Consider the following 144,179-nt stretch of genomic DNA (forward strand, 5'->3'; position numbering starts at 1 on the left):
TGCCAAAGAGTGCTCAAACTACCACACAATTGCACTCATCTCATACGCTAGTAAAGTAATGCTCAAAATTCTCCAAGCCAGGCTTCAGTGAACCATGAACTCCCTGATGTTCAAGCTGGTTTTAGAAAAGGCGGAGGAACCAGAGGTTAAATTGCCAACATCCGCTGGGTCATGGAAAAAGCAAGAGAGTTCCAGAAAAACATCTATTTCTGCTTTATTGACTATGCCAAAGCCTTTGACTGTGTTGATCACAAGAAACTGTGGAAAATTCTGAAAGAGATGGGAATACCAGACCACCTGACTTGCCTCTTGAGAAATCTGTATGCAGGTCAGGAAGCAACAGTTAGAACTGGTCATGGAACAACAGACTGGTTCCAAACAGGAAAAGGAGTCAAGGCTGTATATTGTCACCCTGCTTATTTAACTTATATGCAGAGTACATCATGAGAAACACTGGCCTGGAAGAAGCACAAGCTGGAGTCAAGATTGCTGGGAGAAATATCAACAGCATCAGATATGAAGATGACACCACCCTTATGCCAGAAAGTGAAGAAGAACTAAAAGGGTTCTTGATGAAAGTGAAAGAGGAGAGTGAAAAATTTCGCTTAAAGCTCTACATTCAGAAAACTACATTCATGGCATCTGGTCCCATCACTTCATGGGAAATAGATGAGGAAACAGTGGAAACAGTGTCTGACTTATTTTTTTGGGCTCCAAAATCACTGCAGATGGTGATTGCAGCCATGAAATTAAAAGACGCTTACTCCTTGGAAGGAAAGTTATGACCAACCTAGATAGCATATTCAAAAGCAGAGATATTACTTTGCCAACAAACTTGTGTCTAGTCAAGGCTATGGTTTTTCCAATAGTCATGTATGGATGTTGAGAGTTGGACTGTGAAAAAAGCTGAGCGCTAAAGAATTGCTGCTTTTGAACTGTGGTGTTGGAGAAGACTCTTGCGAGGTCCCTTGGCCTGCAAGGAGATCCAACCAGTCCATTCTAAAGGTGATTAGTCCTGAGTGTTCTTTGGATGAACCGATGCTAAAGCTGAAACTCCAATACTTTGGCCACCTCATGTGAAGACTTGACTCATTGGAAAAGACTCTGATGCTGGGAGGGATTGGGGGCAGGATAAGAAGGGGATGACAGAGGATGAGATGGCTGGATGGCATCACCAACTCGATGCACATGAGTTTGGGTAAACTCCAGGAGTTGGTGATGGACAGGGAGGTTTGGCATGCTGCAATTCATGGGGTTGCAAAGAGTCTGACACAACTGAACTGAATTGATCTGAACTGAAGTACCTAGTGTCCAGAATACATTCAAATCTAAACACATGCAATCTGTTTTCCAATTTTAAACACGTTTCTTCTGGGTTTTGAAATATAATCACTTCCTTGATGGCTCAGATGGTGAAGAATCTGCCTGCAATGCAGGAGACCTGGGTTCAATCCCTGGGATAGAAAGATCCCTTGGAGAAGGAAATGGCTACCTACTCCAGTATTCCTGTCTGGACATTTCCATGGAGCTTTTGGGTACAGTCTATGGGATCACAAAGAGTAGGACACTACTGAGAGACTAACACTTTCACTTTTCTTCATATGGTAGTGCACAAGTTTAAGGTGTACAGTATAATGATTTGATTTACATGCATCAGGAAGTAATAACCACAATAAGAACACCCATCATCTGATAAGGATACAAAATTAAATGGAAAAAAAATCCTTTTTTCTTTGTAATGAGAACTCTAAGTATTTCCTCTCTTAACAACTTTCATATAAAACATAGAGCAGTGTTATTTACATTTATCATATTGTGTATTACATTTAATCTTTATTTATCTTAGAATGGGGCATTTGTCCTGCCTTCATCCACTTCCGCTTCCCTCCAGATCCCCACCTTTGCTAACCAAAAATCGGATCTATTTTTCTATACATCTGTTTGTTTGTTTGCTTTTAAAGTATAGTTTACCAACAACATTATATTAGTTCCTAATGGATAATAAACTGATTTGCTATTTATATACACTTTAAAATTAACACCACTATGTCTTGTTACCACCTTTCAGCATACAAAGATTCTACATTATAATCAACTACATTCCCCACACTATTCATGCCTATCACTTGTTTCTTTTGTAACTGGAAGATTATACCTCTTAAACTATCTAAATTCTCTCCAATCCCCTCTTCCTTTCCTCTGGAAACATAAACAATCTGTTTATGCTCTGCATCTGTAAGAGTTTCTGCTTGCCTATGTTGTTAATTTTTCTGTTTTGTAGATTCCAAATATAAGTGAAGTCATACAATATTTGTCTTTCTATTTACATTCTGTAAGTTCATTGATGTTCTCTCAAATAGCAAGATTTCATTCTTTTTTATGTATTAGGAATATTCCACATTTCCTTTATCCATCCATCTATTATATCACTGTGCCCTTGGGCAAGCATAATGAGGATGCAGTTAGCTTCAGGGTATGTATATACGTTGACTTGATGACTTTATTTCCTTTAGGAAAATGCTCAGGAGCACAGTGGCTGTTTTCCATTGTGCTTACATGCTGCCAATGGTGCACGAGGGTTCCCGTTTCTCCACATTGTCAGCAACAAATTTTGCTTGTTGTCTTTCTGTTTGCCATTCTGACAGTAGTGAAGTATCTTCTTGGATTTGATTTGCATTTTCCTGAATTTAGTGAAGCTGAGCATCGTTTCATGAGTCTGGTAGTCATCCATATATCTTTGAAAAAATATACCTCTGCCCATTTTAAAATTGAGCTTTTTGTTTTCTAGATGGCTGAGTAATACAGGTTATTTATATATTTTGGATACTAGCCTCTTATCAGACATATGGTTTTCAAATATCTTCTCCCATTCAGTAGGCTGATTTTTCATTTTGCTAAGTTCCTTGAGCTGCACAATGTCTTATCAGTTTAATGCAGTACTTTTTGTTTAATTTTGCTTTTATTTCTTAGTCTGAGGAGACATACCCAAAAAACTTTTTTATACTGCTGTAAACTTTTCTGATACCCATCCTGAGAAAAAGTCACATACCACCCAAAGACAAAGTCAACTTTCAAATTAGAATATTTTCTCCTTTCCATGTTTACTGAAACAAAAACAATGACATAAAGTAGAAGCAAAGTACCACTCTCAACTTAGCTCTCTCATCCAGGTAATATATTTTACTAATGTGTTACGTGCAGGACTGGATGTGCCAACGAAGAAAATTTTTTCCATAATCATAATGCTTAGAGAAGTAATGTGTAGAGAAGTAAAGTTGTTTATACTTAATCAACATAATGGACTCTGCCATCTCAGGCATTTAAGGAGATACATTCTTGCTCAAGAAAGACTGAAAAGATGGGAAGAGAAAATTTTGTCTGATTCATACTTCCAGTGGAAAGTGTCAGATGAGAAATTCCCAGTGATGCTATTTCACCCTAATGTACCCTGATTTCATCAACTATAGAGCAGTTTTATATTTCCAGAGGGGGAAAATGTTCAAACTGAGAAAAAAACAAGAGGTAATTAATTTTTCTAAATAGTATTAATAAATGGAAGATGGTGAGAAAGTCTGCAAATGGTTAGGTAAGACACAAGTTTGGCTCAACACAAAGTGGAAATAAATAGAGAGATGACTCAGATTTCCTTCCACCTGGTTAAAAAGAATCAAAAGTATTCCAACAAAATTATTTTGATTAAACCCAGAAATTTCTACCCTGTGACAAGCTGCACAGAGAGATACTCTATCCATTCAAAATTCTCTCCTACTAAGAGTTTTTTCTGAGAGCAGCTTTCACATTTTTATTTCTCAAGCTGTAGATTAAGGGGTTCATCATGGCAACCACATTGGTATAAAAGAGAGAAGAGACTTTTCTTTCATCCATATACCAAGCAGATGAAGGTTTAAGATACATAAGTGTACATGATCCAAAGAAGAGAGAAACAAAAATGATGTGGGGACAGCAGGTACTGAAAGCTTTGGACTTGCCCTCCATGGAGCAGATACAGAAGATGTTGGTGAGGATGAGACCATGAGATAAAGATGGTGAGACTGGGCACAATCATATTGGTGCCCATCACAATGAAAACTACTAGATCATTGATGTGGATACTCGTGCAAGAGAGCTTGAGCAGAGGAAGGATATCACAAAAATAATGGTTGATGGTTTTTGCATGACAGAAGGTCAGTCTCAGCATGCATCCAGCATGATCAATGACTGAGAATGTCGTCAGTAGGAACCAAGCATAAGGTTGAGACACACTTTAGGGGATATAACAACATGATACAAAAGTGGTTTACAGATGGCCACATACATCTGTATGTGTATGGCCATACAGATGTCCATTGATGTCAGCATATATTTCAGAAATGGTGAAAAAACTGAAAAAATAGAGCTCTGTCATGCATCCCATATAATAAATAATATTCTTTGATATAAAGTTAATCAGCATTTTGGGTGTAAAGACAGAAGAATAGCAGAAGTCTGTGAAGAAATTCCATATGATCAAGTTTGATTTAGAAAAGGAAGAAGAACCAGAGATCAAATTGCCAACATCTACTGGATCATTGAAAAAGCAAGAGAGTTCCAGAAAAAAATCTACTTTTGCTATTTTGATTACGCCAAAGACTTTGAGTGTGGGGATCACAAAAAACTGTGTAAAATTCTTAAAGAGATGGGAATACCAGACCACCTAACCTGCCTCCTTAGAAATCGGTATGCAGGTAAAGAAGCAATAGTTAGAAATGGACATGGAACAACAGACTGGTTCCAAATTGGGAAAATGGGACGTCAAGATTGTACATTGTCACCTTGCTTATTTAACTTATATTCAGAGTACACCATGCAAAATGCTGGGCTGGATGAAGCAGAAGCTGGAATCGAGATTGCCAGGAGAAATATCAATAACCTCAAATATGCAGATGACACCACCCTTATGGAAGAAAGTGAAGAACTAAAGAGTCTCTTGATGAAAGTGAAAGAGGAGAGTGAAAAAGTTGGCTTAAAGCTTAACATTCAGAAAACCAAGATGATGGCATCTGGTCCCATCACTTCATGGCAAGTAGATGGGAAAACAGTGGAAACAGTGGTAGACTTTATTTTGGGGGGCTCCAAAATCACTGCAGATGGTGACTGCAGCCATGAAATTAAAAGACACTTGCTCTTGGAAGAAAAGCTATGACCGACTTAGACAGCATATTAAAAAATGAAGACATTACTTTAACTACAAAGGTCCGTCTAGTCAAGGCTATGGTTTCTCCTGTGGTCATGTATGGATGTGAGAGTTGGACTGTGAAGAAGGCTGAGCGCTGAAGAATTGATGCTTTTGAACTGTGGTGTTGGAGAAGTCTCTTGAGAGTCCCTTGGACTGCAAGGAAATCCAACCAGTTCATCCTAAAGGAAATCATAGTCAGCCTACAGAGGGAAGGCCCATGCTACCATATGCAAACATACCTGCTGGAAAAACCAAGGGAGAAGAAGGTTGGATTAGGACACTATTTTCTACTCTCATCTTAACATTTCCTTTTTCAGTGACACTAGTAACCTTGCAGTGGTTTCTAATACACATTTAGACTTCATGTGGTCAGAACCAAGAATTGTATCTCTAATCCAGGAAAATAGTCTATGAGAATTAAGTAACATCCCTTGTCACAACATTCAGAAAACTTAGATATGGCTTCTGGTCCCAAAACTTCATAGGAAATAGATGGGGAAACAGTGGAAACAGTGTCAAACTTTATTTTGGGGGACTCCAAAATTACTGCAGATGGTGATTGCTGCTATGAAATTAAAAGATGCTTAGTCCTTGGAAGGAAAGTTATGACCAACCTAGATAGCTTATTAAAAACCAGAGATATTACTTTGCCAACAAAGGTCCATCTAGTCAAGGCTACAGGTTTTCCAGTGGTCATGTATGGATGTGAGAGTTGGACTATAAAGAAAGCTGAGCAGAAGAATTGATGCTTTTGAACTGTGTTTTGGAGAGGACTCTTGTGAATCCCTTGAACTGCAAGGAGATCCAACCAGTCCATCCCAAAGGAGACCAGTCCTGCGTGTTCATTGGAAGGACTGATGCTGAAGCTGAAACTCAAATACTTCAGCCACCTCATGCGAAGAGTTGACTCATTGGAAAAGACCCTGAGGCTTGGAGGGATTGGGGACAGGAGGAGAAGGGGATGACACAGGATGAGATGGTTGGATGGCATCACTGACTCGATCCACATGAGTTCGGGTGAACTCTGGGGGTTGGTGATGGACAGGGAGGCCTGGCATGCTGCGATTCATGGGGTCACAGAGTCGGGCATGACTGAGCGACTGAACTGAACTTGTCACAAAGTAAAAGCCATAAAGGTGAAAGAGTGAGAGTTTTATCCTCTAGAGGAAACTTCCTTACTGAAATGTTTGAGCCCACTCATGTCCTGGAACATTCTCTGATCCCTCTCCAAAAGATTCCCTGGGTTCAGTTGAGTCTCAGAAATATACAAAATGAGAAAGAATAGACACATATTAAGTTCCTCAAATTTCACCTAAAACAAGGAATAAGTATTGTAAATTGAATTAGGTATGTAAGTTGAATTCAGAAACTCACCCTTCTTAGTTCAGAAAACCACAGAGCTGTTCCTTATCATTGGTTGCCATTGTGTTGGTATAGGAAATATAATTTCAGGTTCTTGAGGCTTGATTTCTTTGATTCTAAGAGGAGACAGCCTAGACATAGGCCTAGGAAATGTTTATGATCTAGTGTAATTTCTGATTATATTAAGTCCTTTCAAGTAGTAGGAAAAAAACAAAGCTTTTAATTACACACATTATTAATTAGAAACAGAAGATTTAATGTGACTATAAGGATGTAATGCTCTTGGTTAAAAACTGGGTAGAAGCTTTCTAAGTCTCTTCGCTGGGGTATATATTATGAGTATATATATATAGAAATTGTATATATATATATGGAATAAGGAAATTATAGATCCCAGTGTGTGATCTGTCTTTAGTTCTTATCAACCTACTCTTTTACTCATTTTTGCTTTACTCTGAGGACTGTGACTCCTTCAGGCAGATCCAAAGTTAATACCCATCTCTTCATTATCTTCACCTCTTAAGGCAAAGCTAGGACACTGCTTCAGTCCCTTTCTATGCCCATTTCCGAAGTGGACATATTTCCATAAGAATCCTACTTCCAGGTTTCTTTATTTCTTTATCTGAAAATTTTCAAATGCTGCAATATTCAAAATTTTGCAATAATATGTTACATATTATGCACGTAAGCATCCTAACTTGATTTGCCTCCTTTTAGTGAGGTTCAAACAGACACACAGAGCTTTAGTTGCTAACAAGATATAATAATTAAGTTGATTCCTTAAGCCATTGTCAAATACAAACTTTAGAAGTGCTATTTAAACTTCTGTATTATTTTATCCACAATATTCTGATGGAATGAAACTTAATTTGACAGAAAGTTTATTTTTTCTAAAAATGAAACTGTATTTTGAGGCTTTTGAAATGGAAATCTTGTGACCCACTTTAACTATTTTTGGCACATCAAATAATGGTAAAATACAAAACAGAGTGGCTGCACCTCTGTATGACTACCAAGGTTCCCAAATAGTGTAATTATTATTTACTTCTTTAAATATATGTTTTTCTCAATAAGGAAGAGAAGTTTATGAAAAGGTTTAAGATGTAAATGAAAAAAAAATTGCCAACCAGGTCAACTATTTTATAAATATAGGCCTTGGTATGTGAAAATAATATATGTTGGTATTGAGATTAAGAAATGTGGTATGAGTGCCATTGAAAACTATAAATCAAGGATATAGAAAGAGTTAAAAACTGTAGGTCAATGCAGAACATGTAAAAATACACAAAAGTAAACATATCAGTGTTGCTAAATTCACAATCTCTAACTCTTCAGAGGAGATTAGAAAGCAACAAAATATAAATATTATTAAAGTTATCTTTAAATATGTTGAAAAGGCCACAAGTAAGGTAAGCATTTTAGTAACCATTTCCCCCTATTTTCTCAAAAGAAAAATAATTCAATATTTTATTCCAGAAAAGACACTGTCACAATGTCTCTCAAGTTCTCATAGTTCTAACTGCAGAATGATTTATGATTTCATGCCTTAAAATCCATAAGGAAGCAGCATAAGGAAGCCAACAAAAGCAGGAGTGATTTAGTTGTGCTCAGGTTTCACCAAATGGATGCAGGTTCGTGGATTTAACTTTTTTCTTTAAATAGCAAATGTTTAAGTTTTTATCCTATCCAGAAAAATCCCATGATCTCTATAATATTTCTTTGGCTGTCCAGGAAGAAGAGACTCCTGAATATAGGTTTCTGTTTTTTATAATATTTTCTGGATTCCTTCTTTATAATTTGAGTTTTAATTACTACTCACCTTTTTACCTTATGAAAAAGTATCCTATTTCTATCTGGTGTTCTGGAATTCTGGGCACAGATTGTTCACCTTTATTCCCCCAAATACTACTACTGTATGGTCACTGTGCATTATAAGTTTAGAAAAACTTTATGGACTGGATATATTTACTTCACCAGATAGAACAGAATAAACATCCAAATTAAAATACAAGTCATAAGCCTCATGACCACTCTCCACAGGGTCTGTTGGGGTCCAGCCTCATGAGAAGCTTATGGGCTCCTTTCTCTCCCATGCCCTGTTCTCTGAATTACAAAACTTGCAAGCATTCCAAAAACTATTTTTTGAATTTTGTGATGAAGGAGCATTCCTAATGACCAATCATCTCCCCAGTATACTAGCCCAAGAAGCATTATTTTTCCCATAAACAACTACAACAAAAACTCCCTGACAAAATGTTTTCCTCAAAAAATAAAATAACAAAAGAGCAATATGCACCCTGAGAGAAATTCATTTACCACCCTGAAACAAAGTATTTCTCAGATTAAAAATTAGAATAGTTTTTCCTGTGGCATATTTACATAAACAAAATTAAAGAGATACAATAGAATCCAAGATTATTAAGGAGAGGAGTAAACTTGAAATCACAAACCTAAACTATTCTAGACTTTTTCATTAAAAATACATATGATTATAAATAAATCATTAACCACTGTATGTACCGGCCATATAATGAATATATTTTGACAATCTATTGCACGCAGGCAAGAAAATTGTTTGTCAAAGGAGTTATGCGCAGTGCTTACAGATACAAAGTGGGTTATATTTAACAGTCACTATGAAGTCTTCCACCTCAGAAATTAAATGTGATATAATTTTGCTTAATGAAGCCTGAAAAGATGGGAAGAAGAAACATTCTCAGATTCATGCTTCTAAAGGCAATTGGCAGATAAGACATCCCCAGTGACATTCAGTTCAGTTCAATTCAGTTCAGTTCAGTCGCTCAGTCGTGTCTGACTCTGCAACACGAAGAATCGTAGCACGCCAGGCCTCCCTGTCCATCACCAACTCCCGGAGTTCACTTAGATTCACGTCCATTGAGTCAGTGATGCCATCCAGACATCTCATCCTCTGTCGTCCCCTTCTCTTCCTGCCCGCAATCCCTCCCAGCATCAAAGTCTTTTCCAATGAGTCAGCTCTTCACATGAGGTAGCCAAAGTACTGGAGTTTCAGCTTTAGCATCATTTCTTCCAAAGAAATCCCAGGGTTGATCTCCGTCAGAATGGACTGGTTGGATCTCCTTGCAGTCCAAGGGACTCTCAAGCGTCTTCTCCAACACCACAGTTCAAAAACATCAATTCTTCAGTGCTCAGCCTTTTTCACAGTCCAACTCTCACATCCATACATGACTACTGGAAAAACCATAGCCTTGACTAAATGGACCTCAGTTGGCAAAGTAATGTGTCTACTTTTGAATATGCTGTCTAGGTTGCTCATAACTTTTCTTCCAAGGAGTAAGCATCTTTTAATTTCATGGCTGTAATCACCATCTGCAGTGATTTTGGAGCCCCCCAAAATAAAGTCTGACACTGTTTCCACTGTTTTCCCATCTATTTGCCATGAAGTGATGGGACCAGATGCCATCATCTTAGTTTTCTGAATGTTGAGCTTTAAGCCAACTTTTTCACTCTCCTCTTTCACTTTCATCAAAGAAGCTTTTTAGTTCCTCTTCACTTTCTGCCATAAGGGTGGTGTCATCTTCATATCTGAGGTTATTGATATTTCTCCCGGCAATCTTGATTCCAGCTTGTGTTTTTTCCAGCTCGACGTTTCTCATGATGTACTCTGAATATAAGTTAAATAAACAGGGTGACAATATACAGCCTTGATGTACTCCTTTTCCTATTTGGAACCAGTCTGTTGTTCCATGTCCAGTTCTAACTGTTGCTTCCTGACCTGCATACAGATTTCTCAAGAGGCAGGTCAGGTGGTCTGGTATTCCCATCTTTCTCAGAATTTTCTACAGTTTATTGTGATCCACACAGTCAAAGGCTTTGGCATAGTCAATAAAGCAGAAATAAATGTTTCTCTGGAACTCTCTTGCCTTTTCCATGATCCAGTGGATGTTCGCAATTCAGTCTCTGGTTCTTCTACCTTTTCTAAAACCAGCTTGAACATCAGGAAGTTCACGGTTCACGTATTGCTGAAGCCTGGCTTGGAGAATTTTGAGCATTACTTTACTAGTGTGTGAGATGAGTGCAATTGTGTGATAGTTTGAGCATTCTTTGGCATTGCCTTTCTTTGGGATTGGAATGAAAACTGACCTTTTCCTGTCCTGTGGCCACTGCTGAGTTTTCCAAATTTGCTGGCATATTGAGTGCAACACTCTCACAGCATCATCTTTCAGGATTTGAAATAGCTCAACTGGAATTCCATTACCTCCACTAGCTTTGTTCGTAGTGATGCTTTCTAAGGCCCACTTGACTTCACATTCCAGGATGTCTGGCTCTACATGAGTGATCACACCATCGTGATTATCTGAGTCGTGAAGATTTTTTTTTGTACAGTTCTTCTGTGTATTCTTTGCCACCTCTTCTTAATATCTTCTGCCTCTGTTAGGTCCATACCATTTCTGTCCTTTATCGAGCCCATCTTTGGATGAAATGTTCCCTTGTCATCTCTAATTTTCTTGAAGAGATCTCTAGTATTTCCCATTCTGTTCTTTTCCTCTATTTCTTTGCATTGATCGCTGAGGAAGGTTTTCTTTATTTATCTCTTCTTGCTATTCTTTGGAACTCTGCATTCAGATGCTTATATCTTTCCTTTTCTCCTTTGCTTTTCACTTCTCTTCTTTTCACAGCTAATTGTAAGGCCTCCCCAGACAGCCATTTTGCTTTTTTGCATTTCTTTTCCATGGGGATGGTCTTGATCCCTGTCTCCTGTACAATGTCATGAACCTTAGTCCATAGTTCATCAGGCACTCTATTTATCAGATCTAGACCCTTAAATCTATTTCTCATTTCCACTGTATAATTATAAGGGATTTGATTTAGGTCATACCTGAATGGTCTAGCGGTTTTCCCTACTTTCTTCAATTTAAGTCTGAATGTGGCAATAAGGAGTTCATGATCTGAGCCACAGTCAGATCACAGTCACGAGGGGCGGTGGTGAGGAGATGCCCCTCATCCAAGGCGAGGAGCAGCAGCTGCACTTTGCTGGAGCAGCCTTGAGGAGATTCCCCACGCCCAAGGTAAGAGAAACCCAAGTAAGACGATAGGTGTTGCAAGAGGGCATCAGAGGGCAGATACACTGAAACCATACTCACAGAAAACTAATCAATCTAATCACACTAGGACTACAGCCTTGTCTAACTCAATGAAACTAAGCCATGCCCATGGGGCAACCCAAGACGGGCGGGTCATGGCAGAGAGGTCTGACAGAATGTGGTCCACTGGAGAAGGGAATGGCAAACCACTTCAGTATTCTTGCCTTGAGAATCCCATGAACAGTAGGAAAAGGCAAAATGATAGAATACTGAAAGAGGAACTCCCCAGGTCAGTAGGTGCCCAAATTGCTACTGGAGATCAGTGGAGAAATAGTTCCAGAAAGAATGAAGGGATGGAGCCAAAGCAAAAACAATACCCAGCTGTGGATGTGACTGGTGATAGATGCAATGTCCGATGCTGTAAAGAGCAATATTGCATAGGAACCTGGAATGTCAGGTCCATGAATCAAGGCAAATTGGAAGTGGTCAAGCAAGAAATGACAAGAGTGAACGTCGACATTCTAGGAATCAGCCAACTAAATTGGACTAGAATGGGTGAATTTAACTCAGATGACCATTATATCTACTACTGCGGGCAGGAATCCCTCAGAAGAAACGGAGTAGCCATTATGGTCAGCAAAAGAGTCCGAAATGCAGTACTTGGATGCAATCTCAAAAATGACAGAATGATCTCATTTCGTCTCCAAGGGAAACTATTCAATGTCACGGTAATTCAAGTCTGTGCCCCAACCAGTAATGCTGATGAAGCTGAAGTTGAACAGTTCTATGAAGACCTACCAGACCTTTTAGAACTAACACCCAAAAAAGATGTGCTTTTCATTATAGGGTACTGGAATGCAACGGTAGGAAGTCAAGAAACACCTGGAGTAACAGGCAAATTTGGCCTTGGAACGTGGAATGAAGCAGGGCAAAGACTAATAGAGTTTTGCCAAGAAAATTCACCGGTCATAGCAAACACCCTCTTCCAACAACACAAGAGAAGACTCTACACATGGACATCACCAGATGGTCAACACCGAAATCAGACTGATTATATTCTTTGCAGCCAAAGATGGAGAAGCTCTATACATCAACCAAAACAAAACCAGTGACATTGTGTCACACTAATTGTCCTTCCTGTCAAAACTATGGTTTTGCCAGAAGTCACATATGGATTTGAGAGTTGGACTATAAAGAAAGCTGAGTGCTAAAGAATTGATGCTTTTGAACTGTGGTGTTGGAGAAGAGTCTTGAGAGTCCCTTCTATAGCAAGGAGATTCAACCAGTCCATCCTAAAGGAAATCAGTCCTGAATATTCATTGGAAGGACTGATGCTGAAGCTGAAACTCCATACTTTGGCCACCTGAGGCAAAGAACTGACTCATTTGAAAAGACCCTGATGCTGGGAAAGATTGAAGGTAGGAGGACAAGGGGATGACAAAGGATGAGATGGTTGGATGGCATCACCAACTCTAGGGACATGAGTTTGAGTAAACTCCAGGAGTTGGTGATGGACAAGGAGGCCTGGCACTCTGCAGTCCATGGGGTTTCAAGGAGTTGGACATGACTGAGTGACTGAACTGAACTGAACTGAACCGAATGTTCCCTGACTTGATGATTTGTTGGCCAGTCTTCTATATTCAAAGGGAAAGCTAAGTTCAAACTAATGCAGAAAATGTATTATAATAAATAAATACAATTATTATAACGAATGATAAATAAGATAATAAATGTTCTTCTAAATAGTATTAATAAGTGGGAATATATGAGGAAGGAAATTATGAAAATGGTAAATAAGAGAAGTCTCCTATTTGATAAGTATAAATAAATTGTATGTCAAAAATTTCTTTCAAAATGGTACAAAATGGGATAATAAAACTGCTAATAAAATCATTAAAATTAAAAAGAGAATATCTCTATTCTGTGATTATTTGCAAAAAGAGGTGTGGTTTCTAATCAAAACTATATAGTTTTTCTCAGAGCAGTTTTCACACCTTTGTGTCTCAAGCTGTAGATTAAGGGGTTCATCGTAGCAACCACACTGGTGTAAAAGAGAGAAGAGATGTTTTGCTCATCCAGAAATGTAGCAGAAGATGGTTTAAAATACATAAATGCACATGATCCAAAGAAGAGAGAGATAACAATGATGTGGGAACTGCATGTGCTGATGGCTTTGGACCTGCCCTCTGTGGAGGTGATGTGGAAGATGCTGGAGAAAATGACACCATAAAGATAAAGATGGTGAGACTGGGCACAGTGATGTTGATGTCCACCACAGTGAAAACCACCAATACATTGACATATGTACTTGTGCAGGAGAGGTGAAGCAGAGGGTGGATGTCACAGAAATAACAGTTAATAGTGTTTGCATCACAGAAGTTCAGTCTCCACATGCATCCAGTGTGAGCCATGGCCCAGAAAATGTCATCAAGTAGGAACAAAGCACAAGGCTGGAACACAGTTTAGGGTACATAATGTTATACAAAAGTGGCTTACAGATGGCCACATAGTGGTAATAGGCCACTGATGTCAGCACATGGATTTCAGAAATGACAAGAAAACAGAAAAAGTAGAGCTGAGTCATGGGCCCCGTGTAAGAAATGATCTTCGTCTTCGAAGTGAAGTTAATTAGCATTTTTGGTGCAAACACAGAAGAATAACAGAGATCTATGAAGGAAAAGTTAAAGAGGAAAAAGTATGTAGATGTGAATTCAGTTGAATTAAGATTATTAGGTCTGGTAATCTGGTCACCAGGGCTTCCCTGATGGCTCAGAAGGTAAAGAATCTGCTTGCAATGCAGGAGACCTAGGTTCGATCCCTGGGTAGTGATGATCCCCCTGGAGAAGGGAAAAGCAATGTGGTGATGGTACTCCACTCCAGTACTCTTGCCTGGAAAATCCCATGGACGGAGGAGCCTGGTAGGGTGCAGTCCACGGGAGTCGCGAAGAGTCAGACACGACTGAGCGACTTCCCTTTCACTTTTCACTTTCATGCATTGGAGAAGGAAACAGCAACCCACTTCAGTGTTCTTGCCTGGAGAATCCCAGGGATGGGGGAGCCTGGTGGACTGCCATCTATGGGGTCGCACAGAGTTGGACATGACTGAAGTGATTTAGCAGCAAGATTATCAAGCCCAGGTTCCCCATCACAGTGACCATGTACATTCCTAGGAATAGGAAGAAAATAGGGAGCTGGTGATCTGGTTGGTCTGTTATTCCCATCAAAATGAACTGAGTCAGGAAAGACCTATTTCCAAGAGCCATTATTCTTGAAAGGAATCTGTGGACACAGGTGAAAGTGTTCCATTAGAGAACAACTCAGCTCTTTCACAGTTTCTCCTCCTATGAAAGAGTTTACACACTGTGAACGCCTGACACTATCCCAACCTTCATTCATGTCAACTCTTCCCTCACCAGTCCAACTGGAGGCAGTGACCCTAGTAACCTGGTGCTGGCTTCTCATGCAGGTTAGACCTTATGTGGCAGGAACCAAGAACACTGCTTCAAGATGAGGTGACCCAAGTCTAGGAGAATCAAGTTACCAACCGTGTCACAGAGTAAAAGTCATAAAGGAAGAAGAGTGAGAGATCCCCCTACTTAGAGGAAACTTCCTGACTGATATGTCTTTGAGCCCCTCTAATATTCGCTGATTCCTCTCCAGCAAATGCATCCAGTAGATTTACTTGAGTCTCAGCTTCACAAAATGAGAAAGAATGGACATATGATAGGTCCCTGGACTTTGATCACAAAACGAGGAAAAAGTATTGTAAATTAAATTCAGAAATGCACCCAAGTTTGATCTTAAAACTTCAGGACTTTCTCCTTACCCTATGTATTTACCCTGTTGGTTCTGGAAATGTCATTTCATGTTTTCCGGGCTTGAGTCCTTTGATTTTAGGGGAGAAGAAGTAGACATTAATTCACATATGCCCTGGAAATCTTTGTGAACTTCTATAATTTCTGATATTTTCAGTGTTCTCAAGCAACAGAAGAAGATAATCCTTTTATTATAATACTTGCTACTTGATTAGACCCAGAAGATTTAATGTGAGTTTAAGGATGTAATGCACTTGGTGAAAAACAGGTTAGAAGCTTAGCTGGTCTCCTCCCCAGAGTGTAGATTATATGTTTAATATGGAATAAGGAACTTTTGTTTCCTGGTTCATGATCTGTCTTTATTTCCTTAGGGACTCACTCTTTTACTCATTTTTGCTTTATTCTAAGGACTGTAAATACCTCAGTTAGATCCAAAGTGAATTTACATCTCCTCCTTATCTACACCTCTGAAGGGGAAGCTGTTACATTGTCTCATTCCCTCTTTATTCGCATTTACTAAATGGACATATTTCCACAAGAGACCTACTTACAGGTTTCTTTATTTCTTTATCTGAATTCATCAAATGTTGCAGTGACTCATTTCAGTTGTTCTCTATCTGAGATGTCTCTGAAATAATTTGCAATATAGTATATCCCTTCTATAGTTTATACTTTTAACATTTTCCTGAAATTTCTACCTGACTCTTCTGCTGGCTAATTTCTTTTAACATTTCAGTAACTGAAATTAACAATTTTTCTCATGATAGAAAAGAGTAGGGGTTATGGAGTTAGAGAGAGTCCTCTGAATCCTACCTTCCTCTTCCACTTTTACACACTATAACACTTTGGACAAGTTATTGAATCTCTAGGTTCACCTACATGAAGTAAGGAATGTCAAAATAGCATCTCTTTCATTGAGCTGCTGTATTAATCAAATGAATAAAAAATAAGTAAAATGGTTGGGCCAGTATTGGCATATGAGTGTCAATAAACGTCAGCTGTTACTACTCATGTTCTCATAAATTTCAGTAGGTTCTTTTTCATAATACTCATCAAACTTTTCCCCTTTAATCCATGCTTTTCTATAAACTGTATATTTTATTAGGACAAACATTTATTCTATCTTGTTAACTATTTGGATCCTGAAACTAAGAACAATGCTGAGCACACAGAAAGAACTCAGTGAATACTTCTGAAACTCATCTTATTTTTATCTAAGAGCTTTCAGAATACATTCAAAACTTCTCTATGCTTAACCACAATGTTTACAACCACAAAGACCTACACCTACCTGTCCCCAGCCACCACACAACTTCTGGCTTTATGATTAAACTGAACTAGTGTAATGTTGAACTATAGAAGCTCATAACTATTACTTTAGCATTTTCTCATATATTCACCCTTATTTGGTTATGAACAATGCTACAAGGAGAACCAACCAGTCCATTCTAAAGGAGATCAGTCCTGGGTGTTCTTTGGAAGGGATGATGCTAAAGCTGAAACTCCAATACTTTGGCCACCTTATTCAAAGAGCTGATTCATTGGAAAAGACTCTGATGCTGGGAAGGATTGGGGGCAGGAGGAGAAGGAGACGACAGAGGATGAGATGGCTGGATGGCTTCACCGACTTGATGGACATGAGTCTGAGTGAACTCTGGGAGTTGGTGATGGACAGAGAGGCCTGGCGTGCTGCAATTCATGAAGTCACAAAGAGTCGGACATGACTGAGTGACTGAACTGAACTGAACTCAACTGAATGCTGCTAGAATAAGGTCTGAAAGCACAGCTCTGTCCCTCCCTGGTTCAAGAACTTTCAGTGGTTCTCCATTACCCACTTGAAAATTGAAGCTATGTAGTAAAAACATATTTCTTAAAACTATGATTAAGGCTTGGTTAAAACTAAAGAAGAAAGTGAGTCAGAGTTAACTTTGATGAGAAGCCATGAAAGTACCGTTCTGATTGACCGAAGTATCTTACACACTTTAAATATGCTACAAAACTTGTAACTTCTCAAAAACATAATAAAGAAAGGAGAATGTTTACTTTTCAAAGACCACTCAATTGTCTTGGAAGATTCAACACATTTTAGAAATACATATGTTTTTGTGTGAAAAACAAACCTACATGAGTTTATCTTGAGGGAGAAGAATATCGTTCTATGATAATATAGTTTTCTCTCTCTTATTGACAGAAAAGCATCAAATGGTCAAAAATATGCTTTCAAAATGCTCCAAAAAAAAGAGGGCCTCCACAAACAAAATAATTATTTGTGCAGCTACCACAATTATGCAATTTACTTGTTTGTTTTTAGTGGGGCAACCCTCAAAAGGGAGAGATGGAAGAAACTGCTAGTAATTGAATTTCTGATGAATGAAAATTAAAATCATGCCATGTGAAATTTTAAATGTAAACTTCTTTGAAACATCTTCTTTGTACTCTAGCTCTTATTTAGAATCTTCCTAATATACTGTATAATATTTGAAATCACTAGTCAAGCTAAATTAGGTAAAGTGAAAAGTGAAAGTGAAAGTGAACTCCCTCAGTCATGTCTGACTCTTTGCGACCCATGGACTGTAGTCCACCAAGCTCCTCCGTCCATAGGATTCTCCAGGCAAGAATACTGGAGTGGGTTGCCATTTCCTTCTCCAGGGGGTCTTCCTGACCCAGGGATTGAACCCAGGTCTCCCACATTGCAGGCAGACGCTTTAACCTCTGAGCCACCCGGTAAGAAAATGTATATTCATGATGCAGCAACTTGGAAAAGAATCCAATTTCACATGAACTTAGAAAAGCTCTGTCCTGGTTCATGGGGACAGGGGAAACCAGGGCTTATGAGGTTGACTGTAAGATGGAACACTTTCAGCAGAACCATAACTTCCTTCAAAACCTGTCAGTGCCAATCACATAACTCAAGAAAGGAAGAACTACAAAGGAGATCAAATCGGTCAATCCTAAAATAACTCAGTCCTGAATATTCACTGGGATGACTGATGCTGAAGCTTAGGTGCTGATACTTTGACCACCTAATGAGAAGAACTGAGTCATTAAAAAGATGCTGATGTTGGGAAAGACTGAAGGCAGGAGAAGGATGACAGAATGTGATGGTTGGGTGGCATCACCGAATATGAGTTTCAGCAAGCTCTGGGAGTTGGTGAAGGACAGGAAAGCCTGGTGTGCTGCAGTCCATTGGGTCACAGAGTCAGTTTAATCAGAGCGACTGAACTGAACATTTAAAATCCTCTGGCTTGATTCCCCCTCCACTTAAAAGAAGTCCAAGTAGAGAGATGCACAGTTCAATTGCTAACTAAAACACGATTAAGTTGCCGAACAATCAGCAAGGTTGCCTCCTTTACAATGTTACTACCCGTAATTATTAAAAATTGTATTTTAAGTTATTTATATATTTTTTGGATTAACCAAAGATATATGTTACTCATTATAAAGAGCTTTATTTTTATGTTAATGAACATATTTCATTCTAATTGTGAGGCACAAGAAATGAAAGATTAGTGATCAGGCTTCACTTACTCTTGGGGATCCTCAAATTGTTATAAAATATGTAATAGAGTACATGCACCAGTATTCTGTAGGTTTCCAAATGGCCCAGTTAAGTTCACTTGTTTAGACACATTTGTTTCCATTTGAAAAACAAGTTTATAGAGGGAAATACTAGTTTCAACAAACAAAACTCTAATCAAGATCAATAATTTTAGGTAAATAGATCTTGTTAAGGAAAAATCAATCATGTCCATATTGCAGTCAGGAGATGGAAAAAGAGTGGTCATCTAGAAATATCAGCCAAGGATTTTTAGCTATGCTGAACATCTCAAAAAATTTTAGTTATGTTGATCATCTCAAAAAAAAGTAAAAAATCAGCTTTGCCAAATTTCAAGACATATAAATACTGACTGGAGATTAAGAAGAGTGTTTGGTAACTAATATTTTTCAAAATATCTTAGAAAATGATTACAGGGTCACTGATAGAGCATACTGAAGATATTTAAAGTAGCACACTTTTGCTTTCAAAAAATAATCTAACCTTCTTGTCATAACTTGCTTTATTCTCCAAATATTTCTTTCACATTGTCATTATTCTCCCAGCTGCAATTTGATGTTTCTGTACCTAAAACTCCATATGAATGTAGCACACAGAATCCAGCAAAACCAGAAATAATCTACTTGTTCAAAAGTCATCTAGCCCTGTTGTTTTAACATTAAATCACAAATAACTTTAAGCTTTCATTTTTTCTAGAGAAATCCTGTGATCTCAATAGTATGTAGGATCTTGCACAAGGAGTGAGTCCATAGATAAAGGTTTTCATTATCCAACACTTTTCTGTGTAAATTACTTTTTCCTTTCTTGATTCAATTACTCCTCACGATTTATCCTTATTGCAAGTTGATAGATAAAAACAACCCTAGTGATATGTTTTCAGTCTAGTGCTATATAATTCACTATTTGGAGACCATTCATCTTTTCCCAGTGGAAAAATAATTTCAAAATGATAATGAAAAGAGATAATATATTTGCTATTTAATGTTATTACTATGCAAGAAAAAGAGATGACATGTATCTTGAAAACAGTGAAAAAAATATATATCAATGGAAATAAATTATATAAATAGGACTCAAATTTATTTAAGATACTAGGTAAAAAAGATAATAAAAATATGGTAAGAAGATTGTCATTAAAATTAAACACTCAACATCACTGTCCTGTAACACATGCACACAGACAGTTCTAATTAAAACTGTCTCATACTCAGAGTTTTTCTCAGAGCAAGTTTAACATCTTTGTTCCTCAAGCTGTAGATTAATGGGTTCATCATAGGAACCATATTGGTGTAAAATACAGAAGAGATTTTCCCCTCATCCATAGACACAGCAGAAGGTGGTTTGAGATACATGAATGCCCCTGATCCAAAGAAGAGAGAAACAGCAATGATGTGTGAACTGCAGGTGCTGAAGGCTTTGGACCTGCCCTCTGTGGAGCTGATGTGGAGGATGTTGGTGAGGATGAGACCATAAGAGACAAAGATGGTGAGACTGGGCACAATGATATTAATGCCCACTACAATAAACACTTCCAGCTCACTGACGTAGGTACTTGTGCAGGAAAGTTCAAGCAGAGGGAGGATATCACAGAAATAATGGTTGATGGTGTTTGCATCACAGAAGGTCAGCCTCAGCATGCATCCAGAGTGAGCCATGGCACCAGAAAATGCCATCAAGTAGGAACCAAGCATAAGGCTGGAACACACTCTAAAGTGTGGGACATAGCAACATTATACAAGAGTGGCTTACAGATGGCCACATAGCGGTCATAGGCCATTGATGTCAGCACATAGATTTCAGAAATGATAAAAAAACTGAAAAAGTAGAGCTGGGTCATGCACCCCATGTAAGAAATAATATTCTTCTTTGATATGAAGTTAATCAGCATTTTGGGTGTAAATACAGAAGAATAACAGAGGTCTATGAGAGACAAGTTAAAAAGGAAAAAGTACATGGGGGTGTGTAGGTGTGAATTCAGTGAAATTAGTGTTATCAATCCCAAATTTCCCAGCACAGTGACCATGTACATTCCTAGGAACAGGAAGAGTAGAGGGAGTTGGAGATCTGGCTGGTTGGTTAATCCCAACAGAATGAATTCGGTCACAAAAGAGCCATTTCCAGAAGCCATTCTTCTCTAAGGTGATCTGTGAGCAGAGAAGAAAAAGGTTACATAGAGAACAATGATTCAATTTTCACACAGTATCTCCTCTCACAAGTGTGGTGTTTGGGCTGGGGATATCTGAGAGTAACCCAGCCTAGACTTATGGAATTGTCTTACCTACTCTCTCATGGAACTGTGTTATCATTATCATGAAACGAAGTGACAGGGAATTTTGCTTTTTTGGGTCTTTATAAACTAAGTAGGAAAGGATATCAAAACTTAGCCTACAGAAGAAAGAAACCACTGCCCTGTGCAGACTTGACTGCTTGGGGAAAGAAACAAACAGTGGATAAAGGAGAGGTTTGGAGAAGGATTGACTCATTCTTTCCACATCTCAACATTTCTCCTTTCACTTGGAGTCTCCCCTCACCAGTAAGACTATAGACAGAGACTCTAGTGATTGAGTGCTGCTCTTTAAAGCAGATTAGATTGGTGGGGAGAGAACAAAGAAAATTGCTTCTTAACTAAAACTAAATGGTCAGAGTCTGCTGTTAAGTCACTTCAGTTGTGTTCGACTCTGTGCGACCCCATAGACAGCAGTCCACCAGGCTCCCCCATCCCTGGGATCCTCCAGGCAAGAACACTGGAGTGGGTTGCCATTTCCTTCTCCAATGCATGAAAATGAAAAGTGAAAGTGAAGTCGCTCAGTCATGTCCGACTCTTAGCAACCCCATGGACTGCAGCCTACCAGGCTCCTCTGCCCATAGGATTTTCCAAGCAAGAGTACTGGAGTGGGCTGCCATTGTAGGCCAGAGTCTACAAGAGGTTAACTCTCCACCCCACATCACAGAGTAAAAACTGTAACTGTAGATGAGTGAGACTTCCATCCATGGAGAGGGAACTTACTGACTGATCTAATGCATCCTTTTAGGCCCCATGTCTCTGAACAGTCACTGATCCATGCCTTGAATAGATATTTTTCTAAGACTTATGTGAGTCTCAAGAGGCAAAATTGGGAAATAAACTGTGATATCTTAGATCCTTGGACTCCCAATTCAAACAAGAATGATATGAATAAATGGAATTCAGAAACTCACCTTCCTTTCTCCAGAAAACCCCAGGGCTTTCTTATCATTGGTTTTACCCTCTGGTCTTAGTAGGGCAATTTCAGGTTCTGAAGCTTTGGTTCCTTTGATTCTAAGAGAATGCAGCCCACATATATTTTCTGATTTGACTTCAAAATCTTTTAGAAATATAGATCATAATTTCTGCTTTTGACTTTCAGTCCACTCAAGCAGCAGAGAAAATGTTTTATTACATTCTTCTTTATTATTATTTTTGCCACTTGGTAAGTCATAGAAGATTTAATGTGAGTATAATGCTATAATGCACTCACTTATAAATGTGGCAGAAGCTTGCTCAGTCTCTTCCCCAGAGAAACAGTCTATGTATAATAGGGACCTGGGGGGATTGCATCTGCAGTCTGTACCTTAATCTGTCCTTAGTCCCTTAGGGATTCAATAGTTTACTCAAATTTTTCCTTCTCTTAGGGATTTTCCATTCCCCAAAGAAGAGCAAAAACTCCAATTTTCTGTTCATTTAGATTACAGAAATGAACAGGAAGCCCTAGTCTCTTTTTTCCTACAGAAACAACTGATGCAAAAACAATTTATGTAGCAAATATGTAAGAAATTCAGAAACTTGTTAAGAGAATCTTTCACCCAGGTTATGCATGAAGCCAGACATATTTAAGCTTGGCATAAGAGCAATTCTGGAAAATATGATTCAGAAATAAGTCCTAGCAAATCATTGCTGGTGCTATGCTTAATCACTCAGTCTTGTCCAACTCTTTGTGGCTGTGACCTACCAGGTTCCTCTGTCCTTGGGGGTTCTCCAGGCAAGGATACTGAAGTGGGTTGCCATACACTCCTCCAGGGGATCTTCCCAGCCCAGGGATTGAACCCATGTTTCCCTCATTGCAGATGGATTATTTACCATCTGCACCACAAGGGAAGCTCAAGAATACAGAGTGGGTTGCTTATCCCTACTCCAGGGGATCTTTCTGACCCAGGAATTGAACTGGGGTGTCCTGCATTCCAGGTGGATTCATTACCAGATGAGGTACTGTGGAATCCCAATTAACTGGCCTGTCAATGACTCATTTATAGAAAAAATGTTCCCTCTGAGATTTCCTAATCCATAAATTCTCTACACAGTCTAGAAAATAAATCTTATTAAAGGAGGAAAGGAACACTAGGTCTTGAGGAGAAAGATTTCTTATAATTTTAGCAGTTCTAAATAAAAATTTTCTTCTATATCAGAACTAGAATAGTGCAAAAAACTCAGGTTTGTGAGCACCTTCACCATTTTTGGTTTATACACCAGAGGTTGAGTTTGTAGTGAGACTGTATCTCAGCCTGTTCTATCCACTTCAGTGTAACTTTTTCTCACCTTACGATGTGAAGAAGGTGCTCAGCTAGTTTTCAGATCTTTTTCAGAGGTGACTGCTTCATATGTAGCTGTAGATTCACTGCATTCATGGGAGGAGGTGAGCTCAGGATCCTCCTATGTCACCATCTTGAACCACATTCCCTAAAACTGGGCTTCCCTGATAGTTCAGTTGGTAAAGAATCTACCTGCAATGCAGGAGACCTCGGTTCAATTCCTAGGTCTGCGAGATCCACTGGAGAAGTGATAAAGTACCCACTCCAGTATTCTTAGTCTTCTGTGGTGGTTCAGCTGGTAAAGAATCCAGCTGCAATGCAGAAGATCTGGGATTGATCCCTGGGTTGGGAAGATCCTCTGGAGAAGGGAAAGGCTATCCACCCTAGCATTCTGGCCTGGAGAATTCCATGGACCATATAATCCATGGGTCCACAAAGAGTCAGACACAACTTAGTGACTTTCACTTTCACTAAACACATACAGTCAATTTATCTCAATGAGTGAGTAAGTGAAGTTGCTTAGTCGTATCCGACTCTTTGTGACCCCATGGACTTTAGCCTAACAGGCTCCTCCATCCATGAGATTTTCCAGGCAAGAATACTGGAGTAGGTTGCCATTTCCTTCTCCAATTTATCTCAATAAAACTGTAAAAATGTGAAAAAGTTACTATTTAACAAAATATGACATTTTATTTTTTAAATGACACAAACTGTATGGCCATGGAACTTCCCTGGTAGTCCAGTAATAAAGAATCCACCTGCCAATGCAGGGGACACGAGTACAATTCCTAGTAAGGGAAGATGCCACATGTCCTGGGACAACTAATTCCATTCGCCACAGCTACTGAGCCCTTGGGCCACAACTACTGAAGCCCATGCTCTAGAGCCCAAGTGTGACAACTACTGAGCTCATGAGACACAACTTAAGTAGGGATCTATCTCTTAAATTGTAAGTTTTGTGAAATCTAAATAGAGACCAAGTGTTTTTAATTTAAAATATTAGTATCACATTTATTTGAGCTGTTCTGAGAACATTTTGAAAGCCTAGTACAATAAAAGGTAAAAGTACCTTAATTTTTATATTGGTTGTATGTTGAAGTGATAATGTTTTGGATCTATTGAGTTACAGGAAACATTATTATAATTAATATCACATCTTTCTCTTTTGCTTTTTTAATTCGGCTAGTGGAAAGTTTGAAATCGTATGTGGGACTTGAATTATATTTAAATTGGATATCGCTAGTCTAGCACGTAGATGGTGCCTATTAGGTTTCATTTCTTTGGTTAACTTTTATTACAGTGTAATTGCTTTACAATGTTGTGTTAGTTTCTTGCTGTACAGTAAATTCAATCAGTCATCAGTTCAGTTCAGTTCAGTCACTCAGTCGTGACGACTCTTTGTGACCAGATGAATTGCAGCACGCCAGGCCTCCCTGTCCATCACCAACTCGCAGAGTTCACTCAGACTCATGTCCATCAAGTCAGAGATGCCATCTAGCCATCTCATCCTCTGTCGTCCCCTTCTCCTCCTGCCCCCAATCCCTCCCAGCCTCAGAGTCTTTTCCAATGAGTTGTTTTTTTTTTGCATCAGATGGCCAAAGTATTGGAGTTTCAGCTTGAGCATCAGCATCAGTCTTTCCAATGAATATTCAGGACTAATTTTCTTCCAGATTGAAGGGCTGGATCTCCTTGCAGTCCAAAGGACTCTCAAGCACACTGATACTGAAGCTGAAACTCTAGTACTTTGGCCGCCTGATATGAAAAGCTGACTCATTTGGAAAGACCCTGATTCTGGGAAAGATGGAAGGCAGGAGGAGAAGGGGATGACAGAGAATGAGATGGTTGGATGGCATCATCAACTCAATAGACCTGAGTTTGAGTAAACTCCTAGAGTTGTTAATGGACAGGGAGGCCGGTCGTGCTGCATTGCATGGGGTTGCAAAGAGTGAGACATGACTGAGCTACTGAATTTAACTAATTATTAAGCTGTTAAATGTATATGTGTATGATGTATGTATATATATCCACACACACACACACACACATATATGTGTGTGTATTATATATATATACACATAATGCCTTAGAAAGCATCAATACGAACAAAGTTAGTGGAGGTGATGGAATTCCAGTTGAGCTATTTCAAATCCTAAAAGATGATGCTGTGAAAGTGCTGCACTCAATATGCCAGCAAACTTGGAAAATGCAGCAGTGGCCACAGGACTGGAAAAGGTCAGTTTTCATTCCAATCCCAAAGAAAGGCAATGTCAAAGAGTGCTCAAACTACCACCCAATTGCACTCATCTCACACGCTAGTAAAGTAATGCTCAAAATTCTCCAAGCCAGGCTTCAGCAATACGTGAACCGTGAACTTCAAGATGTTCAAGCTAGTTTTAGAAAAGGCAGAGGAACCAGAGATCAAATTGCCAACATCCACTGGATCGTGAAAAAAGGAAGAGAGTTCCAGAGAAACATCTATTTCTGCTTTATTGACTCTGCCAAAGCCTTTGACTGCATGGATCACAATAAACTGTGGAAAATTCTGAGAGAGATGGGAATACCAGACCACCTGACTTGCCTCTTGAGAAATCTGTATGCAGGTCAGGAAGCAACAGTCAGAACTGGACATGGAACAACAGACTGGTTCCAAATAGGAAAAGGAATACTGTCACCCTGCTTATTTAACTTATATTTAGAGTACATCATGAGAAAAGCTGGGCTGGAAGAAGCACAAGCTTGAATCAAGATTGCTGGGAGAAATATCAACAGCATCAGATATGAAGATGACACCACCCTTATGGCAGAAAGTGAAGAGGAGCTAAAAAGCCTCTTGATGAAAGTGAAAGAGGAGAGTGAAAAATTTGGCTTAAAGCTCAACATTCAGAAAACGAAGATCATGGCATCTGGTCCCATCACTTCATGGCAAATAGATGTGGAAACAGTGGAAACAGTGTCAGACTTTATTTTGGGGGGCTCCAAAATCCCTGCAGATGGTGACTGCAGCCATGAAATTAAAAGACGCTTACTCCTTGGAAGGAAAATTATGACCAACCTAGATAGCATATTCAAAAGCAGAGACATTACTTTGCCAACAAAGTTGTGTCTAGTCAAGGCTATGGTTTTTCCAGTAGTCATGTATGGATGTGAGAGTTGGACTGTGAAGAAAGCTGAGCGCCGAAGAATTGATATTCTTGAACTGTGGTGTTGGAGAAGACTCTTGAGTCCCTTGGACTGTAAGGAGATCCAACCAGTCCATTCTAAAGGAGATGAGTCCTGGGTGTTCTTTGGAATGACTGATGCTAAAGCTGAAACTCCAGTACTTTGGCCACCTCATGCAAATAGTTGACTCATTGGAAAAGACTTTGATGCTGGGAGGGATTGGGGGCAGGAGGAGAAGGGGACGACAGAGGATGAGCTGGCTGGATGGCATCACCGACTCAATGGATGTGAGTCTGAGTGAACTTTGGGAATTGGTGATGGACAGGGAAGCCTGGCGTGCTGCAATTCATGGGATCACAAAGAGTCGAACATGACTGAACGACTATGACTGAACTGAACTGAATTGACATATATATATAATTAAATATATAATTGATATATATTTAATTATATATATATATAATTTATATGTTGATTTGCACTTAGGTGTCTTCCACGTCTTTGCTATTGACAATGATGCTTCTGTGAACTCTGGTTGCATATAGTATTTCATGGTACTTGAAAGATTTCATTTTCTTCAGACATATACTGATTGTTGGATAATAGACAGTTTTATTTTTAGTTTTGTGATGAACCTTTGTACCTTTTTCCAAGGGCTTCCCTGGTGGCTCAGAAGGTAAAGAATCTACCCACAATACAGGAGACCCGGGTTCAATTCCTGGATTGAGACGATCCCCTGTAGAAGGGAATGGCTACCCAAACCAGAAATCTTTCCTGGAGAATCCCATGGACAGAGGAGCCTGGCTGGCTACAGTCCATGAGATCGCAAAAATCAGACACAACTGAAGCAACTTAGCACATAACCGTATTAGGTCCATATACATTTCTGAACATTATATTCTCTTCTGCATTGATCCTTTTAAGGTCCTTCTTTGTCTTTTACTATTGACTTTGTTGTAATGACTACTTTGTCTTATTTGGGTATAGAACCCCCACTTTCTTTTTTTCCTCTTGACTTGTATCTTTTACTATCCCTCATTTTATTCTGTGTGTCTCTTTAGATTCAAAGTGAATCTCTTGTAGGCAGCACATGTTAGATAGTACTTTGTTTGTTTTGTTTTGTTTTTTAATCCATTTAGCCACCCTATGTCTTCTTATTGGAACATTTACTCTATTGACATGTAAATATGTATCTATTTACTATCTTTTGTTATTTGTTTTCTGGATGTTTCTGAATGTCTGCTCTGTCATTTTTCTATTGGTCTCTTCCATTGTAGTTTGATGATTTCTGTAGTTTTATGTTTGTGCTCCTTTCTCTCTAGTTTTTATAATATCTACTGCAGGTTGTTTATTATGGTTACCACCAGTTTCATATATTTTGACCTGTATCTATAGCCACTCATTTTAAACTGCTAGTAATTTAAGTTAAAACAAATTCTAGTATATTTCCAGTTTTACTTGCTTCCCCCACATTTTGTGTTTTAGATGTTGTATTTTACATCTTCATGTCTATTCCATTTGTTGTAGTTATGGCTGAATTTATAATTTTCAACTTTTTACAGAGGTTTATATCTATCTACAATATTATATGTTTCAGATGTACAACAGAGTTATTCAAATTTTAAAGGTTTTATGTTTATTATACAATATTGGTTATAGTTCCTGTGTGTACAGTATATTCTTATAGCTTGTTTACTTTATACATAGCAGTTATATCTCTTGGTTCTCTACCCTTTTATTGCCCCTCCCTCTTCTAATTCCTCTTTGGTAACCATTAGTTTATTTGCTATATCTGTGTCTGATTTTTTATTTTATTTTATTTTTTTATTTTTTTTAATTTTTTTTAATTTTTATTTTTACTTTATTTTACTTTACAATACTGTATTGGTTTTGCCATACATTGACATGAATCCACCACGGGTGTACATGCGTTCCCAAACATGAACCCCCCTCCCACCTCCCTCCCCATAACATCTCTGTGGGTCATCCCCATGCACCACCCCCAAGCATCCTGTATCCTGCGTCGGGCATAGACTGAAGATTCGATTCTTATATGATAGTATACATGTTACAATGCCATTCTCCCAAATCATCCCACCCTCTCCCTCTCCCTCAGAGTCCAAAAGTCCATTATACACATCTGTGTCTTTTTTGCTGTCTTGCATACAGGGTCGTCATTGCCATCTTTCTAAATTCCATATATATGTGTTAGTATACTGTATTGGTGTTTTTCCTCCTGGCTTACTTCACTCTGTATAATCGGCTCCAATTTCATCCATCTCATCAGAACTGATTCAAATGTATTCTTTTTAATGGCTGAGTAATACTCCATTGTGTATATGTACCACAGCTTTCTTATCCATTCATCTGCTGATGGACATCTAGGTTGTTTCCATGTCCTGGCTATTATAACAGTACTGCGATGAACATTGGGGTACATGTGTCTCTTTCAATTCTGGTTTCCTTGGTGTGTACGCCCAGCAGTGGGATTGCTGGGTCATAAGGGAGTTCTATTTGCAATTTTTTAAGGAATCTCCACACTGTTCTCCAAAGTGGCTGTACTAGTTTGCATTCCCACCAACAGTGTAGGACGGTTCCCTTTTCTCTACACCCTCTCCAGCATTTATTGCTTGCAGATTTTTGGATCGCAGACATTCTGACTGGTGTGAAGTGGTACCTCATTATGGTTTTGATTTGCATTTCTCTAATAATGAGTGATGTTGAGCATCTTTTCATGTGTTTGTTAGCCATCCGTATGTCTTCTTTGGAGAAATGTCTGTTTAGTTCTTTGGCCCATTTTTTGATTGGGTCGTTTATTTTTCTGGAATTGAGCTGCATAAGTTGCTTGTATATTTTTGAGATTAGTTGTTTGTCAGTTGCTTCATTTGCTAGTATTTTCTCCCATTCAGAAGGCTGTCTTTTCACTTTGCTTATATTTTCCTTTGTTGTGCAGAAGCTTTTAATTTTAATTAGATCCCATTTGTTTATTTTTGCTTTTATTTCCAGTATTCTGGGAGGTGGATCATAGAGGATCCTGCTGTGATTTATGTCAGAGAGTGTTTTGCCTATGTTCTCCTCTAGGAGTTTTATAGTTTCTGGTCTTACATTTAGATCTTTAATCCATTTTAAGTTTATTTTCGTGTGCGGTGTTAGAAAGTGATCTAGTTTCATTCTTTTACAAGTGGTTGACCAGTTTTCCCAGCACCACTTGTTAAAGAGATTGTCTTTACTCCATTGTATATTCTTGCCTCCTTTGTCAAAGATAAGGTGTCCATATGTGTGTGGATTTATCTCTGGGCTTTCTATTTTGTTCCATTGATCTCTATGTCTGTCTTTGTGCCAGTACCATACTGTCTTGATGACTGTGGCTTTGTAGTAGAGTGTAGTAGAGTCAGGCAAGTTGATTCCTCCAGTTCCATTCTTCTTTCTCAAGATTGCTTTGGCTATTCGAGGTTTTTTTGTATTTTCCATACAAATCTTGAAATTATTGTTCTAGTTCTGTGAAAAATATCACTGGTAGCTTAATAGGGATTGCATTGAATTTGTAAATTGCTTTGGGTAGTATACTCATTTTCACTATATTGATTCTTCCAATCCATGAACATGGTATATTTCTCCAACTGTTAGTGTCCTCTTTGATTTCTTTCATCAGCGTTTTATAGTTTTCTATATATAGGTCTTTAGTTTCTTTAGGTAGATATATTCCTAAGTATTTTATTCTTTTCGTTGCAATGGTGAATGGAATTGTTTCCTTAATTTCTTTTTCTACTTTCTCATTATTAGTGTATAGGAATGCAAGGGATTTCTGTGTGTTGATTTTATATCCTGCAACTTTACTATATTCATTGATTAGCTCTAGTAATTTTCTGGTGGAGTCTTTAGGGTTTTCTATGTAGAGGATCATGTCATCTGCAAACAGTGAAAGTTTTACTTCTTCTTTTCCAATTTGGATTCCTTTTATTTCTTTTTCTGCTCTGATTGCTGTGGCCAAAACTTCCAGAACTGTGTTGAATAGTAGCGGTGAAAGTGGGCACCCTTGTCTTGTTCCTGACTTTAGGGGAAATGCTTTCAATTTTTCACCATTGAGGATAATGTTTGCTGTGGGTCTGTCATATATAGGTTTTATTATGTTGAGGTATGTTCTTTCTATTCCTGCTTTCTGGAGAGTTTTTATCATAAATGGATGTTGAATTTTGTCAAAGGCCTTCTCTGCATCTATTGAGATAATCATATGGCATTTATTTTTCAATTTGTTAATGTGGTGAATTACATTGATTGATTTGCAGATATTGAAGAATCCTTGCATCCCTGGGATAAAGCCCACTTGGTCATGGTGTATGATCTTTTTAATGTGTTGTTGGATTCTGATTGCTAGAATTTTGTTGAGGATTTTTGCATCTATGTTCATCAGTGATATTGGCCTGTAGTTTTCTTTTTTTGTAGTATCTTTGTCAGGTTTTGGTATTAGGGTGATGGTGGCCTTATAGAATGAGTTTGGAAGTTTACCTTCCTCTGTAATTTTCTGGAAGAGTTTGAGTAGGATAGGTGTTAGCTCTTCTCAAAATTTTTGGTAGAATTCAGCTGTGAAGCCATCTGGACCTGGGCTTTTGTTTGCTGGAAGATTTCTGATTACAGTTGCAATTTCCATGCTTGTGATGGGTCTGTTAAGATTTTATATTTCTTCCTGGTTCAGTTTTGGAAAATTGTACTTTTCTAAGAATTTGTCCATTTCTTCCACGTTGTCCATTTTATTGGCATATAACTGCTGATAGTAGTCTCTTATGATCCTTTGTATTTCTGTGTTGTCTGTTGTGATCTCTCCATTTTCATTTCTAAATTTATTGATTTGATTTTTCTCTCTTTGCTTCTTGGTGAGTCTGGCTAATGTTTTGTCAATTTTATTTATCCTTTCAAAGAACCAGCTTTTGGCTTTGTTGATTTTTGCTATGGTCTCTTTTGTTTCTTTTGCATTTATTTCTGCCCTAATTTTTAAGATTTCTTTCCTTCTACTAACTCTGGGGTTCTCCAATTCTTCCTTTTCTAGTTGCTTTAGGTGTAGAGTTAGGTTATTTATTTGACTTTTTTCTTGTTTCTTGAGGTATGCCTGTATTGCTATGAACTTTCCTCTTAGCACTGCTTTTACAGTGTCCCCACAGGTTTTGGGTGGTTGTGTTTTCATTTTCATTAGTTTCTATGCATATTTTGATTTCTTTTTTGATTTCTTCTGTGATTTGTTGGTTATTCAGAAGTGTGTTGTTCAACCTCCATATGTTGGAATTTTTAGTAGTTTTTCTCCTGTAATTGAGATCTAATCTTAATGCATTATGGTCAGAAAAGATGCTTGGAATGATTTCGATTTTTTTGAATTTATCAAGTTTAGATTTATGGCCCAGGATGTGATCTATCCTGGAGAAGGTTCCATGAGCACTTGAGAAAAAGGTGAAATTCATTGTTTTGGGGTGAAATGTCCTATAGATATCAATTAGGTCTAACTGGTCTAATGTATCATTTAAAGTTTGCATTTCTTTGTTAATTTTCTCTTTAGTTGATCTGTCCATAGGTGTGAGTGGGGTATTAAAGTCTCCCACTATTATTGTGTTACTGTTGATTTCCCCTTTCATACTTGTTAGCATTTGTCTTACATATTGCGGTGCTCCTATGTTGGGTGCATATATATTTACAATTGTTATATCTTCTTCTTGGATTGATCCTTTGATCATTATGTAGTGGCCTTCTTTGTCTCCTTTCACAGCCTTTGTTTTAAAGTCTATTTTATCGGATATGAGTATTGCCACTCCTGCTTTCTTTTGGTTTCTATTTGCATGGTATATCTTTTTCCAGCCCTTCACTTTCAGTCTGTATGTGTCCCTTGTTTTGAGGTGGGTCTCTTGTAAGCAGCATATAGAGGGGTCTTGTTTTTGTATCCATTTGGCCAGTCTTTGTCTTTTGGTTGGGGCATTCAACCCATTTACGTTTAAGGTAATTATTGATAAGTGTGATCCCGTTACCATTTACTTTATTGTTTTGGGTTCAGATTTATACACCCTTTTTGTGTTTCCTGTCTAGAGAATATCCTTTAGAATTTGTTGGAGAGCTGGTTTGGTGGTGCTGAATTCTCTCAGCTTTTGCTTGTCTGTAAAGCTTTTGATTTCTCCTTCGTATTTGAATGAGATCCTTGCTGGGTACAGTAACCTGGGCTGTAGGTTATTTTCTTTCATCACTTTAAGTATGTCTTGCCATTCCCTCCTGGCCTGAAGAGTTTCTATTAAAAGATCAGCTGTTATCCCTATGGGAATCCCCTTGTGTGATATTTGTTGTTTTTCCCTTGCTGCTTTTAATATTTGTTCTTTGTGTTTGATCTTTGTTAATTTGATTAATATGTGTCTTGGGGTGTTTCGCCTTGGGTTTATCCTATTTGGAACTCTCTGTGTTTCTTGGACTTGGGTGATTATTTCCTTCCCCATTTTAGGGAAGTTTTCAACTATTATCTCCTCAAGGATTTTCTCAAGGTCTTTCTTTTTGTCTTCTTCTTCTGGGACTCCTATAATTCGAATGTTGGAGCATTTCATATCGTCCTGGAGGTCTCTGAGATTGTCCTCATTTCTTTTAATTCGTTTTTCTTGTTTCCTCTCTGATTCATTTATTTCTACCATTCTATCTTCTATTTCACTAATCCTATCTTCTGCCTCCGCTATGCTGCTATTTGTTGCCTCCAGAGTGTTTCTGATCTCATTTATTGCATTATTCATTATAAATTGACTCTTTTTTATTTCTTCTAGGTCCTTGTTAAACCTTTCTTGCATCTTCTCAATCCTTGTCTCTAGGCTATTTATCTGTGATTCCATTTTGATTTCAAGATTTTGGATCATTTTCACTATCAATATTCGGAATTCCTTCTCAGGTAGATTCCCTACTTCTTCCTCTTTTGTTTGGTTTGGTGGGCAACTCTCCTGTTCCTTTACCTGCTGAGTATTCCTCTGTCTCTTCATCTTGGTTATATTGCTGCGTTTGGGGTGGCCTTTTTATATTCTGGTAATTTGTGGAGTTCTCTTTATTATGGAGCTTCCTCACTGTGGGTGGGGTTCTATCAGTGGCTTGTCTAGGTTTCCTGGTTAGGGAGGCTTGTGTTGGAGTTCTGGTGGGTGGAGCTGGGTTTCTTCTCTCTGGAGTGCAGTGGAGTGACCAGTAATGGGTTATGAGACATCAAAGGTTTTGGAGTAACCTTGAGCTGCCTGTATATTAAAGCTCAGGGGTGTGTTCCTGTGTTGCTGGAGAATTTGCGTGGTATGTCTTGTTCTGGAACTTGTTGGCCCTTGGGTGGAGCTTGGTTTCAGTGTAGGTATGAAGGCATTTGATGAGCTCCTATTGCTTAATGTTCCCTGAATTCAAGAGTTCTCTGATGTTTTCAGGCTTTGGACTTAAGCCTCCTGCTTCTGGTTTTCAGTTTTATTTTTACAGTAGCCTCTAGACTTCTCCATCTATACAGCACTGATGATAAAACATCTAGGTTAAAGATGAAAAATTTCTCCACATTGAGGGACACTCAGAGAGGTTCACTGAGTTACAAGGAGAAGAGAAGATGGAGGGGGTAGTTAGAGGTGACTGGAATAGATGCGGTGAGATCAAAAGAGGAGAGAGCAAGCTAGCCAGTAGTCACTTCCTTATGTGCGTTCCATAGTCTGGACTGCTCAGAGGTATTTACGGAGTTATACAGGGAAGAGGAGAGGGAGGAAGTAGACAGAGGTGGCCAGGAGGATAAGAGAGAGGAATGAGAAGGAGAGAGACAAATCCTGCCAGTAACCAGTTCCTTAGGTGTTCTCCCCCGTCTGGAACACAGAGAGATTCACAGAGTTGGATAGGGAAGAGATGGGGGAGAAGAGACAGAGGCCACCTGGTGGAGAGAAAGGAGAGTCCAAAGGAGGAGAGAGTGGTCAAGCCAGTAATCTCGCTCTCAGGTAAAATTAGGTAGTGAAGTTTGGGTTTTTAAATGTACAAAATTGACAACAAAAACCAAAGAGCAAAGATTAAAAATCTAGAGTAGAGGTTGGATTTTCAAAAATACAATATTAAAGAAAAGAAGCAGAAGGAAAAAGGAAAAAAAAAAAAAGAAAAGAATGAAAAACAAAAAAAGCCACAAGAATTATTAATAAAAAAACAACACACACCAATAACCACCCAAAGACTATATATGGTGTTTGCCTTAAAAAAAAAAAAAAGAGTCTTTTTTTCTGAATAGTAATAATAGGTTATAGAAATAAAAATTAGAGGAGAAATATAAGACTTAACTATTAAAAAAAAGTTAGGAAAAAAAGAAGAAAAAAAGAATGATTTTAAAAATAGTAAAAATATATCTGGCCCTTCTCTGATGTTGTGGACAGTGTGGGGTCACTTCCAAGGCGGTTCCCTCTGTTTAACTTCTTCTATATGCTGGTTTTTTAGGCTCACTAGTTCAGTCGCGCTGTGGGGAGGGGGGATGCTGCAAACAAATAGCACTGTCGTGTGCACACAGTGTCTCAGCCCCGCTGGACCTGTCCCTTCTCGCGGCGCACAAACCGCTCCGGCTCTACGATGCTCAGCCGGGAACCGTCTGAGGCCGGCCCTAGGCTGCATGCACTTTCCCAGTCTAAGCCGCTCAGGTTCAGCACTCAGGTAGCCCTCAGAGGCACAGATTCGGTTGGGACTGCATTTTATGCCCTTTCTGGGTCCTAGTAGCTCAGGAGTTTGGCAAGCGCGATTGCTGCGACTTGTCGCCTTTTCTGCCTCTGCTGCTCAGTTTTCTGGGTGGACCGCTGGCGCCCCTTGTGAGGCAGATGGTGACTGTCCAGCACCCCCAGAAGTCTTAGCAAAGAAGCCTGCTTGCAGTTTGGTAAGTGAAGTCTCTCCCGGTCTGCAATTGCCCCTTTCCAGCCCTTACGGCTCTGGCTGCCTGTCCCCAGCGGGGGATGGTCTGCAGCTGGCCTTTTCCGTTCCGTCCTTTGTTCTGTGCTCGGTCCTGGCAGTGTCTTATGTTCGCGTTTTTCGTGCGGTAGCTATCCCACAGTCTGGTTTGCTAGCCCAAGTTAGATCGTTCTGGTTGCGCGTGGGACATTCCTGCCCGATTCTTACAAAGCACTGCAGCCCGCACCTCCCGCGCTTCCCTCCCCTGCCACCACTTCCTAGTAGCAGATGCAGGCGTCTGTGCTGCTTTTCCGCTGGGGGAGTTACTGTTGGGCTTGTAATCTCTTGGTTTTAATTATTTATTTATTTTTCCCTTCCTGTTATGTTGCCCTCTGTGTTTCCAAGGCTCGCCACAGACTTGGCAGGGAGAGTGTTTCCTGGTGTTTGGAAACCTCTCTTAAAATTCCCTTCCCGGGACGGGCTTCCCTTCCCGGGATGGAGCTCCCTCCCCACCTCCTTTGTCTCCTTTTTCATCTTTAATATTTTTTCCTACCTGTTTTTGAAGACAATGGTCTGCTTTTCTGGTTGCCTGATGTCCTCTGGCAGCCTACAGAAGTTGTTTTGTGGAGTTTGCTCAGCGTTGAAATGTTCTTTTGAGGAATTTGTGAGGGAGAAAGTGGTCTTCCCATCCTATTCCTCCGCCATCTTCTGATTTTTTAATATTTACTAGTTTGTTGTATCTTTTAGATTTCAGATATAAATGATATTGTTTAGTGTTTGTCTTTCTCAGTGACTTATTTCATTTAGTATAATATCCTCCAAGTCTATTCATTTATTGCCAATGGCAAAGCTTTATTCTTTTTAACAGTTGAGCAGTATTCCATTGTGTGTATTTATCACACCTTTATCCATTTGGCCCTTGATGAACATTTAGGTTGCTTTAATATCTTGGCCTGATTTTACAACTTTCATTTTTAACCACTATATTAGCTTAAAGTGGTTGATCCACAGCCTTTACTAGATACTTGCCTTTACCAATAGAATTTTCCCTTCCTCTAATTTCTTATTCTTCTTGTAGTCTTTTTTCAACAAAGAAGACTTTTAAACATTTCCTCTATAGTTGCTTTTGTATTGGTGAACCCTTTTGTGTTTTGCATGTTGGAGATACTCTTTATTTTTACTTCAATTCTAAAGGATAGACTTGCTTGGAAGAGTATCCTAGGCTGCAGGGTTGTTGTTTTTTTTTTCCCTTTAGCAGTTTAAATATATTGTGTTACTCCTGGAGAAGTCCTTCAGAAAAATCAGCTTATAATAGACTTAAGTGGGTTTCCTCCAATGAGATTCTTTGTTTTCCTATTGCTGCCTTTAAAATTCTATTTTGATCTTTAACTTTTGCCATTTTAACTATGATATACGCAGTATATTTCTCTTTGGGTTCATCTTATTTGAAACTCTCCATAATTCCCAAACCTGGATAGCTGTTTCCTTCAAGTGTTTAGCCAAAATTTCATTAAATACATCTTTTACATTTTCTCTTTTTTTTCTGCTGGGTTCCACTACAACAGAAATGCTAATAAGCTTGATGTTGTTACAGAGGTCCATTAAACTACTCATATTTTTTTTTAAATCTGTTGTTCTTTTTTGCTATTCTTATTGTGTGGTTTCCATTATTCTATCATCCATATCACTTAAACATTCTTCATCACTAAAATGCCGTTAATTTCCTCTAGTGTATTTTTCACTACAGTTATTGTATACTTGAGCTATAACTGCCTTTTTTCCCCCCTAGTTTCTTGTTAAAATACTCATGCTGTTCATCTATTATTTCCCCCAGTTTCATTAGCATTCTTGTTACTATTGCTTTGAATTCTTTATCAGGTAAATTAGTTATCTACTTTTCATTAGGGTTTTAATCAAGGTTTTAGTTGCTCTTGTTCTTTCATCTGAAACAAATTCTTACAACTTCTTATTTTTCTTAACTTTTTCTGTCTCTCTGACATTACATAAAGCAATTGCATATTCCATTCCTTGAAAGTGGTTTCTTGTATGGCAGTGTCCCTATGAAGTCTGTGTATGTTCAATGGCATTGGTAGGAGAACTGAATCTGAAGTGAGCATGGACCATATCTTTCCCTGGGGTGTGATGGCAGCCACTGCATTGGTGGGATGTAGGGCTGGAGTTGGTGGCACCAGAGCCAGAGCCAGGTATGAGCAAAGGCTTCCCAGTTCTCAATGGCTTTCACCACCTTATCAGGGGTAGGCATGTGGCCAGAGGAGCTGGAACAAGAGTATTGAGAAAGTGGGTTTCTCCTGTATGTGATGGCAGTTTCTGAATTATTCTAGGCCTGTGAGCTTGGGGCTGTGTTGGTTTCTTGGCTCTGTGCTGGTTTCGATTTTTTCCCTAGTATGCAAAATGCTTCCTTCGTGGCTCAGTGGTAAAAAAAACATCTAACAGGCAAGAGGGAGATCCAGGTTTGACTCTTGGGTCAGGGAGGTCCTCTGGAGCAGGATATGGTAACTGATTTCAGTATTCTTGGCTGGGCAATCCCATGAACAGAAGAGACTTGTGGGCTACAGTCCATGGGGTCACAAAAGAGTTGGACATGACTTAATAACTAAGCATCAACAACCTTTCCTCAGTTAGTGGCTGGGTAGTGGTGAGGGGTTGGTGCCACAGCATAGAGCTGATCCTGCCCTCTCCCAAAATGGACAGGAATGTGCACTCTGGTGATAGTGTTCTCTTCCCTGGATCTAACGTCACTCCTCCTGGAGTGCTTGCAGAGACATATGAGTTGACAGTGGCTCGGTTGCAGCCTCAGTGTCCAAGTCACTTCCCGTCCCTCCAAGTGTCCATACTTTTGTTAACAATGGAATCCATCTTCCCCTTTAGTGGGCAGCAACCACAGAAGCATGAGAGACTGGGGCAGGAGCTCATTAGGGCTGGGTAGAGGGGATGCTGGGGTGGTCCTGGCCAGCTGGATGGAGTCCCAGGCAGTTTTCAATCTGCTGCCTCCATGCTGTGACTGGGAGTGAGCAGGTCTGGCACATGCTCTTCAAGAGCAGGGTCTCAGTTACTTGCAGCATTCAGGTAAATCTCCACTAGTTTTCAAGCCAGAAAGGGTGCTTATTTCTTGTTGTTAAACCCTAAGGCAGGTGTGCCTAAACTCTTGCCCCAAATCCTTGCTCCTGCAGGAGGATTCCCCAGCCTGTGATATCCCCTTTCCTCTTCTCTGCCCCAGGTGAGAAGTATAGGTCCCAACCAAATCGCTTCTTTCCCCTTCCTGGAAGACTCCATATGGATTATTCTTTATAACTTTGGTTGTAGAACAGCTGTTATGCTCTTGCCCATGTGGATTTCAGTGAGAGTTTCTCCATATGTATTTGTAATGTGATGTGTTCCTGAGGAGAGGTGAGCTTAGCATCCTGCCAACCTGCCATCTAGAACTCCCTTCTCATTTTTATAATTTAGATTGGTATAGGCCATCTCTGCAGAGGATCAGGTTTAGGTGAAAAATTTAAATTCCTTTCTGGTCTTTTTGAGCCTGTATCATTCCAGGTACGTACATGGAGACCTTCCCATTATCTCTGTATATGCTTCTTACTTTACAAAAGTCCTAGTCTTTAATGTCTGGCTCCAAAAAGAAAAACAGGATGGGAAGGGAAAATGGTACAGGGCTTTAAACTCCATGGGAGTCACTTCAGCTGGATCAGAAGGGGATTATAGCCATGGTGGGGAGACACACCAACAGTGATTGCTCCTCCTGTGTCTGCAGGTCTGGTTCAGAAGGAACAATCAGTAATCAGAGCACAGACACTGGATATTGGAGGGGAAAGGTCCTACTATCTGACCTTCAGTTCCATAAGCTTTGTAGAAGCCTCTCCTGGATATGTGCATGCCTGACATCCATGGAAAATATTTACATTAACCCTTGACACATCATACTGAGGCTTTTATAGGTTGCATTTTTGCCTTAAAAAATAATAATGCAACACCTTTTCCAGTATACACAGTGCAAAAATATGTGTATCCACCAAGAATTTCTTTCAAGATGTCATTATACTGCCAGTTGCGCTCTGAGGTTGAGTAATTTAAAATCTGTATGGAAGTAGCATATGAAGCTACACACACACACACACACACACACACACACACAAACCCGTCGAAAATCAAATAACTTAAGCTGATAGCCTATATAGAGAAACACTGTGAGCTCAATAATATTTCTAGGGCATTATAGAAAGGAGAGCAGGGCCATAGGTAGGAGCTATCAAGTCCTTCAATTTACTCTCTAAATTCCTTCTTCCTAACTTGAATTTCAAATGCTCTTAACTATTTAGGTCTTCCCTGGTGGCTCAGACGGTAAAGCGTCTGCCTACAATGTGGGAGACCCGGGTTCGATCCCTGGGTCGGGAAGATCCCCTGGGGAAGGAAATGGCAATCCACTCCAGTACTATTGCCTGGAAAATCCCATGGACAGAGGAGCCTGGTAGGCTACAGTCCATGGGGTCACAGAGAGTCGGACACGACTGAATGACTTCACGACTTCACTTAACTATTTTATCACCTGTAGCTGCCGTCTTTCTCCCTGGTTCCAAATGTGACCACAGCTTTTTCACCATCATTTCCCAGTGCTCTACTACTGTACAGTCATGTACACTATAACTTTGTCAAAGATTTATATACTGTGAAATACATATACATTCCTGTACAGAGAATACAGTTTCAGAATAAAATTTGTTTCTTAAGCCTTATGACCACTTCCCACACAGCGACCTCTTGTTTTCTGGCTATGTGTCTTGTAGAGGTCTTGATGTGATTCTGGACTCCTTTCTTTACCACGTCCTGCTCTCTTAATAATAATAATAATAAAAACACTTTCAAACACCCGAAATTCATTTTCTTAAGTTTAGGCACGTACAAACCCCCTTCCTGTATGAGTCAATCATTTCACCAATGTGTGTGCTAAGTCATCTAGTCGTGTCTGACTCTTTGTGACCCTATGGACTGTAGCCTTCCAGGCTCCTCTGCCCATGGGATTCTCCAGGCAAGAATACTGGAGTGGGTTGTCTTGCCCTCCCGCAGGGGATCTTCCAGACCCAGAGATCAAACCCACATCTCTTACGTCTCCTGCATTAGCAGGCAGTTTCTTTATCATAGTGCCCCCTGGGAAGCCCCATCTCACCAATATACTAGTCCAAAAGACCTTCCTTTCCCACCCAAAGAAACCCATGAAACTCTTTGCCTAAACAAGCAAACAAACAACAAAAAAACACCATGCACCATGAAAGAAATTCATACATCCCCTGGAATAAACAACAGTTAAGCTTCAGATCAAAACTATTTTCTCATTAATGATCATAACTGAAACAAATAGAATGGAATGAAGTAGATGCAAGTAGACTACGCAAGCAGCAGACTTGAAATTAGAAGGCTAACTGTTTAGTCTAGATGTTTTTCTTTATGAATCTGTGACATTTAATCTTTAACCATTTGGAGCTTCATGTTACCATCAATGAAATAAATATATTTAGATGATCTGCTGAGTTCATTGTGCAAAGGTAAAGGGAAAACTCCAGCCAAAGAAGCTTGATGTAAAATATTTACCAGATACAAAAGAAATTACAGATAAAGCCTTTATGGAAACTTCAATCTCCGACATTTAAAGGAGACATAGTCTTCCAGGTCACAGAATGGAAAGATGGGAGTAGAAACAGAATATTGGGTGCATGTTTCTAACAGCAAGTGGCAGATAAGAACACTCCAGTGAGACAATGTGACTTATACAGCTGATTTTTATCACTGGTCTGTCATATCAGAAGTGTCTCAAATGTGATCACTTGGGGACCATTTTTCTTTTCGGTAAAAACTGAAAGTGTGAAATGACAATAAAAATAACAGAGATACTACATTTTTAACTTAAAATGGGGATGGCCCAGAGAGATGGTATGGGGAGGGAGGTGGGAGGGGGGTTCAGGGTTGGGAACACATGTACACCCATGGCGGATTCATGCTGATGTATGGCAAAACCAATACAATATTGTAAAGTAAAATAAATAAACAAATAATAAATAAATAAATAAAATTTTAAAAAAATTACTAGTAAGAAGGAAAACTGCATATCTTGCAAATGATTAGGGAAAAAGAAGCAACGGACAAAAAAACCAGAGATGAATTATTGGGGGAAGGCTCAAATATTATTTAAATCATGTTATTTTAAAAAAGAGAGAAATAAGATTCTAATTATACATATTTAAATGAGCACACAGAATCTCCTTCTCCTAAAACTATATGCACAGACAGATAATATCTCTGATTAAAAGTTCACTATCCTCAGGACTTTTCTCAGAGCAAGTTTAACATCTTTGTTCCTAAAGCTGTAAATTAAGGGGTTCATTATGGGAACCACATTGGTATAAAATGCTATTGATCAGCATTTTAGGTGTAAAAACAGAAGAATAACAGAGATCTCTGAAGGACAAATTAAAGAGGAAAAGTTACATAGGGGTGTGTAGATGTGAACTCAGCCCAATTAGGAGAGACTTTTCCCTTATTCATGGGCATAGAAACTGGTTTGAGATACACAAATGCACTTGATCCAAAGAACAGAGAAACAGCAATGATGTGGGAACTGCAGGTGCTGAAGGCTTTAGACCTGTCCTCTGTGGAGCTGATATGAAGGATGCTGGAGAGGATGAGGCCATAACAGACAAAGATGGTGAGGCTGGGTGTTGATGCCTGACACAATCATAACTTCCAGCTCAAGGATATAGGTACTTGTGCAGGAGAGCTAGAACAGAGGGCAGCTGTCACACAAATAATGGTTGATAGTGTTTGCATCACAGAAGGTCAGTCTCAACATGCCTCCAATAAGGATCATGGTATCCAAAAATGCCATCAAGTAGGGACCAAGCATAAAGCTGGAACATACTTTAGGGGACATGGCAGTGTAATACAATAGTGGATTATAGATGGCTACATAGTGGTCATAGGCCATTGATGTCAACACATAGCATTCAGAAATACCAAAAAAAGTGAAGAAGTAAAGCTGAGTCATGCATATAGGAGATAATCTTCTTCCCCGATATGATGTTGATCAGCATTTTAGGTGTAAAAACAGAAGAATAACAGAGATCTCTGAAGGACAAATTAAAGAGGAAAAAGTACATAAGGGTGTGTAGATGTGAACTCAGCCCAATTAGGATGATCAAGCTCAAATTTCCCATCACAGTGACCATATACATTACTAGAAACAGGAAAAACAGGGGGAGCTGAAGAACTGATTGGTCTGTTAATCCCACTGAAATGAGCTGAGTCATGACAGAGTCATTCCATGGAGCCATTCTTCTCTAAGGGGATCTGTGAAAACAGGGGAGAAGGGTTACATAGAGGAAAAAGAGTATTTCTCACATCTCCTCACATAAAGTGATGCATGCACTGGCAATGACTGTGAATAGCCCAAACTGGACCCATAGAATTTACTTACCATTACCATGGAAATGAGTGACATAAATTTCCCATATGAACACTTTACAAACTAAAATGTTTGTAAAGAAAATGCTTTACAAAGTGTGTGAGGCTTCGTACAGCAAAAAAATTTAGCCTTTTATCCAAAAGAATAATGGTGGCTCAGCGGTAAAGAATCGATGTGCAGTGCAGGAGACACAGGAGAGGCAGGTTTGATCCCTGGGTCAGGAAGATTCCCTGGAGAAGCGAATGGTAACCCACTCCAGTATTCTTGCCTGGAGAATCCTATGGCTCCTTCCCGAGGAATCAGGAAGGCCACAGTCCATAGGGTTGCAAAGAGTCGGAAACAACTGAGCAACTGAACAATAAAGGAAAACAAGTGTGAACCAGGACAGAGTTTCCCTTCCCCCATGTCACCATTATTTCACTCACTTGGACCCTCTCCTCACCTTTCCTCTTCTTTTGGCCAAAAGCCTGGTTTTTGCTTCTAGTGCACAGAAGACTATACAGGGTAGGAACCAAGAATATTGCTTTCAATTTATTTAAAAAACAAACAAACAAGGCTAGAGGAACTAAAGTCTAGGACAGCTTAAGTTACTCCATATCAGTTCAATTGCTCAGTCATGTCTGACTCTTTGCGACCCCATGGACTGAAGCACACCAAGCCTCCCTGTCCATCACCAACTCCCGGAACCTACTCAAATTCTGTCCATCATGTCGATGATGCCATCCAACCATCTCATCCTCTGTCGTCACCTTCTCCACCTTCAATCTTTCCCAGCATCAGGATCTTTTCCAATGAGTCAGTTCTTCACATCAGATGTCCATATTATTGGAGTTTCAGCTTCAGCTTCAGTTCTTCCATATACCACAGAGCAAAAGATATAAAAGTAGAAGAAAGAGTGTTCCATCCATGGAGAATAAACTTACTATGAAACTGCATCTCTTGTATCTGAAAATGATTCTGAACATTCCCTGCTCTTTCCTCAAGCAGATTTCTCTGCAAGATTCAATTGACTGTCAGGACTGCAGAAATAGGAAATGGACTATCATATCTTAGGTTCTCCGTCTTCCTCTCAAACTAGAAAAACATGAATAAAAGTGGAATTCAGAAACTCAACCTCTTAAAGGCAGAATATTCCAGGGCTTTCTTCTTGTTTTTACCCCATGGTCTTGGAAGGGCAATTTCAGGTTCTGAGGATTTGGTTCATTGATTTTAAGAAATTTAGAAAGATGGTAATGATAACCCTGTATGCGAGACAGCAAAAGAGACATGGATGTATAGAACAGTCTTTTGGGCTCTGTGGGAGAGGGAGAGGGTGGGATGATTTGGAAGAATGGAATTGAAACATGTATAATATCATATATGAAATGAATAGGCAGTCCAGGTTCGACGCATGATACTGGATGCTTGGGGCTGGTGCACTGAGACGACCCAGAGGGATGGTACGGGGAGGGAGGAGGGAGAGGGGTTCAGGATGGGGAACACGTGTATACCTGTGGCGGATTCATATTGATGTATGGCAAAACCAATACAATATTGTAAAGTAATTAACCTCCAATTAAAATAAATAAATTTATATTAAAAAAGAAACCACCATCTATAATTAATTTTTATATTCCCTAGAATTCTTTCAGAATTAGAGATCATAATTTTGATTATGATTTCAGTCCTATCCAGCAGCAGAAAAAAATAAATGGTTGCTATTATTATCACTTTGGCCCCATATGAAGTCACAGAGGATTTAATGTGAGTGTAATGATATAACGTACTCAGATATAGATATGGCAACAGCTTGTTCCATCTATTCCTCAGGGAACAGTTTCTATGTGTAATAGGAAACTAAGGGGATTGTATATACAATCTATCTTTAGTTCCTTATAGACTCAATATTTTACTCAAGCTTTTCCTTTGCTGTAGGGATTGCTCATCCTCCAAGGAACAGCCAAAATTAATGACCATTTCCCACCAGCAAGATGGCAAAAGAGCAAGCCCTAGAATCTCCTTCCCTGCATGAACACACTGACTCAAAACAAATTATGTACAGATTCCCTCTGCAAGAAATCCAAAACTTAGTTAAAAGGATGCTGCACACAGTTCCAGCATGATACCAATCATGTTGAAACTCTTAAGAAAATGCAAGGTACATCTGCCATAGTTCTTGCCAGAACTATGCGATTGGGACAAAATTCTCCAGTTCCCAGGTTCTCCCTGGGGAGAGAAAGAGATTCACAATACATCCAAAGCCCCAACTTTTCTAAGAGCCGTTCAGAAGACTGGTCTCTGTATAGCTTGTGTGAGAAAGCTGAAGGGATATGGGATATGGCATAGTTTAGCTGCCTGAGGTGAGAGAGGAGAGAGACAGCAATGTGGGCTAAAATTTACTATAGCTTCCTACCCCTCATTAACTTAACATAGCTAGTAGTAGAAAATATTTTTTCTACAGTTTCTCTTTGGTAAAGGAAAATGTACACTGTTCAACCAATGACCCAACTGATCTGGGAGCTGCCCGAAGAATTGACTATCTCCTGTGTTAAGGGTTTATGGGTCTACGGGATGGGCAGGGCCGCAGCCAGCTAGCTCTCCTTTGGTATTTGCTCAATCCTTTGTTCTGTGAGCCAGCCAGGCTGTGCCTTAGGTTAGAGCTTTGTGCGGGAAAGTTCTCTCTTTCTCTCTCTCTTTTTTTTCTCTCTGGCTATCCTGCAGTTTGGATTGCTATCTCACAGTTAGCTCCTTCAGATTGTCCTCAGGGCATTCAGGCCTGGTCCTTACCCTAAGCATGCACCCCACACCTCCCCCGCTCCCTGGTGGCATACAGGAGAGTCTGGACTATTTCTCCTCTGGGAGTTGTGGTTAAGGGACATATTCTGTGGGTTTTGTGTTTATTTTTTTTTTTTTTTTTTTCTCTTCCCTCCTGGTTATGTTGCCCTCTGAAATTTCAAAACTCCCCACAGACCTGCTGGTGAAAGACTTTCCTGGTGTTTGGAAACTTCTCCTCCTTCACAACTCCCTCCCTGGGACGGGTCTCCAACCCTAACTCTTTTGTCTCTCTTTTTGTCTTTTATATTTTGTCCTACCTCCTTTCGAAGAGAATGGGCTGCCTTTCTGGGTGCCTGGTGTCCTCTGCCAGCATTCCGAAGTTGTTCGGTGGAAGTTGCTCAGCATTCAGATGATCTCTTGGTGAATTTATGGGGGAGAAAGTGGTCTCCCCATCCTACTCCTCCCCCATCTTAGGACCGCCCCCGTGTCTGTTTCATTTATGGTTTTCTCAGGGTATATTCCCAGTAGTTGGATTGCTGAGTCAGTGGTAAAGAACCTGCCTGCCTGCCAATGCAGGAGACGTAGATGTAGGTTAAATCCCTGGGGCTGGGAGATATCCTGGAGGAGGACATAGCAACCCATTCCTGGTGAATCCCATGGACAGAGGGACTTGGTGGGATACAGTTCATAGATTCAGAGTCAGACACAACTGAAGTGACTTAGCATCCATGCATCCACAAGGTTTGTTTTCCCCCAGTTTTTAAAGAAATCTCCATACTGTTCTCCATAGTGGCTATAGCAATTTATGTTGCCACCAACTGTGCAAGAGGTTTTCCTTTTCTCCACAGCCTCTCCAGCAATTATTGTTTGTAGATTTTGATTGTGGCCCATTCTGATTGGTGTGAGGCGATACCTCACTGTAGTTTTGATGTGCAAATCTCTAATAACGAGCTAAGTTGAGTATTTTTTTCATGTGTTTATTGGCCATCTGTATGTCTTTTTTGGAAGAATGTCTGTTTAGGTTTCCTGCCCATTTTTTGGTTGGGTTATCTATTTTTCTGACAGTGAGCTGCATGAACTGCTTGTGTATTTTGAAGACTAATCTTTGGTCAGTTTTCTCATTTGCAATATTATTTCCCATTCTGAAGGCTGTCTTTTCATTTTGTTTATAGTTTTCTTTGCTGTACAAAAGTTTTTAAGCTTAATTCAATCCCATTTAAAAAATTTTTTGTTTTTATTTCCATTACTCTAGGAGGTGGGTCAAAGAGGATCTTGCTGTGATTTATGTCAAAGTGTTCTGCCTACGTTTTCCGAGTTCTATAGTTTCTGACCTTACATTTAGGTCTTTAATTCGATTTTATTTTTGTGTATGGTGTTAGGAAGTGTTCTCATTTCATTTTTACATGTAGCTGTCCAGTTTTCCCAGTACCAGTTATTGAAGAAACTGTCTTTTCTCCACTGTATAATACATTCTTGTCTCTTTTGTCAAAGATAAGATGCCCATAAGTGTGTCAGTTTATCTCTGGGTTTTCTGTCTTGATCCGTTGGTCTATATTTCTGTTTTTGTGCCAGTACCATACTGTCTTGATCATCGAGACTTTCTAGTATGTTATGAAGGGAGGAAGGTTGATTCCTCCAGTTCTATTTTTCTTCCTTGAGATTGCTTTGGCTGTTTGAGGTCTTTTGTGTTTCCATAAAATTGTGAAATTTTTTGCTTTAGTTCTGTGAAAAATATCGTTGGTAATTTGACAGAATTTCATTGACTCTATAGACTGTTTTGGGTAGTATATTAATTTTCACAATATTGATTCTTCCAATCCAAGAACATGATACATCTCTTCATCTGCTTTGTGTTGTCTTTCATCGATATCTTATAGTTTTCTGCATACAGGTCTTTTGTCTCCTTAGGTAGGTTTATTCCTAGGTATTTTATCCTTTTCGTTGCAATGGTGAGTGGGATTTTTCCTTAATTTTTCTTTCTGATTTTTTGTTTTTAATGTATAAATGCAAGGGATTTCTGTGTATTGATTTTGTATCCTGTGACTTTACTAAATTCATTGATTAGCTCTAGTAATTTTCTGATGGTATCTTTAGGGTTTCCCATGGACAGTATATCATCTGCAAAGAGTGAGAGTTTTACTCCTTTTCCAATATAGATCCATTTTATTTCTTTTTCTTCTCTGATTGCCATGTGTAAGACTTCCAAAACTTTGTTGAATAATAGTGGTGAAAGTGGCTACTACTTGTAATTGTCTTCTCTTATTCCTGATCTTAGAAGAAATGTTTTCAGTTTTTTACTATTGAAAGTAATGTTTGCTGTTTTTTACATATTACTTTTATTTTTTTTTCTTGCGATAAGGATTTTAAGATTTATTCTTATAGCATCTTCCAAATATGTGACACATATTAATAACTACAGTCAGTATGCTATATATTACATCCTCATAACTTACTCATTTTATAGCTTTGATCCCCATCAGTCATTTAACCCATCTCCCACCTCTGCTTCTGGCAACTACAAACATGTTCTCTGTATCTATGAGCTTGGATATATATACATACACATATATGTATATGTATATGTACATACATATATACACACATGCACACGCACATATATACACACACACACATACATATATATATATGATGTGTGGGCTTATTTTTGGATTCCATATATAAATGGAAACATATAGTATTTGTGTTTCTGACTTATTTCACTTAGCATAGTATCCTTGATGTCCATCCCTATCATCACCAATGGCAAGATTTTTCTCATTCTTTGTGACTGAATAATATTCCACTGTATATGTATAACCAGTTTTTAAAATCTGTTCATCCATTGATGAATGCTTAAGTTGTTTCCAGATCTTGGCTATTGTAAATAGTAATACAATGAACATGGGTTGCTTGTATGTTTTCTAATTAGTGTTTTCATTTTCTCCAAATACCGAGAAGTGGAGTTGCTGGATCATGTGATAGTTTTGTTTTTAATTTTTTGAGGAAACTTCATACTATTTTCTATAGTGGCTATGCTGTTTTACATTTCCAGCAGTAGTGCACAAGCATTCCAATTTGTCCCCTGTCTTCATCAACATTTGTTATTTCTAGGCTTTTCATTAATAGCCACTCTAACAGGTCTTCCCAGGTGGCACTAGTGGTGAAGAACCCACATGCCAGTGCAGGAGATGTAAGAGACTCAGGTTTGATCCCTGTGTTGGGAAGATGCCTGGAGAAGGGCCAGGCAACAAACTCCAGTATTCTTGCCTGGAGAATCCCATGGACAGAGGAGCCTGGCAAGCTACAGTTCATGGGGTCACACTGAGTCAGACACAACTGAAGCAACTTAGCATGCATGCAACAGGTATGAGGTTGACATCTCCTTGTGGATTTGATTTGCATTTACCTGATAATTAGTGATATTGAACATCTTTTCATGTGCTTATTTATTATCTGTCTTTTTTTGGGGAAAAAATAGCTGTTTAGATCATCTTCCCATTGTTTAGCTGGATTGCTTTTTTGCTGTTGAGTTGTACTATGTACACCCGTGGTGGATTCATGTCAATGTATGGCAAAACCAATACAGTATTGTAAATTAAAATAAAGGAAAAAAAAAACACAAAGCTATATAAATAAAAACAGTATAGTACTGGCATAAAAACAGACATGTGGATCAAAGGAAAAGAATGGAAATCTCAGAAATAAATTAATGATTAATCTACAATAAAGGACCCAAGAATATACAATGGGGCAAGGTCAGTCTCTTTGATACATGATGTTGGGGAAACAAGATAGCCATATGCAAAAGAAGGAAACTAGACCACTCTGTTGCATTATATACAAAAATTAACTCAAAATGGATTAAAGATTTGAACCTAAAACCTGAAGCCATAAAACTCAGACAGTAAACTCCTTGTCAAAATAAACAAGTAGGATTAAATTAACTAAAAGTCTTCTGCACAGCAAAAAAAAAAAAACAACAACAACAACAACAACAATCAACAAAATGAAAAGTTAATCTATAAAAGGGAAGAAAATATTTGCAAGCCATATATATCTGATAACATGTTAATATTCAAGGTAGACAAAGAACTTGTACATATTACTTTTAAAAGAACTTTACAAAGTCATTTTAACAGACAAAAGCAAATCAAAGGGAAAATCCATTATCCCCCCACAATAACCAGAAAAGAAAAGAAAAACCCTCAACACTAAAATAATAAATGCATATGTATTATTACATATTTCAGATATAACAGAAGCATTTGGGAAAGTCCCCAGTTTCAAAAGTTGTTTACTAGTAAGCAAACCCTGCTGGATATTCCCCATCAGCTCCTTCAGATCCATTCTCCATCTTTCTGCAACTTTCTCTTGACCCCTCCCTGAAGGTTGGCTTTTGTGGGCTACATCAGGGGCTCCCTGGTTACCTGGTGTCTAATTGGGAACTGTCAGGGGAGGCACTAGCTGAGAGGGAAGGAGGGAGTGGCAAATTATATTCATGGGATTAAGACATACAAACCACTAGATAAAACAGACAAGCAACAAGAATACATTGTATAGTAATATATGAAGATTTAAGAAATCAGGATGGTGAAACTGGGTACTGTGATGTCAGTGCTCACATAAATGAGAACTACTACCTCATTGGCATAGGTGCTGGTACAAGAGAGTTGGAAGAGTGGGAGGATGTCACACAAGTAATCATTGATGACATTAACACTGCAGAAGGTTAGTCTAAGCATGCACCCTGTGTGGGCAGATGCTCCAGCAAACCCCATCACATATGCAGTCAAAGAGAGCACCAAATAGACCTGATGGGACATGGACCTTTTACAGCAACGGATTACAGATAGCCACATAGCAATCATAGGCCATTGAGGTCAACATATGCACTCAGAGTTGACAAAAAGGAGAAAGAAAAACAGCTGAGTCATGCATCCCACATACGAGATGATATTCTCCCTGAATACAAAGTTCATCAGCATCTTGGGGGTGAAAACAGAAGAGTAACAGAGATCAGTGAAGGACAGGTTGAAGAGGAAATAGTACAAGGGAGTGTGGAGGTGAGAATTTAGACCAATAAGAAGGATCAAGCCCAGGTTGCCCAACATGGTGACAACAGATATCATTAGAAACAGGTGAAAGAGGGGTTGCTGGAGCTCTGGACTGTCTGTTAATCCAGCAAGAATAAATTTAGTCACTAAGGAGTCCTTTATAGCCAGCTTTCTATTCTCAACTTTGGAAATCTGTGAGAACAGAAGAAAATTTCATTAGTAGGGAACACAGCTTTGTCCTTACAAACTAACTTTTATATGAGCTTTATTTATGAAAGAGAGTCTCAGATGGGCAGAAATCATGTAAGTCCTCCTCTGCTTCATAGTGGCTGAAAGCACACACATCTCAACATTTAAATCACTGTCTTTTTATTAAATTTATTTTTAATTGAAGGATAATTGCTTTACAGTATTGCATTTGTATCTACCAAACATCAACATGGACCAGCCATAGGTTTACCCGTGTCTCCTCCCATATCTTTGGTTTTCATGAGTTGTATGGGACAAATAATAGCTCTAACTTTACTAAAAGATAGAGGGATGGGATAGCTGAGGAACAAACCTACTTGTTGAAGAGTTTCAGTAGTAAGAATGTATCCCCATCACTGCAACCAACTCATCTGACCAGTCGCTTTTTCATTTCTACTCAAGTTTCCATCACTCTACTAGATATCTCAGATTCCCTGTGATGACCTTCAAGAAAGAGAGAATTCATATAGAGCAGAGGTCGCACCGATATTCTGTTTCCTGGAAGGAAGTTGTTAACAGTCTATAGGATTTACAGACACTCTACTACAAGATATCATGAAGTCAATAATTGGTGACAGGCCTGGAAGAGAGCCTTGGTGGCCTAAACTTTATACTTAACCATATACTCCATTGCTTCTACACATTCTCCTGCTCTAGTCCATCTTAGAAGAACAGAAGATGAATAAAAAAAGGTGGATATACTTTACCATGTTTTGTAGGATGGCATGAAAGAGAAATAAATTAATTTGGGTGCTAATTAAATTAGCTGTTAAATTAGTGAAAACATACCAAGCTGTATTCTTAAAATGACATGTAAAGTTGTGTAATACATATATTTCAACAAAAGAATTTTAGGAGAAAAGCAGATATTTTCTTCCTCTGATATTGCTATGCTCTGGATTTGTCACTTGGAACTGCTATAGTTCTCATGCTGCCAGAATGGGGACAAGGCCAACACAGAGGATATGCTCAGCATACAAGCAGTCAAGTCGGAGATCCAGACCTTGGATCTTGTTATTCAATAGAAATGTTTTTCCTCATTTTTTTAGTGACAAGAGAAAAATAAACCTGGTTAACTCACATTCCTTCCATGGAGAGAACTCAGTGCCGAGGGAGCTTTATATGTGTTTCAGCTCCACTCTTCTGGAAGAACTGGCTTTGGAGATATTGACGCTGAGATGCAGTCACAGAATCGTCTCTCTGTGTTGGCTAGAGTCAGAGCATTGATACAGCAGTCTGAACATTACAGGAGTTAGTCTAAGGTTCAGATTAAAGTTGTAGCTATAAATCTATCAGGAGACTGAAAAGGGAAACCACAGACTTGGCAGCTACACCACCATGTTATAGATTTCATGGCATTTGCTTAAAGCTTGTAATTTTTTTATACCTGATTAGAAATCCAGGGGTAAGTCTCCCTTAAGACCTTCCCATCATGATAAGCTCTGCAAGCAAGAAATTGGTGTCTGTTTTCACACCCTAATCATTTCCTTCAGGGAATGTACATCCCTGAAGCATAGAAAAAGATCCTTTCTGTTCTTCATAAAAATGAAAATAGTTAATGTCACTGAGAATTTCATTAACTGTCATTCCAGATAACATATTAATTTTAGTAAAATTTATAAACGCTTCAGTAAAGGTTATTTATCCTGCTTTATAAAATAGTTTGAGTATCTTTAAATATTTATGAACATTTTATAGACATATAGAGAAAAGATATTTTATTGCTTTTAGACATTATTGTTTCAGTAAAATGCTATTAAGTATAATTCTAATCCAACATTCGATGAAAATTTTCTTTGGGCTGCTCTGACTCAATATGTCTTTGCTTTTAATAAATTAATTATATAAGAAAATCAGGGGCTTCCCTGGTAGATCAGCCGGTAAAGAATTTGCCTGCAATGAAGGAGACCCCGAATCAATTCCTAGGTCAAAAAGATCTCCTGGAGAAGGGATAGGCTTCCCACTCCAGTATTGTTGGGCTTCCTTGGTGGCTCAGACAGTAAAGAATCCACCTGCGATGCGAGAGATCTGAGTTCAATCCCTGAGTTGGGAAGATCCCCTGGAGGAGGGCATGGCAACCCACTCCAGTATTCTTGCTTGGAGAATCCTCATGGACAGAGCAGCCTGGCAGTCTGTGAGGTCGCAAAGAGTTGGACATGACTGAGTGACTAAGCATAGAGCATGTAAGAAAATCACTGTTCTTAGACTTTTATTTCAAGAAAATATGACTTTAGAATTCCTCAGTTCAGTTCAGTTCATTTCAGTCACTCAGTCGTATCTGACTATAATTCGTAGATATGTATTAATTTGTACTTGTGCTGACGAGATTGCATCTCACATTTATTTTGAAATAAGTATAGATTCACATGGAATTGCTAAAATAATGCATAGAGTCCCTTGAACTCCATCTAGCTTCCTATCATGATGACATCTTTCACAATAGCTGTGTAACAGTAAAACCAGAAAATGGACACTGGTTTACTAATGGTAACAAGACTTCAGGACTACAGACAGTGAGATTTTAGCAGACTTATAGGCATTGAGTGTTTGCATTGTGTGTGCATACATGTGTGTAGATCTATGCAATTTGATCCTTTGTATATATTCTTGTAGCAACACCATGACTGGATACAGAATTGTTTCACTACCTTTAGAAACTCTTATACTACTCTTTTGTAGTCACACCCATCCCCTTCCACCTTCATCTCTGTTTTCTCCATCTCTATCTCTTTTATCTCCACCTTCATAGTCAAGTCATTTGGAGGATAATAAAAGAAATCAAACAATATGCAATCTCTGAGACTGGCTTTTTTCACTAGTCACATTTGTTACATATATCAATAGCCATTTCCTTTACTGTTGACTAGCATTTCATTTTTGACAATTTAAGTTTATTCCATCTTCAGTAGTAATTTAAATATTACTCTATTCTTGTATTTATACAAAAGTAAATCTGTTTTATTTATGGAAAATATTTCAGGGGCAGGGGGTAGAAATCACAGTTCAAGCTGATTCTTCTTTGAATCCTCTTTAAATCAACCTAAGTCAAGGCTCTCATTCTTCCTTCTCCAAGAATAAAGACTGAGACATCCAGATTTTTAGCAGATTTTTAATAATCGGTCAAAGACAAAGGGAAAGCAAGGAATGCCCTACCACTACCCTTTGTGAGAGTGTGCAGCATCATTACCAGTCATAAGCAAATTAGTCAGGAAAAGGCATTTGATTATAACAAAATTTCTATTATCTAAATTTATTATCATTCATTCAATCCCAGTACACATGTGATAGCTTCAGAATTGCAAGTCAATACCAGTGTGAGAAACACATTTACTGTCTGGAGTACAGTGCTTTTATACAGTTTGCTTGTTTTTTTTAAACTCTTTCTCCTTATAATGTACAGTCAAATAAGTAACTGATGCCATCAAAGAAAGAATTTACAAATACACAAAAAGGAAAGTCTATAATGAATTCTGTGGTGCTAGATTAGAGTTGGAAATAGCATGTTTCTATTAAATCTTTATTAACATTCATTGTTATTCAGTCACTAAGTCATATCTGACTCTTTGCAACCCCAAAGACTTGCAGCACACCATAGGAGCCACTGTTTTAGGGGACTGCCACACTTTCTTGGATTTTACCTCCAAAATACCCCAGCAGGTTCTCACAGTGAAGATCTGAGAAAGAATCATCTTGGTTCTCACAGGGAGGGAAAGAGTAATATTTGTAACAATTACTAGTAACAAATAGTACTAATTATTGATAACAAATAATACTAATTATTAGTAACAAATAGTACTAACAAATAGTAACAAATTTCATTTAGAACTCCCTTTTCCTCAAAGTCTTACTCAGTGCAACTTGGACATTGTTGTTCCTCAAACTGTAGATAAAAGGATTCACCATTGGCCCCACAATTGTGTAAAAAAAACTATGGACACCTTATCTTCATTCAGAGACCCAGAAGGAAACTTTCTGAGATACATGAATGTTGCTGATCCAAAGAAAAGAGAAACCACGGTTATGTGGGAGCTGCAGGTACTGAAGGCTTTGGACCTGCCCTCTGCAGAATGGATGTGGAGGATATTGGAGAGGATCAAGGTATAAGAAACAGATGGTGACACTGGGCACTATAACATTGACACTCACCACAGTGAAAACCACCAGCTCAATGATGGAGGTGCTTGTGCAAGAGAGCTGGAGGAGAGGAGGAATGTCACACATGTAGTGATTGATGATGTTTCCATCACAGAAGGAGAGTCGCAGCATGCGCCCAGTGTGGGCCATGGCACCCACAAGCCCCATCGTGTATACACCCACCGTCAGCATGAGGCAGACCTGATGGGACATGGAGACCTTATAGAGCAGTGGCTTACAGATGGCCACGTATCGGTCATAGGCCATTGATGTCAAAATATAGCACTCATCAACAACAAAGAAGGAGAAGAAGCAGAGCTGAGTCACGCACTCTGCATAAGGGATGATGTTCTGGCTTACAAAACTCATCAGCATTTTAGGGGTAATGACAGAGGAGTGGCAGAGATCAGTGAAGGAAAGGTTGACGAGAACGTAGTACATGGGAGTGTGCAGGTGAGGGTTCAGACCAATAAGAATAATCAGGCCAACGTTCCCCGCCACAGTGACCACATGAATTGCTAAGAAAAGGAAAAAGAGAGGCAGCTGGAGTTCTGGCTGCTGTGTTAAACCCAGCAGGATAAACTCGGTCACTGAAGATTCATTCCCTGGGGCCATTCTTCCCTAGGACATACCTGTGGGAACAGGACAGAGGGTAACGTTAAAATGAGTACCCCGCTCTCTCCACCCAACCCCACTCTAATGAGGCTGAGACCCAGAATGTGAGAAGGAACCCCAGCCCACCCCTCTGTGCCTTTGTTTTCTCTTCTGTATTAATGCTGAGGGAATTTTTAAAGATGTGTATCAAAAACACTAACAGGCAAGTTCTTCAGGAATAAGATTCAGTGACCCTGAACCTCATGACAACAACATCTCTGCTCCACTTCTGCCCTGACAGTTTACCAGGCCCACCCAATGATCAGTGGTAGGCACAGCAGAGAGAAGATGCATCATTTCAGAGTCCTTGGCTTCTATAGATGAGGTTTGGAAGACGAGTAACAGGACAGATAAAATTCAACACTCACCCTTCAGCACAGAGACTTCAGTGTTGGGACTTGCTACCTCTGCTTCCTTATTCTTAAAGAAAAGCAAGTGGTTATGATTAATTTTAGAAATGAACAGACCAGAACAGAGATTCTTCTTCTTCTTTGCTATTGTTTTTGTTGTGAGTGCACTTTGGACTCAGAGAGTCAGAGCAGGGACCTCGGTACCCCAGGCTCTGAGGTGCCACGAGTTACAGGTCATGATTTCTGATGGTGGCTCTGCCAGAGTGTCCTCTCCAGTCCAGGGGGTGGAAATAACATCTGCTGGTGCCCAGGGAGCCAATTGCTAATATGACCCAGAGGTTATTGAATTGGGAAATCCTAGATACCTGATTAAAACTTAGAAGTCTTAGGTTTTCATTGTGTTTTCCCCAGAAAGCATGATTTGTAGCAAAGAGAAATTGCCTACCCTGCATTAAAGCTGAGCTCACTATAACAATGATGTTTTGGAAGTAATCCGTTTTGCATACATTTTGGTTTGTTGCCAAATGGGGCACATCCTCAAATAGAAAAGTAGGTGAACTTCCTGAATACACAGCACCTACCCCTCTATGAAATATGAGCCACTTATTTGTTTATTTAATTTGTTTTCCCACAACACATGCATTCATATGCTCACTTGCATTTGAATCTAAGTTCCATAAAGGCAGAGATTTTGTCTATTTTGTTCAGTGTTATTTTTGTGGCAACTTAGAGTAACACCTGGTATATGCACTAGGTATTGAATATATATTTACTTAATAAACACTTTATTGGAATGAGAATGAGAAGCCCTTTTTCCTATGTCTCTTGGGACCAATTTTAGATATTACAATAGAATTGTTACCCCACAGGCAAAAGCTTATATAGCTTTAAGTCAGTGTTTTTCTTTGTAGACCTGAGTGTGGTGCAGGAAAAACATCATTAAGATATGCCTAGCTGTTTCAGTAGCCTGGCCCTACACTTTTGTGGGTTTCTGATAGGTGCTTTTTCAGGTACTGAGGAATTATTAGGGGACAATCCTATGCCTTCTAGGAGCTTATGGTTTAAGAAAAGTATACATATAAAAAGAAACATTTTAGCATTTGTTACAAATAAGACTGAGCATGGAAGAAAAGATGCTTTCCAGTTGTGGTGCTGTAGAGGACTCTTGAGAGTCCCTTGGACTGCAAGGAGATCAAACCAGTCAATTCTAAAGGAATTCAACTCTGAAAATTCATTGGAAGAATGGATGCTGAAGCTGAAGCTCAATACTTCGGCTACCTGATGCAAAGAACCAACTCATTGGAAAACACTGTGATGCTGGGAAAGATTTACTGCAAAAGGATAAGGGGGTGGCAGAGGATAAGATAGTTAGACAGCATCACTGACTCAATGGACATGAGTTCAAGCAAACTCTGGGAGATAGTGAAGTACAGGGATACTGGTGTGCTGCAGTCTATGGGGTCGCAAAGAGTTGGACACAACTTAGCAACTGAACAAGCAGTAACACAGGCAGTTATCATATTGAAAACACTGTCTGGTACAGCTGGTCTAGTCCTAAACACCCAAGAGAAACTCTAGCTCATGGGAAGAGGGTACTGTGTATAAGAATATTCATAGCAGCACTATTTGTAACAGAAGAAAGAAAACAGGGCTGCCCTGGTGGCTCAGTGGTAAAGAATCTGCCTGCCAATGCAAGAAACATGGGCTTGATCCCTGGGTCAGGAAGATCCCCTAGAAAAGGGAATGGCAACCTGGGAAATCGCATGGACAGAGGAGACTGGCGGGCTACAGCCCATGGGGTCACAAAAGAGCCGCATACAGCTTCGTGACAAAACAACAACGAAAGAAAACTGCTAGCTTCTCATCGACTGGAGAATGCGTATTTCACATTGTACCCCTAAAGGGGAAAACTTAACAGTAGTTTGAATGAACGAAGTAGGTCAAAACTTTTCAATAAATCACAAAACCATAGAGTTGAGTGAAAAAAGTGAGTTGTTAAAAATAATCTGTAAAGGATGACATTTAATGATATTTGGACACTGGAATAGATACTCTCTACAAATTTACAGATGCATAAAGTTGTAAGAAAAATGACATGAATGTACAATTATCAACAATGCATCATTAAAGGTGTTTTGCAGTGAAACAAATGAGGGAATTAAGATTAGAAAAAGAACTAGGGGAATATCAGTTATACCTATAATGTGAAAGTTGGGTGATGTATATAAGGTGTTTATTATGTTGTTTTGTATTTTTTCTGAAGGACTGAAATATTTTACAATAAAACCAATGAGACTAAAGGTAGTACACATTATTCTAAATCATTGTGATAGAGTTAATAATATAGTAAGTATCAGTTATATGATGATATTTATTATATCGATAACGTTATTAAATAGTGAGAACAAATAAAAGCTGGTCAGGGTAAAAAAAAGAAATTAAGGCTTCTGGATCTTCTTATAGACCCCAACCCAGTTTTAGTCATTTATATAATGCCAAACCAGACCATACAGCTGGACCTACACACACCACATATGCACAAGCTTTTGCCATCAAGATGAACATATACAGGAAGATAAATTGTCAAATCATAGAGCCCAGGTTACACGACGTGCTTGGATGTTCAGTTTTTCTGGAGAATCTTCTTTCATGTGGGCAGAGTGTACCCGGACAATACTACGAGGCACTGTAGTATCTGCTCGTAATGAGACGACTTTGATAGAAACCCCATGTTGCTCCATAACTTGACTTTTTCTGGCAGACTTGTGGATCAGGCTGCCAGAACCATCAATGGACTGCTTGTACTGTAAGAGAGAGAGGAATCCTGGGAAAAAGAGAAGCCAAGGGAGGGTGATGAAGGAACAACAGAGAAGTCACAGAAACACTTCCCTCCCTATGGGCCACAAGGCCCAGCTCTAAAGCCTAATGGTTCCCTTTGAACAGTCCCAAGCCATTCGGGAGGGGCATGCTTTAGTAGGAGAGTTTAGAAGTGTGTGCAGAATAGCTTAAATAGAGCCCAACTACAGTTCCTGGGGTCACAAAGAATCAGACTCGCCTGAGCACACATGCACAAGGTTTGGGGCTTCCCTGAGGGCTCAGCAGGTAAAGAATCTACCAGCAATGCAGGAGATGTGGGAGACTTGGGTTCAGTCCCTAGGTTGGGAAGATCCCCTGGAGGAGGAAATGGCAACCCACTCCAGTATTCTTGCCTGAAAATCCCATGGCCAGAGACACCTGGCAGTCCATGGGGTCGCGGAAGAGTCGGACACGACTGAGTGACTGAGCACACACACAGGCAGTGCTCAACACAATTGAGCATTCTTTCTGATGGAGGATGTGCTTCTGAGTTAGGAAGTTTAGTTCCACGGGAAATTTTAAAGGCTTCTTAGAAGAGTCTCTGGTGTTTGTAAGTGGTCACTGTGCATCAGATACTGATTCTCTCTGACCCCAGGCTCTCCTGGCAGGACACTATGCCCCCAGGGTCACTGCCTCCTCATGAGTGAACATTCCCTATCAGCCATTCTCCTTAGTCTTGAAGTTAGCGGTTATCTCCACTCTGAATGGGGCAGGTATGAAAGAAAAGGTGGAAAAGAAGTTTTCCTTTGGGGGCAAGCATACTGAACATCTCACTCAGCCCACATCCTTGCAGGAACCATCTTCAGAGTGAGTCTAACTCCCCCACTAGCCCTTTAAAATGCAAAGGTTGGTAACTTTCCCTCTATCTTCTTTCCCATCCTCTCACTCTCCTGCCTATCAGAGATGGATTGGTTCTTAGCTCCCATCAAGGGCCCTGAAGACACTCACCAGAGGCGAATAACAATAAAACGTTTAAGTATGCAGTGAAAATGATCCAGCTGATCTTATAAGTCGAGTAGTACACGGATTCACCCTTATTTAGCATGTGGTGATACAGTAGGAGTGCACCGAGCAGAAGGATGCCTGATGTCCAGACAAAAGGAGAAAGAAAAGTCTCTTCTGAGGGACCCTGTCTCTCATACTTAAGTTAACCTGAGATATGCTTGACTTCCAAACCCCTACCATGCACAGCTGCACCCTGTCCAAAGGTCAATGCCACTTGAGTCGTGGCTCCAATTTGGCAGCTGCGTATCTAAGCCAAAGAACTGGGAGGGCTGAGTTAGTCAGAGACCACAGCCTGGACCTACAAACCAAGTATGCCTCCGATCCTATGTCAGGGAACACAAGAAGTTACTGGTGATTGAAGACAGGGAGTTACCTGTGAGGAAAGCGAGGCAGGCAGTCATAATGAGAGTATATTTGGTTTGAGGAATCATATAGGTGAATTCAAAACCCAGGAGCAAGTTATGCATGAAGGAAAGGCTGAACACCACAATCAGAATGTTCCTGACCACTTCCAGGCCATCTGTTGAAAAGAAGAAGCTGTATTGAGAGGAGGACAGATATTTCTTCTGGCTCATTTCTACCTGGGGCACACAAATCTCTAGGTAGACAAGAATGAGGTGAAACATTTGATTAAATAATAAAGAGCAAAGATGGGGCAAGAAAGAGATAGGGGTCTTAAGCTAAATGGGAGACGGAACCAAAAGAAACTGTTCTCTATCTTTGTATCTCTGTAAACTTCTTTCTCTTCTATTTTTTCAAAATGTATTTCTTGCTAAACACTCTTGGCTTCCTCTAGTGGCAATGTAATGTGTTTTCTTTGCTGCCAGTCTCCTTTCTTTTATATCCTCACATTCTAGATGTGCTGGATTCCCTGTTGCTACTGTCAGGGCTTCTCAGAGATCCATCAGGTAAGCCTGTGAGCTTCTAAGCCTTTCTCCAAAACATGCTAATACTGAGCTTCTGGGGTAGGCCTTGGCTGTTGATTATGGAAGTGGGCACACTGCAACCACAGGTGGTTACACTAGAGGATAATGGTGAGATGAACAGAAGTCAAGGAAGGATGAACCCTCATTCTCTACCCATCTCTTTCCACATAATAGCTCTGACCTGATGGCCACAGGGAAGTACAACATATCCATGGACTGTGGGTTATTATAGGTTTTTGGGGTCCCAACTTCAGTTCAGCCCATTCTTCTATGATGATTCCTACTGCCAAGAAGACTAAGACCCAGGAGGAGAAGAACATGTTGGTGGCCTCGACCTTTCTGACAAGTATGTGCACCATTGAGATTGGAGATTTTAAGCAGAGACCATCACCAATATCTCACGTGCTTCTTCTCAGATATGATTAGTCACAAGAAAGAGGGCAAGATTCTAACTTTTAGTGATTGCTGACACGTTGGCAGTGGCAGAAGCTGAAGTAACTTATGAAACAAATGACAAATCCCACTGTTCCCCACTCCTCCACTTAGGCTAGTCTGTCGTGATGGCTGCCAACTGCCATGGAATCATCTTGGTCTGACCCTTGACCCTGAGAACTACTGCTGTGGAAGCACGTAGGGCCTAGAGGCCTTGAAAGAAGATCCAGATACAGGAGGTATGATACCACACACAGAGAACACTATCAGATATAGGAGCAACCAGCAGTCTTGAAAGAAGTTAGACATGTATGATGGAAGACATTAGGATTATATGTTCCAGGACTGATGAACATTAGATAGGGATCAATGAAATGCACAAGGTATTTGGATCACTATGTGAGATGTCAGCTAGCTAGCATCACAAAAGAGAAAGCCCACTCATAATTTAGGGTGTTTTGAAGATAGGTGAGGGATTAGTGAGATACAGTGAGAAGAAATCATATATGTAGTTAGGGAAAACAGGAGTCAAGATACCATTAAATAAGATGTAAACCATGGGAGCAAGCACAAACCTGCTTATGAGAAAGAATTTAGTAAGTAGTGGTGTTTTTTTTTTTAAGTTTAAGGTGCCCCTTAAACTTATGGCGAGATGAACAAGGCATATGATAGAATTAGTCTTGAAACTTAACTGTAATTTAAGAGTTATCAACCTAGGAAAGGCAGTTGAAACATAGATGTGCATATCACCATGAGACGATATTACACAGAAGGTGACAAGAGGCAGTGAAGGAAATTCTGATTAACATCATCATTTATGAGAAAGAGCAAAGGAGAGGTCAGAGCAAGGCTGTGTGTGTGTGCGTGCATGCTAAGTTGCTTCAGTTGTGTTCAACTCTTTGCAACCTTATGAATTGTAGCCTCCAGGCTCCTCTGTCCATGGGACTCTCCAGGCAAGAATACTGGTGTAGGTTGCCATGCCCTCCTCAAGGGGATCTTCCCCACCTTGGGTCGAGCTCCTGTCTCTTATGTCTCCTGCATTGGCAGGCAGGTTCTTTACCACTAGTGCCAGCTACAAGAATACAAATGTTGTTGAATAATTAAAGAAGCCTGAATTTTGAGGAGACATTAGATTCCTAAAGCAGAGAAATCTAATTAGGTGGAAGCTGAACATATGCCACTTGATCTGATGATTAGAATGTCACTGGTGGTTTTGGGCATGGCATTTTCTGCAGAACAATGGGAGATGTGAAAGTAGAAGGGAGATTGTTAGGTTTTATGTTTTTTTTTTAATAGGCAACTAGATTAAAGAAATAATAAATGGAAAAAGAAAATCAGAATTTTAGTTTCAAAAGGGAAGTATGCAATTTTGAAAAAGTAGAGACTGATGGGATAGTTCCCATGTACCCTTTACCCTGCTTCAGTGCTCATCCCTGAGTGATTCTGAAACAAACCCAGAGAATTTCATCCTTAAATATTTGTTGGTGTCACTAAAAGATGAGGACTAATTTTTCCTCCTGGATTTACTTTTCTCCCTCTTTGTTTTCTTAATCTGATTTATAGAAGGTTATCAATTTGTTGATATTTTCAAGATCCCTTTACATATTTATCCATATGAAAATATTATTTTAAATAGATTTTACTACTTTAAGTTTTTACCTCATTATTTCTCTTTCCAATTAATTTTTTATCTCTCAAATTTCTAAAAACAGTTAAAACTTCTTTAATATGCCAGGATTTAAGGTGACCCATGTTTATCTGTGCACAGAGTTTACTATATCTCACATACTTTTTTCTACTAAACAAGTTAAAAAGAAATATTTTAAAGAGCAGTTATGTTTTTCCAGCAAAATTGAGCAGAAGAAAAAAACTGAGCAGAAGATGCAGAGATGTTTTCATATACTCCCTGTATATCCCACACAGGGACAGCCTTCCCTGTTCTCAACATTCCCACCAAAGTGGTACATTTGTTGCATTTATAAACCTACAATTACATATTATTATCATCCATAGTCCATGGTTTATGTTAGGGATCACTCTTGCCTTATGTCTCATATATTTTCACATTAGACAGATCTAAATGCTAATTTTGACTTCACCATTGAAATCTATTTGGGACTGTGTTCACGCATACAAATGTTTCCCACTGGAATGTAAAGAGTATCTTTACATTTCAGTGAAACTATAATATTGTAGCATTCATGATTGCAAGATTCACTAGTGAATAATTGAACATAGTCCCATCTGGGACAATTAAAGCTTTTCCTGGGACTTACCTGGTGGTACAGTGATTAAGAATCCACCTACTGATGCAGGGGACATGGGTTTGATCCCTGATATGGGAAGATCCCGCATGCTGAGGAGCAACTAAGCCTGTGAGCCACAGCTACCGAGGCTGCGCTTGAGAGCCTGTAAGCTGCAACTACGGAGCCAGTGCAGCACAACCACTGAAGCCCCTGCACCCGGAGCCCTTGCTCTGAAACAAGAGAAGCCATTTCAATGAGAAGCTTGTCCTCTGCAATGAAGAGCAGCCCCCACTCGCAGCAAGGAAGACCCATCACAGCCATAAATAAAGTAAATGAATTATTTTTTAAAAAGAAAGAAAGGAACCAGCTCGTCTCACACACCTGAGGGCAGGAATGAATGCAGGTTCACAGCGAGGCAGGAAGATCATTGCCCAGACCACCTGGGCGTCCCTTCTCTGCCGTTCTCTGCCCTTCTCTGCCCTTCTCTGCGTCCCTCACCTCCACCTCCCTGGAGCCCAACTCCTCTCCCACTTCCCCTCAGAAAGCAGAATCTTTTACTAAACACCAATGGCACCTGACTCCAGTACTCTTACCTGGAAAATCCCATGGACGGAGGAGTCTGGTAGGCTGCAGTTCATGGGGTCGCTAAGAGTCGGATAGGACTAAGCATCTTCACTTTCACTTTTCACTTTCATGCATTGGAGAAGGACATGGCAACCCACTCCAGTGTTCTTGCCTGGAGAATCCCAAGGGCAGGGGAGCCTAGTGGGATCGCAGAGAGTCGGACACGACTGAAGCGACAGCAGCAGCAGCAGCAGGAACTCTGGAGACCAAAAAGAAAAATGGAATAATTATTCATCTAAAGCAGTGTCTGTGTCACTTATGTGCTTGATTAGGTGCCTCTGTGATCCAGTTTCAAGAAGAGAGTACACACTAAGACTCCGTCCCCTGGACTGGGGTATCCTGGACAAGTCTGGGACTGTGTTGTTTCTGGGTCTGTCTCCTGGATATTTGTTATCCTTTATTTCTAAATGAAAGTATGATAGCTATCTTCCTCTACTCTACTTGGAATACCCTTCAGCTTGGGAGTGAGAGACCATAGGCTAATACTCCTCACTATCTAAGACCTAGATGGTCTGATTCCTGCCTGTGGGATATGTATTCTAGGCGACACTTTATCATGATCCCTGGAGCTGAAACAGCTCTTCCTGACATCTTGAAGAGAAAGGCACAGAGGGCCAACCCGAACATTGGGGCACACATACATGGGCAAAAGATCCCGTTCTGCCTGTTGGAGGTTAGCGAAGGTGATTGCAGTGTTTATGGGTGGGGAGTCTCTATACAGCATGTCTATGGTCTATGTCTGTACTCCCACTCAGATACTTTTCAGGTTATTTGGCCTCCCCATCCCCTTCTTAATCAGATGTCTTTCTGAGGTGTGGACTTTGACCTTCAGGATAGACTCATGTGCAGAACTAGGCAGTGGCATTTTGCTACATTATAGTCCAGGATTTCTTGATTATGTACCTCTCTGGAATGCTACTGAAATAAAAAAATTTCATTTTCCAACCCCAGATTTGCATAATCAGACAACTGGAGTTAGAGGGAGCCACTTTAGCTCTATTTCCTTCTGACAGGTAGAAACCTGAGGACAGTGTGAAGCTCTCACTGAGAATGGACTCTGAACTATTTCTTTTTGCATTTTCACAGTATTTGAAGTATCTAAAAACCCATATTTGATTTTGGTAGAAATCTCTACAAGATGTTGCCACACATTACCATTTGTTGGATAAACACCCAGCAAAGCACAACAGTCATGCAGACCATGTGTGAGAATGTGTCTTCACTCCACCGACCAAGGCTCCCTTCAGGCTAAAGCAGCCATGTCTGGTGGAGCAGCAGCAAGCCCAGGGTGCCCATGGGGGCTGCCAGGCACTGTGTTTGGTGGTGGAGTGGGCACTCTCCCTGGTGGCTTGTACTTAGGACAGTGAGGGAAGGATTTGAAGGGAGCAGTGGTTCTTTCCAAACCTGAATGCCCCAACAGAAAGCTTCAGAAGGGCATAGCTTAAAAAGAGCTAAAAAAATTAAAAAGCAAGATGAAAAGACAAAACTACCTCTCTAGTGTCCAGGCTTTTCAATAGCTCACATGACTTTAAACATTCTGCTTTCCTCTACCTTGAGACAGCACCTAAATCATGGCTTTTGGATAAAGGAAAAGAGGAAGAAGAGAGACGGCAGCCAAATCATTCTCTGTGTTTACTCTTAATGCTTGTCTCTCTGTATAACTTCTTGATCTCTAAGATTTATTCCATTCCAGAAGCTTTCCCCAAGGAAGCAAAGGAGAGTGACAGGTATAAAGTCAATAAAATCTTCTATATTGATATCCCCAAAGGAGCAGCCAAGTTAATTTTCACGTGTTATTTCACATAATCCTAATAATTCAAATCCTATATTATTTTCTGTCTAAGGATTAAAGAAAAATATCTCCTAGGGGTACATGTACCCTTTAGTACTTTTTTTTTTTGGATGACTACACCATGCCAGTGGTGGAAAATAGATTATGTAATTATCTGTATGAGAATAATATCAATGATTTGCTGTGCCCCACAGAGAAGGATTTGATACATTTGAAATAATTATTCTAAGTCAGAAAACATGTTAACAATTATGTATAGGGACTCAGCTCACTTTAATTCAATAAACAAGTTAGCACAAATAGTGAGTCACCTAGATTATCTCCTTCCACATTGGAAGGGATACCTGGCATAATTGTGAAGAAATTGCTTTAGCTCATTTAATTTTGACTTATCCTCATTACAAAATGCATATGAGATAGTTCAAATGTTTGCCCTTGCCTTTGAATTACATTTATTGTTTTTTGCAATCTGGTAGGTGATTTTGTAGCAAATTGCAAATAAATTTTAGCTCCAAAAAAACTACTTGTGTGGTGAGACAGTCACACACACATACACATACTCACACAGAATCATTATAGTCTGAAATGAGATTTATTTAACTAAACATTATTCACGATCTGTGTGATTCATGGACTTGTTAGAGGGCTTGTATAGGTATTGGGTATACCTGAAGTTTTGTGTTTAAAATACTTAACTCCAATTTTTTAGAAAATAATTAAAATAAAAAGTAAAATATTGGCTCCAATAAACCTTATGCAATAATTTTTCTGGACCATATATAAGGAGAACAGATGTTTATCTGTAATACTGTAAGAATATGTGAGAATCCTGTGTCAAATGTCTACTCTTCTAATACCATAAATCATATCTTTGAGGACTCATTTCCTTTCACTGAGAGATGATCTGTTAGCAAAATTCAAGTATACAAAATAGTATTATGAACTAGATTCACATGCTGTACATTAGATTCCAGAAATTTATCTTATAACTGAGTGCTTTAAAAAATAGTCACTATATAAGGTGGTGATGTGTTAGCTTGTTGTGATAATCATCTCACAGTATATCAAATCATCAGTTGTACACTTTAAGTGTGTGTGTGTGTGTATGTGTGTGTGTGTGTGTGTGTACTCAATTGCCCAGTCATGTCCAACTCTCTGAGGTCCCTTGGACCATAGCCCAGCAGGCTCCTCTGTCCATAGAATTCTCCAGGCAAGAATACTGAAGTGGGTTGCCATTTCCTTCTCGGGGTGATCTTCCTAACCTGTAGACTGAACTCTTGACTCTTGCATTTCCTGCATTGGCAAGTGGATACTTTCAAACTAGGGCCACCTGGGAAGCTTACACTTTAAGTATACACAATATCTATAACATCAGATATGCAGATGACACCACCCTTATGGCAGAAAGTGAAGAGGAGCTAAAAAGCCTCTTGATGAAAGTGAAAGAGGAGAGTGAAAAAGTTGGCTTAAAGCTCAACATTCAGAAAACAAAGATCATGGCATCCGGTCCCATCACTTCATGGGAAATAGATTGGGAAACAGGGGAAACAGTATCAGACTTTATTTTGGGGGGCTCCAAAATCACTGCAGATGGTGACTGCAGCCATGAAATTAAAAGACTCTTATTCCTTGGAAGAAAAGTTATGACCAACCTAGATAGTATATTGAAAAGCAGAGACATTACTTTGCCGACTAAGGTCTGTCTAGTCAAGGCTATAGTTTTTCCAGTGGTCATGTATGGATGTGAGAGTTGGATTGTGAAGAAAGCTGAGCGCCAAAGAATTGATGCTTTTGAACTGTGGTATTGGAGAAGACTCTTGAGAGTCCCCTGGACTGCAAGGAGATCCAACCAGTCCATTCTGAAGGAGATCAACCCTGGGATTTCTTCGGAAGGAATGATGCTAAAGCTGAAACTCCAGTACTTTGGCCACCTCATGCGAAGAGTTGACTCATTGGAAAAGACTCTGATGCTGGGAGGGATTGGGGGCAGGAGGAGAAGGGGACAACAGAGGATGAGATGGCTGGATGGCATCACGGACTCAATGGACGTGAATCTGAGTGAACTCCGGGAGTTGGTGATGGACAGGGAGGCCTGGCGTGCTGCAATTCATGGGGTTACAAAGAGTCGGACACGACTGAGAGACTGAACTGAACTGAACTGAATATTTATTTGTCAGTTATACCTCAAAAATCTGGGGGGAGGGAAACCCAATCTTACTTTGTGATTTTTCTTCCAGGAAATGAAAATCTTCTTGTATAAATGAGCATATCTTACCTCTTTTTCAGGCCATAAGTCTCTAAGTTGGAGAAAAACGAAATATTCTGACTGAATTAGGTAACTGATGGTGATTAGCTTATCTTACATCTGAATATCCTCTTGTATGGTTTAGCCTAAGTGAATTCTCCCTACTTCCGAAGACAGGTTAAAATCTACCCTTCCCTAAGGACTGCTGTTATCGCAATAGACAGTAGTGGTCTACCTCATCTCTGAAACTTAATAAGTTCCTACTGCTTTTTATAATGACTTGTTGGTCCCCTCAGGGATGGGCTTGATATATTAGGAGTGATGGTTCTACTCCAAAGAGAGCACTGGACACGGTGATTCATTCATCCAGCAGTTGGTCAGGAGGAGGTGTGTGCTGGCCAGTCCTCTCCTCACTAGACTGCAAGGCTGAGAAAGAACTGAAGCTGCATCATCTTTCAGTGAGCTCATCTGTAGTAGATATCCTCAATACTTGTTTTGCCCATGTTCTGTGACTTGTGGGATCTTAGTTCCTCAACTGGGGATTGAAACCCAAAGCCATAGCAGTGAAAGCACCAAGTCCTAATCACTGGAATGTGAGAGAACTCCCTAAAATATTTGATAAATAAATTTAAAAGATTCCATCACTTGTCACTTAAAGTTATATGACCGATTTTTTTTCATTCCTGGACATATATTCAGAAAAGACAAAAACTAATTTGAAAAGATACATGCACCCCCATGTGCATAACAATACTATTAACAATAGCTAAGACATATTTCAATGGTAAAGAATTCGAGAATCAAGCAGGAGACATGGGTTTGATCCCTGGGTCAGGAAGATCCCCTGGAGGAAGAAACAACAGCCTGATCCAGAATTCTTGCCTGGGAAATCCCATGTACAGAGGAGCTTGGCGGGCTACAGTCCAAGGGATCACGAAAGAGTTGGACACAGTTTAGTGACTAAATAACAACAAAAAGACATGGAAGCAACTTAAATGTCCATTTTCAGATGGATATATGAAGAAGATGTGATATATATATATAACATATACAATGGAATATTGCTCAGCCATTAAAAAAGAGTGAAAAAATGCCATTTGTAGCAACATAGATGATCCTAGAGATTATTACACTAAGTGAAATAAGTCAGATAGAGAAAGACAAAAATGATATCAGTTATATATGAAATCTAAAAAAACTATACAAATGAATTTATTTACAAAATAGAACTAGAGATAGAAAACAAAGTTAAGGTTACCAAAGATTTGAAGAGGCAGGGAGGGATAGATTACATGTTTGGGTTTAACAGATACCCACTACTACATATAAAATAGATAAACAACAAGGACCTACCATATAACACAGGGAATTATATTCTATATTCAATATTTTGTAATGGTTTATAAAGGAAAATGATCTAAAAGAGAATACATATATACAGACATATATATAACTGAATAACCTTGCTGTACACTTGAAACTGATACAACATTATAAATCAACTATATGTCAATAAAAATGTTTAAGGGAAAAAGAATAGCTTTAAATAATTTTGGAGTAGGAATAAATTTATGTAATATTTGAATTATTCCTATTTTTTAATGAAAGCTTTATCCACATCTTATTTGAAAATATGACTGGAAATCTACCACTATAGTTTAAAATAATTCCTATGAGAATATTACACTCTTTTCTTTACATATTCTATTTTTTTATCATTGTGTTCTAAATATATATCTGATAAGGGGCTATGTTAATTACATTGTTCTGGAAATGTGATGATATTATGCAGGTTTCTGCATGTAAAAGGAAAACTATAGGATATATTCTTACAAACATTCAGCCCACTAAACCCCAGATGTCAGAATCCCTTGAGGAACACTTGCTTTTATATTTCTAGGCATAAAATACTTGAACTGAGAACAGAAGTCACATCCATTTAAACCTGCTTTTTCTTAGCTTAAAGAAGAAAAGGAACAATTGACATCTTTGCTCTTAAAATGATGAGAACAGGGAAAGAAAAGATACTCAGCTAGTTTCAGAGGAGGAAGGTGAGTTTCACAGTCACAATGTTCATGTTGTATAGGAATTAAAACAAATGGATTCTAAATTAATTCCTGATTTTCCTGTAAGCTAGAGATTCTGATGTTTGCAGGCCACAAGCCACAGGAGTGGAGAGAAGAACCTGCGGACACCTATCTTAGACTCAGATGTGTAGTGCCCACTTTGCTTACTTAAGTCACTTAGTGTCTAATGTGTGAATTAGTCTGTGACATCATCGGCCCCGAAAACAGGAACTTTAATACTGGAAATATTTTTATACACAATGGACACTGCACAAAATGTCTTATTTAATTTACATGACAATTCTTAGAAGTATTCTTTTTTTTTCACAGGTTAAAACATGATCTCAGAGAGCCTCTTTGATGGGTCAGATGTTACACTGTGTTAGAGCTGGCAATGAAGCAAAATGTATTTAACTCGTGATTCAGTGCTCTTTCTGCCACTTTTGTGTTAATGGTGCCTTTCTTTAAAAGGGGGTAATTATTTGACAGTCAACTTTGATTAAAAAAAAATTATGCTGTATTGGTGTTTTTCTTTCTGGCTTACTTCACTCTGTGTAATCGGCTCCAGTTGAAACATGTATAATATCGTGTAAGAAACGAATCATCAGTCTAGGTTCAACGCAGGGCACAGGATGCTTGGGGCTGGTGCACGGTGATGACCCAGAAACTAGAGACAACTATGGTTTTAAAGATGGGACTGGGGGACTCAAGACCTCTTGGATCAAGAGTCCTGCTCCTCGGATCCACATTCCTGTTATTTAGTGTATTGGCAAACAGAAAGTATTTGTTGTGCTACGATGAAGCCAGCCACCTCTGTCCTCAGTCATGTCTTCCGTTTCATTGGTTACTTCAAACTATCTTTATTATTTTCTTGTACAAGGGATATCACCTGGCTTGAGGTCATAGACCTGCATATGCCTTGGGGAAACATCTTGGTGTGTGCACAAGCAGCATTCTGAATTTGAGCTGACCCAGGTCCATACTATGTTTTTCCTTAGTTTAGCAGGGCATGATGACCCCAACCAATCAACCCAACGTACTTTTATTTGGGTTATGCTGTATTGTTGTATTTTGCTTCTATTCTTTTCCCATGGTGATCTTCTCATGGCTTAGCCAGAGCAATAGGTGACTATTAACCCCTGCAGGTTTTAAGTTAGTGAGCTAGGGAGTGTCTGAATTTTAAGAGCAATAGGAATATCTGGGGCCAGATATACCAGGGTGCATGTTCCTGTCCAGTTACTGGGAAGACATAAATTATTAGTGATTCCACATAAGAAAAATATTCCAGGAGTAACAAGACAAAAGCTGAAATCAATAGCAAATAGGAGCCTTTCTGGGAACTTGTGAATAGTTTCTGAAAATGACAGTGAGCTCCCCAGTGTAGCCTCTACAAGAGGAGTATTTATGCCACATGCAAAAAGGAGTCTCCCTGAGAAAGTAAAAGAATGTCCTGCAGTTCCTGAGACATGGTAGATGGATTATCCTGAAGGGAAGGAGAGGTATGAAATGTGATTACAGAGGTGTGGTGGTATAGCTCCTAGTTGGAGGTAAGAATTGTTTATAGAGTCTTGTCTGGAAAAACAGAAAAGAGCTTGTTGTTGTAGACGAACATCAGAGGTGGTATGTCCTCCTCTAGCTGGTTCTTAATGAGTAGAAGTGAGATCTGTAAGGAGGGAGTTTAGTATCTTGTCAGAATTGTGAATTTGATCAGTTGAATATAAATAACACATATATGATATAAAGAGAGATTCTCCTCCACATGTATGATAAAGAGAAGTGTTTATGTGAGTCCATTTATCTGTGGAAATGGGGAGTGCCGATCCTCTGGGTGAGGAGATGGATAAGCAAATCAAACAGTGATTGGCAAGGTTGGGTTTGAGGTACTGGGTAAACAATGGGTCAGATTTAGAGTTCTGAATAGGTAGCAAGGTTTGGGGCAGGGTGAGTTATAGGCAGGGTATTAATGTGAAGTTTGGACTGTAAAAGAAAAGGGTGTAAAAGTGAAATCATGATGTGACATCCCATGTCTAAGGGCAGAAAATGATAAAAATAAGAATCCAGGTGTAGAAATCAATTTGGGTTTGTGTGAACTCTATGAAATCTCCCTGAAGACAAAGATTGTTTATGATGTCAAGGAGTAAAGGGAGATCAATAACAGTAGTGTCTCCAGGAAAGGTAAGGGCTTGTGTTACTATGTGGAGGAAAGTGAATAATGAATTCATCTAGGTTGATCACAGTAAGAAGAGAGCCATGACCCAAAACACAAGAACTATGAAGGACTGATGCTGAAGCTGAAACTCCAATACTTTGGTCTCCTGACGCGAAGAACTGACTGGAAAAGAGCTGATGGAACAGACCCTGATGCTGGGAAAGATTGAAGGTGGGAGGAGAGGGGGACAAGAGAGGATGAGATGGTTGGATGGCATCACCAACTCAATGCACATGAGTTTGAGCAAGCTCTTGGAATCGGTAATGGACAGGGAAGCCTGGTGTGCTGCTGTCCATGGGGTCACAAAGAGTTGGACACAACTGAGCAACTGAACTGAACTGAATGGAGAAGTAGGTAAAACAGAAGGAAAGCTTCTGAATGATAGTCCACTCAGGGGGAGACAAAGAGTAAACTCCTATTGTGAATAGGATAAGTAGGGGAAATCCTAGTCAAATTGGTAACCAATACATCTGTTTTTGTTTTACTTGTTGATATTTGTTTTTGGCTGTTCTGTTCCTTCAGGAATTTGTAAAGTTGAAACCCGGTGGGTCCCAGAACAGTGCTGGTGTAGCAAGGAGCGTCTGAGTGGGGAATGTTTCTTGGCAGAGATGGAGAGTCTCCTGGGGCCAGCTTTAATCTAGAGATGTGAAACTGAGAGGAATGACCTGCTAATTTAGCAGCTGTTAGTGCGGTTAGAACGACCTCAAAGGGACATCATTATGGTGTAAGGTTTTAAGCAGGACTGGATCCCCAGGTATGACTGTTAAGTCAGCTGAATTCATTTGATGAGGCTTTGGGAGAGAGCAATCTGCATGTTCTCTCATGAAATGTTTAATAAGGTTAAGGGTGGGAGGATAATCTCTCAGCAAGGGGCTGGCAGTAGGAAACTGACCTAAGAGAAAGGGCATCCATATATGAGCTCAAAAGGACTGTGGAAAGATGGGGCCTGTGGAGTAGCCCTAATGTGAGCTTAAGCCATGGGAAGGAGTTTGGTCCATGGCCTTTGCAATTCTACAGAGTTTGGTCAGGTACATTAAGAATAGAATTTGCCTTTTCTACTTTTCCCAAGGATTGGGATCTGTAAGGAATATGTAGTTTCCAAGTTATGTCAAGGGATTGGTCTACTTGTTGAATGACTTGGGAGATAAAAGCTGGCTTATTATCGGATTGGAGAGAGAGTGGGAGGCCAAAGCGAGGGATGATTTCTTGTATGAGAAACTGTCACCTCTGAGGCAGTTTCTGATCTCGTAGGAAAAGCCTCAATCCACCCTGAAAAAGTGTCTACTAGAGTGAGCATGAGTTTTAGTTTTCATTTTGGAGGCACATGAGTGAAGTCAATTTGTCAGTCCTCTCCTGGGATATGTCCTGGAGCCTCATGTGTTGGGCACGAGGGAACAGGCTTTGGGGCTCCTTGTGGTGAGACTGAGGAGCAGATAATGCAAGAGTGAGTGATTTGTTGTAGGAGTGAAAGAAGGTTGAAAAGTGAAAGTGAAGTCACTCAGTCGTGTCCAACTCTTTGCGACCCCTTGGACTGTAGCCCACCAGGCTCCTCCACCCATGGGATTCTCCAGGCAACAGTACTGGAGTGGGTTGCCATTTCCTTCTCAAGGGGATCTTCCCGACCCAGGGATTGAACCCAGCTCTCCCGCATTGCTGGCAGATGCTTTAACCTCTGAGCCACCAGGGAGATGATAACTAGATTTAGTGCCTATGTGTAGGGCCTGATGAATCCCTGTGGTCTGAGACTGGGGAAAGACATAGCGGCCCTGATTTTGTAACCAGTCTCCTTGTCGTTGTGCTCCCTCTTGTAATAATCATGTTTTTTCTTTAGGGAGGTAAAGGGGCTTTATGTTGGGGATTACTATATAGTGATTGGAGTGAGGCTTGTTTTGTTTCTCTGTCTGTGGCTTAGTTGCCTCATGAAATGAGGTCTGAGGCCAGCTGGTGACCTCAGCAATGTATGATGCCTACTTCAGTTGGCATGTTAGCTACTTTTAAAAGTTGGAGTATAAGCAGGTTGTTAGTTATGGGAAAGCCTTTAGTAGATAGGCGCCCTTGTTCCTTCCAGATGGCAGCATGTGAGTGTATGACATGGAAAGTATATTTAAAATCAGTGTATATGTTTATTCTCTTGTTAGCTGTGAGTGTAAGGGCCCTAGTTAGTGCAATAAGTTCTGTATTTTGGGAAGAGTTTCCCAAGGGGAGAGGTTGGGATTCAATAATTTCAGTGTCAGAGACAATTGCATATCCAGCTACTTTCTTTCCTTCTGATGTCATAGAAGAACTGCCATCAATACACCAAGTAAAGTCAGGGTTATTTAAAGGAGTTGAGGAACTGTGAGAGAAATGGGGCATCAGGTCTTCTAATGTTCATTGCAAGTATGGATGGGGGGCTCAGAAGAATTAGGGATAAGGGTAGCAGGGTTGAGAGTAGCACAGCTTTCAAAGGAAAACTTGGGAGATTCAAGAGAGATGACATGAATTAGTTGGATGCATGAAGGAAATAGAAGGGTCATGGATTTGTGAGAAAGTAAGTCCTTAAAGTCATGTGGTGAAAAATGACAGTGGGTGCTCCAAAAGTAAGTTTTTTACTTTCCTGAGCAAGGAATGTAGCTGCTGCCAGAGCACGTAGGCAGGCTGGCCATCCTTGAACTGTGGTATCTAATTGCTTTGATAGATAAGCAACAAGGGTGAAGGTGGGAGCCTGATTTTGTCCCAAAATCCTAGGGCAATTTTGTGTCTCTCAGTAGTGAAAAGTACAAAGGAGCAAGAAAGGTTAGGCAGTGTTAAAGCTGGGGCAGAGAGAATGGGTTGCTTCCCTGGTGGCTCAGATGGTAAAGCATCTGCCTGCAATGCGGGAGACCCAGGTTCGATTCCTGGGTTGGGAACATCCTGTGGAGAAGGAAATGGCAATCCACTCCAGCACTCTTGCCTGGAAAATCCTACGGACGGAGAAGGCTGATAGGCTACAGTCCATGGGGTCGCAAAGAGTTGGACACGAGTGAGTGACTTCACTTTAACTTTCTAAGGATGTTAAAGGCTGAACGGATATTTGATTTTAGCTCTAGGGGTTCTGAAAGACCTCCTCAGATGGCTTGATATGGGGGTTGTGCCTAGGGGGTGAAATTAGGAATCTAGAGGTGTAGATATCCAGCTAACCCCAAGAAAGACAAGATCTCTTTTTGATGTAGGGAGTGATAGGGTGGATATAAGGGACTTTCTATCGGTAGTAATATATCTTTTTGTTTGTGTTAAAAGGATTCTGAGATGAATGACTCTAGGAAGAGAGAGCTGAACCTTGGTGGGAGGTGCTCTATAGCCTTGATAAACTAGAAAATTGAGGAGCTGTATAGTGTGTTGTTGAGAGTATGTAAGCAAAGGACTACAAAGGAGGAGATCATCCACATATTGGAGGACAGTACTCAGAGCAAGGCCAAGAAAGGTTAGGTCTGATGTTAGAGGTTGGTCAAAAAAATGAGGGTTATCACAAAAGCCTTTTGGGAAGACTGTCCATGTCAGCTGTTGGGAGTGACAATTGTCTGGATCAGACTAGGTAAAGGCAAATAGGTCTTGAGAGTCTGGGTGTAAAGGGAGAGTAAAGAAAGCATGGAGGTCTAGAACAGTTACATGGGTAGTGGAAGAGGGAATGAGAGGGAAAAGAGTATAGGGATTTGGAACTACTGGGTGTATGGAGATAACAGCCACATTGATAATTCTCAGATCCTGGACCAGGTGATAGGAGCCATTTGGCTTTTTGATGGATAGGATAGGGATGTTTAGGGAGAGTGAGTTGGGCATAAGAGGCCCTGGCATAGAGTTTAGTGATGATAGGTTTTAACCCTTGTTGATGCTCTTGGGAGATGGGGTATTGTGGTTGACTGGGGGATTTAGCGGAGTCTTTGAGATGGATATGAATTGGAGCATGGTGAGAAGCAACAGATGGGTTACATGTATCCCCAGCTATGGGGTTCACAGACTAGGAGGGCAATGTGGCAGGGGGAGAGGAAGTGGGGTTGAGGAGCAGTAGCCAGGCTACGTCAGAGGGTAGGCTTGAGATAGTAATAGAAGCTTTAAATTTTGAGACATGTTCTCTACCAAGGATAGAAGTGGGGCATTTTGGGAGTATGAAAAAAGAACTGGAAAATGAGGTATCTTGAAGTATGCAAGGTAGAGGCTCAGTTATTCATGGCATAGATATTAAACTGTCAATCTCAATAACAGAGACCTGTGATACCTTGCTTTTTTTTCAGAGCAGGCAAGCCTAGCAGAGCAAGTGGCCCCCCTGTCAATGAGAAAGGAGATTGGCTTACCTGCCAGTGTAACATTTATCCTGGGCTCCATAGAGGTGATGAGAGTCAGGTCCTGGGCCCCTGGGCACCTTCAGTCTTCAGCAGCAAGTCCAAGGAGTCTCGGCAGAGCTGGATCGGACGGAGGACTTCTGCTGGGGATCAGGAGGGGATGTCTGGATCCCTAGAGAGGGATTTGGGCAGTTAACCTTACAGTGTCTCTTTATGACACAGCTGGGACATGGATCTTGGCTTTAGGCATGAGCTGGCCCAGTGGCCTTCTTTGCCATGTCTGAAGCAGGGCCCAGGTGGCTTCCTTTCTTTGTTGGTTGATGGAGGCTTGGAGCCATGCAGTGCTGTGCTGTGCTTAGTCACTCAGTCGTGTCTTACTCTTTGCAAGCTCATGGACAGTAGCCCGCCAGGCTCCTCTCTCCCTTGGGATTCTCCAGGCAAGAATACTGGAGTGGGTTGTCATGCCCTTCTCCAGGGGAATCTTCCCAACTCAGGGATCAAACCCAGTTCTCCTACACTGCAGGCAGATTCTTTACCAACTGAGCCACCAGGGAAGCCCAGGGCCATGCAGGGCACGGGCTAAAAGATGGTATTTGGCCTGATCTTGTTGGGCCTTCTCTAGCATTGCCTGCTCTTCCCAATTATTGAAATTTTTAAAGGTTAAATTTAAAAGGTTTCATTGAGGGGCTTGAGGGCTTTCTTCTGCCTTTTTCAGTTCTTTCAGATGTCTGGGGAAAACTGTAAGATAAAATGGGTGTTAAGGAAAATGGTGAACCATGAACTTCCAGATGTTCAAGCTGGATTTAGAAAAGTCAGAGAAAGCAGAGATCAAATTGCCAACATCCGTTGGATCATCAAAAAAACAAGAGAGTTCCAGAATGACATCTGCTTCCCTGGTGGCTCAGAGGTTAAAGCGTCTGCCTCAAATGCAGGAGACCCAGGTTCGATCCCTGGGTCAGGAAGATCCCCTGGAGAAGGAAGTGGCAATCCACTCCAGTATTCTTGCCTGGAGAATCCCATGGATGGAGAAGCCTAGTAGATTACAGTCCACGGGATCGCAAAGAGTCGGACACGACTGAGCGACTTCACCTTCTGCTTTATAAACTATGCCAAAGCCTTTGACTGTGTGGATCACAACAAACTGTGGAAAATTATTCAAGAGATGGGAATACCAGGCCATCTCACCTGCCTCCTGAGAAATCTGTATGTAGGTCAGGAAGCAACAGTTAGAACTGGATCTGGAATAACAGACTGGTTCCAAATAGGGAAAGGAGTATGTCAAGGCTATATATTGTCACCCTGCTTATTTAACACATGCAGTTACACATGAGAAACACTGGGCTGGATGAAGCACAAGCTGGAATCAAGATTGCTGGGAGAAATCTCAATAACCTCAGATATGCAGATGACCCTACCCTTATGGCAGAAATTGAAGAAGAACTAAAGAGCCTCTTGAGGAAAGTGAAAGAGAGTGAAAAAGTTGGCTTAAAACTCAGCATTCAGAAAACTAAGATCATAGCATCTGGTCCCATTGCTTCATGGCAAATGGATGGGGAAACAATGGAAACAGTGTCAAGCTTCTTCTTCTTCTTCTTTTTTTTTTGCTCCAAAATCACTGCAGATGGTGACTGAAGCCATGAAATTAAAAGATGCTTACTCCTTGAAAGAAAAGTTATGACCAACCTACACAGCATATTAAAAAGCAGAGACATTGCTTTGTCAACAAAGGTCCATCTAGTCAAAGCTATGGTTTTTCCAATAGTCATGTATGGATGTGAGAATTGGATTATAAAGAAAACTGAGCACCAAAGAATTGATGCTTTTGAACTGTGGTGTTGGAGAAGACTCTTGAGAATCCCTTGGACAGAAAGGAGATCCAACCAGTCCATCCTAAAGGAAATCAGTCCTGAATATTCATTGGAAGGGCTGATGCTGAAGCTGAAACTCCAATACTTTGGCCACCTAAAGCAAAGAACTGACTCATTTGAAAAGACCCTGATGCTGGGTAAGATCGAAGGTGGGAGGAGAAGGGGATGACAGAGTATGGTTGGACGGCATCACCAACTCAATGGACATGAGTTGAGTAAACTCTGGGAGTTGGTAATGGACAGGAACATTTGGCGTGCTGCAGACCATAGGGTTACAAATAGTCAGACACGATTGAGCAACTGAACTGACTGACTAAGGGCAATGGTGCCCTCTGCTAAAGTGGGGTCTAATGTATATTTTATAGGGCCCTCTTAAGTAACCTGGCTAGAAATTATGACAGGTTTTCATATAGTCTTTGAGTTATTTCCTGGAGCTTATCAAAATTGATGGCCTTTTGAAGGCCATCAATTGTGCCTCCACAATGAGGCACACAACCATATGATTACAGGCTGCTCATCCAGGTCTCCGTACCTGATAACCCCAGTTGGGATCTTCTCAGGGGACAGCTGTGGCTCCTACTGGTTTAGTGGTGTCTTTTCTGTGTATCTCATCAGAAAGCGCCTGAGAGTCTTGCCATAATCGTTCTTCTCTTCTGGGAGATGAGTGGAGGAAAGTATGATATAAATATCATGCCAGGTTAAGTCGTAAGACTGGGTGAGATACTTGAATGCTTTTAGATAATTATCTGGGTCTCAGGAGAAGGAGCCAAGATGCTTTTCAATTTGAGATAGATCGGTGAGGGAGAATGGGACTTGAACCCAAGCAATGCCTTCTGCTCCAGCTACTTCCAGTAAAAGGGGGAGTGGGGCAGGGAAAGGAGCGGGGTCCTGCAGTGAAAGTTTTGTTTTAAAGTTATTTGGGACCAGTATGGTGAGCGGATTTAGGGAGGTCAGGGTAAAGCCCTGGGACCCTCTGGGTAGAGGGTGGAGCTGAGGTCTCAGAATTTGCCTCCTACACAGGCAGGGAAGAAAGGCTGGGGACAGTGGCCTGGGCATGAGAAGGAAGGAGGAAGGAGGGGGCATAAGGCAGAGGTTGTGGAACTGGATCTGAAGAGGCTCCAAGGGGATTGGGAGTGATAAGGGGTGGGCTGTGGTTGGAAGGGTTGAAGGAAGAAGAAAAGTCTGAACAGGGATCAGGAGACATTGTATTTGAAGGATGTGGCCCAGAGTGGGCTAATAGTATTTGAGAAGTAGAGCAAGATTCCCAGAGAGAGGGTCGAGAGCGAAGAGTGAAGAAAGCTTGGACATGAGGGATTTCTAACCACTTGCCATTGTGGTGGCAGAAGTTATGAAGGTCCCATAGGGTATTATAATTGAGAGTTCCATTTTCTGGCCCCTGGGACCTTTTATCAAGTCTTTATTGCAGCCAGACAGTGTTAGAAGAGTAAATAAGTCTTTTTGGTCTTATCTCCCCTTGGAAGCCCAAGGCTTTTAGGCTTTAGAGATGGCATCCTAGAAGAGTAGATTTTGAGGGCTGGGGCTGAGAATTTCCCATTGGTGACAAATAGGTCAGTTAGACAAGGCTGACAGAGATTGAGGAGAACAGTATGAGAGAACAGACATCTTTATTCTCAGGACTTTCTCAGAGAGGAACAATAGTCTGCTTTGAAATAGGTGTCCCCTATTTCAAAGCCAGACGAGGCACAAGGCCTAGGGCCTGAGGACCGTGGGTTCCTTCCACCTAGTGCTAGGACTTGGAAACAAGGCAAGAAAGAAAGGATGGGATTTCATTCACTCTTGTAGCCAATGGATGACATATGGACCAGTGTGTGGATGTCAGTCCAGCAAGGCAAGTGGAGAGTCCCATCCTGGAGCTCATCTCAGTTTCTCAGCAATGTCCAAGGGAAGCGGACATTGAGAGGTGGGCTCATGAGAGGAGTGAACCCAGTTGTGGTGGATCTTAACTCCGGGGTTTCAGCACTGGAATGTAAGATGAGTGCAGAGAGAAAGAGAGCAAGCCAGGCAGTCCAGAAAGAACAGGGTAATTTATTAGAGGAAAATGAGAGGGTAACTGGCCCTTAAGGAGAACCAGTGTCCTCTCTTTCTAACAGAGTCTTTCTTATACTTCATCAATGAAAAATTCTCTGAAGGGATGGTTAATTTAGTAAAGTAATGCTCCAAATTCTCCAAGCTATGCTTCAGCAATACGTGACCTGTGAACTTCCTGATGTTCAAGCTGGTTTTAGAAAAGGCAGAGGAACCAGAGATCAAATTGCCAACATCTGCTGGACCATGGAAAAAACAAGAGAGTTCCAGAAAAACATCTACTTCTGCTTTATTGACTATGCCAAAGCCTTTGACTGTGTGGGTCACAATAAACTGTGGAAAATTCTGAAAGAGATGGGAATACCAGACCACCTGACCTGCCTCTTAAGAAACCTATATGCAGGTAAGGAAGAAACAGTTGGAATTGGACATGGAACAACAGACTGCTTCCAAATAGGAAAAGGAGTACGTCAAGGCTGTATATTGTCACCCTGCTTATTTAACTTATATGCAGAGTACATCATGAGAAATGCTGGGCTGGAAGAATCACAAGCTGGAATCAAGATTGCCGGGAGAAATCTCAATAACCTCAGATATGCAGATGACACCACCCTTATGGCAGAAAGTGAAGAGGAACTAAAAAGCCTCTTGATGAAAGTGAAAAAAGAGAGTGATAAAGTTGGCTTAAAGCTCAGTATTCAGGAAACTAAGATCATGACATCTGGTCCCATCACTTCATGGGAAATAGATGGGAAAAGAGTGGAAAAAGTGTCAGACTTTATTTTTATGGAGCTCCAAAATCACTGCAGATGGTGACTGCAGTCATTAAATTAAAAGATGCTTACTCCTTGGAAGAAAAATTATGACCAACCTAGATAACATTTTGAAAAGCAGAGACATTACTTTGCCAACAAAAGTCCGTCTAGTCAAGGCTATGGTTTTTCCTGTGGTCATGGATGGATTGTGAGAGTTGGACTGTGAAGAAAGCTGAGCACAGAAGAATTGATGCTTTTGCACTGTTGTGTTGGAGAAGACTCTTGAGAGTCCCTTGGACTGCAAGGAGATCCAACCAATCCATTCTGAAGGAGATCAGCCCCGGGATTTCTTTGGAAGGAATGATGCTAAAGCTGAAACTCCAATAGTTTGGCCACCTCATGCGAAGAGTTGACTCATTGGAAAAGACCCTGATGCTGGGAGGGATTGGGGGCAGGATAAGAAGGGGACAACAGAGGATGAGATGGCTGGATGGCATCACTGACTTGATGCACGTGAGTCTGAGTGAACTCCGGGAGTTGGTGATGGACAGGGAGGCGTGGCGTGCTGCGATTCATGGGGTCGCAAAGAGTCGGACACGACTGAACGGCTGAACTGAACTGATGCTTCCTAAGACCTAATTAAAGATAATGAAAAGTAAGGACCCTAAGTAAAGATAATGAGGCAGAAAGAGGAACTGCCAATCCACGATTCATGTGATTAGTGCTCAGTTTTCATGTCCTCTTCAGAATCAAGTGGCCATATTTGAGTGCCCTTTTATTTCCTCAAACTTCCTTAACCAGAAATTTTATAGAAATGAAAGAATGAAAAGTAGGATGCAGAAATGTGTCTTAACAAATCCCAAAGTGTAACATTTAATGCATTATTTGAAGAGCTGTGCAGTTATCTGTGGTTTACTCTACTTATGGTACCAGCTGTCCTATCAATGAACCACTTACAGGAAAAAATTCTTGCCTCTGAGATTTATTAGTTCATAAATTCTCCATACAGTCTACAACATAATAGATGATAGATGAGAAAAAAAAATTGGGTCTAAAGGTCTTTTTCCTAAAGGGGAAAAGAAAGCCTTCTTACAAATTTCATCTGTCCTGAAAGTAATAATATTCTTCTGAATCAAAACTACCACAGTGTAAAAAATCAATCTCTAATAACTCTCCCTGTTATTAAGGAAGAACACTATTTGTCTCTGAGTAGGTTTTTGTCAGAGAATGGGGATTTCATTGTTTGGTAATATTTAGGAAACACTTTAAAATGTTTTCAAGATAATCTGAGTAATCACCTCCCATTGGTAGAAATTTTAAGTCTTGGATAAGATTTGAATTAATTAAAAGCAAAAAAAAATGCTTTAGGGAATTTCCCAAATGATGGCTATTAAGAAAAACTTTAAAAATCAGATTAAGATCCTTGAAATATATGTTTAATATTTTAAATTGCAGAAAACTTTATAATCCTATGGGAGAACAAATTGGTAATTATTTTGTAATATACTTTTACCTCCTCTTATCTAACTCTGAGACTTTCAGTTTTTTGGAGGAATGTTAATAGGTAAGGAAAGCAGTTCTTTTTTTAAAATTTAAACTTTGTATTTTCTATTGGGATATAGCTCATTAACAATAGTGTGATAGTTTCAGCTGACAGTGAAAGGACTCGGCCACATAGATACATGTATCCATCCCCAAACTCCTCTCCCATCCAAGCTGCCACATGATAAGTAGAGTTCCCTGTGGTATACCATACAACCTTGTTGGTTATCCATTTTTGGCCATATATACGAGACAGCAAAAGAGACACAGATATAAAGATCAGACTTTTGGACTCTGTGGAGGAAGGCGAGGGTGGGATGATTTGAGAGAATAGCATTGAAACATGTATATTACCATATATGAAATAGATTGTCAGTCCAGGTTTGATGCATGAGACAGGGTGCTCAGGGCTGGTGCACTGGGATGACACTGAGGGATGGGATGGGGAGGGAGGTGGGAAGGGGGTTCAGGATGGGGAACACATGTACACCCATGGCTGATTCATGTTAATGTATGGCAAAAACTACTACAATATTGTAAAGTAATTAGCCTCCAATTAAAATAAATATATAAATATAAAAATAAATACAGCACTGTGTATATGTCCATTCCAAACTCCCTAACAATTTCTTCTTCCCATCCTTCCCCCTGGCAACCATAAGTTCGTTCTCTAACTCTGTGAGTCTCTTTATATTTTGTAAGTAAGTTCATTTGTATTATTACTTTTTATAATCCAAATATAAGGGATGTCAAAAGATATCTCCCCTTCTCTGTCTGACATACTTCACTCAGTATGACAATCTCTAGGTCCATCTGTGTTGCTGTAAATCATATTATTTCATTCTTTCTAATGGCTGAGTAATATTCCACTGTATATAGGCACCACAACTTCTTCATCCATTCCTCTGTCAATGGACAGTTAGATTGCTTCCATGTCTTGGCTGCTGTGCTGGCTATAGTGCTGCAATGAACATTGGGGTGCTTGTTTATCCTTTTGGATCATGTTTTTCTCCAGATATATGCTCTGGGGTGGGATTGCAGGTCATAAGTTACATCTATTTTTAGTCTTTTAAGGAACCACCATACTGTTCTTCATAGTGGCTGTGTAAATTTACATTCCCACCAGCAGTGTAGGAGGATTCCCTTCTCTCAAGACCCTCTCCAGAATTTATTCTTAGTGGATTTTTTGATGATAGCCATTCTGGCAGGTGTGAAGTAATACTCAACCTAAAGTGAGTAGAAGTAAAGAAATCATAAAGATCAGAGCAGAAATAAATGCAGTAGACAAAGAAAACAATTGCAAAGATCAATGAAAGGAAAAAATGGTTCTTTGAAAAGATAAACAGAATTGATAAACCTTTAGCCAAACTTAACAAGAAAAAAAGGGGGGGGGCACTCAAATTAATAAAATTGAAAATGAAAAAGAAAAAGAAAAAGTTACAAATGACTCCACAGAAATGCAAAGGATCAAAAGAGACTACTATGAGCAACTGTATGCCAATAAAATGGACAACCTGAAGAACTGGACAAATTCTTAGAAAGGCACAGTCTCCCAATACTGAGCCAGGAAAAAATAGAAATATGATCAAACAAATCACAAACACTGAAATTGAAGTTGTCATGGAGGATTCATGTTGATGTATGGCAAAACCAATACAATATTGTAAAGTAAAAAAATAAAAATAAACCACTCCCCAGGAAAAATAAATAAATAAATAAAAACTCTCAATAAACAAAAGCCCAGAACCTGATGACATCACAGGCAAATTCTATCAGATATTTAGCTGATATCCTCCTGAAACTTCCCAAAAATTGCAGAGGAAGGAAAACTTTCAAACTCATTCTATGAGGCCACCAGGACCTGATACCAAAGCCAGACAAAGATAGCACAAAAAAGAAAATTATAGGCCATTATCATTGATGAAAAAGAGATGCAAAAATCCTCAACAAAATCCTAGCAATCTGAATCCACTTTTAAAAGATCTTACACCATGATCAAATGGGATTAATCCCAGAAATGCAAGAATTTTTCAAAAGTCACAAATCAATCAATGTGATACATCACATCAAACTGAAGAATAAAAACACTATGATCATCTAAATAGATGTACAATAAACTTTTGACAAAATTCAGCACCAATTTATGATAGTAACTCTCCAGAAAGTGAGCATAGAGGGTATATGTGCATGTGTGCTAAGTCTCTCCAGGTTTTTCCAACTCTTTGTGACACTATGAACTGTAGCCTGCCAGGCTTCTTGGTCCATGGGATTCTCCAGGCAAGAATACTGGAGGGGGCTGCCATTTCCTTCTCCAGGGGATCTTCCCAACCCAAGGGTCGAAACTGGGTCTCCTGCATTGCAGACAGATTTTTTACCACTGTGCCACCAGGGAAGCCCATAGTAATTAGTGACTAACAGAGACCCTTAGGCTTCTGAAAGTCTGTTTCTGCCTGGTTTTGAACCAGGGACCTTTGTCATGTGAGGCTAAAGTGATAACCTCTACACTACAGAAACAAGGCTTAGAGGGTACATCTTAATATAATAAAGGCCATGTACAACAAACCTATGGCAACCCACTCCAGTATTCTTGCCTGGAAAACTCCATGGGCAAAGGAGTCTGGTGGGCTACAGTCCATGGTGTCACAAATAGTAGGACACAACTGAATGACTCTGCACAAGAGTCGTTTAAGCATTTTTGCATATCCGTTTCCCTGTATTTTCTCAAAAGGAAAGTAATCCAATGTCCTGTTTGAGAAAAGTTATAACTTGAGTTAGTCACTAAATATATTTTTCAAACTATCATTCTCTAACAGAAATTTGAAGATTTTATACCTTAAAATCCCAAGACGAAGTAGCCAACAAAAGGAGAAGTGATTTAGTCTTGCCCAGGTTAAACAAAGGCATTGAAACATGTATACTATTAGGTAAGAAACGAATCGCCAGTCTATGTTTGATATAGGATGCAGGATGTTTGGGGCTGGTGCACGGGGATGATCCAGAGAGATGATATGGGGTGGGAGGTGGGAGGGTGGTTCAGGAACTCATGTACACCCGTGGGAACTCATGTACACCAGTGGCTGATTCATGTCAATGTATGGCAAAACCAATACAGTATTGTAAAGCAAAATAAAGTAAAATTAAAAATTAAAAAAAAAACAACAGTAGGGGCTATTGAATTAGACTCTTGTGAATCTTGCTTTCCTTATTCCACCATTACAAACTATAAAACTTGTGTTGTTTAGTTGCTCAGTCATTTTTCTGCAATATTCTGACAGAATGACATCTAATATGAAAGAGCATTTACTTTTTCTAAAAATTAAACAAATTTAACTTCTATTTTGAGGTTTCTCAAATGGAAGACTTGTGACCAGCTGTAACATATTTTTGGCACCTCAAATAATGATAAAATTTAGAACAGATTGGATGCACTTCTGCAGTGTGTATAACAGTTCCCAAATAGTATAATTATTATTTACTTCTTTAGATATACTTCTCTATCAGTAAGGAAAACAAGTTTATAAAAAGGGATAATATGTAAATAATAAAAAATATCTAACTAGGTCAACTATTTTGTATACCTATAGACCTTAGCATGTGAAAATCATATACGTTTGTATTGAGATTAGGGGCTGGAGTATGAGTGGTCATTTAAAACCATAAGTCAAGGATATATCAAGGAGAAAAAACAATAAGTCAATGCTGAATATCTAAAAATGCAAACAAGCAAACATACCAGTGTTGCTAAATTCACATCTAACTCTTGAGAGATGATTAGAAAACAAGTAAAATCAAAAATATTATTAAAATTACCCTTAAAAGTGTTGAAATTGTCACAATTAAGGCTTATGAATTTTCCCTATTTTTTAAAAAATAAGAAAGAAATATAGTAACCGATTCCAGAAAGCACATTATTACACAATATTACAGCATAATTACAACTTGAGTTATCCACCAAATGTTTCTTTCAAATTATCATAGTTCCAACTGCAGATTGATTTATGGTTTTATACCTTAAAATTCATAAGGAAGTAGCATACAGAAGTCAACAAAAGCAGCAGTGATTCGATTGTGCCAAGGTTACACCAAAGGAATGGAGATTTGTGAGTTTAGCTTTCTTTAATATCAAAAGTTTCAGATTTTATCCCATCCAGATAAATCCCATGATCTCTATAATATTTCTAAGGCTGTCCAGAAAAAGGAAGAGACTTATAAATATAGGCTTATTTTTCTATCATATTTTCTAGATTCCTTATAATTTGAGCTTTAATTACTACTCACCATTTTATGTTGTAAAAAATTGTCTTATTTCTACCCGTTTTTCCCCAGTTCTGATCATGGCTTATTCACCTTTGTTCACCTAATTCTACTACTGTATGGTCACTGTGCACTCTAAGTTTAGAAAAAACTTTATGGACTCGATGTATTTATCTCATCATATGGAGCAGAATAAATTTCCAAATGAAAATGCAGGACCCAAGCCCCACAACCATGCTCCACAAGGGATGTCTTATTTATTGGCCATGTGTTTGTTGATGTCCAGCCTCAGGAGAGGTTTCTGGGCTCCTTTCTCTCCTATGCCCTCTTCTCTGAATTGCAAACACTTGCAAGCATTCCAAATCTTTTTTTTTTTTTTTTAATTTTGTGAAAGAAGGAACGTTCTTACTTGACCAATCATCTCCCCAGTATACTGGCCCAAGAGGTATTATCTTTTCAATAAATAACTACAACAAAAACGCCCTGACAAACTCCTCCAAAAAAAAACAATAAAAGAGCAATGCTCACCCTAAGAGAAATTCATGTACCACCGTGAAACAAAGCACAGTCAGCTTACAAGTTAGAATAGTTTTTCCTGTGCCATGTTTACTTAAACAAAATTAATGAAATAAAATAGAAGCAAAGGATACTAAGAAGATTAGAAACTTGAAATCAGAAACCTAAATTTATTCTAGACTTTTTCATTAAAAACATATATGACTGTAAATAAATCATTGACTACTCTGAACTTTATTGCACCATTCAAATAATAAATATATTTTGACAAACTGTTGTGTGCAGGTAAAGAAAAAACTTTGTCAAAGGAAGTATAATGCAGTGTTTATAGATGCAAAGTGTGTTATACTTAAGAGTCTCTTGAGATCTTCCACTTCAGGAATTAAAGGTGTTATAGCCTGGGGTCCCAAAGCATCAGACAAGACTGAGTGACTGACCTGAACTGAACTGAGTCTTGCTAGATGAAGCCTGGAAAGATGGAAGGAGGAGACATTCTGAGATTCATGCTTCCAATGGCAATTGGCAGATAAGACATCCCCAGGGACATTATGTCACACTAATGTTCCCTGATTTGATTATTTGTTTGTCAGTCTTATATTTTCAGAGGAAAGGGAAGTTCAAACTAATGGAAAAAAAAATGTTTTCTAGAAAATAATATAATAAACAAATAAAATGTATTATAATAAATAGTAACATGTGCAAGCTCTGATGTGTTTGTGACCTCATGGACAGTAGCCCTCCAGGGTCCTTGTCCATGGGATGTCCCAAGCAAGAATGCAGGAGTGGGTTGCTGTTTCCTCCTCCAGAGGGTCTTCCTGACCCAGGGATTGAAAATGCGTCTCCTGCAATCTCAGGCGTATTCTTTAACAATGAGCCAACTGGGAAGCCCATAAATAATAAGTTCAGTTCAGTTCAGTCACTCAGTCATGTTCGACTCTTTGTGACCCCAGGGACTGCAGCATGCCAGGCTTCCCTGTCCATCACCAAGTCCAGGAATTTACTTTAACTTGTGTCCATTGAGTCGGTGATGCCATCCAACCATCTCATCCTCTGTCATCCCCTTCTCCTCCTGCCTTCAATCTTTCCCAGCATCAGGGTGTTTTCGAATGAGTCAGCTCTTCACATCAGGTGGCCAAAGTATAGTAGTTTCAGCTTCAACATCAGTCCTTCCAATGAAAACTCAGGACTGATCTCCTTTAGGATGGACTGGTTTGATCGCCTTGCAGTCCAAGGGACTCTCACGAGTCTTCTCCAGCACCACAGTTATAAATAGTAAATAAGATAGTAAATGTCTTTTTAATAGTACCAATAAATGGGAACGTGTGAGAAAAGGAAATTATGCAAATATTGAATAAGGAGAGAAGTTCTCCTGTATGATAAGTATAAATAAGTTAAGCCTCAAATCTCTTCAATATGATAAAAATGAAATAGCATAAGACGATGCTAATAAAATTGTTATAATTGAAAGAGAATCTTCCTATACTTTGAATATCTGCACAAAAAGATACTGTTGCTCATCAAAACTGAATTCCACCTACAGTTTTTCTCAGAGCTGTTTTCATATCTTTATTTCTAAAGCTGTAGATTAACGGGTTCATCATAGCAACCACATTGGTGCAAAAGACAGAAGAGATTCTTCTATCATCCATAGACCCAGCAGAAGATGGTTTGAGATACATAAATGACATTAACCCAAAGAACAGAAAAACGGCAATTATGTGAGAACTGCAGGTGCTTAGGGCTTTGGACCTGCCTTCCGTGGAGCTGATATGAAAGATGTTGGAGAAAATGAGGCCATAAAGACAAAGATGGCAATGTTGGGCACAATTATATTGATGCCTGCCACGAAGAAAACTACAAGTTCATTGATGAAAGTACTTGTGGAGGAGAGTTGCAGTAGAGGGTGGATGTCACAGAAATAATGGTTGATGTTACTGGCATCACAGAAGGTCAGTCTCAGCATGCATCCAGTGTGAGCCATGGCACCAGAAAATGCCATCAAGTAGGAACCAAGCTGTGTAATTGCCTGAGACGTGAGCGGCTGTGACCGGCGCACTAAGCACGGCTGAGAGGAGCTAACCCACATCCGAGGTCAGGGGCAGAAGCTGGGAGGACCCCATGCCCAAAGGGCGGCGGCCAAGAAGAGTTACCCCACATCAGAGGTCAGGGGCAGCGGCTGGGAGGAGCTACCCTGCATCCGAGGCCAGGAGCGGTGGCCAGGTAGAGCAACCCCACGTCCAAGGAACAGTGGCTGGGTGGGCACAGGCCTAGAGGAGCTGTCCCACGTTGAAGGTCAGGAAGGGCGATTGTGAGAAGATACCCTTCATCAAAGGTAAGGAGCAGCGGCTGCACTTCGCTGGAGCAGCCATGAAGTGATACCCCACACCTAAGGTAAGAGAAACCCAAGTAAGATGATAGGTGTTGCAAGAGGGCATCAGAGGGCAGACACACTGAAACCATACTCATAGAAAACTAGTCAATCTAATCACACTAGGACCACAGCCTTGTCTAAATCAATGAAACTAAGCCATGCCCACGGGGCAACCCAAGATGGGTGGGTCATGGTGGAGGGGTCTGACAGAATGTGGTCCACTGGAGAAGGGAATGGCAAACCACTTCAGTATTCTTGCCTTGAGAACCCCGTGAACAGTAAGAAAAGGCAAAATGATAGGATACTGAAAGAGGAACTCCCCAGGTCAGTAGGTGCCCAACACACTACTGGAGATCAGTGGAGAAATAACTCCAGAAAGAATGAAAGGATGGAGCCAAAGCAAAAACAATACCCAGCTGTGGATGTGACTGGTGATAGATGCAAGGTCCGATGCTGTAAGGAGCAATATTGCATAGGAACCTGGAATGTCAGGTCCATGAATCAAGGCAAATTGGAAGTGGTCAAACAAGAGATGGCAAGAGTGAACGTCAACATTCTAGGAATCAGCAAACTAAAATGGACTGGAATGGGTGAACTTAACTCAGATGACCATTATATCTACTACTGAGGGCAGGAATCCCTCAGAAGAAATGGAGTAGCCATCATGGTCAACAAAAGAGTCCCAAATACAGTACATGGATTCAATCTCAAAAACGACAGAATGATCTCTGTTCATTTCCAAGACAAACCATTCAGTATCACAGTAATCCAAGTCTATGCCCCAACCAGTAACACTGAATAAGCTGAAGTTAAACAGTTCTATGAAGACCTACAAGACCTTGTAGAACTAACACCCAAAAAATATGCCCTTTTCATTATAGGGGACTGGAATGCAAAAGTAGGAAGTCAAGAAACACCTGGAGTAACAGGCAAATTTGGCCTTGGAATATGGAATGAAGCAGGGCAAAGACGAATAGAGTTTTGCCAAGAAAATGCACTGGTCATAGCAAACACCCTCTTCCAACAACACAAGAGAAGACTCTACACATGGACATCACCAGATGGTCAACACCAAAATCATACTGATCATATTCTTTGCAGCCAAAGTAGGAGGAACTCTATACAGTCAACAAAAACAAGACCAGGAGCTGACTGTGGCTCAGATCATGAGCTCATTATTGCCAGATTCAGACTTAAATTAACAAAAGTAGGGGAAACTGCTAGACCATTCACATATGACCTAAATCAAGTCCCTTATGATTATACAGTGGAAGTGAGAAATAGATTTAAGGGCCCAGATCTGATAGATAGAGTGCCTGATGAACTGTGGAATGAGGTTCGTGACATTGTACAGGAGACAGGGATCAAGACCATCCCCATGGAAAAGAATTGCAAAAAAGCAAAATGGCTGTCTGGGGAGGCCTTACAAATAGCTGTGAAAAGAAGAGAGGGGGAAAAACAAAGGAGAAAAGGAAAGATATAAGCATCTGAATGCAGAGTTCCAAAGAATAGCAAGGAGAGATAAGAAAGCCTTCTTCAGTGATCAATGCAAAGAAATAGAGGAAAAGAACAGAATGGGAAATACTAGAGATCTCTTCAAGAAAATTAGAGATGCCAAGGGAACATTTCATGAAAAGATGGGCTCGATAAAGGACAGAAATGGTATGGGCATAACAGAAGCAGAAGATGTTAAGAAGAGGTGGCAAGACGAATACAATACACAGAAGAACTGTACAAAAAAGATCTTCACGACTCAGATAATCATGATGGTGTGATCACTCATCTAGAGCCAGACATCCTGGAATGTGAAGTCAAGTGGGCCTTAGAAAGCATCACTGCGAACAAAGCTAGTGGAGGTGATGGAATTCCAGTTGAGTTATTTCAAATCCTGAAAGATGATGCTGTGAAAGTGTTGCACTCAATATGCCAGCAAATTTGGAAAACTCAAAAGTGGCCACAAGACTGGAAAAGGTCAGTTTTCATTCCAATCTCAAAGAAAGGCAATGCCAAAGAATGCTCAAACTACTGCACAAATACACTCATCTCACAAGCTCATAAAGTAATGCTCAAAATTCTCCAAGCCAGGCTTCAGCAATACGTGAACCGTGAATTTTCTGATGTTCAAGCTGGTTTTAGAAAAGGCAGAGGAACCAGAGATCAAATTGCCAACATCCGCTGGATCATGGAAAAAGCAAGAGAGTTCCAGAAAAACATCTATTTCTGCTTTATTGACTACTCCAAAGCCTTTGACTGTGTGGATCACAATAAACTGTGGAAAATTCTGAAAGTGATGGGAATACCAGACCACCTGACCTGCCTCTTGAGAAATCTGTATGCAGGTAAGGAAGAAACAGTTTGAATTGGACATGGAACAACAGACTGGTTCCAAATAGGAAAAGGAGTAAGTTAAGGCTGTATATTGTCACCCTGCTTATTTAACTTATATGCAAAGTACATCATGAGAAACGCTGGGCTGGAAGAATCACAAGCTGGAATCAAGATTGCCGGGAGAAATCTCAATAACCTCAGATATGCAGATGACACCACCCTTATGGCAGAAAGTGAAGAGGAACTAAAAAGCCTCTTGATGAAAGTGAAAGAGGAGAGTGAAAAAGTTGGCTTAAAGCTCAACATTCAGAAAACTAAGATCATGGCATCTGGTCCCATCACTTCATAGGAAATAGATGGTGAAACAGTGGAAACAGTGTTAGACTTTATTTTCGGGCCTCCAAAATCACTGCAGATTGTGGTTGCAGCCATGAAATTAAAAGATGCTTACTCCTTGGAAGAAAAGTTATGACCAACCTAGATAGCATATTCAAAAGCAGAGTCACTACTTTGCTACTAAGTTCTGTCTAGTCAAGGCTATGGTTTTTCCTGTGGTCATGTATGGATGTGAGAGTTGGACTGTGAAGAAGGCTGAGTGCCAAAGAATTGATGCTTTTGAACTGTGATGATGGAGAAGACTCTTGAGAGTCCCTTGGACTGCAAGGACATCTAACCAATCCTTTCTGAAGGCAATCAGCTCTCGGATTTCTTTGGAAGGAATGATGCTAACGCTGAATCTCCAGTACTTTGGCCACCTCTTGTGAAGTGTTGACTCATTGGAAAAGACTCTGGTGCTGGGAGGGATTGGGGGCAGGAAGAGAAGGGGACGACCGAGGATGAGATGGCTGGATGGCATCACTGACTCGATGGACGTGAGTCTGAGTGAACTCTGGGAGTTGGTTATCGACAGGGAGGCCTGGCAGGCTACAATTCATGGGGTCGGAAAGAGTTGGACACGACTGAGCGACTGAACTGAACTGAACTGAACTGAGGAACCTAATATAAGACTGGAACACACTTTAGGGGACATAACAACATTATACAAGAGTTGGTTACAGACAGCCACATAGCGGTCAGAGGCCATTGATGTCAGCACATAGATTTCAGAAATTAAAAAACAAAACAAAACAGAAAAAGAACAGCTGAGTCATGCACCCCATGTAAGAAATAATATTCTTCTTTGAAAAGTTAATCAGCATTTTGGGTGTAAACACAGAAGAAAAACAGAGTTCTATGAAGGACAAGTTAAAGAGGAAAAAGTACATGGGGGTGTATAGATGTGAATTTAGCAAAATTAAGATTATCAAATCCAAATTCCCTGTCACAGTGACTGTATATATTCCTAGGAACAGGAAGAACAAGGGGAGATGGAGATCTGGTTGGTCTGTTAAGCCCATCAAAATGAACTGAGTCACAAAAGACCCATTTCCAGGAGCCATTCTTCTCTAAAGGAATCTATGGATACAAGAAAGGGTTCCATTAGAAAACAACTCAGTTCATCCAGTTCCCATTCTACAAAACAGAATATACACTGTGAATGCCTGACATTATCCTGACCTGGTCTCATACAGTCTGCCTTTTCCACTATCAGGATATAGAGTGATGTGGACTCGCCTAATTAGAGTTTTTATAAGCTAAATATAACAAAGGATATCACAATCATACTAGAGAGGGAAAGCAAGAGCTGCCATATGCAAATATACCTTCTGGAAAAACCCAAGGAAAAGAAGAATGGAGAAGAATGTAACACTTCTACTCTCTTTTCAACATTCCCTCATTCCTGTTAACTCTTCCCTCACCAGTACAACTGGAGGCAGTGACGCTAGCAACTGGGCACTGGCTTCTCATGCAGATAGACCAGGAACCAAAAACACTGTTTCTAAACCAAGATGAGGGGACCCGAATCTAGGAGAATTGTTATCAACCTTGTCACAGAGTAAAAATCATACAGGAAGAAGAGTGAGAGACCTACCTATTTAGAGGAAACTTCCTGACTGACATGTCTTTGAGCCCCTCTAATATTTGCTGATTCCTCTCCAATAGATGCTTCCAGTAGTTTTACTTGAGTCTCAGCTGCACAAAATGAGAAAGAATGGACATATAATAGGTCCTTGGACTTTGATCACAAAACAAGGAATAAGTATTGTAAATTAAATTCAGAAACTCACCCAACTTTGATCTTAAAACTGTAGGAATGTCTCCGTTACCCTACGTCTTTACCCTGTTGGTTCTGGAAATGTTATTTCACATTCTACAGGCTTGATCCATTGATTTTAGGGGAGAGGAGCTAAATATTAATTCACCTATGCCCTGGAAGCATTCTGAGCATCTATAATTTCTGGTATTTTCAGTGTTCTCATGTGACAGAAGAAAGATAATCCTTTTATTATCATCTCTGCTACCAGACACAGATTTAACCTGAGTGTAATTATGTAGTGCACTTGGTGAAAAGCAGGTTAGAAGCTTGCTTGGTCTCCTCCCCGGGGTGTAGATTATATATACAATATGGAATAAGGAAATTATGGATCCTGGTTCTTGATCTGTCTTTAGTTCCTTAGGGACCGATTCTTAGTCATTTTTGCTTTACTCTGGGCACTGTACATCCCTCAGGTAGATCCAAAGTGAATTCTCATCTCCTCATTATCTACAGCTCTGAGGGGAAAGCTACTACATTGTCTCATTCCCTTTTTATTCACATTTACTAAAATGGACATAGTTCCAGAAAAGACCTACTTTCAGGTTTCTTTATTTCTTTATCTGAACACATTAAATGTTGCAGCAACTCAATTCAGTTTTCTCTTTGTGAAATGTCTCTGAAATAATTTACAATATAGTATATCCCTTCTATAGTTTATACGTTTAACATATTCCTGAAATTTCTATCAGACTCTATTGCTGCCTAATTTTCTGTAACGTTTCAGTAACTGAAGTTATCAATTCTTCTCATCAAAGAAAAAGGTATGGGTTATAGAGTTAGAGAGAGTGCTGTGAATCTTACCTTCCTTCTTCCACTTTTACACACTATAACACTTTGAAAAAATTATTTAATCTCTTGGCCCTCCTAGGTAAAATAAGGAATGTAATAATAGTTTCTCTTTCACTGAGATGTTGTGTTAAAAAAAAAAAAAACACTAAGTAAAATGGTTGGGCCAGCATTGGCATATGAGTGTCAATAAACATCAGCTGTTATTACTAATGTTCTCATAAATTTCAGTAGATTCTCTTTCATAATACTCATTAGACTTTTCCCCTTTAATTTGTGATTTTCTATAAACTCTGTATTCTATAAGAATACACATTTATTCTATCTTGTTAACGATCTGAATCCTGAAACTAAGAGCAATTTTGAGTACACAGAAAGAATTCAATGAATACTTCTAAAACTCATCTTATTTTTTTAATATAAATTTATTTATTTTAATTGAAGGCTAATTACTTTACAATATTGTATTGGTTTTGCCATGCATCAACATGAATCCATCACGAGTGTGCACGTGTTCCCCATCCTGAACCCCTCTCCCACCTTCCTCCCCGTAACATCCCTCTGGGTCATCCCAGTGCACCAACCTCAAGCATCCTGTATCATGCATCGAGCTTGCTCTGGTGATTCGTTTCACATATGATATTATACATCAAACATTTCAATGTTTCAATGCCATTCTCCCGAATCATCTCACCCTTGCCCTCTCCCACAGAGTCCAAAAGACTGTTTTATACATCTGTGTCTCTTCTGCTGTCTAGCATACAGGGTTATCATTACCATCTTTCTAAATTCCATACATATGCGTTAGTGTACTGCATTGGTGTTTTTCTTTCTAGCTTACTTCACTCTGTATAATAGGCTCCAGTTTCATCCATCTCATCAGAACTGATTCAAATGTATTCTTTTTAATGGCTGAGTAATACTCCATTGTGTATATGTACCACTGCTTCCTTATCCATTCGTCTGCTGATGGGCATCTAGGTTGTTTCCATGTCCTGGCTGTTATAAACAGTGCTGTGATGAACATTGGGGTACATGTGTCTCTTTCAATTCTGGTTTCCTTGATGTGTATGCCCAGCAGTGGAGTTTCTGGGTCATATGGAAGTTCTATTTCCAGTTTTTAAAAGAATCTCCACATTATTCTCCATAGTGGCTATACTAGTTTGCATTCCCACCAACAATGTAAGAGGGTTCCCTTTTCTCCACACCATCTCCAGCATTTATTGCTTATAGACTTTTGGATAGCAGCCATTCTGACTGGCATGAAATGGTACCTCACTGTAGTTTTGACTTGCATTTCTCTGATAATGAGTGATGTTGAGCAACTTTTCATGTGTTTGTTAGCCATCTGTATGTCTTCTTTGGAGAAATGTCTATTTAGTTCTTTGGCCCATTTTTTGATTGGGTCGTTTATTTTTCTGGAATTGAGCTGCAAGTGTTGCTTGTATATTTTTGAGATTAGTTGTTTGTCAGTTGCTTCATTTGCTAGTATTTTCTCCCATTCTGAACACTGTCTTTTCACCTTGCTTGTAGTTTCCTTTGTTGTGCAGAAGCTTTTAATGTTAATTAGGTCCTATTTGTTTATTTTTGCTTTTACATCCAATATTCTAGGAGGTAGGTCATAGGGGATCCTGCTGTGATTTATGTCGGAGAGTATTTTGCCTATGTTCTCCTCTAGGATTTTTATAGTTTCTGGTCTTACGTTTAGATCTTTAATCCATTTTGAGTTTGTTTTTGTGTATGGTGTTATAAAGAGTTCTAGTTTCATTCTTTTACAAGTGGTTGACCAGTTTTCCCAGCACCACTTGTTAAAGAGATTGTCTTTTCTCTATTCTATATTCTTCCCTCCTTTGTCAAAGATAAGGTGTCCATAGGTGTGTGGGTTTATCTCTGGGCTTTCTATTTTGTTCCATTGATCTATATTTCTGTCTCTGTGCCAGTACCACGCTGTCTTGATGACTGTGGCTTTCTAGTAGAGCCTGAAGTCAGGCAGGTTGATTCCTCCAGTTCCATTGTCCTTTCTCAAGATTGCTTTGGCTATTCGAGGTTTTTTTTTTTTTTTTTTTTTTTTTTTGTATTTCCATACAAATTGTGAAAGTATTTGTTCTAACTCTGTGAAAAATATTGTCGGTAGCTTGATAGGGATTGCATTGAATCTATAGATTGCTTTGGGTAGTATACTCATTTTCACTACTTTGATTCTTCTGGTCCATGAACACGGTATATTTCTCCATCTATTGGTGTCCTGTTTGATTTCTTTCACCAGTGTTTTATAGTTTTCTAAGTATAGGTCTTCAGTTTCTTTAGGTAGATATATTCCTAAGTATTTTATTCTTTTCGTTGCAATAGTGAATGGAATTGTTTCCTTAATTTCTCTATTTTCTCATTATTAGTGTATAGGAATGCAAGGGATTTCTGTGTGTTGATTTTATATCCTGAAACTTCACTATATTAATTAGTAGAAAGAAAGAAATCTTTAAAATTAGGGCAGAAATAAATCCAAAAGTAACAAAAGAAACCATAGCAAAAATCAACAAAGCCAAAAGCTGGTTCTTTGAGAGGATAAATAAAATTGACACACCATTAGCCAGACTCATCAAGAAACAAAGGGAGAAAAATCAAATCAATAAAATTGGAAATGAAAATGGAGAGATCACAACAGACAACACAGAAATACAAAGGCCCATAAGAGACTACTGTCAGCAATTATGTGCCAATAATATGGACAACTTGAAGAAATGAACAAATTCTTAGAAAAGTACAACTTTCCAAAACTGAACCAGGAAGGAATAGAAAATCTAAAAGACCCATCACAAGTATGGAAATTGAAACTGTAACCAGAAATCTTCCAGCAAACAAAAGCCCATGTCCAGACGGCTTCACAGCTGAATTTTATCAAAAATTTAGAGAAGAGCTAACACCCATCTTACTCAAACTCTTCCAGAAAATTGCAGAGGAAGGTAAACTTCCAAACTCATTCTATGAGGCCACCATCACCCTAATAGCAAAACCTGACAAAGATGCCACAAAAAAAGAAAACTACAGGCCAATATCACTGATGAACATAGATACAAAAATCTTTAGCAAAATTCTAGCAATCAGAATCCAATAACACATTAAAAAGATCATACATAATGACCAAATGAGCTTTATCCCAGGGATGGAAGGATTCTTCAATATCCACAAGTCAATCAATGTAATACACCACATTAACAAATTGAAAAATAAAAGCCATATGATTATCTCAATAGATGCAGAGAAAGTCTTTGACAAAATTCAGTATCCATTTATGATGAAAGCACTCCAGAAAGCAGGAAGAGAAGGAACATACCTCAACATAATAAAAGCTATATATGACAAACCCACAGCAAACATTATCCTCAACGGTGAGAAACTGAAAGCATTTCCCCTAAAGTTAGGAACAAGACAAGGGTGCCCACTTTCACCACTACTATTCAACATAGTTCTGGAAGTTTTGGCCACAGCAATCAGAGCAGAAAAAGAAATAAAAGGAATCCAAACTGGAAAAGAAGAAGTAAAACTCTCACTGTTTGCAGATGACATGATCCTCTACATAGAAAACCCTAAAGACTCCACCAGAAAATTACTAAATAAGCTCTTAAAACTTATCTATCTCATATCATTTAGCTAGATTTTTGAGGACAAATGCACATGGGGAAAAGTATAGCTTTAAGTACTGAATAAACTATGTTGGAAATATTTTGTGACATTTGTTGATATTAAATTCAATTTTAAATTATTTATTAAACCATAAATGAATGTTCAGTGAGCATTCTAGCATGCCTGCTATATTTGATGATAAAGTAAGAAAAATAGGTATTTTCAACCTTAATAATATTAACATAAATTATCTAAAAACTTAAATATATTCTTATATTTAAAGCTGTATTGTGATGATTTTATCTACTAGATAACATAACATTTCCAAATAAAGTCTTCAAAATCCTAATGTAAATGTGTACTTGTTTCTGGAATGTAATTTTTCCATTGGTTGTATAAATGAAATATCAATTACCTATCAAAACCTCTCTTTTTATTTTATTGTAGTTGATGTACAATATTATATGAGTTACAAGTGTACAATATAGTGATTCCCAATTCTTAGAGGTTATTTTCCATTTATAGTTATTATAAAAATCCTGGCTATATCTCCTGTGTTGTACAATATATCCTTATGGCTTATTTTATACATAATAGTTTATACCTCTTAATCACCTGTCCGTTTATCCTCTTCCCACTTCCTTTTCCCCACAGGTAAACATAAATTTGTTCTCTACAACATTGAATCTGTATCTCTTTTGCTATATTCACTAATTTTTTACAGTTTTCTGATTTCACATATAAGTGGTATCATCTTTGTCCTTTTTTTCCCTGACTTACTCCACTTAGCATAATACTCTCCAAGTCCATCCACATTGCTGTAAATGGGAAATTTTCATACTTTTGATGGATGAGTAATACTCCATTGTATATATTTACCACATCGTATCTATCCATCTATTGATGAACATTTATCAGTTGCTCTCATATCTTGGCAATGATAGATAATGCTGCTATGAACATTGAAGTATGGAGATCTTTTTGAAATAGCATATACATATTTTCAGATATATGCCCAGGAGTGGAACTGCTGGGATATATTGTATTTCTATTTTTAGTTTTTTGAGATACATTCATATTGGAAAATTCCCATTTTTTAAAGTTTTTTTTAATATAAATTTATTTTAATTGGAGGCTAATTACTTTACAAGAAAATCCCCATTTTGAAGCTCTTTCAGAAACAACTCTCCAGATGTTCTCTCTGTCCCTTCACAGATTTTCTTTCCTTCCATGTTTTCATGAGGTGAACAGTGGGTTAAAAACTGGTCTCTGGATTTTTAGCTGTGTGAATCTGACCAAGTAAGACGACTATTTACTCAGCCTGCCCCCCCACGAAAAAAAAAAAGAAAAAGGAAAAAAATGAGACTTGTATTTTAAGACCATTTGTAAAATTCTAACACACATTAACTACGGATTTAATTTTTCATCTAACAGACAAAAGGAGTGAGTGAAATTTACAAATTAATAGAATACATCACAATAGGACAAGGTTTCTGCCAGATATTTTTGCTTTGCTTTGCAAAGCGGGAAATACATCTTCCTTTGCAAAGGAGAGGCCCCCTTGCACAGTGAGACAGCAAATTCTGACCAAACACTTGATAACATATTCTGTAGCCAAAAATATCACTGTGTAAGTTTAATCACAATTACAATCCACAGATAAATGGACTCAGTTCAGTTCAGTTCAGTCACTCAGTCGTGTCTGACTCTTTGTGACCCCATGAATTGCAGCACGCCAGGCCTCCCTGTCCATCACCAACTCCCGGAGTTCACTCAGATTCACATCCATCGAGTCAGTGATGCCATCCAGCCATCTCATCCTCTGTCGTCCCCTTCTCTTCCTGCCCCCAATCCCTCCCAGCATCATAGTCTTTTCCAATGAGTCAACTCTTCGCAGGAGGTGGATAAATGGACTAGTTGATGACAATGTCAATTATATTTATGACAACATATCAATTGACCAATACAACAAAAAGAGGCATATGTTATTGACTTGAGAGAGGTGAGTAGAATACAGTAGCTTATTCATTTTCAAGTATCTTCAAGAATAAAAGAAAAAACTATGGATGGTTCAACAAACTATTCAATTTCTTTACCTATGTTGCACATAAAATATAGAACAGGAGATATTACTAAAAGAATCCTGAAATTTGGGGGAAATTTTTACAACTTTACCATGTCCACATTTTTGTCATTACATTTCTGTTTGAATGCAATGGTAAGTGAAGATACTATTGAAATAGCAAAGGTCTCAGTGTAATGAAGGCAAGAAAGAAGAATTGGTTAGACTGAACAGACACCCATAGCTTACCTTGGATGAGAATGACGCATAAGGAAAATAAGAGTGTTATCATTAGATGGGAAAGGTTATTTATCCCTTGTCTGCAAGTGGTATTGGATCACTTAGGGCTGTGGATGATTCTTCTGGCAAAGAATAGGTATATAGAGTTACATTATGTGGCAAGAGAAGAAAATACATCAGACATTAGAGATGAAGTCTTGTCAAGAAGACATTAGAAAGATAAATGATATGAAAAAAGAATGGGAGAAACAGGATAAAGTGGAGCAGAGAAAAGAAAAAAGGCAAAGAAAAGGAGGTATAAATGATTTGGTTCAGTTTGTAATTCTCTTCAGGACTGTCTTCACAGCAATTTTGACATCCTTGTTCCTGAGGCTATAAATGAGAGGGTTCAGCATGGGTACCACATTGGTGGAAAACACTGTGAAAAACTTTCCCTGCTCCACAAACCTAGAAGATTGTAGCTTGACATGAGTGAGCAGCCCAAATCCGTAGAATAGACTAACTGTTGTAATGTGGGAACCGCAGGTGCTCAAGGCTTTGGACCAACCTTTAGATGATGATATATGAAGGATATTGAAAAGAATCAAAGCATAAGAAATAAAGATAATGAGGCTAGATAATATGATAACTGTTCCCACAACAGCAGAAACCACAATCTCATTGGCATAAGTGCTGCTGCAGGAGAGCTGGATGTCACACAGGTAATGGTTAATGATATTGGAATCACAAAATATCAGCGTCATCATAGATCCTGTGTGGACTATGGCTCCAGCAAACCCCATCACATATGAACCAGACATCAGCAGAGAACACACCTGAGGGGACATGGCCATTGTGTACAGCAAGGGCTTACAGATGGCCACATAGCGATCATAGGCCATGGCTGTCAACACATAGCACTCAGAGTTGACAAAAAAGCAGAAGAAAAACAGCTGAGACATACATCCTGTAAAGGAGATGACATTCCTGTTGGAAATAAAGTTCATTAGCATTTTGGGGGTAAAGACAGATGAGTAACAGAGATCAATGAAGGACAGATGGAAGAGATAAAAGTACATGGGTGTGTGCAGGTGTGAATTTAGACAAATTAGAATCATCAAGCATAAATTGCCCACCACAGTGACCACATAGTTCAGCAGAAACAGAGAAAACAGGGGTAGCTGGAGTTTAGGTTGGTCTGTCAATCCCATAAGGATAAACTCACTCACGAAGGAGGCATTTTCCATAGTCATTTGCTCCACAGTCGTGGTCTATAGGAACAGGGGCAGAAAGTGAGATTAACAATGGAACTTAATGGACCTTCCCTCTTTGTCTCCAGAGTGAGAGCTGGATCTCTTGGTTTATAACCCCGGGGTTGTCTAAACACTCAGCAAAGCATTCAAAATACAAGACTTCTGATGATTACTACTGCAGATTTCTCATTTTCTTCTTTCTGCCCTTACTCCTTCTGTTTGTCTCTGTGCTAAACAAATGCAGATAGACTCTCAGTGTCTCTGCACAACATTCCTGCCTCTCTCCAGGCTCTGTTCAAGATAAGGGCTGAAAACAGCAATAAACAGGCAGTGTTCCTCAAAACCCTTCATTTATATAGTTTGAGGTTTGAGGGGAATTGAGACAAAGGCAATTCAACACTCACCTGCTTTTTCCTCGATGGCTCACTGCCACTGAACCTTAAGGCTACTTCTGCCCTACAGTCCATAAGGTTCAAAGTTTCTGACAATAAATGAGGCAGTATCCATCACTGTGGTCCTCAGTCTTTGACATGTTACAAAACAGGTTATAAGTCTGAGAATTTTCCCAGAAGGTCTTCTTCATTTGCAACGAGGAAAGAAACCTTATAGGATCTCCAAAACAATCAGATGATGCAAATAAGAATCTATCCCATTCCTTGTCATTCTGGGAAAGTTGAGTAGAAAAACAGAAAATTATTCTCTCCCTTGAGATTTCCTTTCGAGTTAAATGAGCCCACTGAGGGTGGAAATTAATGAGTCTGTATTTCCACCCTGTGTCATTGATCTTTTGGGGCACAATGTTCTACTCAATTTACAGTTTCACAATAAGAATTCTTAGTCCCCAAAGAAGATGAGTGTGTGAGCTGATATTCACTTCTTCATCATCTCCTGGAACTTATGCCCAGTTCTCAAAAGGAACATCTGGGGCATGATTACTTGCCATGGTTAGCACTTTCCTAGCACCTCTGGGATTGCATTAGTATATCATAGCTTCAGCATTTTCTTGCTTATGGATTTCATCTCTGTAAAGAGGTGTAGCCAAATGGTTATAAGACTATTGGTGTGCCCCTAAAGTTTAATTCTTGAAGTTAAACTTCTTAATTGTGAGCCTATAGACAATGATATAAGCTGTCTGATCCTTGAATATATATAGGTAGACAGATATACATATATATATATAAAATGAGACTTGCAAGTGAGCTATCTCATAGGACCATTTTGAGGGTTAAATGAGTTATGTCACACAATGTATTAGGAACATAGCTAACATGTAATAAGAGATTGAGAAATGTTGGTACTTCTCCCCAACTGTATTCATATCAGGATTTCTCAACTTGGCTCGAATGAAATCTGGCACTATTGACATTTTGGTCTAGATAATTTTGGTGGGATGATCCTGTGTATTACAGGATGCAAAGCATCCCTTTCTGCAACCCATTAGTGTCTCCCCATCCCCAATTGTGAAAATGAAAATGTTCTCCAGACACCGTCAAATGTTCCCTCAGTAGCAAAAACCTGTGTTTAAGAATTGTTGACTGATGTATACTTATACTTGGTCTTCTAACATAATGGCGTTTGAGACAATTCTCTCTTGTTTCTACTTATGTCCGTCCAGCTCAATGTGCCCCAAATTGAATTAAGCATTTTCTTACAGTTTCCACTGCTGGTCTTCTGGGTTATACTTTTCAAAGCTATATTCACCAATCTCCAAACAATGCATCCATGAACGAAGCATAAGCAGTTCTCACAACATTTTCATCTAGTCTTCAAGAACCCAGAGAATCCATCTCTTTGAAATTTTTGGCCTTTCTTCTCACTTACATAGCTTCTTCAGTGTCTCTTCATCTCAAATTTCAGTTACTCTAAGAGTTTTCTAATGTGGATCCCTATGAAATTTGACAATAGGTACCACTGTCACCTGCTCATCATCCTGTACAAATGCTCATTGAAACAAACACACACACACAAATACACACAAATATCCACCTTTCTCTTCCTATTCTTCATCCCTAATTCATACCTATATAGTTTTCAACATAAATTAGGTGAGATCAATATTCTTGAGGCACGTTATTAATACCATTTAAACACTAATCATAGTGAATCCATCTTGCTAATGATTGCTTTTATTTCCATATTCTTTCTTGTTTTTCTTTTTATTCCAAAGACTTTCCCAGATTTTCCTCTGACTTCTTCTCCAGCGTTGGTAAATTCTTCTCTGTATGTTCAACAGTCTCTAAGAGGAGGAAGAAGGTTAATGATGTTAACATTCCTTAAATTTCTACTTTCATGCCTATTTTTCAGTTTGGTAAAACCTCCCTCAAATGTGCAGGTAATTGCCTAATTTGGAGAGTGTTTGAGCCTTTTTAAGGAATAAATCTCTAGATTTTACTGGGTGATAATGGCAGCAGTTAACTTACTACATGGAGAGGTAGGAATATCTGAATATCCAATTACTTCTTTTTTTTCCTTTTGATTATTTCTAATTGAAAGATAATTGCTTTACAGAATTTTGTTGTTTCCTGTCAAACTCAACATGAATCAGCCAAAGGTATATATATATATACATCCCCTCCCTTTGGAATCTCTCTCCCCATCCCAACTTTCTATATTGATACAGAGACCCTGTTTAAGTTTCCTGAGTCATTCATCAAATTCCTGCTGGCTATCTATTTCACATATGGTAATGTAATTTTCCATGTTACTCTTTCCATACATCTCACCTTCTCTTCCCTTCTGCCCATGTCCATAAGTCTATTCTCTATGTCTGTTTCTCCATTGCTTTCCTGTAAATACATTCTTCTGTAACATTTTTCTAGATTCTGTATACATGTGTTAGAATATTACATTTATCTTTCTCTTTCTGACTTACTTCACTCTGTATAACAGGCTCTAAGTTCATTCAACTCATTAGAACTGACTCAAATGCATTCCATTTGATGGCTGAGTAATATTCCAGTGTGTATACATACCACAACTTCTTTATCCATTCATCTGTCAATGGACATCTAGGTTGCTTCCATGTTCTAGCTATTGTAAATAGTGATGCAATGAACAATGGGATACTTGTATCTTTTTCAATTTTGGTTTCCTCAGGGTATATGCCTAAGAGTGGGATTGCTGGGTCATATGGTGGTTTTATTCCTAGTTTTTAAAGGACTCTCCATACCATCTTCCATAGTGGCTATATCAAATTACATTCCCACCAACAGTGCAAGAGCATTCTCTTTTCTCCACACCCTATCCAGAATTTATTGTTTGTAGACTTTTTGATGATGGCCATTCTGACTGGTATGAGGTGATATCTCATTGTACTTTTGATTTGTATTTCACAAGTAATGAGCGATGTTGAGCATCTTTTCATGTGTTTGGTAGCCATCTGTATGTCTTCTTTGGAGAAATATCTGTTTAGGTCTTTTTCCCACTTTATTATTATTATTTTCTATCTTGTTCCATTAGTCTATATTCTGTTTTTGTGCCAGTACCATACTGTCTTGATGACTGTAGCTTTTTAATATAATCTGAAGTCAGGAAATTTGATTCCTCCAGCTTTGTTCTTCTTTCTCAAGACTGCTATCCAGGGTCTTTTGTGTTCTCATATGATTTGTGAAATTTTTTGTTCTAGTTCTGTGAAAAAGGGCTTTGGTAATTTGATAGCTATCACATTGCATCTGTAGATTGCATTTGGTAGTAGTCATTTTCACAATATTGATTCTTCCTACCGAGGAATGTGGAATATCTCTTCATCCTGAGTCATTCATCAAATCCCCGCTGGCTATCTATTTCACATATGGTAATGTAACTTTCCATGTTACTCTTTCCATACATCTCACCTTCTCCTCCCTTCTGCCCATGTCCATAAGTCTATTCTCTATGTCTGTTTCTCCGTTTATGACGTCTTGGATTTCTTTCATCAGTATCTTATAATTTAGAATGTATAGTTCTTTTATTATATTAGGCAAGTTTATTCCTAGATGTTTAATTATTTTTGTTCCAATGGTGAGTGGGATTGATTCATTAATTTGTCTTTCTGATTTTTCATTGTATATGTATATGTGTATATATATATGCAGGTGATTTCTGTGTATTGATTTTGTATCCTGCAACTTTGCTAAATTCACTGATTAGCTCTAGTAATTTCCTAATACTACCTTTAGGATTTACAATGCTCAGTAGCATGATATCTGCAAACAGTGAGAGCTTTACTTCTTTTCTGCTCTGGATTGCTTTTATTAATCTTTATTCTCTGATTGCTGCAGGTATGACTTCCAGAACTATGATGAATAACAGTGGGAAACGTGGACACCCTTGTTTTGTTCCTGATCTTAGGTGCAATGCTTTCAGTTTTTCACCGGAGAATACTGTTTGCTGAAAGGCTTATTTCAGTAATTTCAGCTTATTTGCTCTTTTGAGATAGGTTCCTTCTCTGACCATTTTGTGAAGAGTTTTTTTCTGCATCTATTGAGATTATCATATGGTTGTTATATTTCAATTTGTTAATATGGGGTATCACATTGATGATTTGAGTATATTGAAGAATTCTTGCACCCCAACTTAATCATGGTGTATGAGCTTTCTGATGTGTTGCTGAATTCTGTTTGTGAAAATTTTGTTCAGGATTTTGCATCTATGTTCATCAGTGATATTGGCCTGTAGCTTTCTTTTTTTTATTGGGTGAGGGTTATCTGGTTTGGGTATCAGGGTGATGGTGACCTCGTAGAAAGAGTTTGGAAGGGTTCCTTCCTCTGTAATTTTTTGAAAGAATTTTAGAAGGATGGGCAGTAGCTCTTCTCTAAATGTTTGGTAGAATCCTCCCGTGAAACCATCTTATCCTGGATGTTTCTTTTTGGGGAGATTTTTGATCACAGCTTCAATTTCAGTGCTTGTAATTGGGTTGCTCATAATTTCTATTTATTCCTGGTTCAGTCTTGGAAGATTGAACTTTTCTAAGAATCTGTCTATTTCTTCCAGGTTATCCATTTTATTGCCATATAGTTGTTCATAATAGTCTCTTTAATCACTTTTATTTCTACATTGTGAGTTGTAACCTCTCCTTTTTCATTTCCAGTTTTCTTGAATTTATTGTTCTCTCCTTTTTCCCTTGATGAGTCTGGCTAAATATTTGTCAATTTTTTTTTATTTTCTCAAAGAACGAAATTATAGTTTTATTAAGCTTTACTATTGTTTCTTTCATTTCTTTTTCATTTATTTCTGCTCTGATCTTTATGGTTACTTTCTTTCTACTAATTTTGGGGTTTTGTTGTCATTCTTTTTCCAGTTTTTCAGCTGTAAAGTTAGATTGTCTATTCAATGTTTTTCTTGTTTCTTGAGGTAGGATTGCATTGCTATAAAGTCCCCTCTTAGAACTGTTTTACTGCATAGGTTTTGAGTTGTAGTGTTTTTATTGTCATTTGTTTCTAGAAATTTTTTGATTTCCCTTTTGATTACTTTAGTAACCTATTGGTTATTTAGAAACATTGTTTAATCTCCATGTGTTTGTGTTTTTTACAGTTTTCTTTTTCCCCTTGTTATTGATATCTAGTCTCATAGTGCTGTGGTTGTAGAAGATGCTTGATATGATCTCAATTTTCTTAAATTTACTGAGGGTTGATTTGTCACTCAAGATGTGATCTATCCTGGAGAATATTGCATGTGCACTTGAGAAGGTGTATTCTTCAGCGTTTGGATGGAATATCCTGAAGATATCAATGAGATCCATCTCATCTAATGCATCATTTAAGATGTGTTTCCTAATTAATTTTCTCTTTTGAAGATCTGTCCATTGATGTGAGTGAGCTGTTAAAGTCTTCTACCATTTTTGTGTTACTGTCAATTACTCTTTTTATCTCTGTTAGTGTTTGTCTTATGTATCGAGGTGCTTCTATGTTGGGTGCATAGATATTTATAACTGTTACGTCTTTCTCTTGGGTTGGTCATTTTATCATTATGTAATGTCCTTTCTTATCTCTTGCAATCTTTATTTTAAAGTCTATTTTGTTTCATATGAGGATTGCTACTCCAGCTTTCTTTTGCTTCCCATTTGCAAGGAATATATTTTTCCATCCTCTCACTTTTGGTCTATATGTGTCTTTTGGTCTGTGGTGGGTTTCTTGTAGACAGCATATGTGTTGGTTTTTTTTTTTTTTTTTTCTTGTATCCATTCAACCAGTCTGTGTCTTTTGGTTGGAGCATGTAATCCATTTACATTTAAAGTAATTGTTGATATATATATATTCCTATTGTCATTTTCATAATTATTTGGGGTTGATTTTGTAGATCTTTTTCTTCTCTTGGATTTCTTGACCAAATTCCTTTAACATGTGTTGTAAAGCTGGTTTGGTAGTACTGAATTCTCTTAACTTTTGTTTGTGTGAAAAGCTTTTGATTTCTCTATCAGTTTTGAATGAGATCCTTGCCAGATAGATTAATATTGGTTGCATTTTTTTTCCCTTTCAGTACTTTAAATATATCCTGACATTTCCTTCTGGCCTGAAGAGTTTCTGCGGAAATATCAGCTGTTAAACGTATGGGGTTTCCTTTGTATGTTACTTGTTGCTTTTCCCTTGCAGCTTTCAATATTCTTTCTTTGTGCTTAGTCTTTGGTAGTTTTATTAGTATGTATCTTGGTTTGTTTTTCCTGGGTTTATCTTGTATGGGACTCTTTGTGCCCCCTGAACTGATTGACTATTTCCTTTTCCATCCTGGGAACATTTTCAACTATCATCTCTTCAAAAGTTTTCTCATACCCTTTCTTTTTCTCTTTTTCTTCTTGGACCCCTATAATTCCAATATTGCTGTGTTTGACATTGTCCCAGAGGTCTCTGAGAGTATACTAAGTTCTTTTCATTCTTTTTACTTTATTCTGCTCTTCGGAAGTTATTGCCACCATTTTATTTTCCAGCTCACTGATTCATTCTTCTGCTTCAGATATTTTGCTATTGATTCCTTAGAGAGTATTTTAAACCAGTAATTGTGTTGCTTGTCTCTGTACATTTATTCCTTAAGTCTTCTATGTCTTTGTTAATTGATTCTTGTATTTTCTCCATTCTGTTTTCAAGGTTTATGATCGTCTTTAGTATCATTATTCTGAATTCTTTTTCAGGTAGTTTGCTTATTTACTCTTCATTTATTTGAACTTCTGTGTCTAGTTTGTTCCTTCATTTGTGTAGTATTTCTCTGCCTTTTCATTTACTTTTTTTAAACTTATTGCATTTTATGTCTCCTTTTCCCAGGCTTCAAGTTTGAGTTAGTTCTTCCTTTTAGTTTCTGCCCTCCTAAATAACCACCTTCCAGTGGTTTATGTAATCTTCATAAAGGGTGAGATTTGTGCTGAGTTTTCTTTTTGTTTGTTTTTCCTCTATGGGCAAGGCTGAGTGAGGTGGTAATCCTGTCTGTTGACTGATGGGTTTGTATTTTTGTTTTGTTTTTCAAATGAGTCCTGCACAGGGTGCTACTGGTGGTTTGGTGATGCTGGGTCTTGTATTCTAGAGGTTTCCTTAGTGTGAGTTCTCACTATTTGATACTTCCTAGCATTAGTTCTTTGGGTTCCTAGGGTCTTGGAGTCAGTGCTCCCACTCCAAAGGCTCAGGGCTTTATCTCCAGTCAGGAATGAAGATTCCACAAGTGCTTTGTTATGGTATTGCTACTGCTGCTGCTGCTGCTGCTGCTAAGTCACTTCAGTCATGTCCAATTCTGTGCGACCCCATAGATGGCAGCCCATTAGGCTCCTCCATCCCTGGGATTCTCCAGGCAAGAATACTGGAGTATTATGTGAGATTAAAATAAATACCCAAAAGTGAGAAACAAAAGATCAATTCCAGACAAATGGCAGTTAGAAAATCAGGCAAATAATAATTAAATTAATGGAATATACATCCATAAGCAAAATCAATACAGTCCAACTAAAGTACAGTAGATTGACATGGTGAACAAAGGAAATAAAAAATTATATCTACCAGTTAAGAGCAAATCTAACTAAGGCACAAACTGGGAAACAAAACTAAAGCAAGGTGCCAAGTTGGGAATACAGCAATGAAAGGAAAACTAACAAATATGCTGAGAGGAAAGGAACGAAAGAAAAGAAAGAATATATATGCAAAGTTAAATAGAAGTACATAAGAAAGATTTATATACATTAAAGATTAACTGCAAGAGGAAAAGAGCAGTAGGAAAAGCAAAGGAATAAATGTAGAAAAGATAATAATGTTTTAAAAAATTAAAAATATAGTTAAAAATAGAGAAAAGGAAAAAAGAAAAGAAAACTCCACAGAATTGCAAAAGTCCAACATAGAGGCAGAGAATTATAATAACAATAAAATATGTGGCTGAGAAAAAAAATAAAAGCTCAAAAACTTGATTAGATTTCATAGTGCCAATAAAATTGACAATTAAGGGGGGGGCGGGGGAAGGAAAAAAGAAAAAAATCCAAAAGAATCTAAAGAGCAAGTAAAAAACGTAAGCGTAATAAATGTTTTCCTTGAGTCACTTCTGTCAGAGTCCTTTCTCTTGCTGGGAGTCACAGTCCACCTCAACTTCCTAGGTTGTCCTTCAACACTGTGCTGGTCTCTGATTCTGCTGTGGGAGCAACTCAGGGTCTAATTTGGTCCTACTCCTGTGTATTGTTGCCTCCAGCATCCACAGCTATCAAAACTAATGTGTTTTCTTTTGTGGGAGCCCTCAATGTCCTTTTATATAGTTCATAGACACAGAGTCTGCCTTGTTGAACGTGTGGATTTAATCTGCACCTTGTACAGCTGGTGGGAAGGTTTTGGGTCTTATTCCTTAGCCACAATGCCCCTGGGTTTCAATTGTGGCTTTATTTCCACTTCTGCACGTGGGTTGTCCACTGGGCATTGCTCCTGAGGCTGCCCTGGAGAACTTGGGTCTGCCCCAGTGAGGTTCAGGTGTGGAGGTGGTGCAGCTGCTTGGGCTGCAGGGGTTCTGGCAGCACCAGGTACTCAGGGGAGTTGGTGGCTAAGGCAGCAGGAAATACAGTGGTCTAGAAGGGCATGGCAACCAGTATTGGCCAATATTCTTGCCTGGAGAACCTCCCCCACCCCCACAACAAAGAAGCCTGGCAGGCCACAGTCCTCAGGGTCACGGAGAGTTGTACATGACTGATGTGACCTCCATGCATAGACGAAAGGCCTTTTTTTTTTTTTTTTTGCCTGTGGCAACTCTGCCCCAGTGAGGCTTGGGCATGAAGGTGGCATAGCTGCTTGGGTTGCAGGGACTGTGGTGGTGCCAAGTGTGCAGGGACATGGACAGTCTCTGACTCAAGAGTTATGGCCCTATGGGAGTCTTTTTTAAAGCCTCTGGTAGCTGGGGATCAGAAGGTCTCTTTGGCCAGTCTTTCTCTGTAGCTCTGCCCATTCAGGCACTTAGAGGGCACCGTTGCCTGGGTCCTTCTCTGTTGTTCAGCCTGTCAGGCACTTAAAGGAGCGCCCTGGGTGGGGTCCTACTCTTGTAGTTCAGTGCCTCAGGGGTATAATGAGCCAGCCTCTCTTTTTTCACCTGTGGATGCTGGCTTGTGGGGATAGGGAGGCTATGGTGATGGCTTCACCCTCTACACATGACTCAGCAGTATGGCCTTGCTTCCATGGCTGCTTGGCTTTCCTCCACAGGCATTTCCCAACACAATATCCTCCGTCACATCCCTTCGATCCATTTATCCACAGTCAACAGCAGCCTTTGCCTTGGGATATCTCCCCAGTCCCTAAACTCCAGCTCCCAGCTTCTTCACCTTCTAGGCGACCTGTGTCCCCATCTGGGGTATGTATGGCTGCAGCAAGGACTGTCTGATTCTCATCCCATTTAGGCTCCCACGGATCAGCGGTTTCACTCTCAGTCTTAAATGTTTCTCCTCTGACTCAGACAGTTGCCCCAATGTGGGGATCAGACCCCTGCTTCAGTTCCCCCACCTGCAGAGGGCAGGTCCAGTCCTACTAACACTACTGTTTTTCTTCCTAGTTCCTCCGTCATACCGAGTTTTGCATGGTTCTACATGTTATTTGCCACTGGTCAGGTACTCCTGTCTGCTCTCAGCTGGTGTTCTGCATGCACTCTGTCTGAAGTCATATTCCTGATATATCCGTGGAGAGAGATGTACTCCATGTCCACCTACTCCTCTGCCATCTTGTTCTCCCTATTACCAAGAACCAGGAACTGTGCTAAGAAACAAGTAGGCAGCATTTAATTTAGTTTTCAAACAAAGCAGATATTTAAGTTTTGTTTTTCGGAGAGCTGGAGAGTAGAAGGGATTATCCCCAGGTCACACAGCAAGTAAGAAAGTGAAAGTGAAGTCGCTCAGTCCTGTTGACTCTTTGTGACCTCCATCCATGGAATTCTCCAGGCAAGAATACTGGAGTGGGTTGCCATTTCCTTCTCCAGGGGATCTTCCCAACCCAGGGACTGAATTCAGGTCTCCCGCATTGGAAGCAGAAGCTTTTAACCTATGAGCCACCAGGGGAGCCCAACAAGTAAGAGGTTGAATTAAAATTTTCAATTCACTACTGTCTAACCTAGTATCATAACCATTAAGAATTATGAAATCATGAAATTTGGAAACTGGAAAAAATGTTAAAGGTAATTCAATACAACCAGGTGATTGTATCTTTAAGCAATATTTGCTAAGCAATTGACCATTCAAGCCGACCACAACATTTTGACTATAAGATCATGGTGTTTCTGGTGATTGGAATGTTAAACCTTTGCTGTGAAACCAAATATTTCTCCCTACTGTTTCAAGAAGTTAGTTTTACTTTAATCTCTTAAGACATACAAAGATATACCTCTAAAATAAGTCCATATGTTTAACAGTGCAATGATTGTCATGTGCCACGTGCAGTTTTACTCTGCTAAAAAATATCTTCAGTTATTTCAGCCATTCTAGAATGACCATATTTCTAGATCATTTTTTCTGAAGTTGTCCAGTATTTCCCTATCACATAAAGTATTGTACCTCAAATTGAGCACACTAATCCAACTATTGCTTGAGCATTAAGTAGAAACATGAGTTTCCACTTCTGCAATCTACTAATCTTCATACATTTAAACTAAAAACACACTTGTCTTTTAAGAAATACACTAACTAGTTAATGTAACAACTGACTAATATTAATTAAAATTTCTACTTGTATTTTTCATGTGTTCTACTAATTCATATCTCAACCGTATTTGAATTCTATGGAGAACATATTCAAAACGCATGATTATTTTTAAAAGCACATCATAAATGACCCTTAGTGTTTGTCTTCAAAAACCATTATTATATTTTGGAAATATGAATAATTATTTGACTTCCAGTACTTCAACCATAAAGCTCAAATTGCCTAAACCATTCTTAGTGCACTGCTCCCAGGGTCAGAGGGGTGGAAAATATGACTTAAATATATGCCATTCCATTATGTTCCCTTAGAGTATTCAAATTAGAAATAGGAGCAGGGTTTTCCTGGGACTTGGAAAATCTGTTGAGATATAAATATGATGCCTGCTAAGCAGCTGTGTTTCTAAACTCCTGGGTCATGATCCTGGCTGGAAGAAGGTGACCACTAAAGCAGCCGATCTCAGGTGGAATAAAGCAGACAGTTGCCCAGTCTTTCTGAAATTCTAGAGCTTCCCTGATAGCTCAGTTGGTAAAGAATCTGCCTATGATGCAGGAGGCCTGGGTTCGATCCCTGGATTGGGAAGATCTCCTGGAGAAGGGAAAGGCCACCCACTCCAGTATTCTGCCCTGAAGAGCTCCATGGACTGTGTTGTCCATGGGTCACGATGAGTTGGACATGACTGAGTGACTTTTACTTTCACTTTTCTGAAATTCTGAGTGGATTTTCTGTAATAAATATCTCAGACTAATACAACTACTTTTCACAGCCTTATGTAACCTTTGTTTACAACTTACAGAAAGTATACCCTACTATCATTTATTCTGAGTGAAGTGAAAATACTGGCCATTTGACATGCATTATATTAATACAGGCACATAGGGTATGAAAGGAAAAGAAAAAGTCCTCAGAAATAAGAGTAGTTACATTTGCTATGAATGATTTTAAAATTCCAGAGTTGGTATCTTCTTTTAAAATGTTATTTGATATCTTAATTATAATTTTCTTGAAGTCTATAATTTCTATTCTGGTGCAAACAGAATAATTGTTTTTCAAGAGATCCCCACATTATGAACGTCTTCTGATGAGGGATAAATTAATGATCTCCCCAGAATTACTCTTCCTCACACATAAACATGTACATACACACACAGAGGAACACAGAAGTACACTCATCTACTCTTCTTATACTTAGGACCTCGGACAGGATAATGGACCCTGGAAGTCACTCTTCAGTGACTGAGTTCATCCTCTCTGAGGTCACAGAACAGCCACAACTCCAGCTGTCACTTTTCCTCCTCTTCCTAGGAATCTATGTGGTCATGGTGGTGGAGAACCTGAACATGATTACATCGACAGGGCTCACTTCTCACCTGTACACTCCCATGTACTATTTCCTCAGCAATTTGTCCTTTATTGACTTCTGTCAGCCCACTGTCATTACCCCCAAAATGCTGGTGAACTTTATGACAAAGCAGAACATCATTTCTTACTCTGAATGCATTATTCAGCTCTACTTCTTCTGCACTTTTGCTATTGCAGAGTGTCACATGTTGGCTGCAGTAGCATATGACCACTATGTTGCCATCCACAATCCTTTGATTTAAAATGTTATCATGTCTTACCACATCTGCCTCTGCTTCACAGTGGGAATTTATATTCTGGCCATCATTGGATCCACAGTCCATACAGGATTTATGTTGAGACTCCTTTTCTGTGAGAACAATGTGGTTAACCATTATTTCTGTGATCGCTTCCACTCTTGGAGCTATCCTGTTCTAGCGTCTGTGTCAATGAGTTTCTGGTTCTAGTCTTGAGTGCATTTAACATCCTGACTCCTGACTTAACCATCCTTACATGCTACCTCTTCATCCGCTCCAGCATCCTCCAAATCAACTCCCCTGAGGGCAGGTCCAAAACCTTCAGCACCTGCAGCTCTCACATCTTAGTTGTTGCTGTCTTCTTTGGATCTGCAGCATTCATATACCTGAAGCCATCATTTGTGAGCTCCATGGATCAAGGAAAAGTGTCCTCTGTGTTTTATACCTGCATGTTCCCATGCTAAATCCTCTGATTTACAGTCTGTGGAATAAGGATGTCAAATTTGTCCTGAAGAAAATTCTGAAAAGAGGAAAATGTATATGAATAGAATCAATAGCATGATGTCATAGAAGTCATTTGGTTTGCTGAGCTATGCAGTGTGTTAGATATATTGTTCAAATTTTGGTAAATTTATTGATACTTCTCTATATAACTCATCTCCAAAATTCTCCTGGCTACTTCTTTGAACATACATTACAATGATTATATAAGGAAAAATACAATAATAGAATTTTTTTAATCTTGAATATTAAAGGAGCTTACTTTTATTTTTAACAATAATATATCTAGGAAGAACAACAATGCTTATGATGATTATGGTGAAAATCACAGTAATGAATATTATCAAGATTTATGAAATATGAAGCACTGTGCCCAGTGCTTTAAATGGATATCTTTATTTACTATATTCCTTGAGGACAAATTCTAGTATTATTTTCCTTTGAAAAGAAGAAATGGAAGGTTATTTCATTTGTGTATTTGCTATGGACCCAAACATAATAAATGATAGAGAAAACAATAAGTGATACTTTTGCACAAGAAGATTGTGAATAGATCCAATGCCTCCTTGAGAATTCCCTTCTTTATGTCAAGCATCATCACTTTCCTCTAAGACTATGTTTCTTTTCCCTAGATATTTTCTATGCTATTTTCACTTTTATTTCCTTTGATAAATGAAAATAATCAAAATCTTTCAAACAGTATTGGTCAAAGCAAAAATTGCAAGGATGGAGATTTATTGCAGAGTTTCACAGTAGACAGTTATTAAAGAGATTTAAATTATAGTTGAAATGTAAATATGTATAAAATATTGTCTTATCTTTATACCAATAACACTATAACTATTTATGAAGCAGCTGTTCATAAAAGAAAGAAATCCTGCTGAATTATATCACTTTCATGTTGTTAACGCTCTTCTGTTCCATACTTTATCGAATTGTCTATTCATGTTCAGTTCAGTCCCTCAGTTGTGTCCGACTCTTTGCAACCCCATGGACTGCAGCACACCAGGCTTCCCTGTCCATCACCAATTCCTGGAGCTTGCTCAAACTCATGTCCATTGAGTCAGTGATGCCATCCAACCATCTCATCCTCTGTTGTTCCTTTCTCCTCCTGCCTTCAATCTTACCCAGCATCAGGGTCTATTCCAAGGAGTCAGTTCTTTGCATCAGGTGTCCAAAGTATTGGTGCTTCAGCTTCAGCACCATTCCTTCCAATGAATATCCAACATTGATTCCCTATAGGATTGACTGGTTTGATCCCCTTGCAGTCCAAGGGACTCTCAAGAGTCTTCTCCAACACCACAGTTCAAAAGCTTCAATTCTTTGGTGCTCAGCTTTCTTTATACTCCAACTTTCACATCCATACATGACTACTGGAAAAAACATAGTTTGACAATGTTGGCAAAGTAATATCTCTACTTTTTAATATGCTTTCTAGGTTGGTCATAGCTTTTCTTCCAAGGAGCAAGCATCTTTTAATTTCATAGTGGCAGTCACCATCTTCAGTGATTTTGGAGCCCAAGAAAATAAAGTCTGTTTGTTTCTATTCCCTATCTATTTTCCATGAAGTGATGGGACCAGATGCCATTGTCTTAGTGTTTTGAATGTTGAGTTTTAAACCAGCTTTACTTTCATCAAGAGATTCTTTAGTTTCTCTTCACTTTCTGCCATAAAGGTGGCGTCATCTGCGTTTCTTTGGTTATTGATATTTCTCTTGTCAATCTTGATTCCAGCTTGTGCTTCATCCAGCCTAGCATTTTGCATAATGTACTCTGCACATAAGTTAAATAAGCAGGGTGAAAATTTACAGCCTTGATATATGTCAATGCTCTTTTGTGCCATAATTTATAGAGTTGCCATTTCATGTTATGTTCTCTTTAAAACATCTCTTCTTTTTCCTCATACTATTGCTTTTTGATTGTGTGTCTTAAACATCTTATAATTATAAATTCTCATATTATTCTAAGTGCTCAGTTGTCTTCTGTTTTTCCTAATTCAAACCATCTTATTCACTATTGCCATATCAATGTCCTTTAAATAGTGTGCTGTCTATTCACCTGTTATAACAAGTTGCAGTGTTTACTTATAGTATCCAAATATTAGACAAATATATAATATAACTTTGTTGCTTTTTACTCGCTAAATTCTATCCAACTCTTTCCGACCCCATAGATTGTAACCTCCTAGGCTTTTCTGTCTGTGGTATTTCCCAAGTAAGAATACTGGAGTGGGTTTCTATTTCCTTCTCCAAGGATCTTCCCAAAGGACCGTCCCAATGCAGTGGAAGATGCATGACTCCTGCATTTGCAAGTGGATTTCTTACTGCTGAGCCACCAGGGAACCCCACAATATAACTTTACCTCCTTGTATTTCATTAAACAGTAATTCAATATCAGATAATCGTTTTCAAAGAACACTCATATTTTTCATTTGACTTAATTTTCATCAGTCTTATTTGTTCAGTTGTGTCCAACTCTTGGCAGCCCAATGGACTATAGCCCACCAGGCTCCACTCCTGGTGGAATTTTCCAGGTGAGAATAGTGTGACGGGGTGCCATTTCCTACTTCAGAGGATTTTCACAAACCCGCATCTCCATCTCCTGCATTGGCAGGGGGATGATTTACCCCGGAGCCACCTGGGAAGCCTGTGGTATAAAGGAGGGGAGATGCTTAACAATCACAACTCCTGTCATAGGCAAGATTCCTAGTCCGGTGCATTTCCCAACAAGCACAAATGGATTAACAGAGGGCACATAATAAGAGTTCTGGTGGAAAATCTTTGAATTACTAGGGCTTAAGCTCCTAAAGAAAACATAGGTAAGTGACAGGAAATGGTCTCACTAGACAAGAAAAGCCTATGTAGATCCAGAAAAAAACAGGTCATACTTCACATGAAATGATCATTCTACCAGACTAGAAAAGTAGAGAACAGACAGTTCATGAATCACATGTGGATCACTGTAAGATGTCAATTTTTTTTTTTTTTTTTTTTTTTTTGGTGAAGGAAGCTGCTAATTTTTTTAAAAAAAATAAGGAAGTGACACAGTTTTGAATGTTAATAATGTCACACATGCCAAAGAATGCTCTAACTACCACACAATTGGATTTGTCTAACATGCTAGGAAAGTAATGCTCAAAATTCTCCAAGCCAGGCTTCAACAGTACATCAACCATGAACTTCCAGATGTTCAAGTTGGATTTAGAAAAGTCAGAGGAACCAGAGATCAAACTGTCAACATCTGTTGGATTATTGAAAAAGCCAGGGAGTTCCAGAAAAACATATATTTCTGCTTTATTGACTATGCCAAAGCCTTTGACTGTGTGGATCACAAGAAATTGTGGAAAATTCTGAGAGATGGAAATATCAGACAACCTGACCTGCCTCTTGAGAAACCTATATGCAGGTCAGGAAGCAACAGTTAGAACTGGACATGAAACAACAGACTGGTTCCAAATAGGAGAAAGAGTACATCAAGGCTGTATATTGTCACCCTACTTATTTAACTTATATGCAGAGTACATCATGAGAAACGCTGGACTGAATGAAGCACAAGTTGGAAACAAGTTTGCAGGGGGGAAATGTCAATAACCTCAGATATGAAGAAGACACCATCTTTATGGCAGAAGGTGAAGAAGAACTAAAGAGCCTCTTGATGAAAGTAAAAGAGGAGAGTGAAAAGGTTGGCTTAAAGCTCAACAATCAGAAAACTAAGATCACGGCCTCTGGTCCCATCACATGGCAAATAGATGGGGAAACAGTGACAGACCTTACTTTTGGGGGCTCAAAAGTCACTGCAGATGGTGACTGCAGCCATGAAATTAAAAGTCTCTTGTTCTATGGAAGAAAAGCTGTGACCAACCTAGACAGCATACTAAAAAGCAGAGACATTACTTTGCCAACAAATGTCTGTCTAGTCAAAGCTATGGTTTTTCATGGATGTGAGAGTTGGACTATAAAGAAAGCTGAGGGCCAAAAAACTAATGCTATTGAACTGTGGTGTTGGAGAAGACTCTTGAGAGTCCTTTGGACTGCAAGGAGATCCAACCAGTCTATCCTAAAGGAAATCAGACCTGAATATTCATTGAAAGGACTGTTGCTGAAGCTGAAACTCCAATGCTTTGGCCACCTGATGTGAAATGTGACTCATTGGAGTCAGGTGGTCTGGTATTTCCACACTTTTCCAATGTGACTCATTGGAAAAGACCCTAATGCTGGTAAAGATTGAGGTCAGAAGGAGAAGGGGATGACAGAGTATGAGATTTTTGAATGGCATCACCAAGTCAATGGACATGATTTTGAGTAAGCTGCTGGAGTTGGTTTTAGACAGGGAAAACTGGCATGCCCTCATCCATGGGGTCACAAAGAGTTGGACATGACTGAGCAACTGAACAGAATTGAACTGCTCTGAACCATTGTTGCTATGATCTTCTGCCTCTCCTCAAGCTCTCCTGCTCTAGCACCTATCTCAGTGAATTACTGGTTCTATGTTTTGGTGCACTTAACATCTTTGTCTCCATCCTGATCATCTTCAGCTCCTATATCTTCATCATTTCCAGCAGCATCCACATTCATTCCACGGAGAGCAGATACAAAGACTTGAGCACATGCAGCTCCCACATCTCAGATGTTGCTGTTTTCTATGGATCTGCAGCGTTCATGCACCTGAAACCATCACCTGTGAGCTCCCTGGACCAAAGGAAAATCTCCTCTGTGTTTTATACTATTGTTTTGCCCATGCTGAATCCCCTGATCAACAGCCTCAGGAATAAAGATGTCAATGTTTTCCTGATGAAAATACTTGAGAATATTTTTGTGATCAGACATAATATGAACATGATATTTAAGAGCTGCTGCTGCTCTTTAAGAGTTGCTTCAGCCATGTCCGACTCTGTGCAACCCCATAGACTGCAGCTCACCAGGCTCTCCCATCCCTGGGATTCTCTAGGCAAGAATACTGGACTGGGTTGCCATTTCCTTCTCCAATGCACAGAGGTGAAAAATCAAAGTGAAGTCACTCAGTCTAGTCTTTGCTTATTATACAGTATGGATATATGGTTCTCTTACTTCAAAATCCCTACCAGAGCTTACAATCTGAGTTAAGATCTCCTTCATGCTTTGTAACATTGCTCAAACCTGTATGCCTCCTACTATGCCATTTATTGGTTTGGGTCTGTACTTGTCTGCTTATTGTCCAAAATGTACTGTAATGTTCATGAAGATTATCCCCATGCATGTATTTCATTGCCATATATGCAGGACACAAGATAGTTCCTGCCACTAGAAACACCTTGACAATTTTCTTATTTTCTTTTAAAAAATATTTATAGGAAGCCATATATATTTCATACCGTCTTTTTTCATCACTTTCTCCAATTATCTACATATGAGTTTTAAAAGTTAAAATCAATTAAATTTATGTTTGAAGAATCCTTCAAAAATCTGCAATAAAACTGATGACCTCCTAAATTATTTCTATACAAATTTTTAGAAGCATGAACTTGAGTACCTTCTATATCAAACCCGAGTGCAGGTAAGATAACTTGTGAAAACCTGATTTCATTAAATAAATAAAAAACCCAAAATCCTTGAAGCAAAACTCTTGGTTATCAAGCATACAACATGCATGTGTTAAAAAATAATATGTATATTTGTTATCTGATGGGTCAACACAGCAAATCTGGAGATACAGTGTTACCTGGAACTTGAACACTCCAGTCTAAAATACTGCGGTTTCCCATACCTCGACCAGAAAAAAATTTCTCCTATATTGACATTGATAAAATTCTTAGTATGTAGAATTTTATCCATGTAAATTATAGTTCAATAAATTTAGTTTAAAGATAAAAAAATATGAGTTATACTGTTGCAGTCAGAGTTGTGGATCTTCCTAGATTGCCACCTTGAACCAGAACATGATTTTTTTTTAATTACTCTCTATTTTAAGCAAAATTTTTTTCACATTAAGTGACAGATCTCTATGTTTTTCCTCAATATTTCTTTTATTTATAGAGTTAAAGTCATTAACTTATTCTACTTGTTAGGAATTTTTCATGGGTAACGAAAGTAACCAGTTGAAACCTTCCTGCAGCCTGCATGTTAAAATATTTCAAATACCACTGTTTTATAAATACATCATGGTATCTAAATATAGTTTAATATAGGTCAATGAGAAAAAAATCATTCAACTATTGCACATAAAGGTTTTTTTTTTTTTTTAATTTTTTTCTTTATCCCTTGTGTGAAATCACTTTAGAATGTTCCTTTAAAGCAGGTCTTAAATATTTCCTAAAATTTTGAATTTTTATATACCTTGACATGAAGTTCACCAGAGTTCTAATAAGATCTATCACAGCCTTGCTTCCAACCTATAGTCTAACAAAAAATGATAAATTACAATGATATGACACTATTAAACACTTGAGAGTAAAAGGAAGAAAAGGGAATTGCTAATTGTATCTTATCCCAAGAGTTGATACTTGTGGGATATGATCCTAATGGAAGATCATTAGCATTATCTGTTCCTCATCTGACTCTTAGCATCTATACTCAGAGTATAAATCACCATTCATATCAACCAACCTTTGGAGAGGGCCATTGACTTCAGCAGAAGTCAGGACCATTGACTCAAAATTATTAAAACAGTATCTTCTAGGTTATGATGCTACAAGAAGAAGTCCTGCAAGGTTAGTACTCAGAACTATCCACCTGCATCACCAGAACCATTTTTCCCTTCAGAGAAATAGAGAAGAAGAATACACAGCACCGGTGTGCTGGGGAGCAAGAGGGATGTATTTGAATCCCAGTCCTGGACTTTAAAAGGTTAAATCTTCTATTCTAGCTCCCTCACAGTGCACTAACAGATGTGACTAGCTATTTTTCTGTCTCTCTCTGTCCTCACTCTAATATTCACACTCCCTGAGGAGCAAAGGTTCCCTTATCATCTTTCTGTCCCTGCTGGAGAAAGTTATGGCCAGTATTTCTTTGTTTACTCACCTCCACTCAGGCAGTGTGAGAGCTTTGTTCACTTGTGTTGGGGTCTATGTTAACTTATTACTACAATCCTTTCAATAATTTTATTAAAAAATCATATTTATTGATACTTGTATATAAAGCATTGTGCCAAGCACTGTATTGACTTTATAGTCTAGTATAGAAGAAAAGCCAATAAGTAACCCATAATAATTGATGCAGAATTAAGCATGTGCTAAATGTAAACATGAGAAAGGTGTTCCTCAGCACATGGAAAATGGTCTTATACCTGGGGTTTCCATTATTAAAGCCTTTAACTTAAGGACCCTAACTATTGAATAAATTTCATCAGATACACTGGGAATGTGGGAGGAGATAGATATATAATGAGTCAAAAAAAAAAGAGACTCTACCAAATGCTGTTTTGTGTAAAGTTAAATCATGTGATACCTGGTGGGATGCACAGGGAATTGTATTCAATATCTTGTGATAAATCATAATGAAAAAGAATATGAAAAACAATGTATATATATGTATAACTGAGTCACTTTGCTATACAGTAGAAATTAACACAATATTGTTAACAACTATCCTTCAATAAAATAAATTTTTTTTAATAAAAAAATAGAAAAATAAAAGATTTTGTTGTTAGGTGATATAAATCATCGAATGACAGAAATTTGTTTAAACTTTATTTGGAGACCTCAGAAAATGTTAATATTTAGGAGTTAATATTGAGTAAAAATTTCAAATTTCAGTATCATTTTATATATTTAGGTAGAAAGGAGGAACAAGCAAATGTCTTAAGGAAAAACAGAAACAAAAATCCCAGCCATCATCGTAGGAATGAAAATGATACTAAAACAAAAGATAAAATGGAAAGCATCTCAATAGAATAAAATTAAAATAACAATGACAGTATCAGGGTCTTTCCAAGGGTATGGGACTGTGCTAAACATCCCATAGGAATCAGTATTGTGAATTTATACAGGAGGTAGATTTTAGTGTTTCTGTTTTTCAGAGAGTTGGAAAGTAGACATTTATCTCAAGATCACACAGAAAGAATGGGGTCGAGCTGAAGCTTCAGTCCTCTACTGTCTACCACAGTCAGGATCCATTAGAATGAAGATAATAGAAGAACATCTAATCCAACTACCCATTAGGTGTGTCCCTAAAGAATATCTGTATGCACATGGTTATTCAGGCTGTGCTCCAAATTTTATGACTGTCAGCTGGGGTGTGTCTGGTGATAGGGATGTTTGTCTTTGCTGTGAAACCAAATATTTCTTCCCATGGTTTGAAGCAGTTAATTTTACCCAATCTCTTGAATGTATATAATAAGTTCAGTACCTCCCACTGCCATGTGATGAACATTGAGATAATTTTCCTGTGCCACATGAATTTTTTCCTTGCTAGAAAAAAATATCCTTAGTTGTTTTAGCCATCTTAAAATAACTGATTTCTAGATGATATTTATGAAACTGTGCAGATTTACCTATATCACACACACTATTTTACTTCAAAATGAACACAATAGCCAAATATTACTAGAGTGTTAAGAATATAAATTTTTACCTGCTAGAACTTATTCACTTCCTTTGCAAATATTGACTAAAGATACATTGGTCTTTAAAAAAGACATCACACGGTTGGCTAGTATTGAATTGACATTAAAATCACTTATTTCATTTTGCATGTACTTTATGAATCTACATCTCTCCCATCTTTGAATTCTATTGCTAGCACATGCAAAATGCATGATTATATTTTTAAAAGATTGGCATATCAAACACCTAGTGTTTGTGTTCAAAGGCATCTTATGATTTACAGAATAGAATCATTTTCTCACCTCCACCATTTAAATCATGAAGTCCAAATTTCACAGATACATCTTGGTACAGAGATGCCCTAGTCACAGTGGTGGAGTATGTGACTTGTATTTAGGCCATTATACTCTCACCCCTAAGATTATCCAAATTAGAATAAGAATGGTTCCTGGGGTGGAAAAACCTTTTGAGGTATAAGCATGATGTCTGTCAAGCAGTTGCATTTCTGCCCTCTGGAGTCAAAGTCCAGGGAGAAGGAAGCTGGGACATTAAAGCATCAGATCTCAGGTGAAATGATACTGGTCATCACATTTCAGATATTTTCAGTTGAGTTGTTACTAAAGAAGACAGCCCCAACTAATATAACTACTTTGCACAGACTTATGAATCCTCTCGGTATTAATTATAGATAGCATATACAACTATTACATATTATAAATAAAATTAAAATACTATGCCATTCAACAAGCATGAAATTAATATATAAACATAGAAACTTGGAGGAAGGAAGAGTACTCAGAAATACTAGAAATGTTCGTGTTGACTGACTTTAAAAATCCATAAATTGTTTCTCTTAAACTTTATGAAATTTCTTAATTGTAAAGTTCTTCATGTTTATAATTTCTATTCTAGTTCAGTGAGATTAATTGTTTGTCCTAGAGTAGCCGGAGATACTGGAGAATTCCCTACATTATGTATGTTCCCTGCTGAAAGATATAGAATGATCCCTGCATAGTTACTCCCTGCCTCTCTCTCTCTCACACACACACAGATATATACTCATTTCCTCTGTGTGTGTGTGTGTGTGTGTGTGTGTGTGTGTGTGTGTGTGTGTTTAACTTAGAACCTGCTAAGAAGAAAATGGACCCAGGAAATCACTCCTCAGTGACTGAGTTCATCCTCACTGGGCTCACAGGACAGCCACGACTCCAGCTGCCCCTTTTTCTCCTCTTCCTAGGAATCTATGTGGTCACGGTGGTGGGGAATCTGGGCATGATCACGCTGGTTGGGCTCAGTTCTCACCTGCATACACCTATGTACTATTTCCTCAGCAACTTGTCTCTTATTGATCTCTGTCAGTCCACTGTCATTACCCCCAAAATGCTGATGAACTTTGTGACAGAGAAAAACATCATCTCCTATCCTGAATGCATGACTCAGCTATATTTCTTTCTTCTTTTTATTATTTCAGAGTGTTATATGTTGGCTGAAATGGCATATGACCGCTATGTTGCCATCTGTTACCCCTTGCTTTACAATGCCATCATGTCTTATTATAGGTGCTTCCAGCTCACAGCAGCGGGTTATATCTTGTGCATCATTCAACAACATTCCATACTTGCCTTATGTTGAGACTGTATTTCTGCAAGGCCAATGTGATTAACCATTATTTCTGTGATGTTTTTCCACTCATGGAGCTATCCTGTTCTAGCATCTATTTCAACGAGTTATTGGCTCTAGTCTGCAGTTCTTTCAATGTCCTGATTCCTGCCTTGACTATTCTTATTTCCTATATCTTCATCCTCTATAAAATCTTCCACATCCACTCCACTGAGGGCAGGTCCAAAGCCTTCAGCACTTGCAGTTCCCACATCTTGGCTGTTGCTGTTTTCTATGGATCTGCAGCATTCATGTACCTGCAGCCATCATCTGTGAGCCCCATGGACCAAGGGAAAGTGTCCTCCGTGTTTTATACCTGCATTGTGCCCATGCTGAATCCTTTGATCTACAGTTTGAGGAATAAGGATGTCAAATTGGCCCTGAAGAATATTCTGAACCTGGGAAAATATAGATGAATAGACTCACTGTTGGTGTCATATCAGAAGTAAATGTTTGTTTTGCTGAGATATGCAATGTTTTAGTTTTATTGTTCAAATTTTTGGAAATTCAGGATCATTTCCCCATACAATACATTTCCCAAATTCTCTCTAGGCTAATTCTTTGAAATTTGTGTTATATTCGTTATGTATGGAGAAATTTCAAGAATAATGTCAGAGACTCTTGAGAATTAAAGAAGCTCCAGTGTAATATCAAACACTGTACCCAGCACTTTATATCAGACAAGTTTCTTTAATATTTATAATATCTCTCAAGGCAAATCCTAGTATTGTTTCCATTTGAAAGATGAATAAATTGAAGCTTGTTTACTTTGAGTTAATGTCCCCATAGTCCCAAATTTAATAAAGACAGAGGGTAGAATGTCTGGCTCCAGGAACTGTGATTTTACTCAAAGTAATCTATTGCCCCCAGGTAATTGTGGGTAAATGTAAGGCCTTCCCAATAATTTCCTTCTGCACATTAAACTTCTACTTTTCCTGTGAGACTGTATTGCTTTCCCCTAGACCTCTCCAATGCAATTTTCACTTTTATTTCATTTGACTTAATGAAAATAATAAAAATATTTCAAACTTGTGTTGATCAAGCTAAAAGACCAAATACAGAGTTAGTACAGAATCTGAAGATAAGAGTCATCAATGAGATTCAAATTATCACATTCAATACCAACAATTTTTATAAAAATATCCCAATACATTTTTATGTTTAAACCATTAGTGCTATACTGTTTATGTAACAGGGGCTTCCCTGGTGGTTCAATGGTAAAGAATACAGCTGCCAATGCAGGGGACGTGGGTTCAGTCCTTGGCTGAGGAAGATAACCTGGAGAGGGAAATGGCAACCCACTCCAGTATTCTTATTTGGGAATTCCCATGAAGAGAGGAGCCTTGTGGGCTACAGTCCACAGGGTCACAGAGCGTCCATTCAACACAAACTTGCCACTAAACTACAACAGTAAATTCATGTTAACAACTGCTCATAATAAACCAAAACTATGCAAGTTGTATCACTTTCATGAGGTTCATGCACTTTTGCCGTGGAAGTTATAAACAATTGCTATTTCTTGACAGTTTTATCTTGGAAATATCTTTTCTCTCCCCTCATAGTTGTCTTTTTTACTTTTGGCCATTAACATCTGGTAAATATAGAGTCACATGAAACTCTAACTATCTAGTTGTCTTCTGCCTCTTCTGAGTTCAAATTGTCTTACTCATTACTGACAGGTCAATGTTTTTGGGGTAGTGTGCTGCCTTATCCACCTGTAGTGTCCAAATATACCACAAATGTAATAAGCATAATTTTATTTACTACCCAGGTATTTTACTATCCAGTCTTTCATCAAAGTCAAGCATTCACTTTCAATTATTTCATATTATTTGCCTTAATTTTCATATTATTTATATTATATTTTCATATTATTTGACTGAATTTTCATCAGTACTATAAAAAGAAGGTAAAATGGCTACAATTACAACTTCTATCTTAGGCATGATTCCTTGTCTGCTATATATAGTCCAGAATATATATATATATATATATATATATATATATATATATATATATATATATATATAAATCAGCCAAATCAGCACATATACCCTATCTGAACTGAAAGAATGGCTTCTATGGGTTTCTTCAAATTTTTAATTTCTGAATAATTATAGGAATTATCTGTGTACTTCCTTTTTACATTCTTTCTATATCTGACCTTTACTAAACTCCAACTCTTTTTCTCACTTCTTTTTGGCACACTAAAGCAACTACAAATGTAGTCTGTTCACTTATAAGGTGGCATTCCAGACACCTAGTATTCTTCTCCAAACATATCAGAATCTTGCAGCCATAGCAAACTCTTAGCTAAAAGATTTTTGGGGCATGGGTATGGTGGATTTTCCTTGAATCTGAAAGAACTCCAGTGGAAGGTATTCAAAACAAGAGATCCTCTAGCACCTTGTTCCTCAGAGTAATCTATAGGTGAGAAATAGTGGAAAAATCTGAGAGATTTATTTAAAATGTATCTCAAACCATACATGAGACTTACTATCAGAATCTGCTTTTGATCAAGATCCTTAGGTTATTCCTGTGCACATTAAAAGTTGAGAAGCTTTTGAAAAATATTGATATCTGACCTCACATGCTAAAATATTGACTTAATTGGTATAGTGTTCACCATTGGTATTGAAATTAAGGAAAATTAAACAAACAAAGAAACAAACAAACAAAAAACCCTCCCCTGATAATTTTTTTAAAGAGTTTAAATGAGTGTCTAAAATCGAGAAGGACTAGCTTCCTTTGTGGCTCAGCTGGTAGGAATCTGCCTGCTTTGCGGGAGACCTCGGTTTGATGCCTGGGTTGGAAAGATCCCAGGGAGAAGGGAAAGGCTATCCACTCCAGTATTCTGGCCTGGAGAATTCCATGGACTCTATAGTCCATGGTGTCACAAACAGTCAGACACAATTGAATGACTTTCACTTTCAATGTAACACAAGTATAAACTTTAAAAATAACTGAATCTTCTTATATTTAACTATAAGATCTCTCAACTTGAATGTGCAATTTACCTTGAATCAATCATTTTATGTACGTATACTTCCAAATTTCCTATTTTAGAATAAAAATTGAAAATCTAATATATAAGAATAGAAGAAGCATGAAACATAAGTGCCTATTAAAACAGTTTATATATGCAGTTTAGAAACTAGAACCATTAATAGAGAGCCCCTAAAATATAAAAAAATTTAAGTCAATATTCTGAATTCCTACCCCATAACTTTAAATCCAATAACATATGATTTGACCTTGAATTAATATGTATATTATGTATTTACACATAAAATGGATTAAATACATTTTTGTACAAGGATAAGTGATTTGTTCATCATTTTAAAATTTGTTGCCTCATTGCCATTAAGATAATTTGTCAGAATGTTGCTTGGTCCTCTAAAACCTTTTATTCACAGAGTGAACTGGGAACTGGTAGCTCTGGCTAGGAGCCTGTAAAGATGCAGAATCTCTAGCAGTTTTATAGTTTCTAGTCTTACATTTAGATCTTTAATCCATTTTGAGTTTATTTTTGTGTATGGTGTTAGAAAGTGTTTGATTTTCATTATTTTATAAGTGGTTGACCAGTTTTCGTAGCACCGCTTGTTAAAGAGATTGTCCTTTCTCCATTGTATATTCTTGTCTCCTTTGTCAAAGATAAGGTGTCCATAGGTGTGTGGATTTATCTCTGGGCTTTCTATTTTGTTCCATTGATCTATATTTCTGTCTTTGTGCCACAACCATACTGTCTTGATGACTGTAGCTTTGTAGTAGAGCTTGAAGTCAGGCAGGTTGATTCCTCCAGTGCCATTTTTCATTCTCAAGATTGCCTTGGATATTCGAGTTTTTTTGCATTTACATACAAATTGTGAAATTGTTTGTTCTAATTCTCTGAGAAATACCATTGGTAGCTTGATACGGCATGCATTGAATCTACAGATTGCTTCGGGTGATATACTCATTTTCACTATATTGATTCTTCCTATCCATGACCATGATATATTTCTCCATCTATTTGTGTCATCTTTGATTCCTTTCAGTGTTTTATAGTTTTCTATATGTAGGTCTTTTTTTACTTTAGGTAGATTTATTCCTAGTATTTTATTCTTTTCGTTGCAATGGTGAATGGAATTGTTTCCTTAATTTCTCTTTCTATTTTCTCATTGTTAGTTTATAGGAATGCAAGGGATTTCTCTGTGTTGATTTTATATCCTGCAACTTTACTATATTCATGGATTAGCTTTAGTAATTTTCTGGTGGAGTCTTTAAGGTTTTTTATGTAGAGGATCATGTCATCTGCAAACAGTGAGAGTTTTACTTCTTCTTTTCCAGTCTAGATTCCTTTTATTTCTTTTCCTTCTCTGATTGCTGTGGCCAAAACTTCCAAAACTATGTTGAATAGTAGTGGTGAAAGTGGGCACCCTTGTCTTGTTCCTGACTTTAGGGGAAATGCTTTCAATTTTTCACCAGTGAGGATAATATTTCCTGGGGTTTACCATATATGGCTTTTATTATGTTGAGATATGTTCCTTCTATGCCTGATTTCTGGAGAGTTTTTATCATAAATGGATACTGAATTTTGTCAAAGGCTTTCTCTGCATCTATTGAGATAATCATACAGTTTTTATCTTTCAACCTGTTAATGTGGTGTATCACATTGATTGATTTGTGAATATTGAAGAATCTTTGCATCCCTGGGATAAAGACCATTTGGTCATGATGTATGTTCTTTTTGTTGTTGGATTCTGTTTGCTAGAATTTTGTTGAGAAATTTGGCATCTATGTTCATCAGTGATATTGGCCAGTATGTTGTTGTTGTTGTTTTGGTATCTTTGTCTGGTATTGGTATTAGGGTAATGGTGGCCTCATAGAATAAGCTTGGCAGTTTACTTTCCTCTGCAATTTTCTGGAACAATTTGAGTAGGATAGGTGTTAGCTCTTCTAGGCAAAACACTCTCTGACATAAATCACAGCAGGATCTTTTATGACCCACTTGCCAGAGTAATGAAAATAAAAGCAAAAATAAACAAATGTGACCTAATTAAACTCAAAAGCTTTTGCATAACAAAGTAAACTATAAGCAAGGTGAAAAGACAGCCTTCAGAATGAGAGAAAATAATAGCAAACGAAGAAACTGACAAAGAATTGATCTCAAAAATATACAAGCAGCTCATGCAGCTCAATTCCAGAAAAATAAATGACCCAATCAAAAAATAGGCCAAAGAACTAAACAGACATTTATCTAAAGAAGATCTACAGATGGCTAACAAACACATGAAAAGATGCTCAACATCACTCAGGATCAGAAAAATGCAAATCAAAACCACAATGATGTACCATCTCACGCCAGTCAAAATGGCTGCTATCAAAAAAATCTACAAGCAGTAAATACTGGAGAGGGTGTGGAGAAAAGGGAACCCTCTTACAGTGTTGGTGGGAATGCAAACTAGTACAGCCACTATGGAGAACAGTGTGGAGATTCTTTAAAAAAACTGGAAATAGAGCTGCCATACGACCTAGCAATCCCAATGCTGGGCATACATACCAAGGAAAATAGAACTGAAAGAGACACATGAACCCCAATGTTCATCGCAGCACTGTTTACAATAAGCTAAGATATGGAAGCAACCTAGATGTCCATCAGCAGACTAATGGATAATAAACCTGTGGTATATATACACAATGGAATATTACTCAGGTATTAAAAATAATTCAATTGAATCAGTTCTAATGAGGTGGATGAAACTGGAGCCTATTATACAGAGTGAAGTAAGTCGAAAAGAAAAACACTAATACAGTATAATAACACATATTTATGGAATTTAGAAAGATAGTAAGGATGACCGTATATGCAAGACAGCAAAAGAAACATAGTTGTAAAGAACAGACTTTTGGACTCTGTGGGAGAAGGTGACGTTGGGATGATCTGAGAGAATAGCATTGAAACATGTATATTACCATATGTGAAATAGATCACCAGTCCAGGTTCAATGCATGAGACAGGGTGCTCAGGGCTGATGTTACCGGGATGACACTGAGGGATGGGATGGGAAAGGAGGTGGGAGGGTGGTTTAGGATGGGGGACACATGTACACCCATGGCTGATTCATCTGAATGCATTGCAAAAACCACTACAATATTTTAAAGTAATTAGCCTCCAATTAAAATTAATTAATTTACAAAAAAAAAGATTCAGAATCTCAAAATCTCAAATGCTCCTCAGAACTTCTGGTTGAGGATCTGATTTTGAAAAAATCTCCAGGAGATCCTGTGAAGAAATCTTGATCACTAATTGATGAGTTCAGGATTGACAGAGATTCCCTCTTGAAGGAAAAAGTTAGACAACTGGGCACATGTCAGCTGCAACTGCTTCTTTTCTCAAGAGCTTGTCTCCTGAGAAATGGAAATCCTTGCAGAGTATTTGAGTCCATGTTTTTTATTGCCTGACATATACGAAATCCAGGACACACCTTCATAGCACAGTGATGACAACTGCTCATGGAAGAACTGAGAAAGGTGCAGATATTTGCTACCTTGAAGCTGAAGAAACACACACTGAAGATTTAAAATTAGAGATGCTGACCTGTGATGCAGACCAGCTTCAAAAGGGGCTCTGAGACCTGGGCTATGCTGGCCCTCTCAAGACTAAAGACAGCTGAATGCTGGGTACCTATCATTTCTGACAACAACACAGAGCTATCTTCTGAGTCAAAGGAGGCCTGTTGCAAATAAAATTTGGTGTTGAGATTTCCAGCAAGAAGAAAGGTGAGTGTATTCATCGCACATTTGTGACTTGAGACTATGAAGGCTGGAAATAATACCGTGGAAATTCAGGCAAATATTCATCATATACTCGTGTATGGAATTACTTATAAAATCCCATTTATATCTTCCTATGTCCTCAGCACTATGCAATTTACTTGTTATACAGAGGTGGACAAGTCTGACTTGGTGCATCATCTGACTTATGGTATATGAAAGTGAAGAGGAACTAAAAAGCCTCTTGCTGAAAGTGAAAGAGGAGAGTGAAAAAGTTGGCTTAAAGCTCAACATTCAGAAAATGAAGATCATGGCATCTGCTCCCATCGCTTCATGGGAAATAGTTGGGGAAACAGTGGAAACAGTGTCAGACTTTATTTTGGGGGCTCCAAAATCACTGCAGATGGTGGTTGCAACCATAAAATTAAAAGACACTTACTCCTTGGAAGAAAAGTTATGACCAGCCTAGATAGCATATTCAAAAGCAGAGACATTACTTTGCCAACAAAGGTCCATCTAGTCAAGGCTATGTTTTTCCAGTGGTCATGTATGGATGTGAGAGTAGGACTGTGAAGAAAATTGAGTGCCAAGGAATTGAAGCTTTTGAACTCTAGTGTTGGAGAAGACTCTTGCAAGTCCCTTGGACTGCAAGGAGATCCAACCAGTCCATCCTAAAGGAGACCAGTCCTGGGTATTCATTGGAAGGACTGATGCTGATGCTGAAACTCCAGGACTTTGGCCACCTCATGCGAAGAGTTGACTCACTGGAAAAGACTCCGATGCTGGGAGGGAATGGGGGTAGGAGGAGAAGGGGACAACAGAGGATGAGATGGCTGGATGTCATCACCGACTCGATGCACATGAGTTTGGGTGAACTCCAGAAGTTGGTGATGGACAGGGAGGCCTGGCGTGCTGCGATTCATGGGGTCTCAAAGAGTCAGACACGACTGAGCGACTGAACTGAACTGAACTAAAGTTTAAAAATGTGCTGTTTAGAAATGACATTTTTCTGAACTTGAAGTAGGAAGGTTAAATCAATTACAAGGTGTTGGAGAATGGTTTCATGATGACTTCTAACTTAAAGAAGATTTGAAAAGAAAATTCAACATATTTACAAAACAACAGAAATAAAGAGAGTTGGTAGGATTATTTCATGTGAAAAAACAAAATGACAGAAAACTGAGAAACATGACATGGTCCCCAAATTGAAAGAATTGAAAGTTGGGTGCCAGAGGAATTGGATTACAAGAACTAAAAATGGAGAGGGGCAAAAGAGTGTGGCATTTTTACTTTATTCTAAAATCTTTAAAGGAAATCTTTTCTCCAGTGTCCCTGCATGTGGATCATCATCTGGTTTAGGGTTGAGTGCATTTTGTGATGAGAATTAATATTTTATTCCTGTTCTAGACATTGAAATGTTAAAATACTTTTTTTTACTTTGATTAAAGGGAGTGTTTTAATTCTTTCAAACACCCTGCACCAGAAAAAAAAAATTTTTTTTTCTTTTTGCTTTTCTTAGGATATATGATGATGTCTGCAAATTATCCAATTACCTTCAAATATTTTCCAAGCTTTTTATAGATGCCTGTATGTCTTCTCACTTATCTCTCCTTCAAAAAGATATCTATAACTAAATACAGAACTCCAGATATAAGTCCAGTAGAGTGCTCCCAAATCTCATGGCACACATGTTCTTATTGTTCTTCAGTCACTAAGTCATGTTCAATTCTTTGCAACTTCATTGGCTACAGCACACCAGGCTCCTTTGTCCTCCACTGTCTCCCTGAGTTTGCTCAAATTCATGTCAACTGAGTCAGTGATGCTCTCCAACTATCTCATCTTGTACTGCCTGCTTCCCCTTTAGCCTTCAAATGAAAGAGTCAATTTCAAAGCAGTATGATAAGAAGGCCACGGGTCCCCAGGGAGACAGGGATCTGGAATTCTCAAGGAAGAGGAAAGGACAAACCTTTTTTTTTCCCCCTCTTCATTCCTTAGTCTTATCTCTTCTTGCTATTCTTTGGAACTCTGCATTCAGATCTTATACCTTTCCTTTTATATAGCTTATATCTTTCCTTTTCTCCTTTGCTTTCCACCTCTCTTCTTTTCACAGCTATTTGTAAGGCTTCCCCAGACAGCCATTTTGCTTTTTTGCAATTCTTTTCCATGGGGATGGTCTTGATCCCTGTCTCCTGTACAATGTCACAAACCTCATTCCATAGTTCATCAGAAACCCTATCTATCAGATCTAGGCCCTTAAATCTATTTCTCACTTCCACTGTATAATCATAAGGGATTTGATTTAGGTCATACCTGAACGGTCTAGTGGTTTTCCCTACTTTCTTCAATTTCAGTCTGAATTTGGTAATAAGTTCATGATTTGAACCACAGTCAGCTCGTGGTCTTGTTTTTATTGACTGTATAGAGCTTCTCCATCTTTGGCTGTAAAGAATATAATTAATATGATTTCGGTGTTGACCATCTGATGATGCCCATGTGTAGAGTCTTCTCTTGTGTTGTTGGAAGAGGGTGTTTGCTATGACCAGTGCATTTTCTTGGCAAAACTCTATTAGTCTTTGCCCTGCTTCATTCCACATTCCAAGGCCAAATTTACCTGTTACACCAGGAGTTTCTTGATTTCCTACTTTTGCATTCCAGTCCCCTATAATGAAAAGCACATCTTTTTTGGGTGTTAGTTCTAAAAGGTCTTGTAGGTCTTCATAGAACCATTCAACTTCAGCTTCTTCAGCATTGCTGGTTGGGGCATAGACTTGGATTACTGTGATATTGAATGGTTTGCCTTGGAAATGAACAGAGATCATTCTGTTGTTTTTGAGATTGCATCCAAGTACTGCATTTCAGACTCTTTTGTTGACCATGATGGCTACTCCATTTCTTCTGAGGGATTCCTGCCCGCAGTAGCAGATATAATGGTCATCTGAGTTAAATTCACTCATTCCAGTCCATTTTAGTTCACTGATTCCTAGAATGTCAATGTTCACCCTTGCCATCTCTTGTTTGACCACTTCCGATTTGCCTTGATTCATGGACCTGACATTCCAGGTTCCTATGCAATACTGCTCTTTACAGCATCGGACCTTACTTCTATCACCAGTCACATCCACAACTGTGTATTGTTTTTGCTTTGGCTCCATCCTTTCATTCTTTCTGGAGTTATTTCTCTACTGATCTCCAGTAGCATATTGGGCACCTACTGACCTGGGGAGTTCCTCTTTCAGTACCCTATCATTTTGCCTTTTCATACTGTTCATGGGCTTCTCAAGGCAAGAATGCTGAAGTGGTTTGTCATTCCCTTCTCCAGTGGACCACATTCTGTCAGACCTCTCCACCATGACCCACCCATCTTGGGTTGCCCTGCGGGCATGGCTTAGTTTCATTGAGTTAAGACAAGGCTGTGGGCCTAGTGTGATTAAATTGACTAGTTTTCTGTGATTATGGTTTCAGTGTGTCTGCCCTCTGATGCCCTCTTGCAACACCTACCATCTTACTTGGGTTTCTCTTACCTTGGGCGTGGGGTATCTCTTCACAGCTGCTCCAGCAAAGTGCAGCCACTGCTCCTTACCTTGGATGAGGGGTATCTCTTCACCACCATCCTTCCTGACTTTCAACATGGGATGGCTCCTCTAGGCCCTCCTGCATCCATGTAGCCACTGCTCCTTGGACGTGGGGTTGCTCCTCCCACCCCTGCCCCTGGCCTCAGGAGTGGGGTGGCTCCTCCCAGCCACTGCCCTAACCTCAGACACGGAGTAGCTCCTCTTGGCCCTTCCTGCATTGTCCCAGCCTGGCGCTCTCTTCCACTGCCCCTGACCTAGGACGTGGGGTAACTCCTCTTGGCCACTGCCCTTCGGGCGTGGGGTCCTCCAGGCTTCTGCCCCTGACCTCCGACGTGGGGTAGCTCCTCTCCGCAGTGCTTAGCGCGCCAATCACAGCCGCGAACAATGCAAAGAAATAGAGTGAAAGAACAGAAAGGGAAAGACTAGAGATCTCTTCAAGAAAATTAGAGATACCAAGGGAACATTTCATGCAAAGATGGGCTCGATAAAGGACAGAAATGGTATGGACCTAACAGAAGCAGAAGATATTAAGAAGAGGTGGCAAGAATACACAGAAGGACTGTACAAAAAAGATCTTCACGACCCAGATAATCACGATGGTGTGATCACTCATCTTAGAGCCAGACATCCTGGAACGTGAAGTCAAGTGGGCCTTAGAAAGCATCACTACGAACAAAGCTAGTGGAGGTGATGGAATTCCAGTTGAGCTATTTCAAATCCTGAAAGATGATGCTGTGAAAGTGCTGCACTCAATATGCCAGCAAATTTGGAAAACTCAGCAGTGGCCACAGGACAGGAAAAGGTCAGTTTTCATTCCAATCCCAAAGAAAGGCAATGCCAAAGAATGTTCAAGCTACTGCACAATTGGAGTCATCTCACACGCTAGTAAAGTACTGCTCAAAATTCTCCAAGCCAGGATTCAGCAATAAGTGAACCGTGAACTTCCAGATGTTTAAGCTGCTTTTAGAAAAGGCAGAGGAACCAGAGGTCAAATGGCCAACATCTGCTAGATCATGGAAAAAGCAAGAGAGTTCCAGAAAAAAAATCTAATTCTTCTTTATTGACTATGCCAAAGCCTTTGACTGTGTGGATCACAATAAACTGTGGAAAATTCTGAGGGAAATGGGAATACCAGACCACCTGACCTGCCTTTCGAGAAATCTGTATGCAGGTCAGGAAGCACCAGTTAGAACTGGACATGGAACAACAGATTGGTTCCAAATAGGAAAAGGAAGACATCAAGGCTGTATATTGTCACCCTGCTTATTTAACTTACATGCAGAGTACATCATGAGAAATGCTGGGCTGGAAGAAACACAAGCTGGAATCAAGATTGCTGGGAGATGTATCAATAACCTCAGATATCAGATGACACCACCCTTATGGCAGAAAGTGAAGAGGAACTTAAAAGCCTCTTGATGAAAGTGAAAGAGGAGAGTGAAGAAGTTGGCTTAAAGCTCAACATTCAGAAAATGAAGATCATGGTATCCGGTCCCATCACTTCATGGGAAATAGATGGGGAAACAGTGGAAACAGTGTCAGATTTTATTTTTCTGGGCTCCAAAATCACTGCAGATGGTGATTGCAGCCATGAAATTAAAAGACGCTTACTCCTTGGAAGAAAAGTTATGACCAACCTGGATAGCATATTCAAAAGCAGAGACATTACTTTGCTGACTAAGGTCCATCTAGTCAAGGCTATGGCTTTTCCAGTAGTCATGTATGGATGTGAGAGTTGAACTGTGAAGAAGGCTGAGCGCAGAAGAATTGATGCTTTTAAACTGTGGTATTGGAGAAGACTCTTGAGAGTCCCTTGGACTGCAAGGAGATGCAACCAGTCCATTCTGAAGGATATCAACCCTGGGATTTCTTTGGAAGGAATGATGCTAAAGCTGAAACTCTGTACTTTGGCCACCCCATGTGAAGAGTTGACTCATTGGAAAAGACTGATGCTGGGAGGATTTGGGGTCAGGAGGAGAAGGGGAAGACAGAGGATGAGATGCCTGGGTGGCATCAGTGACTATGGACGTGAGTCTGAGTGAACTCCGGGAGTTGGTGATGGACAGGGAAGCCTGGCATGCTGCGATTCATGGGGTCGCACAGAGTCGGACACGGCTGAGTGAGTGAACTGAACTGAACTCCTTTGTCTTAGTCATATAAAACATTTTTATCTTTCAGCCTTTAATTGATAATTACACTAGAAACAACTCAGTTTAAACTGTGTACTAAGGATTATATAACAACAACCTATTCTGCTTGAGGAAATTTTCTCCTTCCTGAAAACTGTCTGGCTAATCCTGTTATCCTAAAAATGTGAATTGTGGGAGCATGTCTAGTAAGATCTTTACAACTTCTAGACATTCTTTTGATTCATTGTAAAAAGTAATTAAAAAGTATATAACTGCATTGCTAGCACTAGCGAAGGGGCACTCTTTCTGCCCCCTTCTGATGTCTGTGTCAGAAGCTTTCTCTATCTCTTTTATACTTTAAGGAAACTTTATTACACAACAGCTCTGAGTGACCAAGCCTCATTTCTGGCCCCGGATTGAATTCTTCTCCTCCGGAAGCCAAGCATCCCGGCGTCTTTCGTGGTTCAAAACCTTCAGCACATGCAGCTCCCACATCTTAGCTGTTGCAGTTTTCTATGGATCTGCAGCATTCATGTACCTGCAGCCATCATCGGTCAGTTTCATGGACGAAGGAAAAGTGTCCTCTTTGTTTTACACTATTGTTGTGTCCATACTTAATCCCCTGATTTATAGCCAACAGAACACAGATGTCAATGTTGCTCTAACGAAAATGCTAGAGGGAAGAACATTCTTTTGATCAGAAATAATAGGAGAATGATTTTTTAGTCTACATAACTGGCTATTTTATTGTGTAAGTTGATATTTCATTTTAGCCCACATGTCAATATATATTTATCAACATATATCCATACATTTAGTGGCATTATATTGATAGTATTTCATATTCATATGGCCTGTGATGCCATTTGTCTCTGAGTTTTTTCTCTCATAAACATCACTGAGACACAGATTAAAAGAAATACTAAGGATGATCTGGATCCATGGACCCACTAAAGTCATCAACACCATCTCTACCTCTGTTCTTCTCTACAACTGATAAAAACCCTCAGTCAATTAAGTATCTTCTAGCAGTTATCACTAATGTTCTTTCTTCTGTTCGATAAAAAACAACAAAACCGTTAGCAGTATAGCGACTGTAATCGCTACCTTTTGCACATCTAATCTGGAAAAGTATCTTTCCCAAATCCTAATTTGTGAATATCTGACTTCTTAAGTCATTAAGTTACTTTGAGAACCAACACTGGACTTGGAAAAAATTTCTAGATATAACCCCAAAAGCATAATTCATACAAATTAATAGTGTGGATTTCATCAAAATTAAAATATTTTGCTTTTCAAAGACAATGTTAAGTGAATAAAAGATGGTTTTAGGTAAGTGCATACACATATTTTCATATATATATATGATAGATAGATAAATAGTAATTTCTAAGTCTCCTATTTTGCTTTCTTAAATTGCACTTTTTTAAAAATAATAAATGAAAGCTATCTGACCGGCTATAATGCAATATCTTGTTTAGTGCATCATGCATTCTCTTTAAGTCTTTTCACAATATCCTTCTTTGTTAGTGTTAGGTGACTCTTAAAGAATCCTAGAGTTTGCTTTGTTTTAGATATGTGACTGGACTCTAGAAAACAAGTGTCAATCTATTGCATACTTCTGGCACTATACCAGAAGCCACATCAGCCACAATACCTAGAGTGAACCCTAGATCTTCCTTTCCAAACTAGTATATTTCTTACATATGTATAACCTTTCATATTTATGAATCATATGAAAAAGTATTCTTCCCTTCTGAGTCACATTCAGTTCAACATCTTTGAGGTATCAAAGAACCATGCTTACCTTTTTCCTCTTTGATTTTGTTGACCAGTTTTTACCACCCACCCACACGCTTATGAAAGAAATAATATGTGAATACTTATTTTATATACTGGTCATGTCAGGCTGACCATTACCAAGTCAATGGGTTGCTAATCCAGGCAACTCAGGGTTACAAGTTGAAGATGCTGTCGCTGGATGTGTGTGTGTGTGCGTGTGCGTGTGTGTGTGTGTGTGTGTGTGTGTGCTCAGTTGCTCAGTCATGTCAACTCTTTGAGGCCCCATGAACTGTAGCCTACCAAGTTCCTGTGCCCATGGAATTTTTCAGGCAATAATACTGGAGTGGAGTGCCATTTCTTACTCCAGGGAACATTCCAAATCTAGGATCCAGTCCACGTCTCCCATGGCTCCCAGAAGAGGAGCATCAAATCTATCATTCTATTTGACTTAATGATAGCTTCAATTTCTTTCTCACAAGCATTTATGCTGATGAGAGAGAACTGAATTACAAGTGGATTTTGAAGGTCATTTTAATACATGAAGGAAGTTAATTAGTATAAATTATTTGTGAAAATTTATTTCCTGTTGCTGGGTTTAGGGTATTTCAATGTTCATACTCATAATTCATAAATCATCATGGATTCAATCAAGTCTGTTAGAATGTGAGAACCAGACACACTCATTTCTGTACTTTCTTTGTTACCTGATAATTAAAGGGTATCCAAAACTACTGGAAAGTGGCTTCAGAAGTAATTTACCTCCAATTAAAATAAATAAATTTATATTAAAAATAAAGAAAAAAACTAAATTTAAAAAAAACCAGAAAGTTAATATTCTGATACATTTGGACTGAAATGCATTTATGAGCAGTCTTCTTCCTTCACCATTCTATTCTAAGAAGGGTTTGTTAGGACAGTTATACGTATCCTTAAACACTTTATTACATAATATAACTTCTGTGATTTTCAAAACACATAGGAGAATATAATGAAGATCTATACAAAATGTACTCTGTATAGATCTAGAAGACAGATCTATAGACTCTTGAAAATAACTTGATTGCTGCCTAGTTGGTATGTGAAAATAATATGATTTGTAATAGATGCTACACTCTTACATCAGCACACTAAGACAAGTTGTTATGGACCAATGGTGTCTTAGGAATTGTTTGAAATGTTGTGTAACATTTGAGATGTTATAGTTTATGAAATGTGGGAAAAAGATGGCTTACAATGGCAAATACCAATGCTTTCTCCTGCAGCCTCTTTTGTTGATGAAATTAGACATTTATTATTATAAATGATTCTTTTACAATGAAAAAATGAGAGACATTTAAGGAAGATAGGTATTATAATAATTAATAAAGTTTTGCACTTAAATGTTTGTGAAAGTTTCCTTTTCTGAATTGTGCAAGAGACACTACACTCAACTGTTCTCATGATGTTGGTTAGAATCATAAGGATATATCATCTCTTAGGAAGATTCAGCCAGATCAGCTTATCTTCTTTTTGCTTTTCAGGAATGCTTGATGTCTATAAACCAAGGGAAGAAGAACTATGGCATTCAGTTCAGTTCAGTTCAGTTCAGTCGCTCAGTCATGTCCGACTCTTTGCGACCCCATGAATCGCAGCACACCAGGCCCCCCTGTCCATCACCAACTCCCAGAGTTCACTCAGACTCACATCCAGCGAGTCAGTGATGCCATCCTGCCATCTCATCCTCTGCTGTCCCCTTCTCCTCCTGCCCCCAATCCCTCCCAGCATCAGAGTCTTTTCCAAGGAGTCAACTCTTCACATGAGGTGGCCAAAGTATTGGAGTTTCAGCTTTAGCATCATTCCTTCCAAAGAAATCCCAGGGCTGATCTCCTTCAGAATGGACTGGTTGGATCTCCTTGCAGTCCAGGGGACTCTCAAGAGTCTTCTCCAACACCACAGTTCAAAAGCATGAATTCTTCGGTGCTCAGCTTTCTTCACAGTCCAACTCTCACATCCATACATGACCACTGGAAAAACCATAGGCTTGACTAGATGGACCTTAGTAGGCAAAGTAATGTCTCTGCTTTTGAATATACTATCCAGGTTGGTCATAACTTTTCTTCCAAGGAGTAAGCGTCTTTTAATTTCATGGCTGCAGTCACCATCTGCAGTGATTTTGGAGCCCAGAAAAATAAAATCTGACACTGTTTCCACTGTTTCCCCATCTATCTCATTAGTTGGTATTAATTCTGCAGGATGCTCATTCAGCGTTTCAGCTCTTATCCTGGAGAGGATAACATACAAATCTATAACATCATCCACAATACCTAGAGTGAACCCTAGATTTTCCTTCCCAAAGTTGGTGTTTTTTTTCATATGTATAACCTTTCACATGTATGAATCATATGAAAAAAGTATCCTTCCCTTCTGATACACATTTAATTCATCAGTCTTTGAAGTATCAGGGTTCAAAGAACCATGCTTGAATTTTTCCTCTTTGATTTTCTTGACTAATTTTTACCACCCACACATGCACTTATAAAATAAATAAAATGTGAATACTTATTTTATATAAATGCTTTTATGTTAATATAAATGCACAGACTTGCAAAAGTGAAACTTCAACTCCCAACTATAGAGGTAGGATTTATTTCTATGAGTGAGACCATTTCAGGCCAATTGGGTGGGGGAAATATCTGCAATACTTAAAGAATATTGGAACTAATAAATAGAAGTGAAATAGAGACAGGCTGGTATCTCTTAATGATGAAAATTTTCATTGATGTTGCACCACAATCTGAGATATTCCCTTGGGAATCATCCTCAGGAAATGAAATTTCTCTGTAGCTATGGGACCTATTGAAATATAATATGATGTTGAGAGACTCACCTCCCTCTGTGGAGCTACAATCTAGTACCATAAATGTTTCAGTAAATAGTAGATAAAGACAGTTAATGGTTGTGAGGGTGCCTGGAAGACTTCTCCAAATCATAAGAATGAATCTGTGAGTGGATTTTCAGTCATAAAGAGGCAATTTGCTTCTGTTTTTTGTTTTTTTTTTTTTCCGAGGAGAGAACACTAAACTTGGAATCAGGATATGTGTATGACTTGCTCTTCACTTTTTAGTTTTAGTAAAGTTTCTAGCTCTTAGAATGTCAGTGTTCTTTTTTAGAAATTCGGATTCATTACCACTACTTCACAAGGATTTTGTGAGAATTAAGAGATCATAAAATTACATTATAACAAATAAGAAATATAACATATCTTTATTTTAAAGTTATTATTTTGCATGAATGTTAGAAAGGCAGAATTAGTAACTCAGCAGATGTTCCTATTGTTTGTGAGAGAGCCAACTCTACCACCTAACAGATGTAGGAACTTGGTTAATTTTCTTAAACTCTCTGTGCCTCAGTTTCCTAATGTAAACAGGAATTAACCCTACCTGCCTCAGAGAATTGTAGTAAGGACTAAAAGTGTTAGTGTACATGAAGTATTCAGTAGTGCCTGGATATATTTCTATTAACATAACTCAGGTTTTGTCTCTTTTGATTAATTCATTTTTATATTTAAAAATGTATTATAATTATTTTACAAGCATGTTGTGTTATTTTCTGCTCTATAATGGCATGAATCAGATACATACACATATTCCCTCCCTGTTGAGCCTCCCTCCTACCTTCCCATCCCGCACCTGTAGGTTATCACAGAGCACCGACCTGAACTCCCTGTGCTCTACAGCAGGTTTCTACTTGCTTTAAAGAAAAATAAAAAATAACACACCAAACACAAAAGCATCCCAAAGAGTTTC

General features: G+C 39.0%; 4 protein-coding genes, 1 non-coding gene and 6 pseudogenes across 5 annotated transcripts; 3 read left to right on the forward strand and 8 right to left on the reverse strand.

Annotated features, from left to right (window-relative positions):
- Positions 1-13,602: 13,602 nt before the first annotated feature.
- On the reverse strand, positions 13,603-14,903 carry LOC128069143 (olfactory receptor 8B3-like; annotated as a pseudogene).
- Positions 14,904-20,201: 5,298 nt separating this feature from the next.
- On the reverse strand, positions 20,202-27,896 carry LOC128069063 (olfactory receptor 145-like). The gene is given in 3 exon segments (XM_052662357.1): positions 20,202-20,720; positions 20,723-21,143; positions 27,886-27,896. Coding segments are annotated over 3 exon segments (951 nt in total).
- Positions 27,897-41,905: 14,009 nt separating this feature from the next.
- LOC128069006 (olfactory receptor 8B3-like) lies at positions 41,906-42,932 on the reverse strand (annotated as a pseudogene).
- Positions 42,933-50,391: 7,459 nt separating this feature from the next.
- Positions 50,392-54,809, reverse strand: LOC128069127 (olfactory receptor 8B3-like; annotated as a pseudogene).
- Positions 54,810-54,939: 130 nt separating this feature from the next.
- Positions 54,940-55,869, reverse strand: LOC128069014 (olfactory receptor 8B3-like; annotated as a pseudogene).
- A 2,977-nt stretch (positions 55,870-58,846) lies between these two features.
- On the reverse strand, positions 58,847-61,404 carry LOC128069255 (transmembrane protein 225). Its single transcript, XM_052662555.1, has 4 exons — positions 61,227-61,404; positions 60,493-60,639; positions 60,063-60,197; positions 58,847-59,082 (listed from the first exon to the last, which is right to left on the reverse strand). Exons 1-4 carry the CDS (start codon positions 61,402-61,404, stop codon positions 58,847-58,849), a joined length of 696 nt encoding a protein of 231 aa, XP_052518515.1.
- Positions 61,405-77,847: 16,443 nt separating this feature from the next.
- On the forward strand, positions 77,848-77,920 carry TRNAL-CAA (transfer RNA leucine (anticodon CAA)). Its single transcript has one exon. It is a non-coding gene; the product is annotated as a tRNA-Leu (tRNA).
- An 11,535-nt stretch (positions 77,921-89,455) lies between these two features.
- On the reverse strand, positions 89,456-94,076 carry LOC128068509 (olfactory receptor 8B3-like; annotated as a pseudogene).
- Positions 94,077-101,854: 7,778 nt separating this feature from the next.
- LOC128068874 (olfactory receptor 143-like) lies at positions 101,855-102,778 on the reverse strand. Its single transcript, XM_052662119.1, has one exon. The coding sequence runs from the start codon at positions 102,773-102,775 to the stop codon at positions 101,855-101,857; it is 921 nt and encodes a 306-aa protein (XP_052518079.1). The 5' UTR covers positions 102,776-102,778.
- A 12,310-nt stretch (positions 102,779-115,088) lies between these two features.
- Positions 115,089-116,022, forward strand: LOC128068867 (putative olfactory receptor 8G3; annotated as a pseudogene).
- A 9,611-nt stretch (positions 116,023-125,633) lies between these two features.
- LOC128068617 (putative olfactory receptor 8G3) lies at positions 125,634-126,571 on the forward strand. Its single transcript, XM_052661725.1, is given in 2 exon segments — positions 125,634-126,099; positions 126,102-126,571. Coding segments are annotated over 2 exon segments (933 nt in total). The 5' UTR covers positions 125,634-125,636.
- The last annotated feature ends 17,608 nt before the right edge of the window (positions 126,572-144,179 follow it).

Source organism: Budorcas taxicolor, chromosome 25 (genome assembly GCF_023091745.1).
Source record: "Budorcas taxicolor isolate Tak-1 chromosome 25, Takin1.1, whole genome shotgun sequence".
Classification (NCBI taxonomy): domain Eukaryota; kingdom Metazoa; phylum Chordata; class Mammalia; order Artiodactyla; family Bovidae; genus Budorcas; species Budorcas taxicolor.

Excerpts from the sequence above, each read along its gene's own strand:
- LOC128069255 (XM_052662555.1), bottom strand. The coding sequence starts at position 61,404 with ATGGTGCACATACTTGTCAGAAAGGTCGAGGCCACCAACATGTTCTTC. Across the intron at positions 60,198-60,492 it reads CTGCCTCGCTTTCCTCACAG|GCATCCTTCTGCTCGGTGCA; the intron begins GTAACTCCCTGT and ends TCTGGACATCAG. Across the intron at positions 59,083-60,062 it reads TTTATTGTTATTCGCCTCTG|GATTCCTCTCTCTCTTACAG; the intron begins GTGAGTGTCTTC and ends TCTTTTTCCCAG.
- LOC128068874 (XM_052662119.1), bottom strand. The coding sequence starts at position 102,775 with ATGACTATGGAAAATGCCTCCTTCGTGAGTGAGTTTATCCTTATGGGA.